We start from the raw sequence: 144179 nt of genomic DNA, 5'->3' as shown, positions 1-144179 counted from the left end.
TCTAGAGACTGTTTGCCACTCTGTTTTTTGAGGCGTCCTCATCCCATAGGGACAGTCTGTTTGTGGATTGGCATTGCATCACGTGCGGAACGACCTATGGAAATTCCCTAACCTGTCGCCTCAGGACTCCATACATGGTAAGCCTTGATCCTGTTCCTATTAATCTATAGGTTCCAGTCCCCGTTTCTTGTACTAATTCTTAACTGTGTATTGCAGGAACGCCAGGTGTATTGACAAAGAGGCCATCAGAAGAAAGACTACTAAACACTATCCAGTACAGGTTAGCTATTTACTGTATGGTTGACTTCCATTGAGTCTTGTTTTCTGCTCCATTACTCATAGTCACCTTTTTACTTTGCAGCCTATGGCGTTCGTGCTGTGTCCATTCTTCCAAGTAATAGATCCCTCTGTATGTCATATAACATTCAGAGGGGTACATTGGTAGGAAGAACTCGTCGCCTACACTACGAATAAGGTGAGTTCTGACAGCAGGGTCCAGGTTGGGTTTTTTAAACCAGGAGGTAACTGAAATTTTGCAAAAGATAAGGCACTTCATTATGCAAAAAATAAGCCTTTACGAAACGTGTTAAAAACGGGGCAAATGTTGCAAAACAATTTCTGAAGGTAAAGTGTCCATCTGACACGTAGTGGGAGCATTTCTTTAAGAGCTTTAATAGGAAAGTCCATTGTAATGATTTCAAATGAGAAGGAAGAATTGACATAGGCTGCTAGGCTGCATTTGGACGTGTGAGGGTTAATGGACCAGATGTGTGAAGAAAGAGGCTGTTTGATGTGGATCCGGCCAGTTTGGCTCTAACCAGGTGATGGCAACGGCCTGCCTCGCCGGCATTGCTCGCCTATTGTGCACGGTGACTCCGCCCAGCCGACAAGGGCGTGAGGGAACAGATCGGTTTTCAGGTGTTTTCTGAAGAGCAGCCTCGTTGGCACAGTTCCCGTGGATTCATTGAGGATGCGGCGAAAACTCTAACGTGATGAATGATCTTTGGATTTTCTAAGCGTCCTAGAGCCTCGCGAAAGATTGCTCCCAGAAACAGTTACACCCATAGTAGGCATGCCATTCACATACAAGTAAAATGCACCCAGCACACAGGATGAAGTAGGAGTGACATTGGCTCACGAGTCTTGAGACCTTTCATTGGACCACCTGGACATATAAAGCAGAGGATGGCGCAAGGCATCAGCTTCCAGAGTCCCACAGACTTCTTCGTCAGATGCGGGCCACACAGGACATGAGTAACAGAGAAACACGCACTGGACTGTTGGTATCTTTGGTACTCGTTTCCTTTGCGACTACCATCTTATGACGAGTCCCATGAGACTTTGAAAGCTAATGCAATGCTCAATATTTGCACAATAGTTCCAGTTACTCCTGTAAAAACGATCCCTCTTGCATATTGTATGATTTTAAAATTGGACTGGCACAGTGCCACAAATGTGCATCTCACATTGCACAGAAAGTTTTTCAAGTGACTATAACGTAATTACTGTTAGGTTTCATGTGATCAGAGGTCCACAGAATAGTTTTGCATAACTATAAGCCATTAAGCTAAGCTGTTGAGCATGATGAAATCACAGCCTTTCTCTGGCGGTTCTAAAGAATTCCTGAAATGTAACCTTGCTTACAAAAAAGTGAAATCGAAGTCACGCGAAATTGATCAAAATCAAACATCAGATTGAAGGAGATAATCCTTCAAATAGGTACGAAATAGAGAACAAGAATTAACAGAACGAAGAGAAAGTGGAAGAACCTTCCAGTAGAGGGGAGCTAACAAAGTAAAAGAACAAAATTGTGACCGAGCACATGGTGAACGAGGAACTGATAAAAGACATTCAGATTGGGAATGACGAGAAGGAGAAGGACAGTAGAATAAAAACAAAAGAGGCAAGACCATAAAGGGATTTCAAAACAAGACAATGCAATTACATTTCAATCAAGAATGACATGAAGGCCTCCCAAGAGAGGATAAAGAAGAAGAAATGGAATCTCGAGAAGATACAAAAGACGAATCGAAGCATTGAAGTGGAAGTGCAAGACAAGAAGCTGGAAGAGCAAAAAGAGACATAGAACAATAAAAAAGATGCCAGAAAATAAGTGACAATCGCAAAGGATTAGCAGCTTCATAAGTTAGACAAGGATGGGCTTTCCGCATATTATAGAGGTGATAGCGACAGGCACGTGAAGAGACAGAAATATGAGAAAAAGACAAATCAGAATAAAGATAATGTCCCAAATTTCAGTCCCAAGATCAAATAGATAACTGAGAAGGAGGAAGTAAAATAAAGGAAGGAGAAGTGGGATGAGGCATCGTGTTAGCAGGAAAGAAAAGAACATCAGTTTTAGTTGCATTTAAGATAAGAAAGTGATCAGACATCCAGGAATTAATAGCTAAAACACAGGTAGAAGGAGTATCGTGAATAGACGATGTAAAAGTGGAAAAGGACAGGAAATGTTGATTGGCATCTGTATGAAAATGATGGCATAGCGCAAAAGATGAGATAACTTCGGCTAGCGGAGAAGTGTAGCGAGAATAAACTGGATGCACTTTATGGGCTCATTCAGTGGACTGATGAGCATATTTACATTTGGTCAATTGCAATTCCCCAAGTTGACACTGATGACTACGACAATGTTTCGAAAAGTAAATAGTGCACAATACCACTCCACTCTGTCAATAAATGATTACGTTCAGCCTATTGTTTTTTCATGCATCCCTTGCGATGGTAGCTAAGGAAAACATTGACGCAAATCAAGAAAACACATGATCTTTCATGACTAGCCATGGAGAAAATATGGAAAAACTTGAATTGTCATTGATGGTAAAACCAGAGGTGTGCCATGGCTTTGGTCAGGCGTCCAGGCATGTAGCTCCCTTTTCAGGGGCTGTGCAATCTCCACACAACCTCAGGGAGCATGCAATCTCACAAGCAGGGAATGCTGTGGGAACGCTCTGGCCTTCTGCTACTGCCACCTTATGAAACTGACCATGGATATTCCATTCTCCTTCCTCCAGGAACGAGTGCAGTGGGTCCTTTGGAGCTACATGATTTGTGATTGGACGTGTTGTGAGATGTTTAAAGAGGACTTATCATCTCACAAGTTCAGGATAAGAGCACATCACCTCACATGTTCAGGATAAGAGCACATCACCTCACATGTTCAGGGTAAGAGCGCATCACCTCACATGTTCAGGTTAAAAGCGCATCACCTCATATGTTCAGGATAAGAGCACATCACCTCACATGTTTAGGGTAAGAGCGCATCACCTCATATGTTCAGGATAAGAGCGCATCACCTCACATGTTCAGGTTAAGAGCGCATCACCTCATATGTTCAGGATAAGAGTTTATCACCTCACATGTTCAGGATAAGAGCACATCACCTCACATGTTCAGGGTAAGAGCGCATCACCTCACATGTTCAGAATAAGAAGGCATCACCTCATATGTTCAGGATAAGAGCACATCGCCTCACATGTTCAGGGTAAGAGCGCATCACCTCATATGTTCAGGATAAGTGTTTATCACCTCACATGTTCAGGTTAAGAGCGCATCACCTCACATGTTTAGGATAAGAGCGCATCACCTCACATGTTCAGGATAAGAGCGCATCCCCTCACATGTTCAGGATAAGAGCTTATCACCTCACATGTTCAGGATAAGAGCGCCTCACCTCACATGTTCAGGTTAAGAGTGCATCACCTCATATGTTCAGGATAAGAGCACATCACCTCACATGTTTAGGATAAGAGTTTATCACCTCACATGTTCAAGATAAGAGCGCATCACCTCACATGTTCAGGATAAGAATTTATCACCTCACATATTCCGGATAAGTGTTTATCACCTCACATGTTCAGGATAAGAGTGCCTCACCTCACATGTTCAGGTTAATACCGCATCACCTCACATGTTTAGGATAAGAGTTTATCACCTCACATGTTCAGGATAAGAGCGCATCACCTCACATGTTCAGGATAAGAGTTTATCACCTCACATGTTCAGGATAAGAGCACATCACCTCACATGTTCAGGGTAGGAGCGCATCACCTCACATGTTCAGGTTAAGAGTGCATCACCTCATATGTTCAGGATAAGAGCGCATCACCTCACATGTTCAGGATAGGAGCGCATCACCTCACATGTTCAGGATAAGAGCGCATCACCTCACATGTTCAGGATAAGAACGCATCACCTCACATGTTAAGGATAAGAGTTTATCACCTCACATGGTCAGGATAAAAGCGCATCACCTCACATGTTTAGGATAAGAGCGCATCACCTCACATGTTCAGGATAAGAGCGCATCACCTCACATGTTCAGGATAAGAGCGCATCACCTCACATGTTCAGGATAAGTGCTTATCACCTCACATGTTCAGGATAAGAGATCATCACCTCACATGTTCAGGATAAGAGCGCCTCACCTCACATGTTCAGGTTAAGAGCGCATCACCTCATATGTTCAGGATAAGAGCGCATCACCTCACATGTTTAGGATAAGAGTTTATCACCTCACATGTTCAGGTTAAGAGCACATCACCTCACATGTTCAGGATAAGAGCGCCTCACCTCACATGTTCAGGTTAAGAGCGCATCACCTCATATGCTCAGGATAAGAGCGCATCACCTCACATGTTTAGGATAAGAGTTTATCACCTCACATGTTCAGGATAAGAGCGAATCACCTCACATGTTCAGGATAAGAATTTATCACCTCACATATTAAGGATAAGTGTTTATCACCTCACATGTTCAAGATAAGAGCACCTCACCTCACATATTCAGGTTAAGACCGCATCACCTCACATGTTTAGGATAAGAGTTTATCACCTCACATGTTTAGGATAAGAGTTTATCAACTCACATGTTCAGGATAAGAGCGCATCACCTCACATGTTCAGGATAAGAGTTTATCACCTCACATGTTCAGGATAAGTGTTTATCACCTCACATGTTCAGGATAAGAGCGCCTCACCTCACATGTTCAGGATAAGAGCGCCTCACCTCACATGTTCAGGATAAGAGTTTATCACCTCACATGTTCAGGATAAGTGTTTATCGCCTACATGTTCAGGATAAGAGTGCCTCACCTCGCATGTTCAGGATAAGAATTTATCACCTCACATGTTCAGGATAAGAGCACCTCACCTCACATGTTCAGGTTAAGACCGCATCACCTCACATGTTTAGGAGAAGAGTTTATCACCTCACATGTTCAGGATAAGAGCGCATCACCTCACATGTTCAGGATAAGAGTTTATCACCTCACATGTTCAGGGTAAGAGCGCCTCACCTCACATGTTCAGGTTAAGAGCGCATCACCTCATATGTTCAGGATAAGAGCTCATCACCTCAAATGTTTAGGATAAGAGTTTATCACCTCACATGTTCAGGATAAGAGCAAATCACCTCACATGTTCAGGATAAGAATTTATCACCTCACATATTCAGGATAAGTGTTTATCACCTCACATGTTCAAGATAAGAGCGCCTCACCTCACATATTCAGGTTAAGACAGCATCACCTCACATGTTTAGGATAAGAGTTTATCACCTCACATGTTTAGGATTAGAGTTTATCAACTCACATGTTCAGGATAAGAGCGCATCACCTCACATGTTCAGGATAAGAGATTATCACCTCACATGTTCAGGATAAGAGTTTATCACCTCACATGTTCAGGATAAGAGCGCCTCACCTCACATGTTCAGGTTAAGAGCGCATCACCTCATATGTTCAGGATAAGAGCTCATTACCTCAAATGTTTAGGATAAGAGTTTATCACCTCACATGTTCAGGATAAGAGCAAATCACCTCACATGTTCAGGATAAGAATTTATCACCTCACATATTCAGGATAAGTGTTTATCACCTCACATGTTCAAGATAAGAGCGCCTCACCTCACATATTCAGGTTAAGACAGCATCACCTCACATGTTTAGGATAAGAGTTTATCACCTCACATGTTTAGGATTAGAGTTTATCAACTCACATGTTCAGGATAAGAGCGCATCACCTCACATGTTCAGGATAAGAGATTATCACCTCACATGTTCAGGATAAGTGTTTATCACCTCACATGTTCAGGATAAGAGCGCCTCACCTCACATGTTCAGGATAATAGTTTATCACCTCACATGTTCAGGATAAGTGTTTATCACCTACATGTTCAGGATAAGAGCGCCTCACCTCACATGTTCAGGATAAGAGTTTATCACCTCACATGTTCAGGATAAGTGTTTATCACCTCACATCTTCAGGATAAGAGCGCCTCACCTCACATGTTCAGGTTAAGACCGCATCACCTCACATGTTCAGGATAAGAGTTTATCACCTCACATGTTCAGGATAAGAGCGCCTCACCTCACATGTTCAGGTTAAGAGCGCATCACCTCATATGTTCAGGATAAGAGCACATCACCTCACATGTTCAGGATAAGTGTTTATCACCTCACATGTTCAGGATAAGAGCGCCTCACCTCACATGTTCAGGATAAGAGCGCCTCACCTAACATGTTCAGGATAAGAGTTTATCACCTCACATGTTCAGGAGAAGTGTTTATCACCTACATGTTCAGGATAAGCGCGCCTCACCTCACATGTTCAGGATAAGAGTGTATCACCTCACATGTTCAGGATAAGTGTTTATCACCTCACATGTTCTGGATAAGAGCGCCTCACCTCACATGTTCAGGTTAAGACTTCATCACCTCACATGTTTAGGATAAGAGTTTATCACCTCACATGTTCTGGATAAGAGCGCCTCACCTCACATGTTCAGGATAAGTTTATCACCTCACATGTTCAGGATAAGTGTTTATCACCTCACATGTTCAGGATAAGAGCGCCTCACCTCACATGTTCAGGATAAGAGCGCCTCACCTCACATGTTCAGGTGAAGACCGCATCACCTCACATGTTTAGGATAAGAGTTTATCACCTCACATGTTCAGGATAAGAGCGCCTCACCTCACATGTTCAGGATAAGAGCGCCTCACCTCACATGTTTAGGATCAGAGCGCCTCACCTCACATGTTCAGGATAAGAGCGCCTCACCTCATGTTCAGGATAAGAGCGCCTCACCTCACATGTTCAGGATAAGGGCGCCTCACCTCACATGTTCAGGATAAGAGCGCCTCACCTCACATGTTCAGGATAAGAGTTTATCACCTCACATGTTCAGGATAAGTGTTTATCACCTCACATGTTCAGGATAAGAGCGCCTCACCTCACATGTTCAGGATAAGAGTTTATCACCTCACATGTTCAGGATAACTGTTTATCACCTACATGTTCAGGATAAGAGCGCCTCACCTCACATGTTCAGGATAAGAGTTTATCACCTCACATGTTCAGGATAAGTGTTTATCACCTCACATGTTCAGGATAAGAGCGCCTCACCTCACATGTTCAGGATAAGAGTTTATCACCTCACATGTTCAGGATAAGTGTTTATCACCTCACATGTTAAGGATAAGAGCGCCTCACCTCACATGTTCAGGTTAAGACCGCATCACCTCACATGTTTAGGATAAGAGTTTATCACCTCACATGTTCAGGATAAGAGCGCATCACCTCACATGTTCAGGATAAGAGTGCCTCACCTCACATGTTCAGGTTAAGAGCGCATCACCTCATATGTTCAGGATAAGAGTGCATCACCTCACATGTTTAGGATAAGAGTTTATCACCTCACATGTTCAGGATAAGAGCGAATCACCTCACATGTTCAGGATAAGTGTTTATCACCTCACATGTTCAGGATAAGAGCGCCTCACCTCACATGTTCAGGATAAGAGCGCCTCACCTCACATGTTCAGGATAAGAGTTTATCACCTCACATGTTCAGGATAAGTGTTTATCACCTACATGTTCAGGATAAGAGCGCCTCACCTCACATGTTCAGGATAAGAGTTTATCACCTCACATGTTCAGGATAAGTGTTTATCACCTCACATGTTCAGGATAAGAGCGCCTCATCTCACATGTTCAGGTTAAGACCGCATCACCTCACATGTTTAGGATAAGAGTTTATCACCTCACATGTTCAGGATAAGAGCGCATCACCTCACATGTTCAGGATAAGAGTTTATCACCTCACATGTTCAGGATAAGTGTTTATCACCTCACATGTTCAGGATAAGAGCGTCTCACCTCACATGTTCAGGTGAAGAACGCATCACCTCACATGTTTAGGATAAGAGTTTATCACCTCACATGTTCAGGATAAGAGCGCCTCACCTCACATGTTCAGGATAAGAGCACCTCACCTCACATGTTTAGGATCAGAGCGCCTCACCTCACATGTTCAGGATAAGAGCGCCTCACCTCATGTTCAGGATAAGAGCGCCTCACCTCATATGTTCAGGATAAGAGCGCCTCACCTCACATGTTCAGGTTAAGACCGCATCACCTCACATGTTTAGGATAAGAGTGTATCACCTCACATGTTCAGGATAAGAGTTTATCACCTCACATGTTCAGGATAAGTGTTTATCACCTCACATGTTCAGGATAAGAGCGCCTCACCTCACATGTTCAGGTTTAGACCGCATCACCTCACATGTTCAGGTTAAGACCGCATCACCTCACATGTTTAGGATAAGAGTTTATCACCTCACATGTTCAGGATAAGAGCGCATCACCTCACATGTTCAGGATAAGAGTTTATCACCTCACATGTTTAGGATAAGTGATTATCACCTCACATGTTCAGGATAAGAGCGCCTCACCTCACATGTTCAGGATAAGAGCGCCTCACCTCACATGTTTAGGTGAAGACCGCATCACCTCACATGTTTAGGATAAGAGTTTATCACCTCACATGTTCAGGATAAGAGCGCCTCACCTCACATGTTTAGGATAAGAGCGCCTCACCTCACATGTTCAGGATAAGAGCGCCTCGCCTCATGTTCAGGATAAGAGCGCCTCACCTCACATGTTCAGGATAAGAGCGCCTCACCTCACATGTTCAGGTTAAGACCGCATCACCTCACATGTTTAGGATAAGAGTTTATCACCTCACATGTTCAGGATAAGAGCGCATCACCTCACATGTTTAGGATAAGAGCGCATCACCTCACATGTTCAGGATAAGAGCGCATCACCTCACATGTTCAGGATAAGTGCTTATCACCTCACATGTTCAGGATAAGAGCACCTCACCTCACATGTTCAGGTTAAGAGCGCATCACCTCACATGTTCAGGATGAGAGCGCATCACCTCCCATGTTTAGGATAAGAGTTTATCACCTCACATGTTCAGGATAAGAGCGAATCACCTCACATGTTCAGGATAAGAATTTATCACCTCACATATTCAGGATAAGTGTTTATCACCTCACATGTTCAAGATAAGAGCGCCTCACCTCACATATTCAGGTTAAGACCGCATCACCTCACATGTTTAGGATAAGAGTTTATCACCTCACATGTTTAGGATAAGAGTTTATCACCTCACATTTTCAGGATAAGAGCGCATCACCTCACATGTTCACATGTTCAGGAGAAGTGTTTATCACCTCACATGTTCAGGATAAGAGCGCCTCACCTCACATGTTCAGGATAAGAGTTTATCACCTAACATGTTCAGGATAAGTGTTTATCACCTCACATGTTCAGGATAAGAGCGCCTCACCTCACATGTTCAGGTTAAGACCGCATCACCTCACATGTTTAGGATAAGAGTTTATCACCTCAAATGTTCAGGATAAGAGCGCATCACCTCACATGTTCAGGATAAGAGTTTATCACCTCACATGTTCAGGATAAGTGTTTATCACCTCACATGTTCAGGATAAGAGCGCCTCACCTCACATGTTCAGGTGAAGACCGCATCACCTCACATGTTTAGGATAAGAGTTTATCACCTCACATGTTCAGGATAAGAGTGCCTCACCTCACATGTTCAGGATAAGAGAGCCTCACCTCACATGTTTAGGATAAGAGCGCCTCACCTCACATGTTCAGGATAAGAGCACCTCACCTCATGTTCAGGATAAGAGCGCCTCACCTCACATGTTCAGGATAAGAGCGCCTCACCTCACATGTTCAGGATAAGAGCGCATCACCTCACATGTTCAGGATAAGAGCGCATCACCTCACATGTTCAGGATAAGTGTTTATCACCTCACATGTTCAGGATAAGAGCGCCTCACCTCACATGTTCAGGATAAGAGCACCTCACCTCACATGTTCAGGTTAAGACCGCATCACCTCACATGTTTAGGATAAGAGTTTATCACCTCACATGTTCAGGATAAGAGTTTATCACCTCACATGTTCAGGATAAGTGCTTATCACCTCACATGTTCAGGATAAGAGCGCCTCACCTCACATGTTCAGGTTAAGACCGCATCACCTCACATGTTTAAGATAAGAGTTTATCACCTCACATGTTCAGGATAAGAGCGCATCACCTCACATGTTTAGGATAAGAGCGCATCACCTCACATGTTCAGGATAAGAGTTTATCACCTCACATGTTCAGGATAAGAGCACCTCACCTCACATGTTCAGGTGAAGACCGCATCACCTCACATGTTTAGGATAAGAGTTTATCACCTCACATGTTCAGGATAAGAGCCCCTTACCTTACATGTTCAGGATAAGAGCGCCTCACCTCACATGTTTAGGATAAGAGTGCCTCACCTCACATGTTCAGGATAAGAGCGCCTCACCTCATGTTCAGGATAAGAGCGCCTCACCTCACATGTTCAGGATAAGAGCGCCTCACCTCACATGTTCAGGATAAGAGCGCCTCACCTCACATGTTCAGGATAAGAGCGCATCACCTCACATGTTCAGGATAAGTGTTTATCACCTCACATGTTCAGGATAAGAGCGCATCACCTCACATGTTCAGGGTAAGAGCGCATCACCTCACATGTTCAGGGTAAGAGCGCATCACCTCACATGTTCAGGGTAAGAGCTCTGCACCTCACATGTTCAGGGTAAGAGCGCCTCACCTCACATGTTCAGGGTAAGAGAGCCTCACCTCACATGTTCAGGATAGGAGCGCTGCACCTCACATGTTCAGGATAAGAGCGCCTCACCTCACATGTTCAGGTGAAGACCTCATCACCTCACATGTTTAGGATAAGAGTTTATCACCTCACATGTTCAGGATAAGAGTGCCTCACCTCACATGTTCAGGATAAGAGCGCCTCACCTCACGTGTTTAGGATAAGAGTTTATCACCTCACATGTTCAGGATAAGAGCGCCTCACCTCATGTTCAGGATAAGAGCGCCTCACCTCACATGTTCAGGATAAGAGCGCCTCACCTCACATGTTCAGGATAAGAGTGCCTCACCTCACATGTTCAGGATAAGAACGCATCACCTCACATGTTCAGGATAAGTGTTTATCACCTCACCTCACATGTTCAGGATAAGAGCGCATCACCTCACATGTTCAGGGTAAGAGCGCATCACCACACATGTTCAGGGTAAGAGCGCATCACCTCACATGTTCAGGATAAGAGCGCCTCACCTCACATGTTCAGGATAAGAGTTTATCACCTCACATGTCCAGGATAAGAGTGTATCACCTCACATGTTCAGGATAAGTGTTTATCACCTCACATGTTCAGGATAAAAGCGCCTCACCTCACATGTTCAGGTTAAGACCGCATCACCTCACATGTTTAGGATAAGAGCGCCTCACCTCACATGTTCAGGATAAGCGCGCCTCACCTCACATGTTCAGGATAAGAGTTTATCACCTCACATGTTCAGGATAAGTGTTTATCACCTCACATGTTCAGGATAAGAGCGCCTCACCTCACATGTTCAGGATAATAGTTTATCACCTCACATGTTCAGGATAAGTGTTTATCACCTACATGTTCAGGATAAGAGCGCCTCACCTCACATGTTCAGGATAAGAGTTTATCACCTCACATGTTCAGGATAAGTGTTTATCACCTCACATCTTCAGGATAAGAGCGCCTCACCTCACATGTTCAGGTTAAGACCGCATCACCTCACATGTTTAGGATAAGAGTTTATCACCTCACATGTTCAGGATAAGAGCGCATCACCTCACATGTTCAGGATAAGAGCGCATCACCTCACATGTTCAGGATAAGAGCGCCTCACCTCACATGTTCAGGTTAAGAGCGCATCACCTCATATGTTCAGGATAAGAGCACATCACCTCACATGTTCAGGATAAGAGCACATCACCTCATATGTTCAGGATAAGAGCACATCACCTCACATGTTCAGGATAAGTGTTTATCACCTCACATGTTCAGGATAAGAGCGCCTCACCTCACATGTTCAGGATAAGAGCGCCTCACCTAACATGTTCAGGATAAGAGTTTATCACCTCACATGTTCAGGATAAGTGTTTATCACCTACATGTTCAGGATAAGCGCGCCTCACCTCACATGTTCAGGATAAGAGTGTATCACCTCACATGTTCAGGATAAGTGTTTATCACCTCACATGTTCTGGATAAGAGCGCCTCACCTCACATGTTCAGGTTAAGACTTCATCACCTCACATGTTTAGGATAAGAGTTTATCACCTCACATGTTCAGGATAAGAGCGCATCACCTCACATGTTCAGGATAAGTTTATCACCTCACATGTTCAGGATAAGTGTTTATCACCTCACATGTTCAGGATAAGAGCGCCTCACCTCACATGTTCAGGATAAGAGCGCCTCACCTCACATGTTCAGGTGAAGACCGCATCACCTCACATGTTTAGGATAAGAGTTTATCACCTCACATGTTCAGGATAAGAGCGCCTCACCTCACATGTTCAGGATAAGAGCGCCTCACCTCACATGTTCAGGATAAGAGCGCCTCACCTCATGTTCAGGATAAGAGCGCCTCACCTCACATGTTCAGGATAAGGGCGCCTCACCTCACATGTTCAGGATAAGAGCGCCTCACCTCACATGTTCAGGATAAGAGTTTATCACCTCACATGTTCAGGATAAGTGTTTATCACCTCACATGTTCAGGATAAGAGCGCCTCACCTCACATGTTCAGGATAAGAGTTTATCACCTCACATGTTCAGGATAACTGTTTATCACCTACATGTTCAGGATAAGAGCGCCTCACCTCACATGTTCAGGATAAGAGTTTATCACCTCACATGTTCAGGATAAGTGTTTATCACCTCACATGTTCAGGATAAGAGCGCCTCACCTCACATGTTCAGGATAAGAGTTTATCACCTCACATGTTCAGGATAAGTGTTTATCACCTCACATGTTAAGGATAAGAGCGCCTCACCTCACATGTTCAGGTTAAGACCGCATCACCTCACATGTTTAGGATAAGAGTTTATCACCTCACATGTTCAGGATAAGAGCGCATCACCTCACATGTTCAGGATAAGAGTGCCTCACCTCACATGTTCAGGTTAAGAGCGCATCACCTCATATGTTCAGGATAAGAGTGCATCACCTCACATGTTTAGGATAAGAGTTTATCACCTCACATGTTCAGGATAAGAGCGAATCACCTCACATGTTCAGGATAAGTGTTTATCACCTCACATGTTCAGGATAAGAGCGCCTCACCTCACATGTTCAGGATAAGAGCGCCTCACCTCACATGTTCAGGATAAGAGTTTATCACCTCACATGTTCAGGATAAGTGTTTATCACCTACATGTTCAGGATAAGAGCGCCTCACCTCACATGTTCAGGATAAGAGTTTATCACCTCACATGTTCAGGATAAGTGTTTATCACCTCACATGTTCAGGATAAGAGCGCCTCATCTCACATGTTCAGGTTAAGACCGCATCACCTCACATGTTTAGGATAAGAGTTTATCACCTCACATGTTCAGGATAAGAGCGCATCACCTCACATGTTCAGGATAAGAGTTTATCACCTCACATGTTCAGGATAAGTGTTTATCACCTCACATGTTCAGGATAAGAGCGCCTCACCTCACATGTTCAGGTGAAGAACGCATCACCTCACATGTTTAGGATAAGAGTTTATCACCTCACATGTTCAGGATAAGAGCGCCTCACCTCACATGTTCAGGATAAGAGCACCTCACCTCACATGTTTAGGATCAGAGCGCCTCACCTCACATGTTCAGGATAAGAGCGCCTCACCTCATGTTCAGGATAAGAGCGCCTCACCTCACATGTTCAGGATAAGAGCGCCTCACCTCACATGTTCAGGATAAGAGCGCATCATCTCACATGTTCAGGATAAGAGTTTATCACCTCATATGTTCAGGATAAGTGTTTATCACCTCACATGTTCAGGATAAGAGCGCCTCACCTCATATGTTCAGGATAAGAGCGCCTCACCTCACATGTTCAGGTTAAGACCGCATCACCTCACATGTTTAGGATAAGAGTGTATCACCTCACATGTTCAGGATAAGAGTTTATCACCTCACATGTTCAGGATAAGTGTTTATCACCTCACATGTTCAGGATAAGAGCGCCTCACCTCACATGTTCAGGTTAAGACCGCATCACCTCACATGTTCAGGTTAAGACCGCATCACCTCACATGTTTAGGATAAGAGTTTATCACCTCACATGTTCAGGATAAGAGCGCATCACCTCACATGTTCAGGATAAGAGTTTATCACCTCACATGTTTAGGATAAGTGATTATCACCTCACATGTTCAGGATAAGAGCGCCTCACCTCACATGTTCAGGATAAGAGCGCCTCACCTCACATGTTTAGGTGAAGACCGCATCACCTCACATGTTTAGGATAAGAGTTTATCACCTCACATGTTCAGGATAAGAGCGCCTCACCTCACATGTTTAGGATAAGAGCGCCTCACCTCACATGTTCAGGATAAGAGCGCCTCACCTCACATGTTCAGGATAAGAGCGCCTCACCTCACATGTTCAGGTTAAGACCGCATCACCTCACATGTTTAGGATAAGAGTTTATCACCTCACATGTTCAGGATAAGAGCGCATCACCTCACATGTTTAGGATAAGAGCGCATCACCTCACATGTTCAGGATAAGAGCGCATCACCTCACATGTTCAGGATGAGTGCTTATCACCTCACATGTTCAGGATAAGAGCACCTCACCTCACATGTTCAGGTTAAGAGCGCATCACCTCACATGTTCAGGATGAGAGCGCATCACCTCACATGTTTAGGATAAGAGTTTATCACCTCACATGTTCAGGGTAAGAGCGAATCACCTCACATGTTCAGGATAAGAATTTATCACCTCACATATTCAGAATAAGTGTTTATCACCTCACATGTTCAAGATAAGAGCGCCTCACCTCACATATTCAGGTTAAGACCGCATCACCTCACATGTTTAGGATAAGAGTTTATCACCTCACATGTTTAGGATAAGAGTTTATCACCTCACATGTTCAGGATAAGAGCGCATCACCTCACATGTTCACATGTTCAGGAGAAGTGTTTATCACCTCACATGTTCAGGATAAGAGCGCCTCACCTCACATGTTCAGGATAAGTGTTTATCACCTCACATGTTCAGGATAAGTGTTTATCACCTCACATGTTAAGGATAAGAGCGCCTCACCTCACATGTTCAGGTTAAGACCGCATCACCTCACATGTTTAGGATAAGAGTTTATCACCTCACATGTTCAGGATAAGAGCGCATCACCTCACATGTTCAGGATAAGAGTGCCTCACCTCACATGTTCAGGTTAAGAGCGCATCACCTCATATGTTCAGGATAAGAGTGCATCACCTCACATGTTTAGGATAAGAGTTTATCACCTCACATGTTCAGGATAAGAGCGAATCACCTCACATGTTCAGGATAAGTGTTTATCACCTCACATGTTCAGGATAAGAGCGCCTCACCTCACATGTTCAGGATAAGAGCGCCTCACCTCACATGTTCAGGATAAGAGTTTATCACCTCACATGTTCAGGATAAGTGTTTATCACCTACATGTTCAGGATAAGAGCGCCTCACCTCACATGTTCAGGATAAGAGTTTATCACCTCACATGTTCAGGATAAGTGTTTATCACCTCACATGTTCAGGATAAGAGCGCCTCATCTCACATGTTCAGGTTAAGACCGCATCACCTCACATGTTTAGGATAAGAGTTTATCACCTCACATGTTCAGGATAAGAGCGCATCACCTCACATGTTCAGGATAAGAGTTTATCACCTCACATGTTCAGGATAAGTGTTTATCACCTCACATGTTCAGGATAAGAGCGCCTCACCTCACATTTTCAGGTGAAGAACGCATCACCTCACATGTTTAGGATAAGAGTTTATCACCTCACATGTTCAGGATAAGAGCGCCTCACCTCACATGTTCAGGATAAGAGCACCTCACCTCACATGTTTAGGATCAGAGCGCCTCACCTCACATGTTCAGGATAAGAGCGCCTCACCTCATGTTCAGGATAAGAGCGCCTCACCTCACATGTTCAGGATAAGAGCGCCTCACCTCACATGTTCAGGATAAGAGCGCATCATCTCACATGTTCAGGATAAGAGTTTATCACCTCATATGTTCAGGATAAGTGTTTATCACCTCACATGTTCAGGATAAGGCGCCTCACCTCATATGTTCAGGATAAGAGCGCCTCACCTCACATGTTCAGGTTAAGACCGCATTACCTCACATGTTTAGGATAAGAGTGTATCACCTCACATGTTCAGGATAAGAGTTTATCACCTCACATGTTCAGGATAAGTGTTTATCACCTCACATGTTCAGTATAAGAGCGCCTCACCTCACATGTTCAGGTTAAGACCGCATCACCTCACATGTTCAGGTTAAGACCGCATCACCTCACATGTTTAGGATAAGAGTTTATCACCTCACATGTTCAGGATAAGAGCGCATCATCTCACATGTTCAGGATAAGAGTTTATCACCTCACATGTTTAGGATAAGTGATTATCACCTCACATGTTCAGGATAAGAGCGCCTCACCTCACATGTTCAGGATAAGAGCGCCTCACCTCACATGTTTAGGTGAAGACCGCATCACCTCACATGTTTAGGATAAGAGTTTATCACCTCACATGTTCAGGATAAGAGCGCCTCACCTCACATGTTTAGGATAAGAGCGCCTCACCTCACATGTTCAGGATAAGAGCGCCTCACCTCACATGTTCAGGATAAGAGCGCCTCACCTCACATGTTCAGGTTAAGACCGCATCACCTCACATGTTTAGGATAAGAGTTTATCACCTCACATGTTCAGGATAAGAGCGCATCACCTCACATGTTTAGGATAAGAGCGCATCACCTCACATGTTCAGGATAAGAGCGCATCACCTCACATGTTCAGGATGAGTGCTTATCACCTCACATGTTCAGGATAAGAGCACCTCACCTCACATGTTCAGGTTAAGAGCGCATCACCTCACATGTTCAGGATGAGAGCGCATCACCTCACATGTTTAGGATAAGAGTTTATCACCTCACATGTTCAGGGTAAGAGCGAATCACCTCACATGTTCAGGATAAGAATTTATCACCTCACATATTCAGAATAAGTGTTTATCACCTCACATGTTCAAGATAAGAGTGCCTCACCTCACATATTCAGGTTAAGACCGCATCACCTCACATGTTTAGGATAAGAGTTTATCACCTCACATGTTTAGGATAAGAGTTTATCACCTCACATGTTCAGGATAAGAGCGCATCACCTCACATGTTCACATGTTCAGGAGAAGTGTTTATCACCTCACATGTTCAGGATAAGAGCGCCTCACCTCACATGTTCAGGATAAGAGTTTATCACCTCACATGTTCAGGATAAGTGTTTATCACCTCACATGTTCAGGATAAGAGCGCCTCACCTCACATGTTCAGGTTAAGACCGCATCACCTCACATGTTTAGGATAAGAGTTTATCACCTCAAATGTTCAGGATAAGAGCGCATCACCTCACATGTTCAGGATAAGAGTTTATCACCTCACATGTTCAGGATAAGTATTTATCACCTCACATGTTCAGGATAAGAGCGCCTCACCTCACATGTTCAGGTGAAGACCGCATCACCTCACATGTTTAGGATAAGAGTTTATCACCTCACATGTTCAGGATAAGAGTGCCTCACCTCACATGTTCAGTATAAGAGAGCCTCACCTCACATGTTTAGGATAAGAGCGCCTCACCTCACATGTTCAGGATAAGAGCACCTCACCTCATGTTCAGGATAAGAGCGCCTCACCTCACATGTTCAGGATAAGAGCACCTCACCTCACATGTTCAGGATAAGAGCGCATCACCTCACATGTTCAGGATAAGAGCGCATCACCTCACATGTTCAGGATAAGTGTTTATCACCTCACATGTTCAGGATAAGAGTGCCTCACCTCACATGTTCAGGATAAGAGCACCTCACCTCACATGTTCAGGTTAAGAGCACCTCACCTCACATGTTTAGGATAAGAGTTTATCACCTCACATGTTCAGGATAAGAGTTTATCACCTCACATGTTCAGGATAAGTGTTTATCACCTCACATGTTCAGGATAAGAGCGCCTCACATGTGAGGTGAGGCACTCTTATCCTGAACATGTGAGGTGATGCGCTCTTATCCTGAACATGTGAGGTGATAAACTCTTATCCTAAACATGTGAGGTGATGCGGTCTTAACCTGAACATGTGAGGTGAGGTGCTCTTATCCTGAACATGTGAGGTGATAAACACTTATCCTGAACATGTGAGGTGATAAACTCTTATCCTGAACATGCGAGGTGAGGCACTCTTATCCTGAACATGTAGGCGATAAACACTTATCCTGAACATGTGAGGTGATAAACTCTTATCCTGAACATGTGAGGTGAGGCGCTCTTATCCTGAACATGTGAGGTGAGGCGCTCTTATCCTGAACATGTGAGGTGATAAACACTTATCCTGAACATGTGAGGTGATAAACTCTTATCCTGAACATGTGAGGTGATGCGCTCTTATCCTGAACATGTGAGTTGATAAACTCTTATCCTAAACATGTGAGGTGATAAACTCTTATCCTAAACATGTGAGGTGATGCGGTCTTAACCTGAATATGTGAGGTGAGGTGCTCTTATCTTGAACATGTGAGGTGATAAACACTTATCCTTAATATGTGAGGTGATAAATTCTTATCCTGAACATGTGAGGTGATTCGCTCTTATCCTGAACATGTGAGGTGATAAACTCTTATCCTAAACATGTGAGGTGATGCGCTCTTATCCTGAGCATATGAGGTGATGCGCTCTTAACCTGAACATGTGAGGTGAGGCGCTCTTATCCTGAACATGTGAGGTGATGTGCTCTTAACCTGAACATGTGAGGTGATAAACTCTTATCCTAAACATGTGAGGTGATGCGCTCTTATCCTGAACATATGAGGTGATGCGCTCTTAACCTGAACATGTGAGGTGAGGCGCTCTTATCCTGAACATGTGAGGTGATGCGCTCTTATCCTGAACATGTGAGGTGAGGGGAAGTTCCGATCGGGGGGAAGGGAGTCAGAGCAGTGATCCAGTCTGCTGAGGACAAGAGTAGAAATCAGGGTTTCTTTTCAATCTACTTTTGCAGCTGCTTAACAGGATTGGCGCGGCTGGCGCGGCGGGGGAGATAATAAAAGGTTCAATTCGAGGTCATCATCAAAGAAAAGCCTATGTTTGTGTACCTTAGGTGGAGGTGGCCCAGGGGAAAGTATTATGGGTAGAGGGAGGGTCCTTAGAAACACAGTGGACGTTGAGGACTGAGCCTTAGGGAAAGCCTTCTGGGAGGGTATTGACAGAGGACCTGCCGGTGTTCCCTGAAGCGGTGATGGAACGTTCGGACAGGCCCATCAAGGACAGGGACCTGGAAATCAAGGCAAGAAAATGGACAGAGTAGACAATATTTGTGATCAGTGCAGATGGCAGCACATAGATGGAGAAGGCGAAGAATGGAAATGACTTCAGAGTGATGAGGAGTAGTTAAGAAGATGGAGACCTAGACAAGCGCTGCGTGGGCAGAGTGGTCCCGAGAGAATGTTGGTGGGGGTCACAGAGCCTATTATTTTCCTGATAGGTTGGAATAAGGATTCATCCGAACAATAGTAGATAACAGTGAACCAACGGGTGTGAGACTGAGGGCAAGGCACAGGATGCTGCTCCAATGGAAAATAGAACAACTGCTGGCAGCGGAACCAATAGGACCACAACCATCTACAGCTCGAAAAAAGGCAGCACAGCCCCCACGCTTGTAGCACTAGAGTGTGTGCATGTGTAATTGTGTATGATAACAGGCATGGCACTCTGTAGAGAACACCTCTCAGTGGTAAACAGCAGAGGCTGGAGCAGGGCCATGCATGAGTGCTGTACATTAGATATACCATAATGGATTGAGGGCTTGTCAATGGTGGGCTATACACTGGAAATGAAATGGGAGCAATGCAACTTAAATTAAATATCCGGAGGGCAAGAGACGCGCCCCGGGTGCTCTGGCAAGAATAAGAGCAGCAATGAGGGTTTTAGAAGGGTCGTCGGGTGGTCGGGGCGGTTGTGCTGGTGCAAGAGGAAATGGGAGGCTCCATTAGTAACGACTGCACTTTCCAAACCTGCAGGTATGGGAATTTGGCCTTGAAGGTGTTTTTGCCAAAAGACCATAAGAGCGCACTCTCTTATTGTTGGCCACCAGGAGGGGTGGGGGTCTTAAAGGATAGAAGGGACAGGTGCAGGGAGTTGCCAAAGTCCCATTTCTGCTTTCACTACCCGGAAGACAATCAGGGCAGAGCTGCAGCAGGAGCCGGGAGTTGACGGGCAGGAGGGCGGTTAGTTGTGGAACGGACGAAGGTTATTGGAAATTAATGGAAGAGCACATAAAGGAGTGATAGAGGTGAGGCAGGAATGAGGTGCAGTCGGGTGTCCCTCAAAAAGCAAAGGATAGGAATGTCAAGTAGGTGATAAAAGCTTTTGGCTTCCAGATAGAGGGGCATTAGTACGAAAGGGAAGAGGGAGGGTTGGAAAGAAATAGGGATGGACACCCGCGGAGCTGATGAGAAATAGGGAACACGGGTTATGGCAGCAGTTACAAAATGCTGGACAAGCAGGAAATGGCGCTTTATTTACTTAGGAGAAGGAAAGGAGGCAAACAGGGCATCATGAATAGACCAGGAGGCAGGTAAGCACTTCCATTCGTTCAGGATAAGAATTTATCACCTCACATATTCCGGATAAGTGTTTATCACCTCACATGTTCAGGATAAGAGTGCCTCACCTCACATGTTCAGGTTAATACCGCATCACCTCACATGTTTAGGATAAGAGTTTATCACCTCACATGTTCAGGATAAGAGCGCATCACCTCACATGTTCAGGATAAGAGTTTATCACCTCACATGTTCAGGATAAGAGCACATCACCTCACATGTTCAGGGTAGGAGCGCATCACCTCACATGTTCAGGTTAAGAGTGCATCACCTCATATGTTCAGGATAAGAGCGCATCACCTCACATGTTCAGGATAAGAGCGCCTCACCTCACATGTTCAGGATAAGAGCGCATCATCTCACATGTTCAGGATAAGAGTTTATCACCTCATATGTTCAGGATAAGTGTTTATCACCTCACATGTTCAGGATAAGAGCGCCTCACCTCATATGTTCAGGATAAGAGCGCCTCACCTCACATGTTCAGGTTAAGACCGCATCACCTCACATGTTTAGGATAAGAGTGTATCACCTCACATGTTTAGGATAAGAGTTTATCACCTCACATGTTCAGGATAAGTGTTTATCACTTCACATGTTCAGGATAAGAGCGCCTCACCTCACATGTTCAGGTTTAGACCGCATCACCTCACATGTTCAGGTTAAGACCGCATCACCTCACATGTTTAGGATAAGAGTTTATCACCTCACATGTTCAGGATAAGAGCGCATCACCTCACATGTTCAGGATAAGAGTTTATCACCTCACATGTTTAGGATAAGTGATTATCACCTCACATGTTCAGGATAAGAGCGCCTCACCTCACATGTTCAGGATAAGAGCGCCTCACCTCACATGTTTAGGTGAAGACCGCATCACCTCACATGTTTAGGATAAGAGTTTATCACCTCACATGTTCAGGATAAGAGCGCCTCACCTCACATGTTTAGGATAAGAGCGCCTCACCTCACATGTTCAGGATAAGAGCGCCTCGCCTCATGTTCAGGATAAGAGCGCCTCACCTCACATGTTCAGGATAAGAGCGCCTCACCTCACATGTTCAGGTTAAGACCGCATCACCTCACATGTTTAGGATAAGAGTTTATCACCTCACATGTTCAGGATAAGAGCGCATCACCTCACATGTTTAGGATAAGAGCGCATCACCTCACATGTTCAGGATAAGAGCGCATCACCTCACATGTTCAGGATAAGTGCTTATCACCTCACATGTTCAGGATAAGAGCACCTCACCTCACATGTTCAGGTTAAGAGCGCATCACCTCACATGTTCAGGATGAGAGCGCATCACCTCACATGTTTAGGATAAGAGTTTATCACCTCACATGTTCAGGATAAGAGCGAATCACCTCACATGTTCAGGATAAGAATTTATCACCTCACATATTCAGGATAAGTGTTTATCACCTCACATGTTCAAGATAAGAGCGCCTCACCTCACATATTCAGGTTAAGATCGCATCACCTCACATGTTTAGGATAAGAGTTTATCACCTCACATGTTTAGGATAAGAGTTTATCACCTCACATGTTCAGGATAAGAGCGCATCACCTCACATGTTCACATGTTCAGGAGAAGTGTTTATCACCTCACATGTTCAGGATAAGAGCGCCTCACCTCACATGTTCAGGATAAGAGTTTATCACCTCACATGTTCAGGATAAGTGTTTATCACCTCACATGTTCAGGATAAGAGCGCCTCACCTCACATGTTCAGGTTAAGACCGCATCACCTCACATGTTTAGGATAAGAGTTTATCACCTCAAATGTTCAGGATAAGAGCGCATCACCTCACATGTTCAGGATAAGAGTTTATCACCTCACATGTTCAGGATAAGTGTTTATCACCTCACATGTTCAGGATAAGAGCGCCTCACCTCACATGTTCAGGTGAAGACCGCATCACCTCACATGTTTAGGATAAGAGTTTATCACCTCACATGTTCAGGATAAGAGTGCCTCACCTCACATGTTCAGGATAAGAGAGCCTCACCTCACATGTTTAGGATAAGAGCGCCTCACCTCACATGTTCAGGATAAGAGCACCTCACCTCATGTTCAGGATAAGAGCGCCTCACCTCACATGTTCAGGATAAGAGCGCCTCACCTCACATGTTCAGGATAAGAGCGCATCACCTCACATGTTCAGGATAAGAGCGCATCACCTCACATGTTCAGGATAAGTGTTTATCACCTCACATGTTCAGGATAAGAGCGCCTCACCTCACATGTTCAGGATAAGAGCACCTCACCTCACATGTTCAGGTTAAGACCGCATCACCTCACATGTTCAGGATAAGAGTTTATCACCTCACATGTTCAGGATAAGTGTTTATCACCTCACATGTTCAGGATAAGAGCGCCTCACCTCACATGTTCAGGTTTCAGACCGCATCACCTCACATGTTTAAGATAAGAGTTTATCACCTCACATGTTCAGGATAAGAGCGCATCACCTCACATGTTTAGGATAAGAGCGCATCACCTCACATGTTCAGGATAAGAGTTTATCACCTCACATGTTCAGGATAAGAGCACCTCACCTAACATGTTCAGGTGAAGACCGCATCACCTCACATGTTTAGGATAAGAGTTTATCACCTCACATGTTCAGGATAAGAGCCCCTTACCTTACATGTTCAGGATAAGAGCGCCTCACCTCACATGTTTAGGATAAGAGTGCCTCACCTCACATGTTCAGGATAAGAGCGCCTCACCTCATGTTCAGGATAAGAGCGCCTCACCTCACATGTTCAGGATAAGAGCGCCTCACCTCACATGTTCAGGATAAGAGCGCCTCACCTCACATGTTCAGGATAAGAGCGCATCACCTCACATGTTCAGGATAAGTGTTTATCACCTCACATGTTCAGGATAAGAGCGCATCACCTCACATGTTCAGGGTAAGAGCGCATCACCTCACATGTTCAGGGTAAGAGCGCATCACCTCACATGTTCAGGGTAAGAGCTCTGCACCTCACATGTTCAGGGTAAGAGCGCCTCACCTCACATGTTCAGGGTAAGAGAGCCTCACCTCACATGTTCAGGATAGGAGCGCTGCACCTCACATGTTCAGGATAAGAGCGCCTCACCTCACATGTTCAGGTGAAGACCACATCACCTCACATGTTTAGGATAAGAGTTTATCACCTCACATGTTCAGGATAAGAGTGCCTCACCTCACATGTTCAGGATAAGAGCGCCTCACCTCACATGTTTAGGATAAGAGTTTATCACCTCACATGTTCAGGATAAGAGCGCCTCACCTCACATGTTCAGGATAAGAGCGCCTCACCTCACATGTTCAGGATAAGAACGCATCACCTCACATGTTCAGGATAAGTGTTTATCACCTCACCTCACATGTTTAGGATAAGAGCGCATCACCTCACATGTTCAGGATAAGAGTTTATCACCTCACATGTTCAGGATAAGAGCACCTCACCTCACATGTTCAGGTGAAGACCGCATCACCTCACATGTTTAGGATAAGAGTTTATCACCTCACATGTTCAGGATAAGAGCCCCTTACCTTACATGTTCAGGATAAGAGCGCCTCACCTCACATGTTTAGGATAAGAGTGCCTCACCTCACATGTTCAGGATAAGAGCGCCTCACCTCATGTTCAGGATAAGAGCGCCTCACCTCACATGTTCAGGATAAGAGCGCCTCACCTCACATGTTCAGGATAAGAGCGCATCACCTCACATGTTCAGGATAAGTGTTTATCACCTCACATGTTCAGGATAAGAGCGCATCACCTCACATGTTCAGGGTAAGAGCGCATCACCTCACATGTTCAGGGTAAGAGCGCATCACCTCACATGTTCAGGGTAAGAGCTCTGCACCTCACATGTTCAGGGTAAGAGCGCCTCACCTCACATGTTCAGGGTAAGAGAGCCTCACCTCACATGTTCAGGATAGGAGCGCTGCACCTCACATGTTCAGGATAAGAGCGCCTCACCTCACATGTTCAGGTGAAGACCACATCACCTCACATGTTTAGGATAAGAGTTTATCACCTCACATGTTCAGGATAAGAGTGCCTCACCTCACATGTTCAGGATAAGAGCGCCTCACCTCACATGTTTAGGATAAGAGTTTATCACCTCACATGTTCAGGATAAGAGCGCCTCACCTCACATGTTCAGGATAAGAGCGCCTCACCTCACATGTTCAGGATAAGAACGCATCACCTCACATGTTCAGGATAAGTGTTTATCACCTCACCTCACATGTTCAGGATTAGAGCGCATCACCTCACATGTTCAGGGTAAGAGCGCATCACCACACATGTTCAGGGTAAGAGCGCATCACCTCACATGTTCAGGATAAGAGCGCCTCACCTCACATGTTCAGGATAAGAGTTTATCACCTCACATGTTCAGGATAAGAGCGCCTCACCTCACATGTTCAGGATAAGAGTTTATCACCTCACATGTCCAGGATAAGAGCGCCTCACCTCACATGTTTAGGATAAGAGTTTATCACCTCACATGTTCAGGATAAGAGCGCCTCACCTCACATGTTCAGGATAAAAGCGCCTCACCTCACATGTTCAGGTTAAGACCGCATCACCTCACATGTTTAGGATAAGAGCGCCTCACCTCACATGTTCAGGATAAGCGCGCCTCACCTCACATGTTCAGGATAAGAGTTTATCACCTCACATGTTCAGGATAAGTGTTTATCACCTCACATGTTCAGGATAAGAGCGCCTCACCTCACATGTTCAGGATAATAGTTTATCACCTCACATGTTCAGGATAAGTGTTTTTCACCTACATGTTCAGGATAAGAGCGCCTCACCTCACATGTTCAGGATAAGAGTTTATCACCTCACATGTTCAGGATAAGTGTTTATCACCTCACATCTTCAGGATAAGAGCGCCTCACCTCACATGTTCAGGTTAAGACTGCATCACCTCACATGTTTAGGATAAGAGTGTATCACCTCACATGTTCAGGATAAGAGCGCATCACCTCACATGTTCAGGATAAGAGTTTATCACCTCACATGTTCAGGATAAGAGCGCCTCACCTCACATGTTCAGGTTAAGAGCGCATCACCTCATATGTTCAGGATAAGAGCACATCACCTCACATGTTCAGGATAAGAGCACATCACCTCATATGTTCAGGATAAGAGCACATCACCTCACATGTTCAGGATAAGTGTTTATCACCTCACATGTTCAGGATAAGAGCGCCTCACCTCACATGTTCAGGATAAGAGCGCCTCACCTAACATGTTCAGGATAAGAGTTTATCACCTCACATGTTCAGGATAAGTGTTTATCACCTACATGTTCAGGATAAGCGCGCCTCACCTCACATGTTCAGGATAAGAGTGTATCACCTCACATGTTCAGGATAAGTGTTTATCACCTCACATGTTCTGGATAAGAGCGCCTCACCTCACATGTTCAGGTTAAGACTTCATCACCTCACATGTTTAGGATAAGAGTTTATCACCTCACATGTTCAGGATAAGAGCGCATCACCTCACATGTTCAGGATAAGTTTATCACCTCACATGTTCAGGATAAGTGTTTATCACCTCACATGTTCAGGATAAGAGCGCCTCACCTCACATGTTCAGGATAAGAGCGCCTCACCTCACATGTTCAGGTGAAGACCGCATCACCTCACATGTTTAGGATAAGAGTTTATCACCTCACATGTTCAGGATAAGAGCGCCTCACCTCACATGTTCAGGATAAGAGCGCCTCACCTCACATGTTCAGGATAAGAGCGCCTCACCTCATGTTCAGGATAAGAGCGCCTCACCTCACATGTTCAGGATAAGGGCGCCTCACCTCACATGTTCAGGATAAGAGCGCCTCACCTCACATGTTCAGGATAAGAGTTTATCACCTCACATGTTCAGGATAAGTGTTTATCACCTCACATGTTCAGGATAAGAGCGCCTCACCTCACATGTTCAGGATAAGAGTTTATCACCTCACATGTTCAGGATAACTGTTTATCACCTACATGTTCAGGATAAGAGCGCCTCACCTCACATGTTCAGGATAAGAGTTTATCACCTCACATGTTCAGGATAAGTGTTTTTCACCTCACATGTTCAGGATAAGAGCGCCTCACCTCACATGTTCAGGATAAGAGTTTATCACCTCACATGTTCAGGATAAGTGTTTATCACCTCACATGTTAAGGATAAGAGCGCCTCACCTCACATGTTCAGGTTAAGACCGCATCACCTCACAAGTTTAGGATAAGAGTTTATCACCTCACATGTTCAGGATAAGAGCGCATCACCTCACATGTTCAGGATAAGAGTGCCTCACCTCACATGTTCAGGTTAAGAGCGCATCACCTCATATGTTCAGGATAAGAGTGCATCACCTCACATGTTTAGGATAAGAGTTTATCACCTCACATGTTCAGGATAAGAGCGAATCACCTCACATGTTCAGGATAAGTGTTTATCACCTCACATGTTCAGGATAAGAGCGCCTCACCTCACATGTTCAGGATAAGAGCGCCTCACCTCACATGTTCAGGATAAGAGTTTATCACCTCACATGTTCAGGATAAGTGTTTATCACCTCACATGTTAAGGATAAGAGCGCCTCACCTCACATGTTCAGGTTAAGACCGCATCACCTCACATGTTTAGGATAAGAGTTTATCACCTCACATGTTCAGGATAAGAGCGCATCACCTCACATGTTCAGGATAAGAGTGCCTCACCTCACATGTTCAGGTTAAGAGCGCATCACCTCATATGTTCAGGATAAGAGTGCATCACCTCACATGTTTAGGATAAGAGTTTATCACCTCACATGTTCAGGATAAGAGCGAATCACCTCACATGTTCAGGATAAGTGTTTATCACCTCACATGTTCAGGATAAGAGCGCCTCACCTCACATGTTCAGGATAAGAGCGCCTCACCTCACATGTTCAGGATAAGAGTTTATCACCTCACATGTTCAGGATAAGTGTTTATCACCTACATGTTCAGGATAAGAGCGCCTCACCTCACATGTTCAGGATAAGAGTTTATCACCTCACATGTTCAGGATAAGTGTTTATCACCTCACATGTTCAGGATAAGAGCGCCTCATCTCACATGTTCAGGTTAAGACCGCATCACCTCACATGTTTAGGATAAGAGTTTATCACCTCACATGTTCAGGATAAGAGCGCATCACCTCACATGTTCAGGATAAGAGTTTATCACCTCACATGTTCAGGATAAGTGTTTATCACCTCACATGTTCAGGATAAGAGCGCCTCACCTCACATGTTCAGGTGAAGAACGCATCACCTCACATGTTTAGGATAAGAGTTTATCACCTCACATGTTCAGGATAAGAGCGCCTCACCTCACATGTTCAGGATAAGAGCACCTCACCTCACATGTTTAGGATCAGAGCGCCTCACCTCACATGTTCAGGATAAGAGCGCCTCACCTCATGTTCAGGATAAGAGCGCCTCACCTCACATGTTCAGGATAAGAGCGCCTCACCTCACATGTTCAGGATAAGAGCGCATCATCTCACATGTTCAGGATAAGAGTTTATCACCTCATATGTTCAGGATAAGTGTTTATCACCTCACATGTTCAGGATAAGAGCGCCTCACCTCATATGTTCAGGATAAGAGCGCCTCACCTCACATGTTCAGGTTAAGACCGCATCACCTCACATGTTTAGGATAAGAGTGTATCACCTCACATGTTCAGGATAAGAGTTTATCACCTCACATGTTCAGGATAAGTGTTTATCACCTCACATGTTCAGGATAAGAGCGCCTCACCTCACATGTTCAGGTTAAGACCGCATCACCTCACATGTTCAGGTTAAGACCGCATCACCTCACATGTTTAGGATAAGAGTTTATCACCTCACATGTTCAGGATAAGAGCGCATCACCTCACATGTTCAGGATAAGAGTTTATCACCTCACATGTTTAGGATAAGTGATTATCACCTCACATGTTCAGGATAAGAGCGCCTCACCTCACATGTTCAGGATAAGAGCGCCTCACCTCACATGTTTAGGTGAAGACCGCATCACCTCACATGTTTAGGATAAGAGTTTATCACCTCACATGTTCAGGATAAGAGCGCCTCACCTCACATGTTTAGGATAAGAGCGCCTCACCTCACATGTTCAGGATAAGAGCGCCTCACCTCACATGTTCAGGATAAGAGCGCCTCACCTCACATGTTCAGGTTAAGACCGCATCACCTCACATGTTTAGGATAAGAGTTTATCACCTCACATGTTCAGGATAAGAGCGCATCACCTCACATGTTTAGGATAAGAGCGCATCACCTCACATGTTCAGGATAAGAGCGCATCACCTCACATGTTCAGGATAAGTGCTTATCACCTCACATGTTCAGGATAAGAGCACCTCACCTCACATGTTCAGGTTAAGAGCGCATCACCTCACATGTTCAGGATGAGAGCGCATCACCTCACATGTTTAGGATAAGAGTTTATCACCTCACATGTTCAGGGTAAGAGCGAATCACCTCACATGTTCAGGATAAGAATTTATCACCTCACATATTCAGGATAAGTGTTTATCACCTCACATGTTCAAGATAAGAGCGCCTCACCTCACATATTCAGGTTAAGACCGCATCACCTCACATGTTTAGGATAAGAGTTTATAACCTCACATGTTTAGGATAAGAGTTTATCACCTCACATGTTCAGGATAAGAGCGCATCACCTCACATGTTCACATGTTCAGGAGAAGTGTTTATCACCTCACATGTTCAGGATAAGAGCGCCTCACCTCACATGTTCAGGATAAGAGTTTATCACCTCACATGTTCAGGATAAGTGTTTATCACCTCACATGTTCAGGATAAGAGCGCCTCACCTCACATGTTCAGGTTAAGACCGCATCACCTCACATGTTTAGGATAAGAGTTTATCACCTCAAATGTTCAGGATAAGAGCGCATCACCTCACATGTTCAGGATAAGAGTTTATCACCTCACATGTTCAGGATAAGTGTTTATCACCTCACATGTTCAGGATAAGAGCGCCTCACCTCACATGTTCAGGTGAAGACCGCATCACCTCACATGTTTAGGATAAGAGTTTATCACCTCACATGTTCAGGATAAGAGTGCCTCACCTCACATGTTCAGGATAAGAGAGCCTCACCTCACATGTTTAGGATAAGAGCGCCTCACCTCACATGTTCAGGATAAGAGCACCTCACCTCATGTTCAGGATAAGAGCGCCTCACCTCACATGTTCAGGATAAGAGCGCCTCACCTCACATGTTCAGGATAAGAGCGCATCACCTCACATGTTCAGGATAAGAGCGCATCACCTCACATGTTCAGGATAAGTGTTTATCACCTCACATGTTCAGGATAAGAGCGCCTCACCTCACATGTTCAGGATAAGAGCACCTCACCTCACATGTTCAGGTTAAGACCGCATCACCTCACATGTTTAGGATAAGAGTTTATCACCTCACATGTTCAGGATAAGAGTTTATCACCTCACATGTTCAGGATAAGTGTTTATCACCTCACATGTTCAGGATAAGAGCGCCTCACCTCACATGTTCAGGTTAAGACCGCATCACCTCACATGTTTAAGATAAGAGTTTATCACCTCACATGTTCAGGATAAGAGCGCATCACCTCACATGTTTAGGATAAGAGCGCATCACCTCACATGTTCAGGATAAGAGTTTATCACCTCACATGTTCAGGATAAGAGCACCTCACCTCACATGTTCAGGTGAAGACCGCATCACCACACATGTTTAGGATAAGAGTTTATCACCTCACATGTTCAGGATAAGAGCCCCTTACCTTACATGTTCAGGATAAGAGCGCCTCACCTCACATGTTTAGGATAAGAGTGCCTCACCTCACATGTTCAGGATAAGAGCGCCTCACCTCATGTTCAGGATAAGAGCGCCTCACCTCACATGTTCAGGATAAGAGCGCCTCACCTCACATGTTCAGGATAAGAGCGCCTCACCTCACATGTTCAGGATAAGAGCGCATCACCTCACATGTTCAGGATAAGTGTTTATCACCTCACATGTTCAGGATAAGAGTGCATCACCTCACATGTTCAGGGTAAGAGCGCATCACCTCACATGTTCAGGGTAAGAGCGCATCACCTCACATGTTCAGGGTAAGAGCTCTGCACCTCACATGTTCAGGGTAAGAGCACCTCACCTCACATGTTCAGGGTAAGAGAGCCTCACCTCACATGTTCAGGATAGGAGCGCTGCACCTCACATGTTCAGGATATGAGCGCCTCACCTCACATGTTCAGGTGAAGACCGCATCACCTCACATGTTTAGGATAAGAGTTTATCACCTCACATGTTCAGGATAAGAGTGCCTCACCTCACATGTTCAGGATAAGAGCGCCTCACCTCACATGTTTAGGATAAGAGTTTATCACCTCACATGTTCAGGATAAGAGCGCCTCACCTCATGTTCAGGATAAGAGCGCCTCACCTCACATGTTCAGGATAAGAGCGCCTCACCTCACATGTTCAGGATAAGAGCGCCTCACCTCACATGTTCAGGATAAGAACGCATCACCTCACATGTTCAGGATAAGTGTTTATCACCTCACCTCACATGTTCAGGATAAGAGCGCATCACCTCACATGTTCAGGGTAAGAGCGCATCACCACACATGTTCAGGGTAAGAGCGCATCACCTCACATGTTCAGGATAAGAGCGCCTCACCTCACATGTTCAGGATAAGAGTTTATCACCTCACATGTCCAGGATAAGAGTGTATCACCTCACATGTTCAGGATAAGTGTTTATCACCTCACATGTTCAGGATAAAAGCGCCTCACCTCACATGTTCAGGTTAAGACCGCATCACCTCACATGTTTAGGATAAGAGTTTATCACCTCACATGTTCAGGATAAGAGCGCATCACCTCACATGTTCAGGATAAGAGTTTATCACCTCACATATTCAGGATAAGTGTTTATCACCTCACATGTTCAGGTGAAGACCGCATCACCTCACATGTTCAGGTGAAGACCGCATCACCTCACATGTTTAGGATAAGAGTTTATCACCTCACATGTTCAGGATAAGAGTTTATCACCTCACATGTTCAGGATAAGAGCGCCTCACCTCACATGTTCAGGATAAGAGCGCCTCACCTCACATGTTTAGGATAAGAGCGCCTCACCTCACATGTTCAGGATAAGAGCGCCTCACCTCACATGTTCAGGATAAGAGCGCCTCACCTCACATGTTCAGGATAAGAGCGCATCACCGCACATGTTCAGGATAAGTGTTTATCACCTCACCTCACATGTTCAGGATAAGAGCGCATCACCTCACATGTTCAGGGTAAGAGCGCATCACCTCACATGTTCAGGGTAAGGGCTGTTCAGGGTAAGAGCTCCGCACCTCACATGTTCAGGGTAAGAGCGCCTCACCTCACATGTTCAGGGTAAGAGAGCCTCACCTCACATGTTCAGGATAGGAGCGCTGCACCTCACATGTTCAGGATAAGAGCGCCTCACCTCACGTGTTCAGGATAAGAGCGCCTCACCTCACATGTTGAGGATAAGAGCGCCTCACCTCACATGTTCAGGATAAGAGCGCACCACCTCACATGTTCAGGATAAGAGCGCCTCACCTCACATGTTCAGGATAAGAGCGCCTCACCTCACATGTTCAGGGTAAGAGAGTGTGCATCCCAATAATATTCCAGACCCAGGTATGTGATTTGGGAGGAAGGAAATGATGGCCCAGTCTCACCTGACCGGGACCCACTCAGGGATGTACCTCCATCTGGACCAGGGACCCTGGGCAGAAAGAGGAAAGAGGGTCTTGCGTTGACTCATTGAATTCACCCATCTCAATCTGCCTCTAAATCCAGGGAAAAGGAAAGTGGTGTGCAGCGGGAAACCATAAGCACAAGAGCTCCAGTTTCCTGAAGGGACTCTTCAACAGGTTCACATTCTTACTCATAATCTCCTATACACACATTTATATATTTATTTACTTATCCGTGACACTGTAAACAAAACAGGATGGCTCTGCCCAAAGAGCCACAGGGCAAACACGAACAATTCAAACATCACAGGGCTCACATGGGCAGGGTCAGTGCTGAATGTCCACCATACAACCTGCTGCTCCTACCTACAATAAGACCCTGGTGTACCAGTAAAACCTCCATTTCACCAATCCCTCCATGAGCCAGGATATGAAATAAGGCGGGTGCAGGTCCAAAGTGAGAGAGTTTGGAAGAAGGCCGAGAGCAAGAGGTGTGTGATGCAAGCATGAAGGGAGGAGAGGGAAAGTGCAAGGGGTGGAGGGTGCAGGAGGGAAGGTTCGCGAAGGAGGAGGAAGTAATTTATTCAAGGGAGGGGACCGATTTGGATGGGGGACAGAGGAGGAAATAGGAGATGGAGAGGTGGAACAGGAGGAAATGAGTGGAAAGAGGAAGGGGAGAACATCAGAGGCAGTAGAGGTCGGTGACAGATAGGTTGCAAGCAGAAACCAAGTCCTGGCCAAGCCATAGGCCAAAGAGAGTGTTCCGAGGAAGATGGCCCGGTCAAATGGGCCTGAGCTCGGGTGCATTCATGGTAAAAGCAGTGTAGAAATGGAGAGCCTTGTTGACATGAGCAAGAGAGAGAGTGGGAGAGCGAAATAGAAAGGGTGAGAGACAGAGCGAGAAGAGAGAGGTAGATTAGGAGCGAGAGAGAGAGAGAGAGAGAGAGAGAGAGAGAACGGTACAGGTAAAAATAGAGAAAGAGAGAGAGAGAGTGATGAAGAGAGGAGAGAGAAGATGATATAGAGAGACCGAACATGAACTGTTGAAGACAGGAGGAACCTAGACTCAGGGCCACCACCCTTTCGTACACTAGGGTGTGGGCACCCCTGTTAGCTGCCTTTGTTTCCCTTGAACCTCCTGCACTGTTATTTGGAGAAATATTCCTGAATGTAGAACCCCTCCTTGCTGGCCTTTACCTACCCCACATTGTGTGCAACAGACCCAAGGTGTTACTCCTCGAATGCTCTCAAAGCTTCTGTTGATCCTGTACTCTGTCACTGTACACTTCTTGGAATTCCACGGTGAGCTGTAGGTGCATGTAGATGCCTTCATGTGTGGTTTAAATGTATTTGATTTATTTATGTATTTATTGGCTATTTATAATGCGCCTATACAGCAAAAGGTATTTCAAGGCAAAACAACACAAGGGGGAATGGGGGCAGGGATGAAAACCCCACAAACGGTCCTACTAAGCCTTGAGTCATTCAGATCGTGCAAGTGCAGTAACAAGAAATGCGTGGGAGGTAGGAGGGGGAAGTTCCGATCGGTGGGAAGGGAGTCAGAGCAGTGATCCAGTCTGCTGAGGACAAGAGTAGAAATCAGGGTTTCTTTTCAATCTACTTTTGCAGCTGCTTAACAGGATTGGCGCGGCTGGCGCGGCGGGGGAGATAATAAAAGGTTCAATTCGAGGTCATCATCAAAGAAAAGCCTATGTTTGTGTACCTTAGGTGGAGGTGGCCCAGGGGAAAGTATTAAGGGTAGAGGGAGGGTCCTTAGAAACACAGTGGACGTTGAGGACTGACCCTTAGGGAAAGCCTTCTGGGAGGGTATTGACAGAGGACCTGCCGGTGTTCCCTGAAGCGGTGATGGAACGTTCGGACAGGCCCATCAAGGACAGGGACCTGGAAATCAAGGCAAGAAAATGGACAGAGTAGACAATATTTGTGATCAGTGCAGAGGGCAGCACATAGATGGAGAAGGCGAAGAATGGAAATGACTTCAGAGTGATGAGGAGTAGTTAAGAAGATGGAGACCTAGACAAGCGCTGCGTGGGCAGAGTGGTCCCGAGAGAATGTTGGTGGGGGTCACAGAGCCTATTATTTTCCTGATAGGTTGGAATAAGGATTCATCCGAACAATAGTAGATAACAGTGAACCAACGGGTGTGAGACTGAGGGCAAGGCACAGGATGCTGCTCCAATGGAAAATAGAACAACTGCTGGCGGCGGAACCAATAGGACCACAACCATCTACAGCTCGAAAAAAGGCAGCACAGCCCCCACGCTTGTAGCACTAGAGTGTGTGCATGTGTAATCGTGTATGATAACAGGCATGGCACTCTGTAGAGAACACCTCTCAGTGGTAAACAGCAGAGGCTGGAGCAGGGCCATGCATGAGTGCTGTACATTAGATATACCATAATGGATTGAGGGCTTGTCAATGGTGGGCTATACACTGGAAATGAAATGGGAGCAATGCAACTTAAATTAAATATCCGGAGGGCAAGAGACGCGCCCCGGGTGCTCTGGCAAGAATAAGAGCAGCAATGAGGGTTTTAGAAGGGTCGTCGGGTGGTCGGGGCGGTTGTGCTGGTGCAAGAGGAAATGGGAGGCTCCATTAGTAACGACTGCACTTTCCAAACCTGCAGGTATGGGAATTTGGCCTTGAAGGTGTTTTTGCCAAAAGACCATAAGAGCGCACTCTCTTATTGTTGGCCACCAGGAGGGGTGGGGGTCTTAAAGGATAGAAGGGACAGGTGCAGGGAGTTGCCAAAGTCCCATTTCTGCTTTCACTACCCGGAAGACAATCAGGGCAGAGCTGCAGCAGGAGCCGGGAGTTGACGGGCAGGAGGGCGGTTAGTTGTGGAACGGACGAAGGTTATTGGAAATTAATGGAAGAGCACATAAAGGAGTGATAGAGGTGAGGCAGGAATGAGGTGCAGTGGGGTGTCCCTCAAAAAGCAAAGGATAGGAATGTCAAGTAGGTGATAAAAGCTTTTGGCTTCCAGATAGAGGGGCATTAGTACGAAAGGGAAGAGGGAGGGTTGGAAAGAAATAGGGATGGACTCCCGCGGAGCTGATGAGAAATAGGGAACACGGGTTATGGCAGCAGTTACAAAATGCTGGACAAGCAGGAAATGGCGCTTTATTTACTTAGGAGAAGGAAAGGAGGCAAACAGGGCATCATGAATAGACCAGGAGGCAGGTAAGCACTTCCATTCGGGAAAGTGTGTCGGCACAGAAACCAATACAAGCAGATGGGGGAATGCATGGCACGGAAACCAATGCAAGCAGATGGGGGAATGCATGGCACGGAAACCAATACAAGCAGATGGGGGAATGCATGGCACGGAAACCAATACAAGCAGACGGGTGAATGCATGGCACGGAAACCAGTACAAGCAGACGGGGGAATGCATGGCACGGAAACCAGTACAAGCAGATGGGGGAATGCATGGCACATAAACCAATACAAGCAGACGGGGGAATGCATGGCACAGAAACCAATACAAGCATACGGGGAAATGCATGGCACAGAAACCAATGCAAGCAGATGGGGGAATGCATGGCACAGAAACCAATACAAGCAGACGGGGGAATGCATAGCACGGAAACCAGTACAAGCAGATAGGGGGAATGCATGGCACAGAAACCACTACAAGCAGATGGGGGAATGCATGGCACGGAAACCAGTACAAGCAGATGGGGGAATGCATGGCACGGAAACCAGTACAAGCAGACGGGGGAATGCATGGCACGGAAACCAATACAAGCAGACGGGGAAATGCATGGCACAGAAACCAATGCAAGCAGATGGGGGAATGCATGGCACAGAAACCGATACAAGCATATGGGGGAATGCATGGCACAGAAACCAATACAAACAGACGGGGGAATTCATGGCACAGAAACCAATACAAGGAGATGGGGGAATGCATGGCACTGAAACCAATACAAGCAAATGGGGGAATGCATAGCACGGAAACCAATACAAGCAGATGGGGGAATGCATAGCATGGAAACCAATACAAGCAGATGGAGGAATGCATGGCACAGAAACCAATACAAGCAGACGGGGGAATGCACGGCACAGAAACCAATACAAGGAGATGGGGGAATGCATGGCACTGAAACCAATACAAGCAGACGGGGGAATGCATAGCACGGAAACCAGTACAAGCAGATAGGGGGAATGCATGGCACAGAAACCAATACAAGCAGATGGGGGAATGCATGGCACGGAAACCAGTACAAGCAGATGGGGGAATGCATGGCACGGAAACCAGTACAAGCAGACGGGGGAATGCATGGCACGGAAACCAATACAAGCAGACGGGGAAATGCATGGCACAGAAACCAATGCAAGCAGATGGGGGAATGCATGGCACAGAAACCGATACAAGCATATGGGGGAATGCATGGCACAGAAACCGATACAAACAGACGGGGGAACGCATGGCATAGAAACCAATACAAGGAGATGGGGGAATGCATGGCACTGAAACCGATACAAGCAAATGGGGGAATGCATAGCACGGAAACCAATACAAGCAGATGGGGGAATGCATAGCATGGAAACCAATACAAGCAGATGGAGGAATGCATGGCGGGGCAAGTCTCGGCATGCCCCCCCTTACCTCCGAGTACATCATGTTCAGTAGGCTCAGGCTTACAGCAGGGGACGGGGCAGTAGATAAACAGGTGGAGGGGGTGTTTGCTGTCAAAGAAGATCCTCGCAAGTTGCGAGGTTTTGAAGCAGTTGTGAGTAATTCAGAGGGAAAACATATGGCGAGGGGAGACTGGGTGCTGCGTTGGAGACAGGGAGGCTGATAACGGGGATCGGCTAACTGATGATGCCTAGCATAGTGGAGTCAAGCATAGAGCCTTGAGGGTCTCCCTTTGGGGGAAGGTTGAGTTTGAAGATTTGTGATTCCCTTAGAATAGGGAAGGGGCCATCAGGAAAGTAAGAAGCGATCGAGGTATGTGGAGAGTTCTGAATACCAAGGTTATAGGTTTCCAAAATAGCGGGGTGATCAACAGTGTCAAAGGCTACCGAGAGATTCATAAGGATGAGAACTAAGGGGAGTTTACAATGATGAGAGACAGTTGGACCCGTGCATCAGGGCTCTTTTAGGGGGGTGTCATCATAGCGTTTGACTTGATTTTGGTGGGATTTATACGGTGGTAATGGCCTAACCAGGCACCTTGGTGCTGACTGTCCAGCAAGAATGAGTGTGCTTGGAGCACCTGGAAGACGTTTCTACTTTCTGTTCGCAAAGAGCATCGCAGGATCCTGACACGCAGGACCTCTGTAAGTGGGCTCTGTAGCCCAGAGGACAGGGGTCTTCCCAAAGAGCATCGCAGGATCCTGACACGCAGGACCTCTGTAAGTGGGCTCTGTAGCCCAGAGGCTAGGGGTCTTCCCAAAGAGCATTGCAGGATCCTGACACGGGAGGACCTTTGGAAGTGTGCTCCGTAGCCGAGAGGCTAGGGGTCTTCCCAAAGAGCATTGCAGGATCCTGACACGCAGGACCTCTGGAAGTGGGCTCAGTAGCCCAGAGGCTACGGGTCCTCCCTAGAGCATCACAGGAACCTGACACGCAGGACCTCTGGAAGTGGGCTCTGTAGCCCAGAGGCTAGGGGTCTTCCCAAAGAGCATTGCGGGATCCTGACACGCAGGATCTCTGGAAGTGGGCTCTGTAGCCCAGAGGCTATGGGTCTTCCCGAAGAGCATCTGAGGATCCTGACACGCAGGACCTCTGGAAGTGGGCTCTGGAGCCCAGAGGCCAAGGGTCTTCCCAAAGAGCATTGCAGGATCCTGACACGGAGGACCTCTGGAAGTGGGCTCCGTAGCCCAGAGGCTAGAGGTCTTCCCAAAGAGCATCGCAGGATCCTGACACGCAGAACCTCTGGAAGTGGGCTCTATAGCCCAGAGGCCAGGGGTCTTCCCAAAGAGCATCGCAGGATCCTGACACGCAGTACCTCTGGAAGTGGGCTCCATAGCCCAGAGGCTAGGGGTCTTCCCATAGAACATTGCAGGATCCTGACACACAGGACCTCTGGAAGTGGGCTCCGTAGCCAAAAGGCTATGGGTCTTCCCAAAGAGCATCACAGGATCCTGACACGGGAGGATCTTTGGAAGTGGGCTCTGTAGCCTAGAGGCTAGGGGTCTTCCCAAAGAGCATCGCAGGATCCTGACACGCAGGACCTCTGGAAGTGGGCTCTGTAGCCCAGAGGCTAGGGGTCTTACCAAAGAGCATTGCAGGATCCTGACACGGGAGGACCTTTGGAAGTGTGCTCCATAGCCGAGAGGCTAGGGGTCTACCCAAAGAGCATTGCAGGATCCTGACACGCAGGACCTCTGGAAGTGGGCTCAGTAGCCCAGAGGCTACGGGTCTTCCCAAAGAGCATCACAGGAACCTGACACGCAGGACCTCTGGAAGTGGGCTCTGTAGCCCAGAGGCTAGGGGTCTTCCCAAAGAGCATTGCGGGATCCTGACACGCAGGATCTCTGGAAGTGGGCTCTGTAGCCCAGAGGCTATGGGTCTTCCCGAAGAGCATCTGAGGATCCTGACACGCAGGACCTCTGGAAGTGGGCTCTGGAGCCCAGAGGCCAGGGGTCTTCCCAAAGAGCATTGCAGGATCCTGACACGGAGGACCTCTGGAAGTGGGCTCCGTAGCCCAGAGGCTAGGGGTCTTCCCAAAGAGCATCGCAGGATCCTGACACGCAGAACCTCTGGAAGTGGGCTCTATAGCCCAGAGGCCAGGGGTCTTCCCAAAGAGCATCGCAGGATCCTGACACGCAGTACCTCTGGAAGTGGGCTCCGTAGCCCAGAGGCTAGGGATCTTCCCAAAGAGCATCGCAGGATCCTGACATGCAGAACCTCTGGAAGTGGGCTCCGTAGCCCACAGGCATCAGGGTTTCCCAAAGAGCATTGCAGGATCCTGACACGGTAGGACCTTTGGAAGTGGGCTCCGTAGCCCAGAGGCTAGGGGTCTTCCCAAAGAGCATTGCAGGATCCTGACATGCAGGACCTCTCGAAGTGGGCTCCGTAGCCCAGAGGCATCGGGTTTTCCCAAAGAGCATCGCAGGATCCTGACACGTTAGGACCTTTGGAAGTGGGCTCCGTAGCCCAGAGGATAGGGGTCTTCCCAAAGAACATTGCAGGATCCTGACACGTAGGACCTCTGGAAGTGGGCTCCGTAGCCCAGAGGCATCGGATTTTCCCAAAGAGCATTGCAGGATACTGACACGTTAGGACCTCTGGAAGTGGGCTCTGTAGCCCAGAGGCTATGGGTCTTCCCAGAGCTTAGCCTTCTTAAAACGGGGGGCGAAGGGCAGGCATCGGTTTTTAGATCTTAGATCTCTGGTAGGGTTTTTACCCATGGATCTTATTTGACAAATACATGGGTGGGGACGGTCAATGCGGTGCTTTGTGCGTCAATGTCAGTTCATTCACTAAACGTGAAGGGGTAGCAGGTGCACAGAAAAGGACAATGGGCCGGTGAGTCCAACACCAGCTCCATTGCAGATCTGATACTCCTGACAGCAGCAGGCACCTTCACAAAAAGAGGGAGGACCAGCCACACCGCCCCGGCAGCTGCCACCGCGGTTGCCTCCACGTACGCCTTGGCACTGAACCTCTCCATTATGCAAGCCAGAGACCCGCCTCATCCCCTTAATCCCATCAAGCAAAAGATGCAAAATGCCATGGGATCCTGCCAACAGATGCGCCAACCCTGGTCCCTCCAGACTTCTGTTAGGAAAGGGATAATGCATTTTGGGAAGGTATTGCATTCCCTGCTGACTCATTTGCACTTTTAAAATGATTGTTTACTTACCATTTAAAGAAGATTACATATTATAAGATTCGCATTCCCTAAGCAATTCGAATTACATGTGATGAATGTACCGTATTTATCACCAGTGTGATAACTTTCTAGAGGAAACTGCCCCAATCACCTCTCAAGAAGAAATGCAGACCTTCAGGCACTGAGAATGATCTATCACAGAGGTCTGCAACCTTTGACTAGCCAACTCCCAAAAGCCCTACGCCAGCCTAGTCAATGGCGAGGGATCATGGGAGTTGTAGTTCAAAACCACTGGAGAGCCACAGTCTGCAATATGTCAGAGCAGTGGCAGCTGGTGAGATTTTGTGCCAGGCTGCAAATGTTTGGATCAAGTTGGTGTGAGCAAGAAAAGCAAGCCCAAACTCCCCAAAACAAATCTTAAAATAGTCTGCTCAAATGGTGCATTTTATGGCACCCACTTGTGAAACATTTTTTGAAAGCCACAGAAACTGCAGGAAGTTCTGAAGTAAAACACGTGCAATATTTCGAAGGTTTAGATCGCATCTGATAATTAAGAAGAAGGTTTAGATGCCGAGTCAGCAACAGTACACAGGGACATTTTGTCACAGCAAATGCTTTTTGAGACCATTCTAAATTGTGCACCTTTTCTTAGCACTGGATGTACTGTTAATGCAACAAATTATTATGATTATTATTGTATTTATTGGGCACAGACTTGGCTTTGAGAAGCAACGGAGCAGTTTACAGAGGTCTACAACACTACAGATGCACAACGGAGCACTTTTCAAAAGTAATAACAGAACAGATATACAGCGGGGGTGGGATACAGAGGGGCACAGATGAGGGGTACAGCTGTACAGGGTGGCGTGGGGAAAGGGGCATGTGGCATCTAGCAAATCCGGAGGCGAGAGGGGCAACGTGATGGCCTAGGTGTTGAGGAGGAGAGACTCCTTGAAGAGGTGGGTCTTGAGTTCTTTTCTGAATTGTAGTAGCGTGGGGTGAAGTCTGATGCTTACGGGGAGGAGGTTCCAGAGTCTTGGGGCGTAGGCAAAAAGGCTTGTTTTCTGGTCCTTTCCTTTTTGCAGTGGCGGATTTCAAGTCAGCACGTGTCCTGGCTTCTGGTGGTGTGCTGTCCACCAGAGATGCTGAGTTTCTCCATGAGATGGCTGGGTGACTTGAGGGCGACTGCCTTATAAATGTAGCAAGACTTTAAAGTGATTTGTGCGTGCAGTGGGAGCCAGTGAAGGTTGGTGAGGGCAAAGGTGTTGTGGTCATATCTGCATAGACCCTTGATGAGACGTGCGGACGCGTGTATAACACTTCTCAGGGGCACAAGGGGAGGCCTTCGAGGAGTGTCTTGCCCCCATCCAGGTCGGATAGGACCAGTGCTTGAACTCCCCTCAAGCCCTTCCTCGTTAAAGCTGTCTGGAGGGAGGAAGGGCTTGACTTTTTGAAGGAGGGAGAGCTGATACCAAGCTGTCTCAGTTTCCATAGCTGTGTGTGTCTTGAAAGAGAGGTGTTTGTCAATGTGTAACCCTAGGGACTTGGCACAGGAGGTGAGCTTAGGTGTGAAGCCCTCAAAGTGAAATCTAAAACACAGAACAATGCTTTCCCTTTAGAAAAGAAAGAACATTCACTTTAACACGTGAAGCAAGCTAAAATTGTCCCAGTTGAATCCCGTTTATCACTATAGTGCTCACCTTATAAAAACAGCCAGGTTATTCAAATATTATAAAATGTAACCACATTTAATTTACAAACAGGCTTTGTGTCATTATTAAACTTGCATGCTGTACTTCACGACTACGACTCCAAAAACGTTATTAGTACTAGCACTATGTGCTAATTGCCTTATAGAGCACCGGAGGGTCATTTTTGCATGCAATAATGACCCTTTCCCAACTTATGGCCTCTCACACCCGACCCTTGGGTTCTCCAAACGGAGGTGGGGTACCATATAGATGTGGGTTCCACTCCTTGTCAGTTGGCTCTACTTACCCCTCTCAAGGTCAACAAATTCAAACAAAACCTGATAGATTTTGAGATCTAGGACCTCATTGCGAAGGGGGCGGTGGTGCCGGGGCCCTATAATGCTTCTCAATATCTCAGCTCAATCTTTCCTTTCTGGTCTCATCGTGGGATGGAGGCTATCGTGCAATGATAAACCTTGAAGCACTAACTTCCTTTGTGGTGTATCAACATGTCAAGAAGGAGGGCACCCATCTGCTAAAACACACCCTGTTATCAGTGGACTGGATGGTCAGGCTGGTAGTCCTGCTTTTTCACCTTCAACAGGAGTATCAGCAATTTATGTGGGAGGTGGCAGTTCTCCTCTCTCCCAAAATAAATGTGCCTTAACTTCAGAAAAGAGAGGTTTTTGCTCAGTTATTAAGAATAGTAGCAATGCTGTTGAAATCCTTTCAAGCCGTTTTCTAAGATCCCGCCACTACAGGGCATTCCAATGTCTAAAAGCCAGACAGCTTCATAGTCCCAGCCCCTAACCCTCTCCTTATACGCCAAAGAGGAACTTCTTTGGAGCCTTGGAATAGGAAAGATATTTTTTGTCTGTGTCCTGGCATAGGGGCTCATTACAAGGTTGGAGGTAGCCTTGCCGGTAAAACCGGCAAGGCTACCTCCAAACTTGCAAAAAGGTCCTGCACCCGCGAATGGGCAGTTACCAGGGTATTCTGGCCCCACCAGACCCAGTAATTGCCCTTTCGTGGGTGCCGGTGCCGGTATATCCCCATTCCCATTTCAGCCCCATAGGGCTCAATGGGAATGGGGTTGCCTGTAGCACCGGCATGGTTCATTACCGTGCCGGTGCTACAGGCATGCTGTGCTCGCGTGTGCATTTCATTCTGCCAGGTCAGACCTGGCGGAATGAAAGGCACATGCGAGCACAACTCAGAGTTTTCATGTCTGGATACAACGGTACCGACAAGCTTACCGGTACCGATGTATCTGGACCGGCAAGCTCGTAATGAGGCCCATGGTCTCGGAATTGTATGCCATAATCTTGGGCTGGGAAGGATAGAACAGGATAGGAGAGATGTCCACGGGAGGAAACTGATGTCAAGAAGATAATTACCTCCATCTCAGCTGTCTGGAGCTCTTACCAGGTTCCTCTGCAGTGAAGAGTCTGGTAAGGGACCATATGAATAGTTGTGTTCTTGTATGTATGGATGGAGAACATCACAGCAGTTTGGTACATCAACTGTTTGGAGTGGGGGCACGATCCTTTAATAAACTTAGGTTGAAACACCAGAGGCACCCCTCTGATGCCAAGAACATATTCCCTAAGAGCAGTGAGTAGTATCACACCTTCAATACAAGGACACTCAATGGATGGTTAGACACATTGCTAAGGGATAATTCCCCTCTAGGATACAACTATAATATAGTGCATAGATATACTTCAGGATGTAGATAATTGGTTGATAGTCTCCATACTGTGTGTATGGGAGGATAGCTCAGGGGAAAAGTGCTCGCCTTGGAAGCAAGACAACACGGAGCACCATAGGTTCAATCCCCGGGTCCTCGCTTAGAAACCTCTGGGTATTAAGTGTGTTATAAATAACTTATCATATCATATCATGGTTGAACATACACATATATCCACATCCACTATACGGTACCAACCGTGTTACGTGATACCAGCATCGTTAGTACCTCTCTACAACATTGTAACTTACCATCCCTAATATTATTTCCATAATTTGTTTTGATAAGAGAATGCATCCTCAAGACCTCTAGACTTTTTAGTACAACCTAGAGAGAGGTGGTATATCAATATGAGCGCACGCTATTATGCACTACGTCATTTGCTTACAAATGGTGTCATCACGCAAGCACATATTGAAATAGCGCCCATTTTAGAGTGTCACGCGAGACTAGGATCGATGAGATACAAGAGCCGGACCGGCCGGAACGCGTTATCCATATGGTAAGCATTATGGACTATGATTTTTAATACTGAATCAGATCAAGGTCTAGCAGATTACCAGCACAAGCTACATGTTTGCCCCTTTTGATATATATATAGGGTCCTAGGATCCTGGCACCTTGAGACAGGATCATCACAACTTTCCATATAACATGGCGCCAAACCAAAACACCATTGAAACACTTGTGTATAGGCGCGTTATAAATGCCATATCATATCATATCCTTAGAGATACCAGCAAGAGGTAAGCCTCTATATATCTGTTATGCACACCTGGTCTCTGCGGAGGCGTTGGGGCACGGTTGCAGCCCTCCCTGAACGTGAATCACCCCCTTGAGGCCTCTCCCTCAGTAGAAAGGCTGTGAGCGGTGGTATGTGGTGAGACTGCTCCTGCGTGGAGATAAGAGGGTGTTGTACTTCTAGAACCCTTCACCCCAAAGTACGGTTTCTGTGAGAATACGCCAGCCCATAAAGCTCACCTGTGAATTATGGAAGATAAGCTCTCCATCCTGCTACTTCTGACAGGGGCGTGTCAAATGGGATCTAGTTCCTTCACTGATCCCCGATAAGGATTAGTCCAGTCCAGCTGCAACTATGCTTCTCCTTATGATTGGTAAGTCTTTCTTGAGCTCTTGTGATGCTGTTCGTTCTGTTTCATGTCTTTATATGTTGCTCCTATTTATGCCCCCAATTTTGTCTCTCTTCTGTTTTCTTCCCTTATATGGAAATGCAGCCTCAATGCAGCTGTGAGACGCGAGACGCGTCCGGATGGAAGATGGAGGCTACCACAATGTTCGACAGCAGATAAGTGATGGTTTAAAGAAAAGCGTGAAGTATGGTGAAGCGCGACCTTAAACGGACTGTTTTTTCGATGTCTAACCTTGTCTTCTGTTTTTCCTTGCAGGCGCTGCTGTCGTCGATGGAGCGTGTTGTGCTACGGTGCCAAGATGAAGATTTCAACATTCCGGAAAGTGTAAAGATGAATACTTGGTTCGCCGAAGAGATGTACAGGTTACTTTTGTTCATGAGCCTGGTGCCAAAGGCGCCAGGACAGTGTCCACCCAGGTCTCCTGAGCATGAGACCCTGCATGCCGGTGCCCCTGACTTCATGACCATGACAATATCTCTGTTACTACAATACCCCTGATTTCACGCATTAGCACTAGCTAAGCTCAGGCTTCACTTTTGTCATTTTATTCTTACAGGTCCAGTAAACTTCTCTATAAATCCATCCTGGACACACATACCCTCAGAAGTGGAAGTGAAGGTATGTCACAGAGCTATGTGCAATGTATGTTCATGAGCAACATGATCCCTTGGGGAGACTTACAATGACAATGTATGAGACATTATTCTCAACAGGTAGAAGGCAGACAAGGCAGGCACAGATGAGTAGACTTCCCAGCATGCCTTGACAGCAGACAGTCTAAAATTAAGCTAAGAAGGCTTTTATTTCTATCCCCTGATACAGAGCATTCAAAAGTGTATCTAAGGTTTAGATCATTGTAGTAATTACCCATCTACCAAACAGGTTGATGAGCAGCTGCTACCGAGTGCATAAGAATTGAGGGCATCCACTTGGAATAACCTCTCCTGATCTACACCCTGGAATGAACAGGCATGGGTCGTGATAGATGCAATCTGTGATGATATTAGCAAGTAAGGATATAGGAATGCCTTACACTAGAAGAGTTGTATGCTTTATCAGAAATTATAGATTACGTGAAGATTCCCGAATGAAATACAGTGTGAATATTTGATCCTGAAGAAGGGACAGGAGTCCCGAAACGCATAGAGTAGATATCCTAAGAAGTGTATGTGTTGTATAAACAAATCAGTACAAAAAACCTAATAAAAAAAAAAAAAAAAATGAGAAATGACCTAATTTATTGGAATGAAAATAGGGTATTGGGTAATACTGTCCCCATACATAATGGGAAAATCCATTGGCGACATTATATATGGTGACAATATGTATGAGGACGGGTTGTGGGGATGTCCCCTGCCCCCATTTAAAAACAAGAGGGGGGATTTGTTGGGCTGTCCCCATATGTTCATTGGAATAATGTCTCCGCAAAAAACAGCAATTTGTTTGTCGGGCGACATTTTTGCGGGGACATTATTACATGAAACCAGGGGAGGTATTTTGGCATCTGTATGGTAAATAATAGGTGGGAGGTGGGTTGAGGGTATACTTTAGGGTAAGGGCATGAGGCGGGTGCAGTGGGCATTATAAAAAAAAGTTAAAAAAGCTAAAAAAATATTTCATTTTTTGGTCTGAAAAATATGTTCATTACTCAAATATTTGTTTTAAATATCACGGATATCCTTGTATAAACATTGAGGACTAGATTGTGAAGAATATGTAAATGTTTGATGTCACAATTATTAAAAAACATCATGTTGTAAACCAATGTATGATTGAATCCATTCAAATACCATTTGAGATCATGTACCAAAACTACTGTTTGTTACACAATAATACTTGGTGTGCAGGGGGCGCGAGTCGTCCACAGACAGTGGACACCGGCTTCTTTACCATGTCTTGCCATGAGGGGCAAAGGGGCGGGGCACCACCCCTCCCCCCTTATGAACGAGATGATACTGGGCCACAGCTATCATTAAAATATACACCATATTCTTAAAACTCTAGGAGAAAACAAGACACCAGTGACTGGCAGAGCCCCTGAGCGAGCCCAAAGTAGAATTTTGGACTATCCCTTACATGGACCGCCCCCCCCCGTCCCCCTAAGGAGATGATCGCCAAAATAATGCTTCACTAAAAACAACAATCGCGTATACATTCACAGCCAAACATCCCGGATTTATCCTGTGTTGTCTACACTAACTACGTGTGTGGGAGAGCCTTGCATCTGCAGCTCTCTCGCCCACTGCTACCTGTGTGGGAGAGCCTTGCATCTGCATCTGCAGCTCTCTCGCCCACTGCTACCTGTGCGGGAGAGCCTTGCATCTGCAGCTCTCTCGCCCACTGCCACCTGTGCGGGAGAGCCTTCCATCTGCAGCTCTCTCGCCCACTGCTACCTGTGCGGGAGAGCATTGCATCTGCAGCTCTCTCGCCCACTGCCACCTGTGCGGGAGAGCATTGCATCTGCAGCTCTCTCGCCCACTGCCACCTGTGCGGGAGAGCCTTGCTTCTGAAGCTCTCTCGCCCACTGCCACCTGTGCGGGAGAGCCTTGCATCTGCAGCTCTCTCGCCCACTGCATCATGTGCGGGAGAGCCTTGCATCTGCAGCTCTCTCGCCCACTGCTACCTGTGCGGGAGAGCCTTGCACCTGCAGCTCTCTCGCCCACTGCTACCTGTGCGGGAGAGCCTTCCATCTGCAGCTCTCTCGCCCACTGCTACCTGTGCGGGAGAGCCTTGCACCTGCAGCTCTCTCGCCCACTGCTACCTGTGTGGGAGAGCCTTGCATCTGCAGCTCTCTCGCCCACTGCCACCTGTGTGGGAGAGCCTTGCATCTGCAGCTCTCTGCCCACTGCCACCTGTGTGGGAGAGCCTTGCATCTGCAGCTCTCTCGCCCACTGCATCATGTGTGGGAGAGCCTTGCATCTGCAGCTCTCTCGCCCACTGCCACCTGTGTGGGAGAGCCTTGCATCTGCAGCTCTCTCGCCCACTGCATCATGTGTGGGAGAGCCTTGCATCTGCAGCTCTCTCGCCCACTGCCACCTGTGTGGGAGAGCCTTGCATCTGCAGCTCTCTCGCCCACTGCTACCTGTGTGGGAGAGCCTTGCATCTGCAGCTCTCTCGCCCACTGCATCATGTGTGGGAGAGCCTTGCATCTGCAGCTCTCTCGCCCACTGCTACCTGTGTGGGAGAGCCTTGCATCTGCAGCTCTCTCGCCCACTGCATCATGTGTGGGAGAGCCTTGCATCTGCAGCTCTCTCACGCACTGCTACCTGTGTGGGAGAGCCTTGCATCTGCAGCTCTCTCGCCCACTGCTACCTGTGTGGGAGAGCCTTGCATCTGCAGCTCTCTCGCCCACTGCATCCTGTGTGGGAGAGCCTTGCATCTGCAGCTCTCTCGCCCACTGCTACCTGTGTGGGAGAGCCTTGCATCTGCAGCTCTCTCGCCCACTGCTACCTGTGTGGGAGAGCCTTGCATCTGCAGCTCTCTCGCCCACTGCTACCTGTGTGGGAGAGCCTTGCATCTGCAGCTCTCTCGCCCACTGCATCATGTGTGGGAGAGCCTTGCATCTGCTGCTCTCTCGCCCACTGCTACCTGTGTGGGAGAGCCTTGCATCTGCAGCTCTCTCGCCCACTGCTACCTGTGTGGGAGAGCCTTGCATCTGCAGCTCTCTCGCCCACTGCTACCTGTGTGGGAGAGCCTTGCATCTGCAGCTCTCTCGCCCACTGCATCATGTGTGGGAGAGCCTTGCATCTGCAGCTATCTCGCCCACTGCTACCTGTGTGGGAGAGCCTTGCATCTGCAGCTCTCTCGCCCACTGCTACCTGTGTGGCAGAGCCTTGCATCTGCAGCTCTCTCGCCCACTGCATCATGTGTGGGAGAGCCTTGCATCTGCAGCTCTCTCGCCCACTGCTACCTGTGTGGGAGAGCCTTGCATCTGCAGCTCTCTCGCCAACTGCTAACTGTGTGGGAGAGCCTTGCATCTGCAGCTCTCTCGCCCACTGCTACCTGTGTGGGAGAGCCTTGCATCTGCAGCTCTCTCGCCCACTGCTACCTGTGTGGGAGAGCCTTGCATCTGCAGCTCTCTCGCCCACTGCTACCTGTGTGGGAGAGCCTTGCATCTGCAGCTCTCTCGCCCGCTGCATCATGTGTGGGAGAGCCTTGCATCTGCAGCTCTCTCGCCCGCTGCTACCTGTGTGGGAGAGCCTTGCATCTGCAGCTCTCTCGCCCACTGCTACCTGTGTGGAAGAGCCTTGCATCTGCAGCTCTCTCGCCCGCTGCTTCATGTGTGGGAGAGCCTTGCATCTGCAGCTCTCTCGCCCACTGCTACCTGTGTGGGAGAGCCTTGCATCTGCAGCTCTCTCGCCCGCTGCTTCATGTGTGGGAGAGCCTTGCATCTGCAGCTCTCTCGCCCGCTGCTACCTGTGTGGGAGAGCCTTGCATCTGCAGCTCTCTCGCCCGCTGCTACCTGTGTGGGAGAGCCTTGCATCTGCAGCTCTCTCGCCCGCTGCATCATGTGTGGGAGAGCCTTGCATCTGCAGCTCTCTCGCCCACTGCATCATGTGTGGGAGAGCCTTGCATCTGCAGCTCTCTCGCCCACTGCTACCTGTGTGGGAGAGCCTTGCATCTGCAGCTCTCTCGCCCACTGCATCATGTGTGGGAGAGCCTTGCATCTGCAGCTCTCTCGCCCACTGCATCCTGTGTGGGAGAGCCTTGCATCTGCAGCTCTCTCGCCCACTGCTACCTGTGTGGGAGAGCCTTGCATCTGCAGCTCTCCCGCCCACTGCTACCTCTGTGGGAGAGCCTTGCTTCTGCAGCTCTCTCGCCCGCTGCATCATGTGTATGAGAGCCTTGCATCTGCAGCTCTCTCGCCCACTGCTACCTGTGTGGGAGAGCCTTGCATCTGCAGCTCTCTCGCCCGCTGCTACCTGTGTGGGAGAGCCTTGCATCTGCAGCTCTCTCGCCCGCTGCATCCTGTGTGGGAGAGCCTTGCATCTGCAGCTCTCTCGCCCGGTGCTACCTGTGTGGGAGAGCCTTGCATCTGCAGCTCTCTCGCCCGCTGCTACCTGTGTGGGAGAGCCTTGCATCTGCAGCTCTCTCGCCCGCTGCTACCTGTGTGGGAGAGCCTTGCATCTGCAGCTCTCTCGCCCACTGCTACCTGTGTGGGAGAGCCTTGCATCTGCAGCTCTCTCGCCCACTGCTACCTGTGTGGGAGAGCCTTGCATCTGCAGCTCTCTCGCCCACTGCATCATGTGTGGGAGAGCCTTGCATCTGCAGCTCTCTCGCCCACTGCTACCTGTGTGGGAGAGCCTTGCATCTGCAGCTCTCTCGCCCACTGCTACCTGTGTGGGAGAGCCTTGCATCTGCAGCTCTCTCGCCCACTGCTACCTGTGTGGGAGAGCCTTGCATCTGCAGCTCTCTCGCCCACTGCATCCTGTGTGGGAGAGCCTTGCATCTGCAGCTCTCTCGCCCACTGCTACCTGTGTGGGAGAGCCTTGCATCTGCAGCTCTCTCGCCCACTGCTACCTGTGTGGGAGAGCCTTGCATCTGCAGGTCTCTCGCCCACTGCATCATGTGTGGGAGAGCCTTGCATCTGCAGCTCTCTCGCCCACTGCTACCTGTTTGGGAGAGCCTTGCATCTGCAGCTCTCTCGCCCACTGCTACCGGTGTGGGAGAGCCTTGCATCTGCAGCTCTCTCGCCCACTGCTACCTGTGTGGGAGAGCCTTGCATCTCCAGCTCTCTCGCCCACTGCATCATGTGTGGGAGAGCCTTGCATCTGCAGCTATCTCGCCCACTGCTACCTGTGTGGGAGAGCCTTGCATCTGCAGCTCTCTCGCCCACTGCTACCTGTGTGGCAGAGCCTTGCATCTGCAGCTCTCTCGCCCACTGCATCATGTGTGGGAGAGCCTTGCATCTGCAGCTCTCTCGCCCACTGCTACCTGTGTGGGAGAGCCTTGCATCTGCAGCTCTCTCGCCCGCTGCTACCTGTGTGGGAGAGCCTTGCATCTGCAGCTCTCTCGCCCGCTGCTACCTGTGTGGGAGAGCCTTGCATCTGCAGCTCTCTCGCCCGCTGCATCATGTGTGGGAGAGCCTTGCATCTGCAGCTCTCTCGCCCGCTGCTACCTGTGTGGGAGAGCCTTGCATCTGCAGCTCTCTCGCCCGCTGCTACCTGTGTGGGAGAACCTTGCATCTGCAGCTCTCTCGCCCGTGCTACCTGTGTGGGAGAGCCTTGCATCTGCAGCTCTCTCGCCCGCTGCTTCATGTGTGGGAGAGCCTTGCATCTGCAGCTCTCTCGCCCGCTGCTACCTGTGTGGGAGAGCCTTGCATCTGCAGCTCTCTCGCCCGCTGCTACCTGTGTGGGAGAGCCTTGCATCTGCAGCTCTCTCGCCCGCTGCATCATGTGTGGGAGAGCCTTGCATCTGCAGCTCTCTCGCCCACTGCATCATGTGTGGGAGAGCCTTGCATCTGCAGCTCTCTCGCCCACTGCTACCTGTGTGGGAGAGCCTTGCATCTGCAGCTCTCTCGCCCACTGCATCATGTGTGGGAGAGCCTTGCATCTGCAGCTCTCTCGCCCACTGCTACCTGTGTGGGAGAGCCTTGCATCTGCAGCTCTCTCGCCCACTGCTACCTGTGTGGGAGAGCCTTGCATCTGCAGCTCTCTCGCCCACTGCATCCTGTGTGGGAGAGCCTTGCATCTGCAGCTCTCTCGCCCACTGCTACCTGTGTGGGAGAGCCTTGCATCTGCAGCTCTCTCGCCCACTGCTACCTCTGTGGGAGAGCCTTGCTTCTGCAGCTCTCTCGCCCGCTGCATCATGTGTGTGAGAGCCTTGCATCTGCAGCTCTCTCGCCCACTGCTACCTATGTGGGAGAGCCTTATATCTGCAGCTCTCTCGCCCACTGCTACCTGTGTGGGAGAGCCTTGCATCTGCAGCTCTCTCGCCCGCTGCATCATGTGTGTGAGAGCCTTGCATCTGCAGCTCTCTCGCCCACTGCTATCTGTGTGGGAGAGCGTTGCATCTGCAGCTCTCTCGCCCAATGCTACCTGTGTGGGAGAGCCTTGCATCTGCAGCGCTCTCGCCCACTGCATCGTGTGACACAAACTCCTGTGATTGGTGAAAAGACAGTCTGCATGTAAACAAGTAATCTTGCTTCAGACATAACACAGCATGACGCCTGTCAATGCAGGCCATTGGAGAAGGCGACTGTGCTCGCCAAATGGCGAGGAGCCTTGTGCCTCAAACTGGCTCAAAAACAATGAGCGCGACCTATTCTGAGGCGCCCATTGCCACCAGGTGGGAACCGCATGCGCTTGCCGCCAAGCAGCCCTCTTTCATGGGAAGAGACTTCATTCCAAGGCCTTGGAGTGTTATGACTTGGAAGTCACGTGCCGGTGAAATGAGCGAAACCATGATTAATCGCAGCTTGCGTCGCAATCATCCAGCGATAGGTCCATCCGCCCCTGTCCACACACATGGAAGCAATGCGGGGGAATTAACTGCGGCGTCCACTCCATCTGGCAGTGGGGGGGGGGGGGTTGGAGAGGGGGCTGCAGCGTGCACATGCTAAATCCATCCACGGGCCCTGGTGGTCTGCTCATCATGGACCAGCTTCCTGTCTCCAGCCCTGGCGCCTGCATGATGTGTGTGTGTGTGCAGGCCCAGGGAGGGGAGCCGCGGTGCAGTCTGGGTAAGAGAAGGCCTGCTACAGAGAAGCAAGCAAGGCGTTCGCTGGAAACCTTGGCTCCCAAATTAAACTGCGAAAAAGCGTGTCTACGATGCATGCCTGCCACAGCTGCTTTCAATATGCTTTCAAAGGGCGAAGTTTGACAGCGATATAAATTCGCACCTTCAAAGTGAGCTGCATGGGAGTTGACGGGCCTGCTGGCTAACCCCTAAAGAGCCCGTTTTGTTTAATACGTTTTTGTTTTAAGTCAGGGGGGCTTTCAATTTGTTTCAGTGCTGCCCCCGACAAGACGCCCAAACAAAGCGGAGCCGTTTCCTTTCTTGCTGTGAAGTGAGAGATTACGGGCTGTCCTTTTAATCAACCAGAAGTCCACAGGCAGGAACTCAGAGCAAGCTCATCAAATATACATGCATCGAGCCAGGGCGGAGAGAAGGATGTTTGCTTTTACTTCTGAGTTGGACTAAGTGGAGATTCTAGGAAATAAATAGAAAGATAGGATTGGGTTTTGATCTGATAGCTCAGTGTGTTGAGTGCTCACACGCGGGATAAGTGTGCAATCTGTAGTCACAGGTTTGCATTTTAGCAGATTCAGCTCAGCCTTTCATCCTTCTGTCGTCGATAAATTGGGTATCAATGAATTGGGAATAACAACACCTATTATGATGGCCTGTTATTGATGAATATTTATTATAGTCTTACCGTTGCAACACTACGGTTAAGGTAACATGCCACTTATCATAGGAATACGTGAACACCTTTCCCTCCGCGACATGCTACTTATTCAATGTCTGTTCACTGCGTGTGGTATGCACGCGCTCTGGCTACATGTAGACGCTCATGTCAAATATGACCTGACCTATTTCCCAGCCAAACAGGCTATCTCTTCCCCTCCCCTTCTTCTCTTCTCTCCTGACTCTCTTCCTTACTCTGCTTCCACTCGTAACGCAGGTGTCATCATCGACCCATCACACAACGTCTCGCTCCTCATCTCCAAATCTGCCACTGCAGCCAGACTCAAGCTCCTCAATATCAGAAAGATCCGTCATCATCTTCCTTTCAATGCTGCTAAACAGCTAATCTCCTCTTGAGTTCTTTCTGGATCACTACTGTGCCAGTCTCCTTTATGGCCCTCCCAACTATGCTTTTTCACCTCTGGACAAAGTCCTCAACTTCGCGGTCCGCACACTTTTCAACCTTTCTCTCTTTACCTCTACCTCTGCGTGCCATCGCCAGATTGAGGGCTAAGTTTAAACTTCTTATCTTCATGTCTCCCCACCCTATCCATCTGCTCATCCCATTCCATATTCTCCTCCTCGCTCGTTGCGATCATCCTCTGCTCACCTCCTTGCCACCACTCCAGCCCCCTGTGCTCCCTCTCGATTCGGCTCTCTCTCTCTCCCCGCCTCTGGAATACTCTTCCTCTTTCTCTCTGTACTACTGCAACTCATCAACTTTTCAAACTCAAAGTCCTCTTTCTTTCTGAAGAACCGGTTTCCTAGCACTCCACGCTACGGCGTCACTCTGTTTTACAACCTCCCTACCATCACAGACCACCCTAATGCACTTTTCCGTCACCCCTACATCCTCAATTTAGATAGGTAGTCCCACTGGCTACCTATCAAAGCTCGTGTCAACTTTAAAACTCTTAACTATTGCCCACTGTTGTATTTACAAGGAGGCGCAGTGCCGAATGATCCATTAGGCCAAGTAGGCACCGGCCTACGGGCCCCACTCCTTTTAGGGCACCGTAACACGGATCATAATTTGCGAGGGGGGCTCCAAAATTTCGACTGCCTAGGGGCCTCCACAAGGTTTAATCCGGGGCTGAGGAGGCGCCCCTGTATCTCATCAACTGCATTAAGCAAAAACTCCCATTGCGCTCTTTAAGATCCAGTTCCAGCATCTCACTGATCACCCCTCGCTCTTAGAACAAGAGAGCCGGAGGCGTCAGCTTTTGTGTTACTGCTCCTTCCCTCTGGAACTCTCTCCCGGCCACCTTCAGAAATGAGCCAACATACACTGCTTTCAAACAGTATGTAAAGGCCTGGTTATTTGATAAATACGATTAATGCCTGTATCAAGTATGAACACGACTAATGTTTGTATCAAATGCATCTCTTACTTCTGGCTATTGTACCTAACGCTGTGATACCCTTGGGTTTGGGCATTATACAATGTTTTATAAATACAATTAAAATAAATAAATACATGCCACCACATCCCGTTCCTATGTCATTCTGTCCTGTCCTGGTTTTTGTTTCCACCGTCACATGCAACCTCTGGTCCTCAAGTCACCTTCCCTCACCCCATTGTAAAGGACCCATGTCCTCTCCAACCTATTATCAATGGTAAATTGTGTACGCGTTTTTGTGTCAAAAATGTGTTGCTTTCACTATGATTTTATAAGTAAATACACATCTCAAGAAATGTTGTCTTGTGGAAAAGGTATGCTAAAAAATAGCTGCATTTTGCATTGGGTTGTTCGCAGACTCCCAAACACTTTTCTGGATAACTATCTTAAAAATGGTCGAGTTCTGGCTTTGAGGGTTGATCACACGGCCACTTGTCCTGGTCTAGCGCTTGTGCACGCTGCAAACACTTGAGAAATCAGATGAACCGAAGTCAAGATATTAAATAAATTATTAATGTTTTTAAAAGTATCTGCACATTTGCACACGTGAACTAGGAGAGTGGTGTGCACACTAATATGCATGCTTGCATATGCCGCGTGCACATACAAGACCATACCGTGACAAGATGCGCGGAATGCAATTCAGCTCAATGGCCGTACCACACAGGCACTAACCACCAGTGGCGTGTCCAGACTCTTTTGACTGGGGTGGTCCAAGTGGGGCACTGACTTATGTAGGGTGGCATGAGGTACGAGCGTACACATACATTATGATCATAGTTTAGGATATTGGGGTGGCACCTGGGGTGGCCAATCGGATTCCAGGGGTAGCACGTGCCACCCCAGGCCACTGCCTGGACACAGCACTGATAACAAGCCAAAAGGCCTACGGGCATTTGGCGCGTTAGACGAAATAAATAAATAAATAAAATCATTCACATAATGGCACAATACAACTGCCCACTTCAGGGGTATGCTCTGAGGAGCATTTAATGAGCTCTGTAGGTAAGGCGCATTAGGCTCACTTTTATCATTCTGCTTGGAATTCCGTGCCAGGGATGAAAGCAAGACATATAAGCCTCGCGTTTACAATGAGAAATAATGACAGTTGGCAAGATTTCTGCTTCTGGGCCCCCACAATAACAAAGCCGGCTCGGTCAAATTGCAGGCCACCCTCTGGGAGGCATTCAAGGTTTATATTAGGGGAATAGAAATTTCCAAAGAGGCACGGATTCTCAAAACAATAGGGAGAGATATTGCTGAGAGTGAATCTAAACTGGCCTTCTTTGAGACCCAGTACGCTTCCACTCGGTTGGCTGACACTCTTGCCAGCATAGGCACTGAATTAGACACGTTTCACATTCATGCGGAACGGGAACGAAAATTCCTTAAAGACCCCCAGTCCACACGTAGGTACGGGGAGGGCGAGCGCCATAGTCGTGTCCTAGCTAGGTTGATTCGGCTTGAGAATGGTACGTCGCATATCCCGGCCATAGAGAGAGCTGATGGCACTTTGGCACTGTCATCATATGATGTTAACACTGAATTTCGTTCTTTTTACGATAACCTCTACTCCAACGCGGACAAGGCCACTTCTGCTGACATAGAGGCATTTTTAGACGGTCTACTGCTCTCTGTCCTCTCCTCGGAAACTAGAGATGCTCTAGACATCCCTATCACGTCTGAAGAAATCTTGAAGGCTATAGACCTGCTAGCCTCCCGAAAAGCCCCTGGTTCTGACGGACTCCCAGTAGAATTTTATAAATGTTATAAATCCTGCCTTGTCCCACAATTGTCAGCCCTGTGGAACTAGGCCTGTGCTACGGGCACCCTTACTCCCTCACTTCATGAAGCAATAATAACATTATTACTTAAACCAGGCAAACCCCCCCAACACAATGTGTCTCCTACCGCCCCCTCTCGCTCATCAACTGCGATGTCAAAATCTACGCTAAGGTACTAGCTCTGAGATAAGCCCCCTATATGCCATACATTGTTCACCTGGACCAGTCGGGATTTATCTCAGATCGCTCCACCACTTATAATCTGCGCCGACTATTTAACATACTGGCCTGGATCGACCTGAACCAGCAAGCAGTTACAGCTACCCTCGATATGCATAAAGCCTTTGACTCGTGGAGGTACCTATGGCAAGTACTTGAAAAATGCACCTTCGGCCCTAACTTCAGATCATGGGTTAAACTCCTGTACTCTTCCCCTATTGCTAGAGTTCCCACAGGGTTGTCCCTTCTCACCCCTAATCTTTGCTCTAGTCATTGAACCACTGGCCAACCAGATACGCCAACTGCATTCACACAGAGGCATACGATTGTTGGGTCCCCCAGAGGTCATCTCCCTTTATGCCGACGATGCAGTCCTTTTCATCCGCTGCCCTGAACATAACTTGGCCCCAATATTGGAAGACGTTGTGCTCTTTGGAGCACTATCATGTCTCCAAGTGAATTGCTCTAAATCCGTGTTGTTCCCATTAACTGAGGCCACCACCCACCCCCACACACAAACATGCAGGGATATGCATGGACACAATCCGAGATTACTTATCTGGGAGTGGCGGTCTCACGGCAGCACAACACCTTATATGATGCCAACTTCGGGCAATATCTAACCACCCTCAACCGGAAGTGCGTGGGCTGGGCCAGGCTGACGATCTCCCTGGCCGGTAGGGTTGCCATCATCAAGATGGTGGTACTGCCCCAACTCCTATATAAATTCCTAAATGTTCCTCTATGGCCAGGCCGAGAATTATTTGCAACACTGACCCAAACTATTAATACGTTCTTATGGCACTCCGGCGGGGTTCGACTGAAACTAGAGACAATACCCGCCCCAATGGCAAAAGTTGGACTCAACATCCCTAACTTTGAGGGATATTGGAATATTGGATAGCGGCTCATGCCCACTTCACATCGTTTTGGTTCATACTTACTAAATCCCCGCTTCACATCAAACTTGAACGCCTTGCTACAGATAGCTGCGACATTCATTCTCTAAAACTCCCCTCTTGTAGCACAAAATTCAAACCCCTTGACCCGGTTAGGTCTACTGCACTGGCCCTGAACAAGATTTGGAAACGGATTGGTACCTCGCGCCCCTTTCATGGTGACCTTCCACTCTGGAATTTCTTCCCAGAACCCCCCCACGTGGATGTTATAACAACACGTTGTTGGGTAGACGCGGGCCTGTCTACTGTCGTCGATGCATTTGAACAGCGCATATTCATCAAATGGTCAGACCTACAAGATCCCCTCCAAGGCTGACCCTTCCACTGGGTGCAATATGCGGGCCTGCGCCGCACTCTTAAGAATAGATTCCCAGACGTCCCCTCAATCCCTCCAGATGACCCAGTACTGTCAGAAATCCCACACACTATGACCCTCAAAGGAAAAGTCTCCAGGCTATATACCAAACTACAGAGTAAGACAGCCCCTTCATTCACCAAATTTAGTGAATATCTGATCAACGCTGGGATCGTATGTGTGCCCGTACTCATGAAGTTTAATTTAATTCACCGTTTAAACTAATTCTGTTGAAGATACTTCATAGATTCCACTACACCCCGATCAGACTTCACAGCCTATCTCGAGACTATCCACCCACGTGCCCGAGATGCACCTCTGATGATGCAAATTACATACATCTGGTGTTGTCATGCCCCCGCCTGTCCCAGTTCTGGGGGGAGGCGTGCACTTCCCTCTCCGAAATGGTAAGCTGCACTATTACCCTTCCCCACTGACATGTCTCTTCCATGAACTTCCCGAGCTAAGCCGGGACGCCAAGAAACTGATAGGTCTGTGTCTGCTCCTAGCAACCCACTGCATCTTATTGCTTTGGCTTCGGCCGAGGACCCCCACCCACACTCAGTGGTTGCGGACTGTTACCTGGGTCTCTGGCACTGAGGAGTGCTGGATGCTCTTGCAACCAGCAGTATCTAGAACTAGAAACATCTGGGCCCCTTCCTGTTCAAATATCTCCTCCCTGTCCACCGACACTGAAGACGAGACTGGCGGTCTGGTCTCACCGGTACCCAACTCTGCTCAGTTAACGTCCCCTGATCGCCTTTGCGATACTTGTACCTCTGGCCTCTGCTTCCCCAACTGGTGCTTCACTGTTCCGTGCAATCTGCTGTCCAAAATGTACATGGAATGTATACTCGTTGACCATCTGTATAGTACTTGTTTCGTTGTTGTAAAGTCAAGCTTAACAAATAAAAAAAGAAAGAGTTGCATATCGCCCACGTATTGATGCATATCAACTTCATACTTAAATGTCAAATTTCCCAAATGTTCCCTCTATACATTAAAAAGGAGGGGAGAAAGAGTTGACCCGTGAGGAACTCCATAAGGTATTGAATATGGAACTGACATGTCCATTTCGTTTGTTGTCTTGCATTCAAAAAAGAGCGGAACCACTGGAGAACCAGTCCCTTGGCAGCTCAATCAGAATCCCAGGATCAGTCAGTCATAATTCCTTTATTCAACTTCATGTCTTCCGGTACATAACAAAGATAAGAACATCCATAGAAAAGATACTTTCAAGGAAAACATTCCATCTTTAAAGCTGCTAAAAAACATTGAAAAGCTTATAAAACAGGAAGAGACTCAGCTGCATCAATTCCTCCTACATTCGTAAAACCTCCAGTAAATTGGCTAAAAGCAATTACAGCATAAATATGTATAGTTATTTCAAGACCCTTTTCCTCTGGAGCCAGGCTCTATGCATGTATCGGGCCATGCCAAAAACTACCAATGGAATGAGAGGCTGCATCAGAAAATGCATGGCAGATTTGAGTGTATTAATGCCAGCCTCCTGTGCAATAGGCCTCAGGTACATACGCCTCAGCCGGATAGTCGAAGGGAAATTTAATAAAAAGTGAGGGACGGTTTCTTTGGCAGAACCTCACAATGGGCATAACTGCAAGTGGATGTAAAGGCTGGAAGAATTCCCAGCCTGAGGCCAGCAAACAATGTTTTTTTCATAGGCAGGGAACATGGTGTCTAAATACTCACCTTTAGCCTGAAGGCATCTAGCAGAAGCCGATCGATGTCCAGGACCTTAGAGCTGATTTTAAGCAACACGGTCAGACAAAGTAATAGATTGTGGGTCTGGGGCATTTAATTCAAAGAGCATTTTCTGAACATGGGCCAGCCATTTCAGCTCCCCCCCTACACAGGGATGAAAGATGTAAGATTGCATCGCTGCACTGGCTCAGATCTAGTTGGGTCCGCATTCTAACCCGAAACAAAACCGGCTTACACATGACTTCTGCAGCGACTGGAGAAGTGCCAAGCTAATAGTGGATCAGTGCTGTTGGTGCACTTTGGGGAAGTAACAGTAATTTCTTCAGAAATGTATTCTCACCCAACATTGGGATATCCCCAGAGTTCCGCACCATACAGAATTGCGGGCAGAAGTTGCCATTATATAAGTTCAATGCCAGCGATATGGTGCCATTCCCATGTGGCTTGTAACAGGAACGGGTGGCTGTACCTTTCTAATGTTAGAGCTGCCTTATCAACCATCCAGAAGACTCATGGAACCTCACACCCAGGTAGTCAAAATAGCCGACCTGTTCAATTGAACCCTCTCCTCATCCATTCTAATTGGCACATGTTTCGTGAACTGTGGTCTAAATACCATTGAAGGAGTCTTACACGTGTTCAGTTCCAATTGTAAGTCCTTGCACTTGCCCATAAAATTGGCTACGGATTTCTGCAGACTGTGTGGTGTAGCGGCAATCAGTACTGCATCGTCTGCATAGAATAGGGCGGGACTCTGGCTAGGGCCATTTTCGGACAATTCTGGTCCCCACTTACCAAAGCGTCTGTAATTTCCTGGATATAAATGCTGAATAAAAGTGGGGCCAGGGGACAGCCTGCCTGACACACCTTGCAACATCAAAGATGCCGGTTAACTCCGGGCCAAGGCTATACCGTACATAACCCTTGGTATCAGAATACAATTTGGAAATTGTAGAAATCAAATACAGAGGAGCCTTACGTGCCATTAAAATCTGCCAGAATCTATCCGTAGAAACAGAATCAAATGCTTTCTTTAGGTCCAAACACAAAACATTCACCTCAATTCTCCATAGCACGGTATATTTTTGTATTATCAAAGATAAAATAAAACATTGGTCATTGTGCCTCCTCTGCGCGTCCTGAAGCCAGACTGTAAGTCACTGATGATATTGTTGCTGTCCACTGAAGCTTGAAGACGGTTCAAAATAACCTTTCCAAAGAGCTTCCCTGAGCCATCTAGAAGGGATATTGGCCTGTTATTTGACTGGATATCCCAGCCGCCATTCTTTTACAGGGGGACAATCACTGCGTTGAGTCATGTTGCAGGAATCGCACCCTGAACCTGACTGAATATTTTGCACAGCACAGGTGCCAAGACACGAATCTCGTTCTTGAATATGTCCGAAGGAATTAATTCAGGGCCTGTAGCCAACCCGCTTTTCGAAGAGCCGATAGTATCCACTACCACTTTTTCTATAATGATGGGGAATTCCGAGGTTGGCTGAATTTATAGTGCCTGCGGATATGGAGGAGGAGAAAGTGAGCAGTAGAGATCCGAAAAATGTGACCTCCAGACATCTGCACTAATGCAGCAGTCCAGGGAACACTCGCCATTCAGTCCTCTATCTGTTACCTTTTTCCAGAAGAGTACTGTGTACCTGGCACGCAGAGCATTACAAAGATCAATGGAGTCGAAAGCCGCTGACAAATCAAGCATCACAAACAACCATGAGCCACCCCCATCTAAAACTTTGGATGCATCAACAAGGATGTGCACAGTGGTTGTTTTCGTGCTGGAGCCTGTATGAAAACTAGATTGGCATAAGCTGGCAGATTTTGATTTGTTGGATCTTACACAGAACTTGGAGGAAGTTGTAAGGAAAACGTGATCCACCAACAAGCTGCAACCTTGACTTTGGCCTTCACGTTCTCACTCTCACTGAGATGTGGTTCACTGCCAAATCGGTCACTGCTTTTGACACTCTCCTCCCTGTGAGCTACACTATCCTCTCTAAATCCAGGCCTAACCATTTGGGAGGCGGAGTTGACTTGATCTTCCCTGACTGGATCCCTGCTACTATCATTCCCACTCAGACCTACTCGTCCTTCGAATGCCTCGTCTGCAGGCTTGGTGTCTCTCCACCCCTCTCGTTCACCCTTGCCACCATCTACAGGACCCCTGGTCCAGTCTCACTCTTCCTCTCAGAGTGGTCTGACCTCACCTCTTCTATTCTTGCTTGCAACTACAAGCTTCTCCTCTGAGACTTCAAAATCGATCTTGACTCTCCTGAGTCAGCCATGGGCTCTTCCACAGCCTCTGTGACACTCTTTCCCTCACCATTCACCCTTCTGACCGATGCACTCTGCCGGTCATACCTTGGATGCCCTCATCTCTACAGACATCCCCATCCAACCTTCTCATTACACTTCTCTTCTGGTCTGACCATGCTCTCCTGTCTTCTCATCTGGATCTCTTAGGTCCCTTGGCTAAGCCTCTGCCTGCACTGCCAGTCTCCTTCTCTGTCATTTGACCGATGAACCAAGTGTCAGCTTCTGCCTTTGCCGGCACTTTCATTCCTCCGCCCACTCCTGTCCCTGACGTCCACACTGATTCTTGCCCCTGTCATGAGGATTCATATGAATCCTGCACCCAAGCGCAACACCTGATATGACTCCAAACTAGCCTCTCTGAAATGCAAGTGCGGAGTGGCTGAACAAAGTGATGGGCTTCAGGCACATCCTCTGACAGACTGGCCTACCGCCTGCTCCAAAGGCAATAAAGACTCTACATCCGCTTGAAGAAGAGGGTCCATATCCAAACCCGCATCTCTAGGGCTACCACCAGCACTGGCAAGCTGTTTAAAATCTGCACAGAACTCGCCAATCCTGCTGCAGTCTCCACTTCCCCCCTGCTTTCTGTGTCCCTCAGTCCTTCACTGGCCTCCCACTTCTTAACCAAAACACATGACATTCTGTCCTCTACTGCCCGTCCTCCTCCACCACCAGCTCTCAGGCCTCCCTTGGCTCCCCTTTGCCCCTCCGTTCTACTCTCCTCTTTCTCGCCTATAGCACTGGATGAGGTCTGTAGACAAGTCCTTTCTATGAAAGTCTCCTCCACATAGGTGCTTCCCTGCTCCTCCAGAATTATCAAGTACATTACCTCTCTTGCGCCATCGCTGGTGGATTTCTGTAATCACTCCTTCATTACGGGCTCCTTCCCTCTACCCCTCAGGCACTCCCTTGTGCATCCTCACCTCAAAAAGCCTTCTGCCAACCCCTCTTGCCCGGCCAACTACCACCCTATCTCCATTACCCCGTTCCTGGGCAAACTCCTGTAGATGCTAGCCATCTCCCAACTGATCCAAAACACTGAATTTGTCGGTTGTCTCCACAACCACCAGTCTGGCTTCAGAGCTACCAGAGGAACAGAAACTGCTCTGCTGAACACCTGGGAAGACGTGCTCTCAGATCTTTATTCCAACTCTCCTTCCATGCTTATCCTTCTGGATCTTTCTCTGCCTTTGACACAGTCAATCGTGCCACCCATACAAATCGGCTCTGTGACACTCTTGGCATCACAGGCCTAGCACTGGACTGGTTGGCCTCCTTCCTCTCCAACCGTCCTTCCCTGATTTAACTGTGCCCTGTTCTCTCTCCTATCACTCTCTCCTCCTGTGGTTCTCCCAAGGCTCTGTCCTCTCACCCTGACCTTTTAACATCTACCTTGCCCCTTTGGCGCTCCTGATCTCCTTCTCTCCTCTCTTCCAGTGTTATGCAGACAACATGCAGCTCTCCTTCAAGCTTCCCTCTGAGGACTGTTACTCACCTTTGGGTTGCCCGGACTGCTGCCCCCTGCTAACACTCATGAACCTTGCTGCGTTGCTTCCTCATTGAACTCTCGAGACTTCGTCCTTCCGCAGCGGTGCGTTTGGCCACTACTGGACGGCGACTCTGGACCTGAACACCTCGGCTGCTGCCCTGTAAGAGGACCCTTGTTCCCCTTGGGCCACCCTAACCTGCACTGCTCCTATCTGTCCCATGGGATACCTCTCATGCGGCTCAAACCCTGGATTCTGTCTTCATGGCTAAATCAGGGAAACCCCAAAAATCAGCGGACATTGTGCACCCTACTCCAGATCCAAGATAGTGGCAGGAAAGAGGTCACTGCGGTCACCCGGATTCACAGCAAAGGCACTTCGGGATCAGTCTCGCAGCTGACCACAAAGGATGCCCTTTTGCTGTGGCTTACCGAGATTTGCAAAGACATACAGGGCATCCTTAACTAGATGGCAGGGAAGATTGCCACAATCGACAAACGCCTGGACGAAGCTGAACGCAGAATTGAGGAAGTGGAGACCAACTTTTGTGAGCAATATTGTGAGATGAGCGAGTGGGCCCAGTGCTTAAAGTCCCTGGAGGACAAAGTGGCCTTCCTTGGAGACATAAATACGGACACGGAGAACCGCTCTCGTCGAAATAACATTCGAATCCGGGGGTCCCAGCTGACATCTTAGACAGCAACCTCGAAACTTATGTCTCAGATCTTTTCCTCCAGATTTTGGCTCCTTCCACAGCTGAACCTATTGAGCTTAATCGTACGAATCCAGTCCGCCTGATGTGCCCAGAGTGAAAGAACTACAATCCAGATTTGCTAACACAGGTTCACTTTTATAAACTGAAGGAAAGAATCCTGGCTAAATCCCAACAACTTAAGGAGATCTGTTTTCGGGGATCGACCATGTCCCTATATCGGGACCTAGCAGGTGTGACCCTATACAAATGCAAATCGCTTCACCCAATTAAAGAATGGCTTTGTGAAAGGGGCATTTGATATACATGGGGGTTCCCGACGGCTCTCCACTTTTCCTATCAAAACAGGTCCTGGTCAATTTTCACTATGAAGGACGCAGAACAACTCCTATCCCCGGACCTCGCTGAAGCACCGGCTGCTGTGAAACCTCCTCTGGATTGACCGGTCCGCCCGGGTACCAGGGTGTGCTCTTGGACTAAAGTTGGGAGGGGTCGGAGGAAAAAGAAAGACTCAAACCCACTGGGCTGATTTTTACAGTGCCCCTAACTGGCCATTTGCTTTTTTCCTTGACCCCTTGTATTGAGCTCAACAGCGCGTCCTTGCTTCAATGTGTCCTGGTCCCTGAGTCCCAGAGTGCTTAGCTTTTCAGTTCCTGTTGTTTACATTCTATTGTGTTAGTATTCGAGGCATATGACGGGCTCCCGCCTTGGCAGGTTGCCTCGTAGTTGTTTAGGTCACCTATCGACCTGGCATTTGTTGGTTGCGTATGGTTCGTTGGACGTTTTCTCCAACACTGAGTGGGAGGGGGTGGGCGGGTGTGGGTTAGAAAACTGGGATGCATACTTGGGACGGCATACATGGCACTACACATCAGGACAATTATGATAGTTCATGGCTTGATAACACTGCACCCTAATGCTAATGATTAGTGATCCCCACCCTACACAGAATACGGCACTACCTATGCTCACATGGAATGTTCAGGGGTTGAACACACCGATCAAGCACAAATCTGTTCTTGCTAGTCTCGTCGGATTCTCTCCTTCCGTAACCTTTTTGCAAAAAACTCACCTCTTGTGGGCTGATGAAAAGAAACTCCAACCACTGTACATTTCACTGCAATTCTTCACTACTAGTGACACCAAGAAGAGGGGCGTAGCAAACCTATTTGCTAAGTCAAGCCCGTTTACTAAGGTGGGAATCCCTTGTGACCCCAATGGCAGATACTTGGGGGTCAAGGAGTCATATCCAGGGCACGTTTTTACCTTTGTGTCGGCCTATGCTACTAATGACAAGCAAGGCCAGTTCCTACACGACCTCAGGACCAAACTACTCTCCTTTGCCGAGAGATCTCTAATTATTGGGGGAGACTTCAATGTCGCTGCTGACCCGAACTTAGATAAAACACTTTGGGCCACACAAACCGACTTTAGGAATTCCCTTGCCCTCATGCAACTCTTACATGAGCTTCGTCTCTCAGGCATTTGGCGCATGCGTAATCCAACCCAGAAGGATTATACGCATTATTCGTATGTACACCTGGGGCACTCGTGAATTGATGTGCTCTTAGCTTCTTCTTCTGTGGCACCCTGCATCCCAGAGAGAAAAATTAATATCATCGCCATGTCTGACCATGTGCCAGTCTCCCTCTCTCTCTCGATCGTAGGTCATTCCACTCCCACTCGGGCACCTCAGAAGTTCTACAACCCCCTGCTTAAAGATGCTGTGATACTATGAGAAATTGGGGAATGTATTATCACTTATTTTAAGGACAATCTCGCTGGCGAATTTCCCCTTAGCAAAGTTTGGGACGCTATGAAAGCTGTAGTCAGGGGAGAGATCATACGTCTTATTGCATCTTATTCTAAGAATAGAACCTGCTTACAGAGTGACTTGGAAGCTGAAGTTCGACTTGCAGAGAATGCGACTCCTTTAGATTATGCAGACAATTGATGATTGCAAGGGCCAAACTCAACACCCACTTGGGTGAACACATCTCACAAGCACTGCTTAAGACCAAACAATAGTATTACAAGCGGGGAAACAATGCTAACAAGATCTTGGTTCGCAAACTGGCCCAACACAAAACCTGTAACAACATCCGGGCACTGCTCAATGACACAAACATGCTCCTCCTCACTGAAGAGGACAACTGGCCTGAGTTCACATATACCATACAGTATCGGCTTTGGCTTCTGTCGAGAAACCAAGGGGTGTCTCACCCGCTAGCCGCCGGGGATCTCTCTATCAGGTGACCAGGGCACGACCATCACCTTTGGAAACAAACCCTGGGGATGGACCAGTGCGGGAGGATCACCTGGTTGAGGGGTCTTCGGGGAGTGGGGGTGAGGTAGCTCATCGTGAGACACAGTATTCCCCCTTATTTTGTTTATCCAACCCATCCTATTTTTTAGGATTCAACGAGGTCCCAACCCTGCCTTTTTTACAGACACACTGGGCTGAGAAAGAGGGTGACTGAGAATAACAACATCCACTTACATCATACTGGACATGTCCCGCTAATCGGGTCATGCAGAGTCAGGCACTTTATGCTAAGTGCATTCACATGATACCAATTAGCTCTCCTCAAACAAATAAAAGGCAGCACCAAAAGACACACTCTGAGCAAGGTGGATCACGAGTACGAGCAGAAGTTCTGGAACAAAGGCAAACCTACTGGAGCAGAGCGACGGACCAACGGGCGAGAGCAGTGGGTCAAAAACCCCAAGAGTTCCCTACAGGAGGTCATTGCCTCCAATGGGCCACACAAAACACATGGAGAAGGCCAGATCCCACAAGTGAAGACTGCATTGTGTTTCAAGGAAGCCAGCGACCCTCTCGGGTGCGCGGCAGAGTTGGGGAAGCGAGGCCAAGCCTGTGGTACTAACCTTGACTCTTGAATTGGATATCACAAAACCAAGATAGAGAGGCCAAGCCTGTGGTACTAACCTTGACTCTTGAATTGGATATCACAAAACCAAGATAGAGACAAACACAGCCGGTGAGTTAGCAAGGGACCTAAGAGACCTGTGTGTGTTAAAATTTGAAGTAGCAACATTATATCGCAATTGAAGGCTGCACAATGTGTGGATGAAACGCGAGGAAAGGCACACTTATGAATGAACTTTGAAGTTAATGATAGCTGTGTAATCAGTGATACTTAGTAACAAAGTGGTCTGGCGAAAGGAAGTAGCCCACTCGAAAGTCTCAGTGAAAGGTACATTGTTTGAGGCGATAAAGGAAATGAACAGCAAAACTGAAATAAAGACGTTTAACTCCTAGAGAAGGGCAGAGTGAAAGTTAAACTGTAAGCTTAGAGTCTAAGTGGTCCTGCAGTGGTCTGTAAAAACAACTATGCACATTCAAAAGTCTTCTACATCTGAAAATGGTCCATGCCCGACAGAGGGAGACCAAAGTATAATGAGCTTGGGGAAGGGAGACCCCTTGCAAGTTTGTGTTGAACTTTGTTGTGAGAGGTCTGAGCCTGACAGAGGGGTACCTACGCGAACTGTATGCTGGAAGGTCTGAGCCCGATAGATCGGGACCTTTGTGAACTTTTTTGTTGAAACATTGTTTCGGAAGTCAGGAAAAGAGACTTTAACATGGAAGACCAGACGGGCCTCGATCCACACTTTTGTATGGTTTATGATGTTGAAAACCAAGCCAGAGTGTCATCATGCCTACCGGGACCATTTTACTCCATGAGGTCTAACATGAGGAGGAGAGCTGGTTCAGCCACATTATCATTTGAGCACTGATTTTTCCTTTTGCATACATTTCTCCTTTTTACACTTTTTGTACAAGAGATAACTTTTTGTTAGCATAGGCCATTTTGATTTGACAGACTCTAGGACTGCGTTATTTATTATTTGATGGCCGAGACTACTTCCATCTTAGTTATAGGGCAAAGTAGAAGTTGCTCCAACCCCAACAATTTCAATAAAGGTTTTACAACTTGTACCCAATGTGTCAGTGTCATACCTGTGATACCATGCCTCCCCTACTCTTCGCCCCACAAGCGTAGCCCCAGTGACTTTTCCAGCTTTGCCTCTAGCCAATATCACTCCGCTGGAACAGGCGATATCAGTTGAGGAAGTTACTATAGCAATCAAATCCCTTAAAAATACCACTTTGGGCCCTGATGGCTTCACTTCCAAATTCTACAAAACATATTGCGATCTTCTTGCTCCCCACCTGACCAGACTGTACAACTCATTCTTAGAAACCGGTGCATCCACCCCCACTATGCTTGAGACTATGATGATCTTGATTTTAAAACCACATAAAAATCCCACATCACTGGACTACTACCTTGTACCGACCAATCACGCTCATGAGCAACAATGCCAAAATATATTCGAAAATTCTTTCCTCTCGGCTTGTGACGGTCCTTCCCACTCTGATTCACCTGGACCAGACTGGTTTCATCCATCAACGCTTCACTCACGACAACATCAGGAAAGTCCTTAATTTGGTAGATATTCTAACTCTTGACACACACAAAGCGACCGATTAGACTGGAACTGCCTCATAGAGGTGCCCCAATGGGCGTGTTTCGGCCCTAAGTTTAGATGGCAATCCTTGCTATTTACTCGGACCCACAGATTTGTGTTCTATTCAACGGTAGGAACTCCCCCTTAATTAAAATTTGCAAAGGTACGAGACAGGGCTGCCCTCTGTCCCCTCTTCTTTTTGCACTCTTGAGCTGTTAGCCTGTTAGCCATCCGCTTTCGATCCTGTGCTGCAATCCGGGGCATTCTGTTCCAACCCTACCCACCGCGAATGCGCGGCTAGGGTTGTCATGGTGATCCCACTCAATCAGACTCAAAATTAAAACCTGTGAATTATTTGCTTATTGAAGGTGGAGATCACTATTAGGCAGGCACATCTAAATGTTACTTGCTTGAATTATGTATATTAGTTTACAGTAGCTTTCCGAACATAATGAATGCTCACGAACAAATTAACCCTTTGTGGAGGGAATGCTTCCCACTGGGTTCCATCCATTATATATGAGGCAATTTTGGCACAAAACATCAGGCCACCTAGGGGACCAACTTTCTTCTCTCAATACTAAAGAGAGTCAGAGTCGCATCCTCCTGTGGAGGTGTGAAAACATATGAGTAGCCAGTGTTACTGCACACCTGGGAACTGGTCGAGTGTCTTTTTATGACTTCAAACAGAAATGTGGTGAATACTTACACAGTAGCTAGACTTTATTAGTCTAGTAACAGCCTAAATGTGTTACAGGTCACACTTGAACACAGAGATCTGTGGAAACCAAGAGGTCCATCATACTATCTTTGTAGTTAAAGGAATAGTGTGATACACAATTGTATACTACTTATTGTCGGCAGATGGACGTGAATTGAAGCTAACTCTACAACAGAGAAGTAGAGTTTAAAGCCATGAAGACGGATACTGTGATGTACCCGAAACGCGTTGGCATTTAAGGAAAGTCATTTGAGTTAAATTGTACCATTAAGCTGTAGCAATTGTTTAAGTTGTAATTCGAAAGCCCCCCAGGAGGTTTCTATGATTATGGAATACATGCTTTCGTTTATGTTTTTGAACAATTGTGTACACTGTATTAAACAATTGCTATTGCTAAGTGACTAAGGTATTATGTGATAATAATTTGTGAACAAATAATTAAAAAAGAAATCTGAATTTGTAATATTGACTTTGTTAATAAGGTTTAGAGATTGTATTGAAGGACTACGTCTAGCAAGAGTATGAACGGGTTACCTGTTGGTAATGGATCTGCGTGAAATTACTGAGTTATTTGTGAACCACCTGAGAACATTAGATCGTGCATCTCTTCCCATAACTGCTGGTTGGCCATCTCTTACCAACCTTGGACATTTGGCTCGTTAGCAGCAGGTACGCAACAAAACCAGGCACAAAAGAACAACATCAGGCAACTGCCTTTCTTAGCTAATTAGCCAACAATCTCTCCTCAATTAGGCCCGAAGCCAAGATTTCTTCTTTGTAGTTGACTATTCTCTTCCTCAGCACTTTAGAGAGAGTGAAGGTACATCACTATCTTCATTTGAAGCCTTTTCAATAGACCTTGTTTTCCAATCCTGAATCACGTGCGAGGAGACCAGGATTTTGTCCATTTTGTCCTTCTATTAAATGTAATTTGATTGAATTATATTGGCCGCTATTACTCCTCTTGGCCTCTGGAGACTTGGTTGCTCCATTCTGCATGGGCATTCTGCATTTTTAATTGAACAATACTTGGCACTTGCAATTGTTCACCCCTTCACTTAATCTAAGAGAAATATGTCTGTGAATATAGCTGATCCTCTTTGACTGCTTTCAAGCTTTGCAGTTGCCCTTGCTGCAGCATCCTTGATTCTGACCCAAGCAAATATGTATTCATGTATTTAAATGTATTAAGCGGGAGATTCCACGATGGCTGTTGTGCACTAGAGACGTGTGCAGGTGGACCTTGTCCCGGAATGATTTGCATTGACACATGAGAGGATCATAAATCAGCTGTTCCCCTATTACTGCGACACTGTGGAAGTTCTGTTTGTATCTGAGAAGAGTCCTAATAAGGCTGGATTTATCGGTGATAAATATAACAGCCACGCCCGCGATCCTGTACATCGTACCCAAGGACCAGCAAGCACGGGTGAGTCGGGAATGCAGCTCACCCATACTCAGAGATAGACGGCAGCAACGCTGGAACACTGGGACTTGCTCAGGAATCATCGTGAAACTCTGCACTCCCCGAGATTTTGACATTTAAGATACAGCAATTGGAAGGAAAGTACTGTGCTGTGCAATGTGGCTCTAAAACATTTGTACTGGCCTCGGGGTAATAGAAAGAACAAGGAAGAAGGTCCCCATCTCTCCTATCATCTTGCAAAGTCAGGACAAGCACCCGCCTGGACCAGTGAGCGCACTGCAACCCGACGCTTGAAAGGCAGTGGGACTTGCTGGTAACCTTAAAGGTAAGTGAACCAGGTACTTATTTATAGATATCCTACTGGGGGTAATTACACAAAGCTACGGGAACACTAAATCTTTTACTCTTAATACTACTGTGGTGTCTATTTAACAACAGTGTGCGGCCGCATGGATTAAGGGGGGGATCCGGAATCTGGTCGTAGCTTCGTTCTAGTGCGAAAGAGAGCCGATGAAGAACTTGATACATCCTTACCCTGAATCTGTGCGGGAAGACCCAGTGCTCTTGCAGCTCCTGAAGTCACACAGTCACTAGCCTCAGCCCGAAGTACACGTTAATACCTGAATCGGACACAGACTCTCAGAGGTGTCAGAATATTATGCAGTATTTTATCCGGCACCCGCGGTATAATCGTATTTGCAGAATTGTCACATAGCGTATACTCTTCAAACCCTTATGCAGGAGCATCAGGATGACCACAAGTAACAGGAAATTAAATGTTAGAAGAACCTCTGAGCCTTCACCCTCATGACCAATTATTGAACCTGTACACAGACTCAGAGTTCGCAGTACTCGTTACATCAAAGCCACTAGCAGCGCACATCTTGTAATCTATGGAACCAACAGCACAGGCTACTCTTAATATAGAGCCTGTTGACACCAACATCACCAGAGGTCAAATGTACAAGCCCCGACTGAAGTTAACATCTACTGTTACATCAGTAGCTTCAGCTTATTCACCGACTACTGCTGAAACTCCAAGTATTCCGCTACTACACCAACCACATCGCACCTGAACTTTATAACATTTATCCCTGGGCATTGTAACCCCAGACCCTGTGACTGCGCAACTGCACTCGCGAGGGATACACAAACACCTTCAGCACTGAGTCTAGCGTCCACCTTATTGTAACTGCTACATAACGTTGTGCCCCAATATTACTTGCTAGCGCCTTGTGTTAACATTTGCTTATATGACCACATCTATTGTGTCTTCAAATACTGGGAAAGACGGGGGTTAGGGATGCGGGCCCTCCAGGGAAATCTAGAAGTTCACAATGTTAGAGGTAGAGGTGCACTCTTGAGTTTTCAAATGTGATTTCTATACATCATCCTGAATATAATCTAGAAGTTCAGCAATAAGCAAATAAAAGGCAGAATACTTTGGTCAAGTATGATAGCCCACCCAATGGACGCACAAGTAGTGCCTCCACCGAAGAAAACGCTCTATGCCGGGCACAAAAAAGAAGGTTGCTCTAAACCGCAATTACCAAATGAAAGTCTGTTAAAAGATATCTGGGCTAGAACTTCCAAGTCTCAACAACTCAGTACCGCTACTCAAGCTACTGACTCTAAAACAGCGATGGCAGGTGCCGAAGAAGATTTCGAGAAGAGTTTCCAGGGCTTTCAGACTACGTTCACAGCGGCATTTCAAACGCAATTTACTTCATTCACATCAGAGATTAAACGAATGGTCAAAGAAGATGAAGGTGATACACTACGGAATCGTCACCAACAATCTGGTCATCCACTCCTCGCGACAATGTGTGAAAGACCGAGCGGGCATGCAGGAAGCATTAGACACAAAGGATCAAGCTGGAATCGCTGGAACTCTCGCCTTAAATGCCCATGGGGATTTTCTAAAAAGTGACAACACTTGAGTGAAGAGACGGAGAACGTTTGAGTGATGTGCTATGTTAATATATTGGACGCCCGGGACGAGACACTCCACTTGGAATCTGTGAAGAGGAGGTGAAGAGGGTTTTAGGATACCCGATGGTGAACCAAGGAGGAAGTGGTGATCCACGGCGAAAGGTAGATGCCCGAAGGCACTCTAGGTACTATAGGTCACACCTGGGTCGGGGGAGGGAGGGAAAGGGAGGTATGGGTCAAACGTTACAAAAGAGGGGGGTAAGGGTACAAAGTGTGGAGGGGGAGATTCACACAAGAAGGAGGATGCTTGGGATTGATGTTTAGGCTTTGGACAATGTACAATAGCATAATTTAAAAAACCCAGCGCTTTTGTGTGTTTATCACTTAATATTCAGGGGTTAAATACCCCAGTAAAACGTAAGAAATTAGAGGGTTTTTGTTTTTGGCACAACACTGCCCTGGCATTGCAGGAAACCCACATAAGACTGCAAGACAAGCGTAGACTTCATATACGGCATTATCCCATAATCATACAAGCCAATGCGCATAAGAAGGTGGCCAGTGTTTTAATAGCAATTAGAAGGGGGCACGCTTTAAAATAATTAACACCAAGTCAGACAAGAATGTTGCTACATATCTATTTTGGCTGAAATAGAATCAACAAAGATTACTCTGGCTTCAATCTGTGCCTCACACACTGGCCAAGATGGGTTATTGAGGAAGACATTGGCGGCAGTGGAAACATTTGTCGGGGGAACGTCTAATATGCAGAGATTTGAATATGGCATGGGACCCACACTAGGACAGAAGTGGGAGGACCCAATATGGTCATTCCCCTCCCTCACACAGGTTTTGCTTCAAAGTCGAACAATTAGCGATCTCCGATCTATGGGTAACTTTCAAAGTGACAGAGAAAGGGAGTCCCATATCCATAAATCATTTCCACGTATAGATTACATTTGATCATCAACCACGCTGTTAGGCTATATTACAAATATGGAGATTTTTCCCGATTGCATCATGCACCTTTGGAGAGAGAGCAATCCATTCCAAGTACAAGATCAGGTATATGGCCCCGGGTTTGCACCACTGAGCTTTTTTGAGACTCGGTAGTGAGGGAAAAACTAGGGAGAAAGATTGTGGAATTTTTTTAATCAAATGATATGGGTGAAACAGCGATAAACTCATTATGGGATGCCTTTAAGGCTACATTTTGTGGGGAACTGATTTCAGAGGGGCTAGTAGACATAGGCAAAGGTGGGCATTGGAATCCAAACTAGAGGCTGAATTGAAGCATACAATGAAAAAAAAGGAAACGGATGGAAGCCTAACCACTAAAAAGGCATATAAAAACATAAGGGGGAGACTTTAGCTTTAACAATCAATAAAAGCGTAATAAGGCTTACTGTATGCAAACCAAAAATATTACGTAAAAGAGAACAAAGCTGACCAATTGTGGGCCAGGCAGCTAAGGCAAAATAAGGCATCACTAATTATTTTAGGCATAAAGGATTCTCAGGGGGAATTGGTTACAACAACCCCACAGATTCTGACACAATTCGGGGGGTTTTACTTCACCCTATATCAACCAGATACATCAAACACTATAGCCCAAAAGACATATCTACACTCAGTTAAGCTTCCGACTATTACACCTCAGGTTCATGAACAGCTTGAACAAGATATAACGATAGAAGAAAGAAATCTCACAGATAAGCAGTAGCTTACCTCTCAATAAGGCTCAGGGTCCCGATGGAAACTCAGCCCCATTTTTTAAAACTTATCAATCAATATTGGCCCCAAGACTGACAAAACTCTATAATTCATTTACAGATACCGGACATATAACTCCCTCAATGGAGGAAGCCAAAATGCTTATTTTTTCAGAACCCGATAAAGATCCCACTGCATGTGGCTTGTACAGACCTATTGCCCTGATTAACCTTGACACCAAAATGTTTACAAAAATCCTTGCTAACAGACTAGTGGATATTCTGCCATCCCTAATCCAGATGAGACTTTCCATTGTTGCTTTTACCTACCTGTACATGCATACTGGATGGTTCCTAGTGATTCAATCGACAGCCAAACCATCGACAACCATACCATTGACAAATAAAATCTAAAAAAAACACATCGAATGCATTTTTGAAAAAATGTTTTAAATGGGGGGGTTCCCTCCCTCTACCCCCCTTTTTAAAACATTAAAACACATGTTTACTAAACGAAACCCTTTACCATTGAAAAAAATGCATTCAATGTTTTTTTTTAGATGCATTTTTTCGATGGTATGGTCTGTCGATGCTTTGGATTCGATTCAATGACCGGATACCATACTGGATGTAGCCCCATCCACCTTTGGGTGGGGCTTTTCCAAAATTGTGCACCCTCTCTATTGTGGTTCTTCATTTCCAGCCCTGTGCTGGGTTCGAACCTGTCCACTTGCCCCTAATCTACCCTTCTCCTCCCACCCATCTTATCATTGCTCCTTCCTCCCCGTCCTGCACCTTCTCACCCCCCCTCCATTCTTGTAACAGCACTTGCATGATTCGAATGTCTCAAGAACTAGTATGAACGGTATTTCTTTTTCTACCCTGTACCTCCCGCATCTTGATGCACCATGAAACACCATTTTGCTGTATCGGTGCATTATACATACTACAGTAAATAAATAAAGCTTGCAGAAAACTATTGTGTGTATTGTGGATCCTCTGTCACAACCAGCACTGTTGACAATAGTTGCTTGGTCTTGACGAATGGTCCTGAAAAGCAGATGTTGGCTATTTATTAGTTATAGGCAGGGACATGATGTTTCTTCATGGTGGGGGGTTGTTAGGTGATGGAAAGAAAGACACCAATTGACCCCCTGCAGTGTGAAGCTGTCCTGGACATTGGTTGAGGGTGATGCAGTCGAATTATTTATATAATCATTTTAAAAAACACTTGTTACTATGCTGGTTTGTTTTGGTTTAATTTGAGTTATAATGTGACTCACAACTCAAGGCAATTTAAGGAACAGTTTTTCAACAAATCCCAGTCGTGAAAATGACGAGAATAAAACCTAAGGGATCTTTTGAAGTCCATGCTTTTTTCTCGTGTATCTAACAACACATACATTAAATAAGTACACACTCTTTGTGTTGGCTCATGGACATTCCTTTGACATTGTGTCTCAATCCTAAGTTATTTTAGTTCTATACTTTGATTTTATGCAGAAATCTCCAAGAATTAAGAACACGGAGAGGAGTCCTTTTAACTCATTGGTGCAATACATTACATTGGCTATGCGGGCTACAGAACGATGATCTGGGGGAGCCGGGGGGTGCCCAAAGCAATGCCAGAGGTTTAAGATTAATTCTAAACCTTCCAGACATCACCTCTTTTATTTTGCGTTATGGGCAAAACCAACAGGAGTATGTTCATGTGTGGCGATACTGGCATATATTGGTGGAGCCAGCATGGATATATTTCTATAGTATCATTACTACCATTATGGGCAGCGGATCCTTAACTATGTTCTTAAGTGGATATACTGGCTTATATTACTGAAGCCAGCATGAAAATATACAGGCATGGACATTTTTTTGACACTGTCAGAATTCTGACACATGCCGTGGGCAAATGCATCATGAAGGTGTGTTGTAACATGCTTCTGTGCACTGCTGGTGACTTGGCATCCATTTGATCACTTCATGTGTTACACCACAAAACCGACTGTGCACTGTGTTTTTACCCAATATTTCACATTAAGTGTGGTGCTGTAAAAGACACCATTTTAAAGCATTGTTAAAAAGGTTTTCTTGAGAACACCTCTCCGAACACCACTAGATTGGTTCACGTGCCCTCGCTACACTCAGCCACATATGCATAGACACGGGAAACATGCATGCTCCTACAGTTAAAAATGTCACCAGCCTCCAATGGTAGCGGCCGGTTTGTGGAATGCTCTCCCATCCCTGGTCTATAATTTGGAAGATCACCTGAAACTCTGAGAATCACCTAAATACCTCTTTTAATGCACCATCCTGACTGGTCCTGGCCCACAATCATTATAAAGAGTACTCATTATTTATGTAGTTGAGACTGTAATAGATTTTTGTAACATTGTTTGCTATTAGTAAGTATATAGTGTTTCAAGCAAGTAGACAGTTGAAACAAATTGTTGTCGGTCTAATTATTATAATTTAACCTGTGGTGGAGGTCTTCGGAAGACACCGCACCGAATATAAGGTAAGGGAGCGATGCCATGAAGCAAGTCACAAAACTCTACTCATTTCGAAATACTTTGGAATAAACTTTTAATAAAAAAATCTGACATTATAAAAATACACAACATAAAAAAGTATTATTTACATCTTTAAATTACAAAAGATACCATTTGTATAAAACCAAGCTGTAAAATATTTAGAAATGATATATTTCTATTTGAAGAGTCCAATGCTGTATAAAAAGAAATGGTCTTCTGCATGTCCTTGCAAATGCCTCTGACACATACATTCTTCTCAATTTCATAGCTCTGTTAGAGACATATGGTTTCTTCGTTCTTTTCTGTTAAAGTTCACATTTTGAGGTAGAAAGTCAAAATATTTCTTTGGCTCCATAAATATCTTGTATGTCTGTGCACTGCTATGTGTCAAAAACATAGCTTTGGTAGGTGGGAGTCCTATGGCTTTCGAATGCTTGCGTCGGGGGACACAAACTGCTGTCCCCCGTGGAAAGCGTCCGGGCGTCGTCGTCTTCTTCTTCGCTCGGCAAATCGGCAGAAGCCAGAGAGAGGTCACAGCGGACAATGGACGGGCAAATGGCGGGTTGCTTTGGGGGCGGGTGGGTCTCCACCTGAGGTCGCCACAGCGGCTTTCCAAATGTTCCTGAAGAAAAGAAAAGATAATAATATGAAAACTATGTTGATAATAAATGTACAATTTTATTTTTTATTTTTATTTATTTGATTTAGTTGTCATTACAACTTTTCAAATTAATTATTCAAGATATAAAACAAGATGTGTTATTTAAACAATGACATGACATGACAATGTACATTTCAATGATTGCTCATAGAAGATTTGAGGTGTTTTAAGGAAACAGACATACTCCTGTGCTGAAATAAGAAATGCATCTGTTTACAGTGAGGAAATGTTAATTGTGGACATGAAGGACACATTGAGGAAAACTAGGCAACCAAAATAATTTTTAATTACAGCAATGATGTAACAGTGTGTGTTTACTTGAGTGTGAATATGCTTTGAAGTGGTTGTGGTTGACCTTCATAGCACTTCACAAGCGTGTAAAATACTTTAGCAAATATATTTTCGATAATTAATATTAACTTCTGTTATCAAGGTTGAATTGTGGATGGGAAAAATACTTCAAATTCAAAAGGCGTGCACAAGAATGTGGACTCTGTCTAATTAAATGTGCCGTCGCGTACAGACACACGCGCGCGTGTGGTATTGGCGGGCTGACTAAATTGTGCCTCGATTTTAATTTTACGTTCAATGTCCATATTGCTGTGAAAGGCCCGAGCCTTTGTACATGCTACTGTTTTTGACATAATACTGTTTCTTAAAAAATATGTATTTATTTTATCGGTGTCTAACTACTCTCTGCAGGGCGTTCACACTTAAATCTTTTAACAAAAGCATAATGACCTTTTTCGTGCAACATGATACTATAACCATGGCTTGTGTCTATTTGATAGTTTAGACATGGTAAGATTAAATTGAAAATGATTATACTTTTGAAGAAAGCAGTTTTGTTTGTGGCCAGCAACCCTTTAAAGTCTGAGTTCCTCTCTAAACTCGTTCAAGGCCTGGCTGCCTTGCTTCCTGCAAGACAAGGTGAAGTGCGGAGTCGCAGAAGGAGTGGGATCCCGCCTAAATCCCTTAATTTCCTGCTCTTCTCCTGTTCCACAGATCTTGGGCCCGTCTTTCCGCGCCTTAGTCTGTTGCAGGATCCATTAATGGGGGCTGCTTCAGACAGTGCCCTGGACCACCAGCACCTGCTCCTAGAAATAAACAGCAGATGGAGCCTTCAAAAGGAAGGGCTCCTGTGCAGAGGTGCGGTGTTGGAACCTAATAGTAACATGTCAACTTGTTGCTTTACGATAAATAGATATATTTGAATGTCGTTTTCCTTCAGTATAATCCTAGTGCAGAAAAACAACAAATTCAACTCAACTCCTCCCATACAGCATTCTCACTACGCGGCCTACACGGTTGCATCGATTAACGCTATAAGGAAACACCAGCTGCTATAGCAAGCGATGACGCTGTCATCTAACCCTGCAAACCTACTGCATCATATCCAAGTAGCCTTGAGAAATGTACTCACCCTAAAAGGCTATGTTTAACTCACCGGGTCGAGTGAAGGTTCGACCATTGAGAAAGCATGCGGTCTACACGGTTGCATCGATTAACGCTATAAGGAAACACCAGCTGCTACAGCAAGCAATGACGCTGTCATCTAACCCTGCAAACCTACTGCATCATATCCAAGTAGCCTTGAGAAATGTACTCACCCTAAAAGGCTATGTTTAACTCACCGGGTCGAGTGAAGGTTCGACCACTGAGAAAGCATGATGCATGTCTGATAATTGGAGACAGGCCTTTCTTATGGGTTCCAAGCAGAGGGGTGGAGACGCGCATTTCAACTACCGTGGACCATGACCTAATTTGGGTCGGGGTACGCTGATAAATCTGATGTGGCAGTGTCCTGCTCTCTCCTTGCTTCCAACAGTCCTTGCAAATTCTCGATATGAGAGCACATGCTCTTAAGTGGATGTTGTTGTTGTGCTTGCGACATAATGTAAGTGGGATTGTATAGCACACCTCGGCCATTTTGGTAGCCTCCTTCTACGTAGCTAGACAAGATAGGAGAAGGGGGGCCGTGGGTGTCGGTGGGATAGCCTGATGTGAAATCTGCAGTATTGATAAGTGAAAGCTGAAGTACTCAGTGACAAAATGGTTATATGTGGTTCGTGGCATGGCACGTGGATATGTGTTTTATCCGTGAGGGAGAACTCAAGATCCATGTGCTATAATGAAACAATAAGACACAGAATAACATATGAGCTAAGACCTCTATTTCCCCTAAATACTATACATATACTTAGGTCTATCTGTGTTATTGAGAACTAAGGAGGAAAGGAGACTCTTCGGAAATGTCATTGATTTCTCTGCCATATTGGCACAGGTGAGCGGAGAAAGAAGGCGTTGGGGGCTAGAAGTCACACTGTAAGGTTATTCATAGATCACATGTAGCCACAGGTAAACATATCAATCTCAATGTTACTGCAAGCGCTTTGCAATGCTTGTGAGAATCGCGCGACAACGCAAGGGGATACTCACCCAAGAAGGTGCTACTTGATACCGCTGCGGGCAGCTCCTGATTTCGGTTGAGGTCTAGCAGGTCTGAGCTCAAGCCCAGGATTTTGACCCCTGTGTTTTCATTTTGTAGGTACACCGAGCTTAACATTCTGCTGCTCGGAGACTGTACCGCAGCACCACCCGGATTTTGGTCAAACGGGTCTTCGGGTGTTAACGTATAGGGACAGCATTCCATTTTCTTTAGGCACTCGGAATCGTAGGAATCGAAGCATATCGCCTTCTGGTCTGGGTTGAAACCTTAAATAAAAAATACAAAAACAGGCAATTCTATCAATCCTTCTGAAGATTAATAATATGCAAAATGTAGATAAATATACATCATTTTAAATCAACCCACCAGTATGACATGCTTCAGAGCCGTACGTTGTCCCTCTTGCGTAGACGTTCCCGATGGAATTCAGGTAACGGCATATCAGTGGATCGGTAACAGCATCTAAATCAGTATCGCTGCCGGTGTCCATGTGGCAAATACCTGAAAACCAACACAAAAACCAATCAATTTAACAACATCTTAAATCAGTTGTGCAAACTTTTAACATGTTTAGAATTTTCAACAAGCGGGCCAGTCTAGAGCGGTGCTAAACCACAAGCGAAAGATGGCATGTCACATGTGCCGTTCAACATTGGCCACAATATCCTACCGCAATGGTCTGAAAATGTTGGTTCTCTGGATGTTTTGGACTACAGCTCCCATCGGCTCTAGCAAGCAAAATTCACAGAGGAAGATGATGGGTGTCGTAGTCAAGAACATCTGTGTAGCCGCAGGTTGCAGACTTCTGTCCTACAATATGTGGCATTAGTGCGGCCCAAAGGTGGTATGGGGCATATGTGGTGAGAGGATTTATGCCACATTGCTCTTATAATACTCAATGCCATTCTGACTGTTGGCCACACCATTGTTATCAAGGGGACATTAAAAAAGCATTGCATTGTGTAGTAAAATGCGCTGGTCCCACAAATTGCCTTTGGTAAAAATGTCACGATTAAGCATAAGCCAGAAATACACAAAAAACCCTAATGTGGGTGGTGAAAATGACAGGAATTCCACCTTCCACTTCTGCATTTTTTTTAGCCTAGAATGTTCGCATTTTTCACAGTCAAAACAGGATTCTAGGGCCTAGAGTCTGTCAATTTCCCAACATTGTAAAATATCCATGCAGGCACATGACACGTGCTAGGATCTTTTGTGTCTTGTGATGGCGGTTTTGGCGTGTGGGATCTTTTGTGTTTTTTTATGGCGGTTTCGGCATGTGGGATCTTTTGTATTTTGTGATGGCGGTTTTGGCATGTGGGATCTTTTGTGTTTTTCTATGGCGGTTTTGGCATGTGGGATCTTTTGTGTTTTGTGATGGCGGTTTTGGCGTGTGGAATCCAATTTTGTCAATTTCACTCCGCCTGGTCATTTCACCCATTGCCAGACTGCGTATCGGCAATTATGTTTGATGTTTCATCAGCGTTTGGTCCATGACAGATGTTTCTATCAGTCATATCATTTGCCGGGGCTGACACAAAGGTGGATGCCATCTTGGATGGCCTCATTATGAGTTTGGCAGTGTAGTACATATTTAGCGTTAAAATTACTGCCAGATTCACAGCACCACCAAATTCAAGTGCTGGAGGTAAACCCTCCTCTTAAATGCCAACATATGGAGGAATTAGAAAAGGGCGGATATACCGCCGATGGCAATTCCTCAGAATCCCACCTAGAGTCCAGGGGACTCAGTGAATCGCGACTGGCACCACCCCAGAGACACCCAATAATATGGCCAGACTGAGTGGCGGTAATTGTAAGCAAGTTTAATCAAACTCATAGTGAATGACACTGATCTAATAAGTATTACTTTTTAAGTTTTTGAAAAAAAAAAAGAAATAAAACAAAGTCGGCTTAATTTGGATTAGTGGTGATCGGGGGCAGACAGATCTCCCCAGCTGGCATTACCCGTTTGAAACACCACTTATAATGCTGGGGCCTGTGTTGCAGCATTAGTCTGCTTGTTAGGGAGCAACACCTCCCCATCGCTGTATTGATTTGAGCCGTACAGTGGCTTTCCTGGGCTTTACCACCCATTTCTTTACCACAGATTCTCTTACTGGATTTATTTGCGAAACGTGGGGGAGGATACTCCCCGTAACCATGCATTAACCTCCAACCACACCTCTGGAAAACTAATAATATTCCTTACCCCATAATAGCAATCTTATTTCTTTTTAATTTAAATAATCAGTGATTTTCATTGTTCAATGTTCTGCATTGAGTAATATGTGCGGTGAACATCGAGCAAGAAAACGACTGATACCACCATACTTTGTACTGATCAAAGCATGTTGCTGGGCTTAGCAAGCAACATCGCGCAGACTAGATCATCCTACTAGTGCCAAAAAGTCTACACTGTTTTGGTGTCTGTGGTCGACGATCTGCCTAGAACATAGACCAGGGGGGCATTGGAGCCCTGATCCTTTTAGACCTCTCCGCTGCATTCAACACCATTGGCCACGCCATCGTGATCAATAGACTTTCTGCAGTGGGTTTCTCCGGCCTGGTCCTTCATTGGTTCCTTTCTTTTCTCTCGGACCACTGCCAATCCCTTTCTCTCTCTCCCTTCACCTCTCTTCCTTTGCCCATCACTTGCGGGGTACCTCAGGGTTCTGCACTTTCCCCTCTTCTTTTCTCTTTTCAATATATACACATACACCCCCTTGTTAAACTTATCCACTCATCTGGTTCACCTTGATCTGGCTCTCCCTTCCACCACTGAGCACTGTCGTTCCTGCCTTTCTGCAATCCATGCGTGGATGGGTAGCAACTGGCTCCGTCTTAATAGTGATAAGATGGAGGGTCTTGTGGTTGGTGACCCTCCCAACTGCTCGCCTTGGTCCTCAGCTTTCTAGCCGGCCGAACTTGGCCCTCTGCCATCACCTTCTGCAGTAGTGAAAGATCTTGGCATCAAACTGTAGGTGTCCCTGTCTAACCTTGCTCATGTGAACACAGTGTTCCAAGCTGTCCAGTCCAAACTTTGCATCCTGCACCAGGTCATCCCCTATTTCCCATCTCATCTCCGTCCTAGTGGTCTCTTCTCTCGTTTCGTGGTCTATGGATTGCTGCAACTCCCTCTATCCCGCCCAATCTGCCTACCTCCTCCAACAACTGCAAATATTGCAAAACTCTGCGGCTGGGGCTGCTCGTCTCTCCTCTGCCTCCACCATTCTTAGCGCCCTGCACTGGCTTCTAGTGCCTAAACGGGTGAAGTGTAAGGTACTCTGCTGGTTCATCGAGCCTTCTACAAGATTAGCCCAGAGTATCTGCATTCCAAATTCAAGCGGTACATTCCTTCCCGTCACATCCGATCTGCTTTTGCCTGCTGTATTTCTGTCCCCGGCTTTAAGCGCGGCCGCATGGGGAGCACTCTTTTTCAGTTGTTGCAACTCTACAGTGGAACACGTTACCCTTTTCGCTCCGCAGTATCTGTGATTATCTGCCCTTCCGGCGCGCGGTCAAAACCTTCCTGCTTCTCCGTCTGTGCCCTTTAGCACCGTGATGCCCCAGGTGCTGATAGTCCGCGCTTTACAAATGGCCGTAACATAACGTAACCTAACACAATCCCCCGAGCAGATACTAACGCGGAATGAGCACGAGGGGCTTCCCAGATGAAGCCATTTCCATATTCCCGTAAGAATCCCATACATGGCCTATTCAATCCTTGCCCACCTCCCTTGTCTGGAATCCACCCACCTCTGTGGCCTGTGAGTGGCAAAATCTTTGCAGAAGGGAGTTATGTGAATGGTGGCACCTCAACGGGTTCAGACCAACACATACTGAATTCACTTCCTCACCAGATCCGCTCAGTCTACAGCCAAGTGCCTCTGGAGGAAATTTGAAGAGAGCTTTATGGGGGAAATTCTTGCATAAAAAGGTGCACAATGCAGTGACTTGCCATGAATTGGGGCATGCTTTTCTGTTAAGCTGCCAAATTAATTAAGATTTAGCCATATCATTAGATCTAAATTTTACTTTTTCTGTTGTTTTTGCTTGACACCATTTTACCTCTGCAAACCGGTAAAGTGCCATGAGGCTGCAATGAGCAGCATGCAGTGCTTTACAAAAACACATATGCATCTATATGTCCCTATCTACATATCTATCTACCTATCTATCTACCTATCTATCTATCTACCCATCTACCTATCTATCTATGTGTGAATATGGTCCCTTAATCATCTACATATGTAGTGTGAGTACAGGATTTATAGAGGGCTAAACCTAGCAGGGAAGTAACAGAGCACTGTACTGTCATGTCGTCACCAAAGTTAAGGAGAACTGGGAAACAATGACTCCATCAAGTGACACCCATGCTGGACTGTCTCCACCAGCAACTGCGGACAAGGTTAGTGTTTGGCCTGTGCAAGAATCAGGGGAAAGTGTGACGACTCCCTCTTCAAAGCCAGAAAGCATCTGGCAACGGGGAACCAAGCACTTCAATCCCATACCAGTTCCCTGCGTAAGCTTTGCACCACTTGATGGGAAAATTGCGCTGATGCCAATGAAAGGATATTATCTTAGAGATTTGGGGTGTTCGGTGTACGTCGTCTACATTGGATGTAAGGTAGTCTGGCAATGAATAGGATTATATTTTCTAATGATAACATTCCGTGGCGCAATGCCACAAAAATAACAGGAACGGACACATTATAGTACGGTGGGAGCAGTAACAAAATGTGGTAAATGAATTACTACCATTTTCACCGCTTTGGAAAATGATTGGGTTAGAGGTAAATTGGAGGAAACACCTCCAGCACTAGAAAAATTGAGGAATTATCGGCAGGCGACTTTACCGCCAGGTGGGTATTCCTCCATTCACCAGGCGGTAACGATATTACATTTTGGTGGAATTAGCATGGATAATTCCGCCAAGCTCATAGTGAGGCCCAAAAGTGTTTTTTTGGTGAAAGAAATTCAAAACAATGTAAACATTGAACTTTGGCAAGTATCCCTAGAAAGAACCATGGCCGGGGGTCTTCACCCGTGGATTCAGAAGTTTGGACTCTGAACGGGCTTCAACATTTCTCAGACAAGGTACCGGCGCTGTAAGACTACTACAGTGGAGATTGGCGCAGTATAAAGGCTTGCTATCATACCGTAATTTAACAAACTATATCATGAGGTCAACATGAAGCATCAGGAGGACTTTTTTCTAGGATTTTAAGGTGGCTCAGGATACAGGTGAATGAGAACAGAATACAGGAATTATATTAAAATGGCGGCTAATTAGCTCTCATACCGGACGATGCAATAAAAGGCGAGCGACAGACACAGCTTTATCACAGAAGCCAGGCAAAATGCCGAAATACTTCTTCAACGTAAATGTCTGCTTGTTTGTGAACCTACCATCACTATCTCTCTGCTGCAGGATGTAGCCACCGATCGCTGATGTTATAAAATGATGATGGCTGCCGTTTTCCGACGAGCTGTAGCCATCTTGGCGCTCGGCCAATGTCCCCTGCGAGGATAAGTAGCTGGGAATGTCTGCAGGCAGGTTGGTCTCGTCTAGAATGACAGGTACAAAGAAATAGGATGAGTAGGTGTGCGACACTTGCGGCCGGCTTCGTAGAGGTGCTCTTGTCATTGGAAGCCCTTAATCTTTTCTAAATTTGTTAACAGGTTTTGGCATTTTTTTCATTCTCTCTGAAAGTTCTCATGTTTGGCTTAAAAACAAGACTATTATCCACTATATAGACTTTGCAGTTAGATCTTCATTTGCAAAAAGATATAATCCATTTTTTAGGGTGTGGGAGATTGGCGAGTACTATTGCTAAGTTCATATGCATCTTCTAAAATTCACTTTATAAATTACATCTGTGTACATACTGGCCATCAAACATGTGCTGATATTTTACTGGAGTTGTGCTGTGTCTGTGCCATGTTGAACTAACTTAGCTGCGTCAGCACAAATGGCATAGCGGGTGGTCTTCTGGGCATGGCTAACTCGGAGCACAGAATTGTTTTGGCATACTAACCAAAATGTTCTGGCACAGCTCCAGAACACTACAGAGCAGCCCGAAATGAACACAGGTCATTACAATGTTTTTAGTGGTCACATTTAGTGCCCAGTTTAGGTTTACACACCTGTGTTGGTGACGCTGCAGTCTTCATTCCTCCTTCTTGTGTGGTATATGATGACCACCCACACCAGCGACGTGCCGACCACACAGCAAACCACTGCTATAATCACGATGCCAACGGTGGCCCAGCCGTCATCTTCCAAAGACGGGGAAGCGTTGGAAGGGGAGTCGCACGTGGGAGTCGGGATCACGTTGACGCGTATGTTGCCCCTCTCCGTTCCGAGAGTGTTGGACATTTCGCACGTGTATTTCCCAGCATCCTCAATGTCGGAGTCCACAATAATCAGCAGCTGATTGGATGCAGCGAAGAAATGCCTCTCGGTCACGACTAGCGGGCTGTCGTCCTTGGTCCAGTTCAGTTTTGGCGGGGGACTCCCACCCGCAATGCATTGCAAAACGGCGGTTTCTCCTTTTGTCACGGTACGGTCCACCAATGGCCGTAGAAATGATGGCGTTTCTGGGGAAGGGACAAATCGAGTGAAATACTGTTAATTGCTACTGACTTACAGCACTGTAAACTCTGCATGACTTATTCTAAATCACATTACAATTTGCATTTATAGTAATTTCATTTTGCACTAAACCTCAGGCCTTCTGTTTCATGTTACAGGAAAAGCCACCTTCTAACATCTGGCTTCTGTCCCTTCATTAAATGGATATATACCAGTGGTTCCCGAGGGGCAGGAACAGGAACAATCCTTGAAAATGCACGCTCGGTCAAAACAATTACATCAAGAAACAGTTTTGACAGTTACGTCCTCCATAAAACAAACTAATTTTGTATTCAGATACCCCCCCCCTAAGAAGGGCCAACTTCACAAGTTTCCCAATCCCACGCGTGAGAAAGTCATCCAGTCCTGTTTTTTTTCTGGAATGTTGTGACTTTTAGTTATGTCTTTGCCATTTTATATGCAGGACTAGAAATCCCAGAATTCCAACAAAATAATTGACTGGATGATTTTCTTGTACATGCCTACAAGGCAAAAAAATATCACATTTCATAACTCCTGGATCTACATTATAAAAACGAATCCCAAAAACTCGAATTACAAAATTACGAAGCCCACTTGTACGCATTTTGTAATTTGAGTTTTGGCGATTTTGTTGGCCATGTGATGTATGTGGGTGACACTCCCACAACCCCTGCATCCCATAATACTGAACTAAGGGAGCGGGGGACTCCCCCACAACCTATGTCCCCTTGTTAGGTATTATGTACTTCGATTTTTTTTTTACCCAGTCGAATGCACAATAAACATGCATTCAACCTTTTTTTTCAAAATTTTGGGGTAAACCCAAGTAATACTACATTAATAAGTTGTTTAAAGCAGAAAAAGCTGTAATTGGATTTTGTACAACAGAAAGGTAGCACAGCGCTAACCTGCTAACAAGCATGTACCTTACCTAGTACTGTAAGCGTTGCGTTCGCTGAAATGGTCCCTGCGCTGTTTTGAGCCGTACAGCTGTAGATACCAACGTCCTCAATCTTGACGTCTACGATGAAGAAGACGTCATCTTCTGGCATCACGTGCATGCGTCTCTCGCGGGCGGCAGGGAAATCTGTGCCTCCGTTTTTCTGCCATGCAATCTGCGGCGGCGGGTGTCCGATGGCAGCACATTCTAATCGGGCCATGGACCCTGCACGGATGGTGAGGTCCATAGGCATTTTGGTGAATGATGGAAGCACTGCAGAAAAAAAAGCAGGATGAATTAATACAGCCTTCACTAAAAGCAACAACTACTTGCAAAAATCTGCAGTCATTTCTCCAGGGTGCCAATTCCTACTTTGACCTTCATCAGGGCTCGTTTTCCTACATGCATTTACTAGATTCTGATCTGGAAAAGGGGAACGATTCCCCACAGCAATCTACTTAACACCTTCCTGCTCCATAGGGGACAGGCACAAAGTGTGGTTATATAAACTTCCCCTGAGGTATTCCCACTTTTTCACCATAAATAATTCCAAGAAAAAGGTTCTGAAAACCAGAGGCATAGCCAGGATTGTCTAACAAGTGGGGCCTGAAGCTTATGTAGTTGGACCCACCGCAGTGACATTCACATCTGTAAATGGCCACACAGCACTGCTGAGTGGGCATTTACACATTTTGGGTGGGCCTGGCCTGCTCACCTACCCCGTCTACGTCTCTGTAGAAAACCAGAAATTGAGAGCGGCACGGGTGAAGTGTTCAGCTCTGCCATGGGTGAAGTGTTCGCCTGCCATGAGTGTAGTAGTCTGAACTTCGCAAGTTCTAACCCTGCTGCAGAGATGACGTTGCCCTTCATCCTGCCGAGGCCGATTAAACCAAGTACCATTCGAAAACATTATTATAGCAATGAGAACCTGGGGGTATCTAGCATAAAGCACTATATGTATTATTATTAACCTATAGGAATGGTCACTATAAGGGAGACCTTTGCTGCCAATTAAAATAATAAAAGCCGTGCACCTCCAACTAGTCTGGCTATTAGATATTAAGCAGCTTTGCCTTTAAATGCAATTTATCAGTGTCTTGGCAATGAAGCAATTGATCTTGTAAGTTTGAATTTTATTCAAAAGCAAGACCACCGGTTTATTCGGTTTCTGTTGTTAAATGCCTGTGTCGTGGGACCTTCCTAAACTGAAGTGCCAAGAGAAAAACTGCTGCACCTGGGTGGAATGTTGGTAGACCCTGGTCGTTTCTGCCTGCATTTCCAGCCACCTGATTGGCCGAGTACCCTTATACGGTGCCCAATTTAATGCTATCCAATTTTTCAGCCACAGAGAGAGGATTCAAATCGGCCCTGCTGGGATTTGAACTTGCAAGCTGCAGGAAGACCGGATGACGGCAGGCCTGAGACGAGCAGTCAAGTATATGAACCATCTTCCCAGCTCTCTGACATGCACTTATTTATTTATTTAAATTTTTACTTCGCGCCACTCACCCGTGGGTCTGAGGGCGCACATAAAAAAGACACACAAAAGGTTAGGTCAGAAAAGATCAGATAGAGGAGGTTGTGTTATGCCATGTTAAAAAGGTGCATCTTGATTTTTTTCTTTAAATCTTTAAGGGAAGTTATCTTTACAGGTTAGGTGGGAGTGCATTCCATGCCTGGGGGGCCTGAACATCAAATGATGTGCTACCAAACCCTTTCAGTTTGAATTTAGGTTGCTGGAGGGTAGCTTCCTGATTATATAGCATTGGTGCACAGTACATAAATTCGAACAATGAACAGGTAGGGACGGCGGCAAAATGATGCTAGAAAAAGAGCGAGGGGTATAGGAAGAGCGTTTACTTACTGTTTACAGTCAGCTTGCTTTTGACGGAGTAGGAGGAGCCAAAGTGATTGGAAATGACACACTGGTATTTCCCTTCGCTGCTGAAATCGACCTCGCGCATACGTAGGATGGTGGTGTACTCCATCACTTCGCCGCCTTGTGCCCGGAGGTGCGCGTAGTTCTCCATTTCTGCATCTTGGAGCAGCTCGTTGTCCTTTTTCCAGGCAAAGGTCATAGGAGAGTCGCTGCTACTAGCCGCCGAGCAGATGAAACTCACGTTGGATCCTTTAATGGCCGATTGCGTCTCGGGCTGGACCGTGATCTGAGGTTTGGGGAAGTCATCTACCCGGATGGGGAATAACAGGAGAGGTTAGTGGCTGGGCACATTGCGCCAATCGCTTGTTATGTAGTTCATGGCAGTACCCCAGTAAATTAATATATAACTAAATCAGAACAGATGACAGTTGTTGCAAGAATGCATATGTTCACTGTTCATCATTTAGAAACAATTTGATCACAAATCAAGACAGCAGATTTTTGATGATTTGCTGATGAGAATCGCAGCTCATATAATCAGATCCTACTCAACATCCCATCATCCCTATTTGTTTTATATGAAAGCCAAAATGAGCGGTGTTGCAAAATTGTTAGCCAAATCAAAAATATACTAGTAATTCCCAAAAATAGGCACTAGTTAATTTAATTTAGTCTAAGCAACTTAAACTTTACACATATCAAACATAAAATACAAAGGAAACAAACAATATCTATATATACATAGGTCATGAATATTAAAACAACATTAAAAACCTTTCAATATCAATCCATAAACATCACAAAAGTTTTAATTTGTTAAGAAATAAATGTTGCCTATACAGGTTTGCTTGCAATTATCCGCTCTAAATATTCTGCCATATGCAATCAGGTTATCAGCTATCGAAAGTAGTGTAATTGCTACTTTGTCAAGCTTTCATAACAAAGGACCTAGTCTGGATTCTATCTTTATCCATGTGTAAAAATAGGCACTAATATTAAAGGTTTGTAAGGTAGAAAGTTGTACTTACCACACACAAAATCTTCTGGTTTGACATCAAAAACACTTTTCCCTTTCAGCAGCTGGGGGTGGGCACAGCTAGTGTTTACGAAGGCCTGGAAGTTATTCTCCAGCACCCACTGTGGCAGCCATTTCAACTGGCAGTCACACAAGAGGCTCGACGTGTTCAAGTGCCTGGAGTGAGGAAGGGGCATACAAATGGTTAAACATCTCTTCTGCAGAAGCACAAAAACAAGTCATCAGAGGCAGGCAGTAATGCAAGCGGACAGGTCCTACACATCCCTGCTTCCTGTGTGGAATGGGAACTGTTATGTTATGTTTTTTGGCATTTATATAGCACTCTATATATCATTGGTAGGACCTCAAAGCACTGGTAGGTTGAAGGGCCTAGGGGTCCGTAATACAGGTCAGTTGAGAGAGTAGGGAGCCGAAGGATGCTTGGGTGCACTGTTCCACGTATTCAGTACCAACATGCACTTGCAAGGATGCCCTTCACTTTTACCTTCAGATCTATCTGTGGTAGCCTACCGATCTTGCGTGGCAATCTGCCACCCTATCACTTTGACCATGTGCTGATTCAGAGAAGGTATGGATGATGGTGAGGGCACTGCCCAGGAATACGTTCAGTGGAATTTAAAAATGGGTTCTACACATTACACAGAGGATAAAAGCAGCCTGTGATATCTAACAGGGAATGATAAGGTACAATCGTTTGGCTCGTAGGGCCACTCAAAACCGTGGCCCTCATTACGCGTTTGGTGGTATTTCAGTGGTAAATCTGCCAAATGGAATTACCGTTACTGCCTCTTGGTCTGACGGATTTACCGCCAGATTACAAGTGGTGGTACGGAGGCGGTGTCAGCCCCCATTTTTTGGAACCCGTAGGATGCCATGGGGATTTCGGCTATATTACCGGCAGCGGTAATTCCACCAATTTTTCAGTGGAAAGTTGGAGGATTAACCTCCTGCATGATGCTTGAGGTAAATCCAGGGAAAGTGGCAGTAGTTCCATTACCACCAGCTTTTTAATACTCCGCCATACTCGTAATGCCATATGCCTTTTTATAACCAACCATGCCATTTATAAGAAAAAGACATGACGGGAGAGCCTTCACACCCAGTGTGACGGCAATGCTCCCCCTCCCCAACTACATGGAGGGTGGCGAGCAACAGAAGTGCAGCACTTGCAGAGGTTTCAGACTGAGATGACTGCATGCACACTTCTTTTTAGCGTTACGCTATACGTTTGATCGCCTCCAGGCACTTTCATGCAAGGCACAAATTGTCTAGCTTGTTTATAGAGTTCCCATCCAATGTTTAGTCTGTTTTTAAAGGAACTAAGAAAGAGGGCTGGAAATCGATTTGCCCAAAAACACAACCAGTTTTGATCAGATAAAGACACAGTTATTAAAACCCGTGTCGACATGATCTATAGCCGGCTGCCTACCCACCAAGCCACGCCTGGAACACATTTGACCGGTCATTCAACACAAGAGAGCGAGGAAACACGAGCAATCACTAGGACACAACTTACAACTCTTGGAGTTTCTTCAGCTGGGAAAAAGCGTTGCCTTGCACTGACATGATGGCGTTATCGGTCAGGTCGCTAAGAAAGTAAAAAGAAAGGGTGTTATAAACAGTTTTCTGTCTCGTGATCCCCCTAACCCCCACCCGACTTTGTGGCAGTATACCATCCAAACTGTAATCCAAGTCGTTGCACATTAACCATTTCCTTTCTTCCAAGCACAAAATGTCGCCTTCCATGGGACCCGCACTGAAAAGGATTCCCCCTTTTTATGGGCTGTATTGTAGTCCTGCGTTGCCCTCCCCCTCCCCCCGCCGCCCCTCTAGAGCCAGGCTCAGAAGCCTTTGCAGAGCAGCTTTGTTGGCTTACAACTGTTGGGGTCTTTGTGCGCCTATGCAGGCCCTCAGTGTGAAGCGGGGAAGCGGCTTGAAAAGTCATTTGCTCTTCAGGGCTTAGTGCCCATGGCTGAAAGGGGGCCTGAATGGAGCTTGGCCCATTGTCCCGCGGAGGCTTAATTACCCTTCCTGCAGCTGCGCTCCCCACTGTGCTTTGGTGTTCAGCTTCATGCCCTGTTGTTTATAATGACCATTGCTTGGAGACTAGCACATACCGTCGTGGTCCTGTGCTGCCAAACCCATGTTTTGAATTTTTTTTATTTTAACTCAAGTTTGAGGAGTGCAGAAAGCTGAATAAAAACGCATTTTGCATAATTTCTACTACTTCTGGAAGAGTAAATTTAGCAGACAAATCTGCTCCAGTCTATTTTATTTGAGGAAGTTTTCACCCGGCTAAACAAGGGGCATTGCAGTGCTGCCCAGATTCTGATCTTCTCGTTTTACAGGCTAAATAAACACAACAGGTTTTGGCCACAGATGTATAATGGTCCTTGCTCTATAAAACGTTGTCATCCTAATAGTCACTTGTTCTGATAAGGCAGTTACCGCGACAGATTTGTCAGTATTTTAGAGATGTAAACATCAGGTGTTACTGCTACCCAACTAAATAGTACATGTTTTTTTTAACCACGCGGGTCATATACAGACGGCAGCAGCAAGCGCTTAACTCAATTAGCTATCTGATCAACAAAGTGGTGCAATCCATGTTTGCACTTCTCTTCAGATACCAAAACAATCTGCATAAGAGCTCCTAAATTATGTTTTGGTACAAATAGTTTGCACAGTTTTCAAATTAATCAGAAAGAAAAATAAATGAAACATCAAAGCACTTCTTCCCTTTTCTGAATTGCCAAATACATGTTATTTCACTTACAGGTGTTCCAATGCGTCCAAGCCGGAGAACGCCTTCTTGGTAATGGACCGGATTCGGTTTCCTTGGAGCTTTCTAGGGAAATAAACAGAGACAATAAAAAAAAGAGGAATTTGGAGGACGAATTTCACAAATATCAACTAGCTCAAAGTCTCAATTTCTACCACAAATGAACCACTCATCTCTGTAGTTAAAAGGGGTTCCTTTGTGGGTTTTGGGATGCTGTGACCTGGCTACTGGGCCTAGGGCCCTACCTCCATGAAAGCCTTCCATTAGCAGTAGGCATCTCCACTGGGCGATGAATGTCCCCCATGACCAAAGCCACTGAGGGGTTAAATTAAAAGATCCCGCAGTCACCAGATTGTCTTTGAGACTGGTGAATCCATCTACTTTATCCACAGAGAAAACACCATGGCAATTACTGTTGTCAGATTTGTTCAAGACTTGTCTTTGCTGAAATGCCCTATATTGCAGAAGGTGGACTTTCGCTTGAGTAACTGTAACCCCTAGTGGACTAAATGACAAACAGTCACAGACTGATTAAACAAAGAGACTTCTAGCTGCTGTACGCAAAGTTTGAATGAAGCAGCCATTCACATGATGTGTTCTGGACGCTGGCCAATCGCCTGCAATGGTTGGGTGACTTTGTAATGGATCACATACTTTTGGAGACAAGTACATTTCATTGCCTCCAAGGAATGCACATCTTGCTAACCTCCACGCTGCACCGGTGCCACGATACCAACCACTCAATGTTGTGAACATGGTGTTGTGCTTTTCCATTGCGGGGAGAAATGTGTACTTGGGTAGACGGCTCGGCATTTCAATTTCAATATGTGTTTATAAAGTACAATGAGGACAATATGTTATGTTACATCTCAAAGTATGCGTATTACAAGGCACAAATCAGTGTTAAAAAGTGTTTTAAAAGTATCCCATATTCCAATTAGCTATTAAATTCTGCAAAATGTCATCATATCAGACAAGCAAAAGAGCAACAAACCTACCCGTCCAATGTTTACATTTAGTAGAAATGACCTTTTGCACCTAACACATGCAACAAAACAGGAAAAAGCAATCTTTACACAAAATGACTCTCAAAACACCAGGCAGGGACACAGACATAGACTTACAGTCGCTTAAGTCTTTCGAGTCCGCAAAATGCGCCGTTCATGTCTTCGATAGTCCATGAGATTTCGTTGGCTTGGAGATCCCTGTTCGGAGAAAAAAAAACAAGATTTGTTTTTCACCGTTCAGTCAAAGGGAAATCGACACATCCGACCGACCAATCAAGCAAAAGAAGATGTGAAATAACAAAATCACCTAATTGTTTTTCGATAGATAATGGGTTTTGACTTCGCTAAGTGGAAATGCAGCAAAAAGCTCCCAACCAACTCACTGCAGCTCTATCACCACATTTGGTTACTGGCCTGTTTACTGCATTATTTTTTGCTGAATTTTTTAGGGGGTCCCGGGTTAAGGGTATAGTCTTAAATTGATTTTAAATTCTTGGGTTGAGCGGGTGGGGTAGGGGGGTGTAGAACAAGGGTTTGGGGTATGCCCCCATTAAAAATGCTTGCATGCAATGCAGCGAAAGAGCCACTGCGGTGAGTTGGACCAGATCTGCAGCTAAGGACGATATTCATCAATTCTGGCACTACATAAAAACAAAAGGCGTCCTCGGCAGCACACCACCTATGCCACGAGTTAGTGGTGCATCCAGCCATGCAGTAATCCCTCGCTCAAAGGAAGGAGAAGAAATTAAAGGCTTGTCTCTCAGTCTTTCAGCAGCGGAAGAAAGGAGCAGTGTCCATCTTTAAAGGCCTGAGGCGTCCCGGACTCAATAGGCATCGTTCATGCACCTGCCCTTCGATGACCCTCGATGCGGATCAATGGCCTTCCTTTGATTGTGCACCTGCGGAAGACCCTTCTGCTGCACGCAACAATGTGCCTTGAAGGATATTGCTCTCCAAGCACAGCTCAACTCACCATCTTTAAGGGATTCTTTTTTTGAATAACTCCCAAGAAAAAGATGTTTTTATTATTATAGTTTATGGGAATTTTCGATGGCACCGTCGCACCATGGACACATGGCTTCTAATAAACAGAAAAGTACTGTATGAACTGGGAGTCCAGTCAGTTTACAAACCTGTGCCCATGAAAATATGCAAGCAATCCTAAATCATTTCCATAAAAAAAAAGTTTCCGTTCAGGTGCAATGTTTTTATTAAGACTACACTAGAGAGGTGCTCCCATGTGATGAACTAAAACCCTGTGAAAAAAAAAACATTTCTAGCAATGACACTGGTTTCTGCAGTTTTCGTTTTTTTAAATGTTATTACAACATAACCCCTGACGCTGCACTGCCCTTTCTGATTTCCCTCTACCCCCTCACATCCTTTAGTTTATGCGTTTCCCTCTTCTTCCTCCTCTGGGTTATTTTTCTCTCTGCACATAGCGCGCACCCGATTATTTTCTTGCCCCCAAGAGCAGTGAAAATTAAAAAAACTAATTTGGAAACAAAACTGGTAAACTGTGTTTCTAGTGCCTGATTCTAAGTTCCATGATGGAAAAACACTTTTATTATTTGCTCTATTTTCTGTACCTGCAGGAACATAAGTCACATAAAATGGAGCAAATAAGAAATGTGTTGTTCCATGACAGAACCTCATAGAACTCAGAATCAGGCCCTGTTAGTGCCAATTTTTCTTTTGCTGAGCTACTTTTTCCAGACAGCAACATATATGGCCGGATTCACAAAGCGTTTTTTCAAAGGAAAGCACCCATTCAAAAACACTTTTTGAATCAGGCCCAATGAATTTAAATCACTGTGCTGATATTTTTCTGATAGTCAATGATTTTAAGTTGACTCAATCGCATGTCATCGAAGTGATGAATCGAATATAAGACGTCAATTTCTGGGTGAAAATGTTCACATGTATTTACTTTCTGAGGGTTCATTGCATAGCACAATACAATAGCATCGACCAAAGCTCTACAGTGCTACTTACAGCGTATTCAAGCTGGAAAGTCCCCGGAAGGCGCAATCGGCGATGAAGCTGACCTTGTTATTCCCGATCGAGAGTTCGCCCAGTAAATTCAGGCCCACGAAGCTCGACTCGTCCAACCTCGCTAGCTGGTTGAAAGTTAAATCTCTGCAAATTGCAAGAAAGAGAAAAACAAAACGTGATGTCATTTTGCAATTAAAAACACATGGATTCTCAAAGGAAAACTGTCCAGGTGCACAGCATGAGATACCGATGTGGGTTTCCTGTAAATTTGGGAAACACTGTGTTCCAGAGCCTTAAATTGGATCAATTTCCCAGGAATGGTGGACATCAGATTACAAAAGGGTGCATGCAGTAACTTTGACTTGATGTCACCAACTTGTTTTCAAAGCTTCACAGATCACGGATCTGGAAATCAGGGCCTGGCCTGGATCCTAGTCCCGGACCCGGGACAGGACGAGCGCTACTTACAGCTCACTGAGCTTCTGGCAGAACTCCCAGGCATCGGGGCTGATCTTGGTGATGGCGTTCTGGCTGAGGTGGAGTTGCTGGAGCATCAGTAAGCCGTAGAGCCAGCCCTTGGTGATCTCTGTTAGGTTATTGTGGTCCAGCTGCCTGCAGGTGAAAACAAGAAGAGCACACACGGTCACATGACGCCACCTTGCTCCATGTTTATGGACACATGTTATGCTTCTGGGGGGGGGGTCATCGTAATAAGTGCTGCTGCAAGTCCACACAACTTTTAGGACGAAAGAACAAAGGGAACCAAACAAGAGAGGCTGAGAATTTAAAGGAGTGCTCTTAATATTCGTGATTATTAATTTATTTCTTCAATTGTTTGCTTAGTTTAAACTTACAAGACTTCCATGTTGCTCAGTCCCCAAAAAGCTCCATCCATGAGTTTTGCTATCCCGTTGCGCTGCATCTTGAGTGACTTCAGCGCACACAGCCCTTGAAAAGTGAGTCCGTCGATTTTCCGCAACTTGTTACGATTAAGCTCCCTAAGGACACATTTTACAATTATTCAAATACCGAAATAAAAAGTCACATGTAACATTCTGACTTCATTAACTTTTAAGAGTACTAACTAGGGCTATAGGGGAGGGGCCTGCGGGGTTTGTTAAACATTTAAAAGGGTTGATGTCAGCTGACAATAGATTGAAATACAGGCGCAGGAGGCCGAAATCACAACTGAGAAACAACAGGTGTCTCCCTTCCTCCAAACAAAACAAAAGCACCTATTAATGATCTACCAGAGCACTGGGCCAGCAGCCCACAAGGGGTTATCCATCCTTGCTGCTATCAATCACACGGATGCAGCAGACCAAACTTACAATTAAGTCCTTCCTTAAACCAAGAGGGTTTTCAATTACCAAGTCTGAGAATAAATTGCCTTTAGGGAAAGGTTAGGAAGAAACAGTGTTACAAGCGATTGTGAAAACCTGGTTAAGACCAATTGACTGATGCCTGCAGAAATAACTTCACCAATTGACCACTACTGTAGAGGCCAGCTCTGCACTAATACCAACATACTACGATAGACAGATAAATAGATAGACAGACAGACAAACACACAGAAGTGGGTGCCATTCACAACTCCAACTCTCTTCCATAGGAAAGAACCATAGCCACCAGTCAATAGCATTGGCCTCTGCTGATCATATGTATATGTAGGCCAAGTAAAGCTTATTAAGATGTCCGTTAAGATTTATATTTGAACATGTTCTGTGTTAGTTTGGTGCGGGTGGGGCGAAGTTATGAGTGGACGGTGCAAAGAAAGGATTCTCTCCTATTCTAGTTTCCATGGCGAGAAAGGCATGCCTTATTTGCTGATATTAGCCATATCAAGAAATAGGTGTACATAGGACTACTCTGATTAAATATACATAGCAAGTTCAGGAAATTCCTTAAATAGACCTAGCAAGTGTCGTAAATCCCTTAAATAGACCTAGCAAGTGTTGGAAATCCCTTAAATAGGACTAACAAGTCCAGGAAACCCCTTAAAAAGACCTAGCAAGTGCGGGAAATCCCTCAAATAGACCTAGCAATTGCGGGAAAACCCTTAAATAGGCCTAGCAAGTACAGGAAACCCCTTCAGTAGATCTAGCAAGTGTAAAAAATCCATTAAATAGATCTAGTAAGTGTGGGAAATCCCTTAAATAGACCTAGCAAGTGTGGGAAATCCCTTAAATAGGACTAACAAGTCAAGGAACTCCCTTAAAAAGACCGAGCAGTGCAGAAAATCCTTTAAATAGACCTAGCAATTGCGGGAAAACCCTTAAATATTCCTAGCAAGTCTGGAAAACCCCCTAAGTAGACCTAGCAAGTGTGGGAAATCCCTTAAATAGACCTAGCAAGTGTGGGAAATCCCTTAAATAGACATAGCAAGTGCGGGAAATCCCTTAAATGGTCCTAGCAAGTTCAGGAAAACCCTTAAATAGGGCTAGCAAGTCCGGGAAACCCCTTAAGTAGACCTAGCAAGTGTGGAAAATCCCTTAAATAGACCTAGCAACTGCAGGAAAATCAACAAGTCTGAGGCACCTCTTAAATATACCTAGCAAGTGACGGGAATCCCTTTGATAGATCTAGCAAGTCTGGGAAACCCCTTAAATAGACCTAGCAAGTGAGGGAAATCCCTCAAATAGGCCAAGCAAGTGCGGGAAATCCTTGAAATAGACCCAGCAAGTGCGAGAAAATCCCTTAAATAGACATATCAAGTGCGGCAAATCACAAGCATGCATTGACTATCTACGAAGTGAGAAAAGCTGATGCTGGGTTTACTTACAGGTGCTGCAGGTGGGAGAGTTTAAACATCTTCGGAGGGATGGCGGAGATTCTGTTCCTGTTCAGCTTCAAAACCTGCAGAGTCCCGGACAAGTTGTCAAAGGTGCCCGGCTCCATGGACGTGATGCGATTGCTGTTGATGTACCTGTGTGGTAGATAGAAGTGCTGGGTTAGGAATTGCCATGTCGGGGTTAAGCCCTCAAGCCAGGGGTTATTCTGGAACCTATTTTGAAAATCATATACAATCCTAAACTCCTTCAAAGTCAGCGCCCAATCTTTTCCCAACTCGGAAATAATCTTTTAGGACGCACAGGTAATTGTTTATCACCGTAAAACAGTTCACGGATTCAACAGCTCTTGCAAGCTATGCTTTTCTCAGTCAAATCTGCAGCATTGGTGCATACTAACAGGACTCTGGGTCCACTTCACAAAGAATGTTTTCCCTCACTTGTGAATTGCATGCCAGTGAGGAAAAAAGCACATATCGTGTTTGCGTGTGCTGATTCACGGGTAAATTGAACATATCACATCACTGTATCTTGCAGAGGTTCTCAGACAAATAAAAATGAAAATGATGTTACTTACAGATACTTGAGTTGCAGAGGCGGGAAGGACGCGGTTTTCAGCTCTGTAATGTTATTGCCACTGAGGTCCAAAGTTTCCAGTGCAAGATACGGCTGCAGCTGCTCTGGCAAGACCTCCACAATGTTGTTACTACTCCTGAGGGAAGAAGGCACCAATCAGAATCGCTGCGGCTCGCCACAATATTCACCCAACGCTGTTACTTCCCTGCATCACGTTCTTGAAGCTCCCCAAATGTTTTGAACCGCCACCCCCACGACAACCACCATTGACGATGGCGCGGGTTGCTGGGAGTTGTAGTCCACAACATTCGGGAAGCCGCAGATTGCAGAACACTGCAAAATACAGTCCAAAGAGTTGAACCAACATGGGCAGCTACTCTCAGAATCACCCAAGCTGCTCGTCATAACTCACATTGTTACCCGGGAGGATAACGCAAGCGCCACACGCCCGCCTTCATAACAGGACAATCCCTTGCACCCTCTCTGGGTTGATACATTGAGTACCACGAGTGGATAATAGTAGTAACATTGTAGCACTTAGAAACGGGCATGAAGACCTGTATAAATCACCCAAACATTCATTGTAGGAACAAATGCATATATTCAGGGAGGTTTTCTATTTTTCCCACTGCACTGTCACAACCTTCCATTTGTGTTGCTTTTTAGGCAGACACCGCACAAATAGAGTTGGCCATTAGCAGGTTAGAAACCCATGCATTGGCCACATTTTTTAACACAAACAGTTAAATGTGCAGTAAAGCCGCCAGCCCTCACCTCCAACATCCAAGGACAAGTCTGATCCCTAACCGGCCCGGCACGCCATACCCCTCCACACCTTCTTACAAAATGATTGATCGGATCAATTCTGGCCGGTGATTGAAGGAAGGCTACATTGGCCAGCCACCACTGTCCACCGGCAGTGTACCCACAGAACATGCTAAATCTAGGCTCATGAGAAAATAAACATTGAACAGGACTGCAAATAACCTCTGTACCACAAGAGCCACAATCCAAGGGGTATCGAACAGGTGGGAAAAAAGCAGGCTGCCGGGACAGCATGCGGTGGGCCTGGAATGGCCAACATAATTGCGTTTCAAGTGTCCCGCAAAACCCCCGGGGCCACCTCACTAACAGAAATTCTTGATCCTGCAGTGACATGGGACATTTTGGGAATCTTAACTGTGCCTCCCTGTCATCTTTTCCGGGGGTCGGAGGGTGGCTCACCTTGATTCTTAGGAGTAATAATGCATTGCCCAGAATGGTCTACATGTTACATTGCTCTTTTGACTGGCTATTTGTCAAAGTATTTCCCCTGAAAATCAAGAATCAGGTAGAAAAGTGTACACATTTTGGGTTCAAATATCAAACAGACTTCTGTGCTATTTGTAAAAGGCAGAGTGCAAATATATTGCAAATCAAAGATGGGGGAAAAGTTAATTCATAAAGTGCAGCAGAAAGTCAACTTGAAAATCTACAGACATACTTATCATTATTAATTATATGGTATTTATTGAGTGCGGGCCTGGCTTCGAAAAGCAACAGAGCGCTTTACAGAGGTGTACAACAGCACAGATGCATAACGGAGCGCTTCTCAGAGATAACAACAGAACAGATATACAGCGGGGTAGGATACAGAGGGGCACAGAGGGGGCTACTGCTGTACAGGGTGGCAGGGAGGAGAGAAGCGGATGGCATCTGGTGAGTCAGGTGGCGTCGGTGTCGATGTGTTGGCCTAGGTGTTGAGGAGGAGAGACTCTATGAAGAGGTGGGTCTTGAGTTCTTGTCTGAATTGTAGGATCATGGGGGCGAGCCTGATGCTGAAGGGGAGGAGATTCCATAGTCTTGGGGCGTAGACAGAGAATGCTTGTTTTCTGGCCCTTTCCGTTTTGCAGCAGCAGATTAGTCTGCACGTGTCCTGGCTTCAGGTGGTGCACTGTCCGCCAGAGATGCTGAGTTTCTCTGCAATGTAGCTGGGTGATTAGAGGGTGACTGCCTTATAGACGATGCTCCAAGACTTCAAGGTGATTCATGTCTGCAGTGGGAGCCATTGAAGGTCGATGAGAGCTGGTGTGCTGTGGTCATATCTGTGTACACCCTTGACGGGGACACCAGGGTGGACGACAGGAGGGCTTCAAGGAGGGCATTGCCCAATCCAGGTGGGATAGGATCAGTGTGTGTATGGTGGATCCAAAGCTGCCCAGAAGGAGGAATGGCTTCACTTTCCACAGTAGGGAGAGCTGATACCAAGCTTTCTGAGTTTTTGCTAGCTGTGTGTGCCTTGAAGGAGAGGTGTTTGCCGATGTGGAACCCGAGGGACTTGGCACAGGAGGTGAGCCTGGGTGTGAAGCCGTCAGGGTTCATGGTTGATAGCCAGGTCTGTATGTCTGCGTGTTCGGTGTTATTGGTGCAGAGTAAGACTTCAATCTTGAAGAGGTTGAGCTTCAAGTGTGCACTGACATCCAAGATTGGTCAGCGAAGAGCAGGTTTGGAGTCCGTGGATGTCCTTGAAGGAGTCGATCTTGAGGTATAGCTGTGTGTAGTCTGCGTATTGGTGGATGTCGATGTTATGTGTGGCTAGGTGGGTTCCCAGCGGCTCCATACATAGATTGAAGATCACTGGGGAGAGGATGGAACCTTATGGGACTCTACAGGTGATGCGTAGCATTGGCGATCTAGAGGAGTCGATCTGAACAAACTGCTGGAGGTTGGCGCGGTAGGACTTGCACCAGCATAGGACAAGGTCGCTGATCCCATGTGCCGATGTACAGTGTCCATGAGCACCTGAAGTCGAATAGAGCCAGGAGGCAGGGGTGGCCATCGTCAATGATGTTGAGGGCCTTGTCGACCACCTGTATGATGGCCGTCTTTGTACTGCATCTGGATCTGACCCCAGATTGATAGGTTTGGAGGAGATTGTTGGTGTCGATGTGTTGCTGCAGTTGTGCGGCTACCGCTTTGTCAATGATCTTACCTACGGAGGGAAGATGGGTGATGGGGCGCTCGTTATCTAGATTGTCGGATCCAGAGTGGACTTCTTTAGGATAAGGAGGATTTGTCCTGTTTAGAGGGTCAATGGGAAGGTGTCTTGAGTTAGGGAGCTGTTGAGGATCTCCAGGTAGGGAAGGAGAGCTTATGTGGAGAGGGTCTTGAGGATAGATGCTGGGAGGATGTCATCTGGATGCAATGTAGGTCCTCTGCCGGGCGTAGGTCCCCTGTGGATGCAGATCTGGTGTCTTTGTGCTGGCGTATCCTGAACATACATGTAGCCCTCGATTGGGAGTGCACGTGCTTTGAAATGACATGCGATTTTTGCGCATTATGCTGTTGCGCTTTTATGCAACAAGATCTTTCAATGACATGTGGTTCTCAAGTCTCGCTGTTCCACTGCTGTAGCTCGATTGGCATGGGGACGGGAGGCTGTCCCGGATAACTATTTAAGGCGGCGATATTTCCCTAACTGTCCGAATCCCTGCTTTTAGCCCATCTGGAGAAGGTGTTGGTCAACTACAAGGCCACCTTACACCTTACAATGGCTCTTAAAAATGTCCAAGTGATTGGGTAAGGAAAAAAGTTAAGACTTGAAATACAGGCTGCAGCTTGGAGTAGAAAATAAGGCACGCTCCATTGAATCGAACGTGTGCATAGCGTGCACACCTCCAGACACCACACGTTGATGCTAAATTATGTCGCATCCATTATTGCAATTAAAAACTGGAAAGTTAAGTTATTGGGGTAGATGGCAACCCAGCCTGAATGTACTGGAGCGCGCATTATATTTCTATAAGGTAATTACAAACCAGGCATTCAAAGTGCCAATTACTGGAGTGACGGATAGAATTTCCCTTGCAGTAAAAGTGTGCTGTGCAGAAACCAGCAATTTCCTGTCTTGCACACCTCCTAAATTGCAGTGTGAAAGTGTTCTGTCAAAGGGAGCACGTGCACAGTGCTGGCCTTGTGTGGGTGCACTTCGTAAAAACAGAACTCCCTTGTAACTAGCAAGCTGCCTCGCACACCCAGAGTTTCCCCGTATGAAAATAAACAAGGCCCGCATAAGACCAAACTTTATGCACTGGAACAAGATTTTCAGGTCCAGGCCAATATCTAAAAGGAATGTCAACCAGAAATGTCACATTTTCCAGGACTGCACAGGAACGACACACGGCCACACAGGCGCTACACACACGATGGCACAGAGGCTGCACAAAACTCCACAGGCACTAATCATGACTGCAAGGGGGCAACAAGGCGCTACACAGGGGCTACCCAGGGCGGAATTGGGGCTAAAAAAGAATGGCTGCACGGATGCTATGCAAGACTGCATAGGGGCTACACATGATGTCATCTGAGTCTACACAGAACTGCATAGGGGCTACACATGATGTCATATGAGTCTACACAGAATTGCATAGGGGATACACAAGGCTGCAGAGTGCCTACTTGCGAAAGCAGAGGGGGTAAACAAGAATGCATTGGAGTCATCCGGGTCTGCACAGACACAAAACAAGACTGCATGAGGCCTACACAGGACGCACAGGGGCTACACAGGATGTCATATGAGTCTACACAGAACTGCATAGGGGCTACACAAGGCTGCAGAGTGCCTACACGCGAAAGCAGAGGGGTAAACAAGAATGCATTGGAGTCATCCGGGTCTGCACGGACACAACACAAGGCTGCATGAGGCCTACACAGGACGCACAGGGGCAACACAGGATGTCATATGAGTCTACACAGAACTGCATAGGGGCTACACAAGGCTGCAGTGTGCCTACACGCGAAAGCAGAGGGGTAAACAAGAATACATTGCAGTCATCCGGGTCTGCACGGACACAACACAAGACTGCATGAGGCCTACACAGGACGCACAGGGGCTACACAGGATGTCATATGAGTCTACACAGAACTGCATAGGGGCTACACAAGGCTGCAGAGTGCCTACACGCGAAAGCAGAGGGGTAAACAAGAATGCATTGGAGTCATCCGGGTCTGCACGGACACAAAACAAGACTGCATGAGGCCTACACAGGACGCACAGGGGCTACACAGGATGTCATATGAGTCTACACAGAACTGCATAGGGGCTACACAAGGCTGCAGTGTGCCTACACGCGAAAGCAGAGGGGTAAACAAGAATGCATTGCAGTCATCCGGGTCTGCACGGACACAACACAAGACTGCATGAGGCCTACACAGGACGCACAGGGGCTACACAGGATGGCACTGGGGCTACACATGATGTCAGTGGACCTACACAGAACTGCACAGGAGCCACACAGGGCTGCATAGGGGCTACACAAGGCTGCACAGTGCCTACTCTCGAAAGCAGAGGGGCTACACAAGATTGCACATGGGGCAGCACAAGACCGTAAAGGGGCTAAACAGGGCTGCAGAGGAGTGCACAACATTAACATGTTTACATGCCCAAACCCGCCTGGGGTATTTGCATATAAATATGTTGCGCATAGGCTCCAGCGATGTTAACATCTAGGGTGTGCACACATGTCAATTTAAGGGGAGGTCTCCATCTGTCTGCTTTGTTTCTTCTTTTCGCCCTAATTCACTCACGCGTCCTCCTCCCCCTTTCCACAAAGTATTTTTTTAATGAAGTGAAAAGCGTTAAATGGAGAGATTTTTCTTCTTGTAATTGGCACTATACTCGCCAATGCTTCCTTGCGCTTGTGCACGGAGCAGAAATTGGGATGAGCAGCAAACAGCACCACTTTCAGGAAACTGTTAGCAAGCCGCTTGACCAGTCCACGCTTTGCCTTATTGCAAACATTTTTCTATAGCACCTTGGACTGGCTGCTCTCTAGAAGACTGCAAATGCTGAAGGCCAACTTTCAAGGGGAAGATTAGGGAAAGTGATGTTCTCCAAGGGAGGACAACATAAAGCCGACCCAGTGGGTACAATGCTTTATCTGGCATGTTCCACTCCTTCGGCCTTACGAGCATGAACCTAGGCTAAAGCCCAGGCAGCCCCTCTCTTTGGCAAGGCCCAAGATCCATCCTGCAATGCACCCATAGTCCAAGATGGCAACGAGTCACGGGTGCCAGAGACAATGTTTACGAGAACCTTGCACGAGCCCAGGAAGGACTGTCCACCCACGTCCCTAGAGTTCAACTATATAGGTGGGTTTCAAGTACGTCGAAATGGTCGATGCGTGCTATACAGGTGCCAATAGCTTAACACAGATATTGCCATCCACATGCCAAGAGAATTGTAGGACCGGTTTGACGATAAACAACACATTTTGAACCCGGTCATCATATCTGGAGTCATATTTTGGTATATTTTCACTGTGCTCAAATGGAAGCAATGGCGACTTGTTTGCGCGGAACTGGGTGGCCTTAATCGCTTCGTTGGTAAAGTTGTCCAATGTCTCAGTGATACTTTCTGTATGCTGCAGCCCAATGGGTCTCTATAACACAATTAGACGGTTGAAATGCATGCTAACATGCTGCGCGTGGAAGAACGGAGCGCAACTGCAGAGTGTACCGGAGGAACTGATGCATGCATTCTGGGAGCTCACATCTGAAGTGAACTGGATGGCTTCAGAAAGACTGAAGCCAGAACATTCCATTTGCTCACAAACATCAACCTAACCCATCCGCCTGAGGGTAAGCGGAATTACTCAACACACTACAAGACGCATAATTCCTGCCCATGAGTCAGCCCCCGGGCTCTGCAGCTGCAGAGAACCGCAACAGAGAGGCGTGGAAACCGAGCAGATTTCATCGCCGCCATGGTGTATGGTGACAAATCAAACTTATTTTTTTAATCAAATCAAGGTTTATGAAAACATGCTTGCATGATTTTTTGAAGGTATGCCGACACCCCAGAAAATCCCCCTCAGGGCATGAGTTCCTTCATCTGCTCTTTGACGCCCAAACAGTTTGAAAACACCACAACAGACAGAGAGGTCAAGGGTTACATTATAAACACAGTAAATCATTTTCATTAGTCCTCTGTGTATGCCTCTGGGAAAGAAAGAAGGGGAGGGGCGAAGACCAACTCAGAAGTAATTGAAAACGACTTCCTGAAGCTTCATATGTACGCAACCAGTGCTGGTCATTGGGCCGGCTCTCGGCGGATCCGAGATCCGGCACCAAATATGGAGCCGGATCTCGGGATCCGGCCAGAGTCAGCCGCCCAAGCCCATGAATCGCGACGCCTAAAGGGGGTGTGGTCTAGAGGGGGCGGGGCTCGTAGTGTACATCCAGCAATGCCGGAAATACTTAAAAAAAAAAAAAGCACCCGTGACGGCAGCATTGCCTTTTACCGCGGCTTTGGCATTGCTGTGTAATGCACAATGCTTGCAACATGTACAACTGAAAGGAATCAGTTGCAGATGTAGGAGCATTGTGCATTACACACCAGTGCCACTGCCAGAGCTGCGGTAGAAGACAATGCTGCCGTCGCGGGTGTTTTTTGTTTGTTTTTTAAGTTTTTCCAGCATTGCTGGATGTACACTACGAGCCCCACCCCTCTAGACCACGCCCTTCTGGCCTCGCCTCCCCCCAAACTTCTCCCCCACCCCACACTTGTGTTGTGGGATCCCCCACCGCATTTTTTCCATTTCCACCACTGTACGCAACGTGTTTCAAACATTATAAATAGAGATTTTATATATGCTAAACATGCACAGCTATGCTTCGAAGAGTAGACCAGTGTGTGAAGAAGTGGGCGGGTGGGAGCAGAGCTACACACACTCCAGCCGTTACACATGTCAACAATGCCATTTAATCTATAGATGCTACAGCAAGCTAATATTATTTTTGATTAATTTAGCGACTCCGCACACGTACTTGTCTCTTGGCACTCATGGTGTTATCTTAACTCAATCATCCTCAATTTTCCGACCTCAAAGGGATGAGGGGCTTGGTTGGCCCTAGCATATCACTCAATCCTGTGAGTTGAGGGACTAAGGCACCTACTGCTTCCTGAATCTGTCTTGGGACTCACCCAAACCTATGTCAAAGCTGGAGCCAAATGTGAGTTTCGTAACGTCCCATTGATTGGTCTACTCAAGACGTGCATGTCCTGTGTGCAAAAGGCTTGCTATAATGTGGTCCAATTTACAACAAAGAATAGACCCCAAATCAAGTCAGTTATGGACTGAGTCCAAGATCATCTTGCCTTGAACTCCTCCCACATTACCACAAAGCTACCCAACGCACGGTGTCGCACAGCAGCAAAGGTGGCAAATGTTAGGATTCAGCTCTCTGTCAGACCAAAATCAACCTGCGATCTTCCACACGCACACTCGCTTATCCACGTCTCCGGATTCCACCAGCGGCGGCCTGTCTTTTAGACACCTATATCCAGCAACTTGGCATACTTGCCTCTCAGAACCCTGCAAACATCCCAAATGTCTTCTCGACACAGCATATGATACGTTACTTATAACGCACTTAATACCCAGAGGTTTCTAAGCACGGACCAGGGGATCTAACCCGTCTTTCTTCCAAGGCCAGCACGTTGCCCATGAGCTATCCTCCCAAAATATTATTGACCATAATATTCTCTTCCTTCTACCCACAATGCAGAAATACTTGAAAGGAAGGAGAAGGCTACCAATACAAAATGCTTGCATCGAACAGTGCGGCTTTACAGACAACCTACAGAATGACGCATCAGTTGCAGGGTCATGAGAGAATGACGCACGTTAAAGGGCAGCGCTCGCGCATACAATCTGTGTTTGCAACTTAAAGAGACCGCCTGATCCACGTCCAATCAAACTTTCTAATTATCAATAATTGGTGAAAGGAAGGCTTTGAAAATGTGCTTCTCAGATGCTTTGTAAATAAAGATGGTGACACAATGTACACAGTGGCTGGAGGTCTGCTCGGTCACAGAGCATCGTGTCTTGCTAAACCGCCCCCTTTCTGCAAGATCTAACATGTAAACAAGTGATGATGGATAAAGAATCAGAAACGTGTGAGGTCGCAATGGAAAATGTGGGAGGCCTTGCCGGGAGGCTTTCGGTTTGACTCTTTCCCCCTTGGAATCCACCCATCCACAAGGAAACAAATACTCAATTCACTTTTTACTCGCCATGTCAATATTTACTTAAGTGTAATTGGGTGAAAATGTGTGCTCCGTGGGCCAGAAAGCAGACTGTCGCCGTGTACATGCACAGCAGCGCAGTGAGCATGCGCACTGGATTATGGGTATGCATAGAGAATGTGACACTGTGATTTGGTTGGACCTGTGAGGAGACAGCATTTAAAGGGGCTGGATTTCTCCGCAGCCAATGGTGTTAAGGAGGGAGGATATGATTCAGGCAAAGAAAGGCTTCAGTAAAGCAGAAATGTGTGAAGAGAATACTAGCGCGGGTGCTACAGTAAGGCAATACTAAGCAGATGCCAGAGGTACTGCCGGCACAGGCAATGCTGGAATAAGGCCGGACTGAAAACATGTCTCCCCTGATCACAGATCCGGGAATCTCCAAAAGCCCTTGTACCAGGTCTCAGTGGACGCTGCACCCAAAGTGTTTCTGACGCGTTGCAGCGTCATGTTTCAGAGACCCGTTTGCATCCGACACTGTATGTAGCAATGTATGTGCAGAGGCGTAGCCAGGATTGTCTAACAAGTGGGGCCTGAAGCTAATGTAGTTGGGCCCACCGCAGTGACATAACCTCTGTAAATGCCCACACAGCACTACTGAATGGGCATTTATAGATTTTGGGTGGGCCTTGCCCACTCAGGCCCGACCCTCTCTGCGCCTCTGTGTATGATATGATAGGGTATTTATTACGTGCTTAATACCAAGAGGTTTCTAAGCGCCAACCCGGAGATCGAACCGAAACCTGTGTTCCTCCGTGTCGTCTTGCTTCCGAGCACGTTGCCCCTGAGCTATCCTACCGAGCCTATGATTGAAATGCAGGCGGTGCTGAATGTCTGCGAGCATGTGTGGGGGTGAGAGGTGTGAGTCTCTATGTAGGGAACGTGTGCATGGCTCAGAGGTGCTAATGTCTGCCAGCATGGTTTGAGCCAGCAGGCGAGAGGTGTGGGTGTCGGTGATCATATGTGCGAGAGCCGTGTGGGAATCTTCATGTGAACATATATTTGAAAATGCATGTGTGCACATGTGTCTATGTGTGGAGGTGCACAGGGAAGAAGCTGGCGCAAAGGTGTGAGAGCCGTGTGGGAATCTTCATGTGAACATATATTTGAAAATGCATGTGTGCACATGTGTCTATGTGTGGAGGTGCACAGGGAAGAAGGTGGCGCAAAGGGTGAGGGGGCCCAGTCATGGCGCAAGGATTGGTACCAAACGTATGAACGTCATGAGAACAATACTTAATGTGGCAGTGGCGGGGGGGGGGGGGGCAAAGCAGACTTCCCTCTGAACCATACATGCCAACCCTACCGATTTAGGTGAGAGACTCCCGCTTTTTCTTTAAACAATGTTGCTATTTTTTTTACTTTCAACTCCCTATCAATGTTCTAACTCCAATGAAGTCCTACGGGAGAATTTTCCTGCTTTCTGGGCGAAAATCTCCCTCCCAGGCTGCCCCGAGATGTTGGCATGCATGCTAAACTAGTCGTCGCTGGTGGCATCGCACAGTAAAGCAATTCCAATTCCAGCTCTAGTAAGAGTGACTGGGGCAAAATGCCTCCTGGCCTGGTGGTTGAATTAATAATACCTGCAGAGAAGACCACTCCGTGTACTTTCGCTTAATACATGCAGTTAAACAAGGCACAGAAAAGTTGGATAAAAACGTAAGAATTCCAAAAGTCAACACTTCTGAGGTTTTGAAAGTGCACCCCAGCAGCTTTTGTCTTGGTGGAGAAGTTCTCGTGTTTTCAGGTCGGCCATTTGTTTTTTCTCTCTCTCTCTCTCTCTCTCTCTTTTTCTCCCCTCCCCCTCTTTTGGGCCCTGCAGAGAGCCCGCTCAGGGATCGGGTGTCACCTCGCTGTTATTCAAAGGGCGCCGAGCAGACAGAGCGGCTGCCCGAGCTGACTCCGCTGACCCGGGGCCCAGAGGAAAAACAAGCCCCAGTAAATCACCAGCTGCAAGCAATTCAGCAGTGATCATTGTAATTAATTGAGCAGTTTCCCAAGAATGCGCCATATTGTTTCAGCCCCGGAGGCTGGCACCTCTCCTGAAAGGTAGTGCAATTTGTATTTAAATTGTTCAGTATGGGAGCTTTAATAAAAGGAGCTTTTATTGCTGCTTTTATCAGACAAGGAGTGTGCAGGGGTGGAGTGGGAGGGGCTGGGGGAGGGTGGAGGCACTGGGAGGATTGGATGGGGGAGGGGCGGGGGGAGAAAAACAAGCTAAGCTACTTTTAAAAGTTATACTCCTGAGGAAAGCAGCGCACCAGAAACACGGTTTCCTCCCAGGGAGCCGGAATAGTTGACTTAAAAGTTATGACACTTCTTTTTAACTAACTAAAAATAAAATACACACATGGTGAAACCTCCTTCGAAGGTCTAACACATTTTGAGAGTGGCAGCTGGAATGCAAAAGCTTTTAAAAGGTACATGAGTTTTAAGGGTGGTTGTGTCTTTCAGAAAGGAAGCTGGCCAGGTTAGTTAGTGCCTTGAATACTTCTCCTCGTCCTCGTCACATGTGCTGTGACGAGGAAGAGTAGGATTCAGAGTGATGAGGATTGCTGGTGAATAATCTAGGCATGTGTGTTGTGCTTCATTGTAAGGTCAGTAACTATATATATGACACAATTCACCAGCTTTTGGACAAGCCTTGGTATTGTTAGACCACTACAATGGTGACTGGTGCAATACACATAACAGAACATATCCTCCCCGATTTAACTAAAGCCGTCTTTTATGCATACCCCTTCAACACGATTGTGGCTTTTTTAAATCAACTGTAGCTCTCGAGGTGTTTTGGACTACGACCCCCATGATCCCTCACCACTGACTATCTGCAGAGCCAAAGGTTGCAGACCCTTGGTTTTAGGGGGTTCTTAAGAATGGGAACAAGTTAGCCTGCTAGAAAATCGTCCATGTAACAAAAATACAAAATTAAAGCACCAAGAAGAGAGAATGTGGCACAGCACAGATCCATAAGGTGGCAGCCGTATCGTGCCACCCACTTACGTTAATGCGTGGGCATCCTAAGGGGTTATGCAGAAGGATACGGGCAGAAAGCGTTTGTGTAAGGGAGTATGCACTAGGCCTAATTTTCCAGGTGTTTGAGGCAATCATGTGATCAGCAAATAGTGCATGACAGCATTATGACCAGAGTATAGAAACAGCAGGTCCTGTGTTCTCAGAACATCAGTGGATGGGCATTGCAAGTACTTTAAAGAACCCCCCCACCCCCTCCACACTCCTGTTTAAAGCATTGCCCTCCCTGTCGGTGCACCCAGTGCATGGGCTTGCATGTGGGCAGACGTCTCGGAGGTCTTCTGTGTTCAGACCAGGCCTCACAGGGCTTTCTACCAATAATAAAGTGGCAGGCGTGTAAAGATTTGCAGAAATGTGGCTGTAGTGCATACACTTTGCGGTATGCGGACCTTCCGGAACAGCAGCGGTCCGAAAGATGACTATCTGCCTTGTAACATCCCTTATGCTCAGCCGACGTGTGGTCAGAGCGGGCATAAGAATGTTCGAGGGAGTATGCATGCGTGTGTGTGTGCATCGCCCTGGGAACCGGGCATGTACTCACTACTCACATATGCGCCTCTCCTTGCACCCCCAGCCCAGGTCCTCATTTGCAGACTGTTCACGCCCTTTCAGCTACAGGTAGAACTCGGCAATGTAAGTTACATGTGCATAAGATCCCTTCTAATAAGCAATGTGCATTGTGTGCTTTTTTTGGTACTGCGCATGCACAAGTGAAACATTTGTTCAGATCGCCCACTTCTTGCAGGCGGCATTTCCTTAACTGCAAGCCTGTCATCCCCATTGAGACGCTGCAGAAGCCACTCGCTTCCTGTGCCCCAGTTAATTAAAATCTAATTACATTCTCGTTTTTTGATTAATTGCATGAATCCTGGTTATTGTAAACAAGAATGTCTTTGCGCCCCTTGAGAAGCAGTGACATATTGCAACACTAAAGAGGGGGCACAATTGTCAAGACTGGCCGAGAAACTGACGGGCCGATGCATGGCACAAGAGCCCCACACCTAAACATGTGAACGATTGGTTTCTCTATCAGGGAACTCGTCCCTCCATTTTAGACGTCATATCACCAATATTTTCAAGACTAAAGATTTGGTAAACTTCACAAAGGTACTATTTTTCAATGTACAGTATGGGGAGTCCACAATCTTTTAGCACCCCAATTGGGATATGGCCTAGTTAGGGTTGAAAGATATTGCCCTCTGTGGGAGGGACATGTCCCACCGACAACAGTGGAGGATTGGAAGAAAGACTAAGTGTACAATGACATGAACATTGAAACCATCAGCTTTGAACAGCAAAGTGACTTACAAGACCGCCATTTTGTACAAAGCGTTCCCTTCAGCTGTAAGGCTGTATTGGAATATTGAGGAGTCTTGAAAAGGCGTGGAACCTTCTTCTTGAAGGCAGATTACAACTGGAACTAAGGCAGAAGCAATGGTCAACGCAAGATCTCTCCAGCATGGCTGCAATACCACTGGTTCATCACTTCCCCCTGCCTGTTGCACAGGGCTGACCATAGGCAAGCGGCCTGCAGGTCCTGGTGGCTGCATCCACTACCAACCTCTTAGAAAGAAACCTACAGCATGGAAGTAAAACAGCAGCGCCCTAAAAAGAAACGGAAATAGAGCCCTGGGATTACGCAGCAAGGGACGTTTGTTGTTAAGTTTTCGTGTGAGTTCTTTTTACCGCTAGAATTTCTGGATTGGGATATCGTACTAGAGTGTTATACATTTTCACACACAAAATGATTTCTTTTCTCAATAAAAAGTGGAATTTCCTCCTCTGACAACTAGCACTGCTTGAAAATGAGCTTTTATGAGTTGTCCTCTGACACTAATAACGCAACACAAACATTTTCAGATACACCCTAACAAAGAGGGGGAGAAGGCGTCCACACATTGAACAAAGTCAGTACAATTAATGGAGCATCAAAACTGAATGTCAAATTGTGAGAACAAAGTCTCATTTCATTTCATCATCACGTATGCTGATTTTTCAAGGTGAGCTACAACCTCAAATAACTGGATTACGGGTATGGTGCTGGCCTTGAAAGTAAACCTTAAAATAAACTCCTCACAATGGCATGTAGAAAATGAAGTAACTTGCCATGATGTTTTAGTTTCGGGTTCAAGCTTAACATATACTTCTTTGAAATCCAATCCATAGTAAAAACAATACGGGTGTGAGCTAATACATCAAAAGTTATGAACCATGTCAGGATATATTAACAATAATACAAAATACCTCAATAGACAGCAACTCCTTTACTAGTAGAACATAGCTGGCCTATAGTACGTCGTCAATATGGAATGGAAGAATTTGACAATTTTCTTAAATTGGTGGGTTGTTTTCCCTATTTTCTCAATATTCGGTAACATTGGAAAACTATCCTATAGACCTTTTGTACTGATCCCGAGATGCCAAATGGAAGCCAGAGCATGTTGATCGAGGAATTAAAGATTGCCAATTGATCAATGCACTAAAGATTGCAAACTGATCAATGCATTAAGGATTACAAATTGATCAATGAATTAGGGATCACACATTGATCAATGCATTAAGGATTAAAGGTTGATTAATGATTTAAGGATTAGAAATTGGTCAATGCATAAAGGGTTATAGATTGATCAAGGAAGTAAGGATCACAAGTTGATCAATGCATGAAGGATTACAAGTTGTTCAATGCATTAAGGATTACTTGAATTTCTCAATGTTTTTGGGGTAACGCACATTCTAGAATCCTCTCCAATCTCATCACTCGCCTTCCCAGCTGGTTTCTTTAACAACCAAAGTCTAATGTCCCGTAAAGGGATTAAGATATCTTTGATTCAGTGGTGGACAATGGCACAAGACATTTTATATCAGGCAGAATGCAAACTCAAAGGCAACCACTATCAAAGGAATTGGAATCTCTCTTTTTTTTTAATTAGAAAAGGGCACCTACGTTTTAAATATGAAGATGTTACACAAAGACCACTATTGTAAGAACAAAGTCATGTACTGCAGAAACATCACCACAATAACATGACCCTTCCTGTTGCAAGTGAATACATTTCAAGTAAGTGCGTTTTTTTTATAGAGAACTTTATCAAAAGCTAATATTTCATAAATTAGCATAGCTGAAATAGTGCAAAACGACAGACTTTCCCATAAATCCTTTGCGAAGGAGGTCTGAGCTGGTTATGCTATCTACATCACCTGTGAATTAAAGTTTAATTGGATGTTTACACGCAGAGGCAGCTAATGTAAATCATACATAACTCTGGTTTTTAGACAGGCTCCACAAGTACAAAACATAAAGAATAAATATATAAAACAACATTGAAAATTGGCTTATTAAATCAGTATTTTTAAGAGGCGATGTCACACAATTCAAGTTCCCTGCCCTGTTACTTAGCGGCACAGAGCCCTTGTGTACTATGGTGGGACTAACCTGCCCACATATTGTGCGCACAAGTCTGAGAAGTCTGTGCCAAACCAAAATGTAAAAAAAAACGGTCAGGCATATTTCTCTGCGGTGGAGGGTGCCAACACACATGAATTTCATAATAAAGCAGTTGTTCGAGCGACGGAGCTGCAGAGGCTGTGGGCTTGTAGGGTGAGCCGCTGAGAGGCAAAGTGTCACACTTGTTTAACAATCTTTCCAGCCAGCCCATGCTACCTCACAAGGACATTTTCTGACCTTCCAATGTAGCACTCAGGCGATAATCCCTTGTCAACTTTCTGGAAAAGACTTCTGTGTACTGTCGTGTTTCACAAACTGCAGAAACGTTTAGGTCTCCCACCCACTTGCCTTACTGACATGTGAAAATGTGCAAAGGAGTAAGTACACGGAGCACGTCAGCGAGGAAGCAGACGCTTCGCCCGCTGATACTGGAGGGAGCAGAGAGATACTGCAGTCAGGGATCAAATTTTGGTGGCCAACAGGACACTTCTGCTTTATTCAGAACACCAGAGTTAATTTTCTGTTATTCCCGTTTTCCCATATACCTGAGATCTCAGAAGTTGAAAGAAGGTCTCAGTCAGCTCGCGTGGGCTGGAATGCAGGAACTGGGCAAAGGAATATCAAGGAGGAGAAGGGGGAATTTCCCTTTAAGAGAAGACATCTTGCAAGATATCTTGCCCACAGTGTCAGGTACTTAAAGGGGAGGGGACTTGCCCACCATTGACTTTCATTATGGCATATGCTCAGGGATTTGCACAGACCGATAGCAATTCCATCATCTGAATCTTACGGGGTGAGGGAGAGTGGAAGTATGGTGCTTTTGGGAAGGTGGGGCTTTTATGAAGTTCATTATTTATTTATGTTTTATTTTTGCATTTGTAGAAGCGCGCAAAGCCCATGAGCATCCAGGCGCCGGTGACAGAGCGGGATGGAAAGGCAAGTGCTGACATTTTCTACCCACATGTGTAGAACATCTTGTGGCATTCTTTGCAAGCTGCGCACACATGAAACTTTTCATATGTATTGCATTTTTATGCAGGCGCAGTGTTTCCAATATAACCATGGCTCACAGTGTCATAGTAACTTAACGGGTAGTTTAACCACAGGTTCCCCAGAGCAGGCACATGTGATGACTATCCCCCTGTTCAGTGTGGTAACCAGGCCCCAACAGTAAAACTCTCTGTAATGCAATCCATACCACAGGGAAAGGATCAAAATTGATTACTTCGTTGCAAACACATAACCAATATATTGTGCAACCAATCTCTTTTTGATCAGACTATTCTACCAATATGCTTTTCATATTGCATATTGATTTCTACTTGAAAAGACAAGATAAAAACTCAAACACATTCGAGCGAGCCCCTGACATGTCCACATTACCATTTTGATGAATTGAAGAAAAACAACCTCAACGTTGATTTTTTGCTGGGCTAAATTGAACAGTAATCTTGAAGTGCAATTCAAGTGATATTTTTTAATCCTCCAGCATCCTTGCCTCCCCCACCATTTATTTAGTTTATTTATATAGCGCTGGGCAGAGGCCCATAGGCATAACGGAGCTACACAATGCAGACAGCGGATAAGCTTAAGTCAGTGCTAATGTGCGGGGCGCAGAGAGACAGATCCTTGAAATAGAACACATTTCAGGCCAACCCACCAGCTCCCACAGACTTCACTGCGTTGGCTAATGCCCTACAAGGTGCTGCAGTTTGCACACTGAAATGCTGCCAAAAAGGAGCAGATATAAACACAACATGTTCTAACAATATCTGGAAGCACATAGCCATATGCAAGATCATATATTCGGACATTTTCAATGAATTCTTTCAATGCATGTCTGCACGAAGGGAAGCAAAAGGCAACTTACAGTGAGAGCAGGGTGATGTTTGCAGACAGGTCTCCCAGGTCAGGAATGGACACCATTTCATTGTTGTTCAATTTCCTATGATTGACAGTACATTAAAAGGGTCAGCACACCTGGTCACATTCCTGGATAAAATCAATCTGAGCGATATCATAACATCTCACTGTCAGGTTAACAAATAGACTGATGTTGGAGGGTCAGCTTGCTTAGTGAAATGCAGTGATGCGGTTTATGACAGATGACCAAGCTAGTCCTGTCCCTACAGTTGAGAGCTCCAAAGGGGACCCTCTTCTTTCAGAAGCTGCTATTGTTGAACCAACCCCCAGATGCTAAACGTGTTATTGCTGAGCTCCTAAGTGCTAATCCTCCAATTGCAGACCCCCCTATTGCTGAACCATCCCTTGCTGATCCTCCCATTTCTGAACCAACCCGTGCTGGTGCTCCCATGGCTGACATTTCATCGCTGAACCTCCCATTGCGGGCCATTCTATTGCGTACCCTCTTATTGCCGAGCCTCGTATTTTAGAAATATCCTTTGCTGAATTTCTCATTGCTTGACCTCCTATTGATGAGCCTTTTAATGTTGAACCTCCCATTCCTGGACTCCCAATTGCTGAGGCCCTATTTCAGAACATCCCCCTTGCTGATTATCCCATTGCTGATTATCCCATTGCTGAATCTCCCATTGCTGAATCTCCCATTGCTGAATCTCCCATTGTTGATTATCCCATTGCTGAATCTCCCATTGCTGAATCTCCCATTGCTGAATCTCCCATTGCTGAGCTTCCACTTTCTGATCCTTCCATTGCTTAACATGAAATATTATTGCTGAACTCCACTCTTTTCTGAACCCCTGCCTGCTGAAACTCCCATCCCTGTGCCTCTTATTGTGAACAGCCCATTCCCGCACACCCCACTCCTGAACCCCTATTGCTGCACATACCCTTTCTGATCTTCCAATTGCTAACTCTTCCATTGGTAAGCCTTCCAATTCTGACCCCTCTAATGCTCGGCTTGCCCTGCTATCCTTCAACCTCTTATCGCTGTACAGCCCATTCCTGGACACTCGACTCCTGAACCCCTATTGCTGTACCTCTCCTTACAGACCCTCCCAGCGCTATCTCCTCCATTGCTAAGCCTTCCAATTCTGACCCTTCTAATGATTGGCTTGCCCTACTTTTGCTGAACCTCCTATTACCGAACCCCACTTAATTTACCGCCCCATTTCGGAATCTCTGACCGCTGAACCTCCCAATGCTGAACGTCCCTTTGCGGAGCCTCCAATTGCTGAACCTCTTTTTGCTGAACCATCGATTGCTTAACCTCCGATTGCTTAACCCCACTTTGCTGAACGTCATGTTTCTGAACCTCTGTCGCCTGAACCTCCCATTCCTAGCCTCCTGTTGCTGAACCTCCTATCCTATTGCTGCTTCCCACTATGCAGATACTCCCACAGTCAAACCTCACATTGCTAAACCTCCTATTGCTAAACCTAAAATGCAAATTATACCTTACAGTTCTCCTCACCCTGCGAGCTGTATATCACCGTTCTTTTCCTTACAAACGCTTCCATCTTGCAAATGAATTCTGAGCTGTACATTTACAACAAATACCACATTTCCGATATCCAGTTAAATATTTAATTCTTCAGTTTTCCAACTTTATATAATTTCTATTATTTCAATTGTATTTCCATAGTGTTTAATTTCCTTGATGTTGATGTCATGTTTTCGCACTTCATCCAACATTTATTGTTTGTGTACCCAACTAAATTGACACACATAATTTCCTCATCGGATTATTTTGGTCCACCCATATCTCCCCCACCCCCCACATGGCCTGTGCCTCTTGGGCGTTCAAGACATACAGACAATAAAGAATCAAAATAGAGCTGCACCAAAAACATTCTGATGACACGAATATCGCGAAACGCATGTCAAGTCGCGTAGGCCCACAAAAAGATTATTTTTTAATTATTTGTGAAAACACAATATAAGATTAAATGAATAGTAATTGCTGCCTTTCCAAGATGGCGACCATATTCGTCAGGGCACAAATCGAGGCTTACTTGAAGATTACAATTCTTGTCTATCTGTTCATCCGATGCCTCGCGGTACAGTGGAAGTTATAATACCTGGCTGAGCATTAACTACGATATCAGGTAATAATGTCCCTATATATATGGACGCCGTACATAATGTCGCTTAACTACAGCGCTCTATTAACCATCAACATCATTCTCTGTAATGTTTTAGTTAAAATCTCTGGATACCGCAGGTCATAGTAGTGTTTTGTTTCAGAAAATGCTGGATAACCAAGTGACGGACGCGAGTGATGTCATTTCAGAACTTTCTAGCCGATGATTGGCTACTGCGGGTAATGCACCCATTATCATCCCGCTCCCTTACTTCTCTGCCTACCCTCATAATCTCTATCACACCCCCCACAATTATTGGACAATTATTTTTTAAAGAAAAACTTACACTTCTCGAAGACTGTGAAGGTGACTCATGGTGCTGATTTTCAGTGACGATAACCTGTTATGGCCGAGGTCTCTAGGATGCAAACAAAAAAAAAGCATGAATTAGTTGGTTTTCCTTATATTCTGTTTTGCAGCCGATGGTAGTATGAAACGCGAAGGTCATTAATACCGCAAACATCCAAATGCATGAGTACTCATGTACATGTGTCACCAAGTGTTGTTGGAGAATACAGACTTTTATAGTTTATAACCTCATGCCCACCTCAACACAGACGCGCACATTAAGATTTCAACTTTGGAAACAATATTTGTATGAATATAATTTGGGGGAGGGGTGGCCATGTATGTTTTGTTCCATTATGTTCTCTCTCTCTCTCTCTCTCTCTCTCTCTCTCTCTCTCTCTCTCTTTCTTTCTTTCTCTCTCTCTCTCTCTCTCTTTTTCTCTTTCTTTCTTTCTTTCTTTCTTTCTTTCTTTCTTTCTTTCTTTCTTTCTTTCTTTCTTTCTTTCTTTCTTTCTTTCTTTCTTTCTCTCTCTCTCTATCCCCCGCCCCTGCATTATGGTAGACTGCCCGTTGATGAATTGCAAAACACGCAGGCTCAGGTGGGGTGCGCTCTCCTAGTAACCTGACCATTGAGAGACTCAAGACTAAACTGGCCTGCAAAGAGAGAACCAGGAAACAAGCGCCAGCTGACTGGAACACCATCCTGATTGCAATCAGGAATGCTCCTGTGGTTCAGGAAGGAACTCGAGGCCCTGCTCTTTGGGCAATTTGTAGGGGTCGCCTAGAACCCCTTACGCCCAGATATAGAGCAAACCTGTACGCATGGGATATCCAAGCTGATGTACCCAAGCGCTCCGTTGCTTCCTATCTAGGTTTCCGCTACCTAAACTCAAATGCAAATACATGAACCGTTGTTAATTTTCTCTATGTTGCCCTTTAAGAGACAAAACCTCAAAATAAAGATGTAAACGCAGTGTCATGGTCCACCCACACATCCAGCTCTTCTGCCCTTCTTGAGCCAAATAATGAGATTTATTTTTTAACTGACCCCAAATGATTGTCTGGCTGCATTTACTTTATTGAATCTGTCTTCTACTTCTTTGGGAAAACCTTTTAACAACCATGGCCCTGGTCTCTGTCCTTTCCAGCCAGCATTGTGTCGTCTGTGACTGGTGACCACATTAGAAATCCAGTTTCCTCCATGGCCAAACGGTGTGGCCAAGCTATGGAACCCATGTATTATATGAGTGGAACTATATTCATCGAGTCGACCAATTGTTCCCAGAAGAGGAAAATAAAAAGTTTCTAAAAGGAAAGTTGATTTACTTAAATATCAGAGAGAGAGTCAGGCATCCTGATCCAAGGAGCCCGATTTGGTATTTCTATTGTACTGCCCTGTAAAACACAGACTATCTTCTGGAGCTAAGGGTTTGCACTTGGGTAATTTTTATACCCACAATCAGGGTTGAAGTCGAGGGTACACGTGGGTGGCCTGCGTCCCACCGCCCACTTTTTTTCAGTTGGCAAACGCTGTACCCACATGTGTTTTAGAGGCATGCGTACAGCGAGAAAGATTGACTGTCTTTTTCACACTGATGGCTGGACTCGAACCGCAGTCGCCAGCTTGGCCGACCGGGCACTTCACCTCACCACTGCACCATATAACCTGATGAAATAACCTCATGAAATGCAACACCCAACTAAAGGTGAAATGTCACGTATTGGGAAGGTATGTTCCAGGGAATACATTGGTACTGGCTTTTGGAGTGGAAAGGGAAATGCCACGTCTTGTACAATTAGTATGGTTACGCAAAGCCAATTGAATGAAATGTGTATATTTCACCTATTTTCTGGTGACGTCCTATTCCATTTGTATGTTACTGAGTACCCCCAAGTTTTCTTTTATTTAGGACTTGGCACCGGCCCACAATGATCTGTTCGTGTGGCCCTGGGCTGGAGGTGACATTCCAGTACTGGCTACTGGGAGACACTGTGACACGTGTGACTTGCCTCAAATTGCTTATTCTCCCTTTATCACCCAAATAGTACCTCAAAAATATTAGGCTCCCACAGATTACCCCGTGGGCTGCTTTCAAGGCACATTACCCAGGGGTCCTCGCCAGGTCCTTCTCCTGCAAGGTCTTGTTTGCATCAAGGCACATTGCCCAGGGGTCCTCGCCAGGTCCTTCTCCTGCAAGGTCTTGTTTGCATCAGGGCACATTGCCCAGGGGTCCTCGCCAGGTCCTTCTCCTGCAAGGTCTTGTTTGCATCAAGGCACATTGCCCAGGGGTCCTCGCCAGGTCCTTCTCCTGCAAGGTCTTGTTTGCATCAAGGCACATTGCCCAGGGGTCCACGCCAGGTCCTTATCCTGCAAGGTCTTGTTTGCATCAAGGCACATTGCCCAGGGGTCCTCGCCAGGTCCTTCTCCTGCAAGGTCTTGTTTGCATCAAGAAAGCCACTTAGGTGGGTTGTTTAAATAGAAATAGTGAGAAGGTGCCAGATTTTCCAATATTGACCGCAACTGACATTCCATAAATCTAGTGATGCCACTCAGGACTGGCAGAGTGTTTACCACACTACACTATAAACCACGTCAGGGTGCAATAATCGGATAGAGATTGTAACATCCCAGGACGCACGCCACCCTCCGGCACTGCCGCGTGCTTCTCCTTTTGCCCTTAGTTTCCGGCTGCATTATTGCCAGTCATGGGGAAGAAGCGGAACCCACCCGGCCTTATCTGCAATTGCAAGCCAGCGCCTTCCTACAGACGGGATCCAAGCAAGGGCGGGCTAGCAATATGATATGAGGGAGAGGCCCGATTGACATTGACCTGGGAGAGATATGTTTCTTGACAATTACCCCATGACCCAGCCAATACCTACAAGTTAATGCCCTTCCCTTGTGTAGCCAATGGTCTGTTGGATCATTGCACACATTGCTTCCCTGTTCAAATGCTCACTAAGTCCTACTGCACGGCAACACCTCAACAGCATAAGGGAAAACTAATTGCCTGATGTAATTGGGCCTTTTCTAATTATGTGTAATGACCAGAGTTCTTCAATTTCTGAACTGGCTGGACCAGGCATGGCAACTATATTAAATAAAGAACTAAAACAAACAAACACGTTAATATCAACGGCGCCTCCAAAAGCGACACCCCCTTAGAGACGGTTGCACTATGAACTGGAAACGATACCAACGAACACAAGTACTCACAAAGACGCGCCAACCGAGAGCCAAGGAATGCATTATGCAAATAACAATGCTCCAATGGGCTTGGAAGCAGGCTTTGTGATCTGCCAAGTTGGGGGCACGAGCAGAGACAAAGGGCCAAAGTGATGGACCCAATTTCAAGGGTTTGTTCGATGGATTTGGGTTACCGGGAGGAATGCAGGCGGGAGGGTTGCGCGAGCATTCCGAAGCGTCTTATTCGTCCTACCCCGATCCTCAAGAGGCGGGAGCCTGTTATACGACTCTTGCTTGTTAATATGGCTCCTCTCTCTGATCCATTCTGCTGTAGGAAATCTCATCTACACAAGCGCTACGCGCCACTCTGCTGGGAATCAAGGTGCCCTCCTTTTCAGTGCAATTTAAGGGGGTCATCTTTATTACTGCTAATTTTTGGACATGGCTGATCAGGGACTTTTCCTTTGGTAAACATCCGTGAGAAATCTTAAATGTCCGTGTCACGTTTGGACCAACGTTAAGACCTATTAAGCACAAATTAAATATCTCCTCGATCGAGCCTGCAAACTCCACAAAGGTGACCCACATCATTTCGTGGGTTACCGATGCTCAGGCACTGCAACATTTTGGGGATTAGCTCAGGTCAGTTGCAGACCCCTGTACTTATGGTGATGATAACAAATCACCTTTTCAATGAAAGACTAGAGAGTATTCTTCCTCCCAGATCAGGAAGACCACCAAAGCCTCAATAACAGAGCCTCTGGTCATGCAAAAGACAGGGAGTCAGAGAAGGGTTCCACTGAGAACCTTTAAAGCCTGAGTGGAGGACACTGGACAATTTTCAGGGACGAAATAGAGGGTAACGCAGTTTCATGACCAGTGCCTCAATGTCATTAAGACCATCTGCTTACATTATAGTAGTGCTGCTGCTTTGCCCACCCTGGGGAAATCTTCCCTGAGGGAAACCCAGCTCCACAAAAAACAACTTTCTCCCCCATGACAGCGTCAGCACCAAGAAGCCCTGGCAAGGGCAGACGCTGCGCTTTACAGGTATTGCTTAACCTGAAATAAAATACTCTTAGAAATACCAGATTACCATACCCTGATGCTGCGGCCCTTACAATCCTGGGCTTTCTGAAAATTGAATGAAGAGTGATTACATAGGTTGAAAGGCAGCACCAAAAACCGTCAACTCGTTAAGCAGACTTGGACAACCTGTAGCTATCAAGCCAATGACTATTGGCAGCTATCTGTACCTCTTGATGATGCATCCGCTGATGGCTGGTCTGTATGTTCTGGGGCAAGTGAAACCATTGCGATGATAATAAAATAAATCCTAGATGCACATCAGGGGGCGAGCCGCAAAAACACACCAAGTAAATAGAGCGTAAACTGCATACACATTACACATCGGCATTTGTGTAGCATGTACTGTGTGGGAAGAATGGAGTGAGGAGCAGTTTGCAGCAGAAAAGTGCCTGATTGAGGGTGGGCTCATCATTTTGTCCTTGAGCCGATGCTCCAGAAAGAATTGCTTCCAGATTGTGGCTTCTCAGAACACAGAACACCCCTCCACTACTTTTTAATCCACCTAAAACCATCTGTACGGGCCCTCTAGATACAAGGAATTGAAATCCCTCAGTATAACCCGATTAAAACTATCTCTGCGCCGTACTATGCATTGGGAGCAAATAAGTCTATACACTCTGCTGGCGAGCATGTGCCATCCCACATCGCACCAATGGCAAAAAACAAGTGGTGGGCCAACTTGCTTGAATCTGAACCACGCCCACCTTAACATTTGAGGGTAAAGTCGCTTCCCTCAAACCACCTAGGGCTGAAACTCAAAATGATTTCAGAAAATTAAACTCTACGTCAAATATCTTGAATCGCGATGGGTCAGAAACATCTCAAAAGTTAAGCAACTTTTTCTGTTCTTTCTTAATTTCTGTAGGTTTAATTTTGTTTCTTGTGACCTTTATTCTAAAGATAGGTTTTCAGTCAGATTCAAAGCAATTTGAATTCTTTGGTACCAATGTATATGTTACTTTCTAAGTTGGTACAGTTTTATGGGTCTTTGAATTGAGTGGAGGGCTTTAAGGTTCACAGACCCCCTAATACATGTAGGGCCTTGTGTTAGACATTGGATATTACACTGTGTGTCTGCGTGTGTTCCCTTCACGAAACCAGTTTGGTTCTGCATGCGTCAATATTTGGCATGGACATGCGCTTGGGATTAGGCAGATGCTAATGCTGTGTGGTGGTGATCCAGGTCGGAACCATCAAAACGTAATTTTCTTAAGAATTTCTTGTTGATTCTTTAAGTTCTCCAGAGTCATAGCTGAAGATCGCTCGTTCATATGGCCAGCAAGCCATGGATTAGTGCCACCCCTTTGTTAGTGATAATTATCATAAAGTGTACCCAGAACGTCCCAATGGCTAAACATACCTTGTACAACACAATCTCCTAAATTGGGGGCGTCAATATGGACACCAAAGCTTGATTAAATACCATGCTCCCGCCCATCAGATACGGTTTTCATAGGAAGACCCCCTTCCTTGTTGACCGGTGTAGCGGCTGGTAGTGGTCTAGTAGCTGGTATTGGGCAGCTCTTGACCTTCCAGGAATGAGGGGGCACCCGGAAACTATTAGACACATGAAAAAAAGGAGCGTGGTAACAGCCTTTGCTGATCCTCTGGCTCAAAGGGGCTCTTGGAGCTGGCTTCCTACATTGGGCCTACAAGAGAGAAGGCGCTCCTTAGTGGACGTGTAAGTTAAGACGTGGGGCCGGGAACAGGTGGTACAAACCCGCTAAGGGAAAGGACCCGTGGGGAATGTGCAAGTGGAGGCGGCACGGAAGTCTGACAGGGAGGGGCACTTGAGACCTCCCTTGCTTGTGGTTCATGGAAGAGAGGGCCACTCCCTGTTCTCCACTAAAAGCTGTGCATTTTACACTGGCGCAAGGTTTGATGGATTCTCCCAAAAAAGCTGACTGGACAGAACAACGAAGACTAACATCTGAGCCTGCAAATAGGTTTCTCTTAATCGCCCTTTCTCTAAAACATGTTTGAATTGGAAGAGACCATTTTTTAAATGGGAGGTGGTTAGCGGGCGAAGCGATAATTTCTGTGCTTTCAATGTCTTGCTGGTCTGGCGCCCAGTTACCCCAGGGTTCGGTGCGCGTTACAAATAAAGAAACTAAACTAATGTGTCGCAATGCGCTGAATGTATTAGACAAGGACGCGCTTGGAATCCATCAAGGTTCAATCTGCTGCAATCCTAAATTTCTCTTAAACGTGAATGTTTTTATTTGAAACACGCTTGCCTTAAGACCCACCAGACAGCCACAGACATGAGTAGATTTGTTCTGCAGGAGTTGTAAATGCACAAAAAAAAAAAAAGAGAAACTGGCAGAGCCCTTAAACTATAAAAATCCTGCAATTACAACCAGTGCTCTACGAGATCCCCACTGTGGAGCCAGACACTTTCACTCGCCGCTCCAGGACTCCGCCATCTGGAGTCCATCAAGGGCAACTGTGAGCAGAACAACTTACATTGGCCTTCAAACAAATAATGTCCTTTTTAAATGCTGGAGATACCCACGACATCCCCACCACCCACCCCCGCAACATCTGCTCTTATATACAGATTGGCTCCGCATAATTCTGTCTCGGGGGAGGGGGGACGCCGGACTCGGGGTTAACAAAGAACGGAGAGCAGACTCTTTGCTGGTCCTGGGGATACAGAACAGTCAAAGGTTGCAGCTAAAAGTTGATCAAGACAGCCAAACCCTTGGCACAGTGGCAAGAACCTAACAGTCCTCACCATCACATTGCAACTCCTGCTTCTACTAACGGCGCTCTTTATAATCAGTGATTTACTTTGTGTTTAATGCTGGATGCCTCCAGCTTATAAGTGGTGATTGGCGATCAAACCCTTGTTGCACAGCGTCGTCTTGTTTTCAACGGGAGCATGTTGCCCCTTAGCTATCCTCCCGGCTGTCTGCTCTTTTTCTTCTGCCAGTTCTTATTCTCTTTCTCTGATACAATGTTTGCGACACGACAATGACCAGAAAATGACATGAAGGAGGGCTGCCTAGGAACGCCACTAATATCCCCATGTGCGGCTCTGGCGGTTCTGGACGGGGGGCTGGGGGGGATTAGCCTATACTCTTTGATTGGTCAATGATTTTGGCTATGCCCAGCCGTAACCAATAGGATAGCCAATACCTTGCCCCATTGTTCTCGTCAACAACACCTCATTAGTGCAGGCAAAGATCCTGGGTCCCACTCCGAGAACTTGGAAAACTGCAACAAGGAAACTTTAAATGGTTTCATTGGGAGTTCCTGAAAATAACACAATCCCGTACACCGCTGCCTGCAGAGATGCCTCTCTGGACAATGGGTTGGCTTTTAGAGAAAAGAGCCAACCAAAAAAAAATCAACTGCACATTTTTCAAAAAGCAAATTTTGGAAGGAGACGTATGATCATTCTTAAATTGAGGGTCGACGAACAAGCCTTTCATTATGCCACCTTTAGGAAAGAGACACAAAGACCTTTCTCGCGGACTGCGGTCATTTCTGGAAAAACACGCTCACGGACTAGAAAAATAGTTTCCCTGGGAGGAAAAAGGCACGCGATGTTAATACCTCCTACTGATGGTCTGCAAAAAAAGTCGAGTCTGGCGAGGGAAATCGCAAAGAGCAGACTAAACACAATACTTAAACAATAACTATTTCATTCCTGGGTACAGTTACATGGAGTTCAACGGTCTGTGTTGGAGCACTCCGAAACATAGTTTCTCCAAAGTATGTTTTTTATGGATATCCAGCAACAAATTCTTGATCAATCCCACGGGCCTCTATGCTGCAAATTCAGCAGAAAATAGGAGGCGCGGGAGCGGAGGAAAACATATTCAGCGGCCCTGCTACGATTGGGTTCCAATACGACTTCATAAATCAGCAAGCTATCCTCAAGGTTTCGTCTGGGAAGTATAGAAAAACAGCTGCGGAAACCCAATGAACCCTTTTTTCCCAGAAAATTCCAGCCCTTAAAGGATTTATCAGATCGTCCAATTCTGCAGGAATGCATTAAGAATACTCTGGACGCCATCTTTTCTGATTCTATCTGCCTGCTTTTGTACTTGAGCACTCACTGGTGTTAAAAGCAAAACCCAGAAGGTTGCACAGTTTAAAAATGGTAGTAATGACAAAGCTACTTAAGAAAGTGATTTTTAACTTTTTTACTGAGAAAACAAAGCACTTTCTCTTACCTGCAAAAGAAACATTTAGTTTAGTGAAAGAGCAGGCAATGTCTGCTCTGCCCCGAGGAAGGCTCCGAACCACATCCCGGGCGAGACTTCAACTTGCTTAATACATCTTCAAATGTCATGAAGAAAATAAGGCTTTCCTTAAATGGGTCAGAAACCGCTACTTGGAAAGATTAGCCCAAACTTTGTTCCTGTTCTGCTAGCTCTCCAAAGTAATGGACCCTTTGCCACCAATATTCTAAGCTAGATCACTGGACGGCGGATGCCATCCCCACAGACCCATTCATCACTGGAGGAAACCCTGTAATGAAGAGGGATAACCTCCAGAAGAGCCTGGCCCAGGTTCACTCCCTGCTACAATCTCGTCTAGACCATCACAATTTCTTGTGCGGCGACTAACTCTTGAAAATACCCAGGCTTCTCCAGCTGACCCGAAGCTGAGCGGGAACACCAGATCGGGACTAATGGAGGTAATCGATATTAATCATCTTCTTCAGTTCTTATACTTTTTCTCCTGGGCACCATGGGTTTGCATTCAAGATGCGGTACGTGACTCGCAGGATTCATTAATACCATAGTCCGAAACACCCGGGCAAGAAGATCCGCCATTGCTGACCTACTAAGCAATTAAGAACCACAGCTAATGGTAAATATTATGCACAAGGACCTCATCCAAAATTGGGAGCGGTCAAAGAAACTGACATCAACGGGACCTGTGTCATTGCGTAAAGTGAGTCGGGCACAACACCTCTTCAAGTACCAGAAGGCGTTCAAAACCATTGGACCTCAGACACCGATCCAAAATATCTTCAGCCCTTCAATGGTCTCTTTGTCCCCATGACCATAATGCTCTTGGATGTGGCTGTATGCCCTCTTCATGAAGGAATGGCCGACGACCCATACTGAGCCGGCAGCATGCCATAACCTGCACAAAGCAATGGCGGGGAGGTCTGGGAACACAGCAGTCCATGGTCATTCCCGGTGACGAAAAACAAAACTTTTGTTACAACTGGCAAAGCTGTCTGGTTATTTTTCTCCCCATGTCCTCTCTACCCCGTTTAGGACTTGCTAGAGAAAGATCTAGCTCTCTGAAAGCTATAAAATGCATACCTTAAAGAGGGGGTAGCCAACCTGTCACCCTCCAGATGTTGAGGTTTACAAACCCCATCCTCCCCAACTATGTCTGGGAACACAGCAGTCCATGGTCATTCCCGGTGACGAAAAACGAAACTTTCGTTACAACTGGCAAAGCTGTCTGGTTATTTTTCTCCCCATGTCCTCTCTGTCCCGTTTAGGACTTGCTAGAGAAAGATCTAGCTCTCTGAAAGCTATAAAATGTATACCTTAAAGAGGGGGTAGCCAACCTGTCACCCTCCAGATGTTGAGGTTTACAAACCCCATCCTCCCCAACTATCCTAGTCCCTGGTGGGGGATCATGGATCTGGAAGCGAACCATCTGGCAGGTGCCAGGTTGGCGGAGCCTGCCTTAGAGTAACCCTAGTGCCCATCAGATGCCCAGTGATGAAGAAACTACTTCTCAATGGCCCACTGCATCTTGATTTTTACTTTTATTCAACCACTTTTTGCCTGCCTTCTATTCTTTTGCAGTCAAACGCCAATATTGGCAATTGGGTAATGGATTACCATGGCACCATTTTATACGATGAGATGGCGCTCCGTCACCAACATCCAATGGGCTTAAGACCGCTCCTTGAGGTGCCCAACTTTCAGAGTGAGGGTGACTCCTCAAAGCTAACTCCCCGCTCTAGAGAGTGAGTTAAACAATAAAATTGGGAGGCTGCTGTGATACACACGAGTGAAGAAGCTCATCTGATCTCATTGAAAGTGAGGTCACACAAGAGGAAAGTGGTGGGAAAGTGGTCTATGGAATAATCAGAAGCAGGCTGAACCGTGTCCTCTCTGTGCAGGCGGCGGCAGCCCACTGGAACATGCATGCCTCGTAGCATGCAAAGCTCATCTCAGAACATATCATTAGAGATAATCTCTCCTTACGCAGAAAGCCAAAGTCCCCGCTAAGCTCTGAACCTGGCGATTCATTCATGTGGTGGCGCCTCAAAGCGCTTTCAGCGCTGCTCTGCTGGGCTCTGTCTTCCTCCGCGCCTGTACCTGCGAGCACCTGTGTGCAAAGGTAGACATCAGAGGTGATGATAAATGGGGGCCGCCTAATAACGGGGGCATGAATGTCCCACACAGGGAAAGTCTTAAGGCAAGTGCTGTGTTTATTTATTTCTTTAATTTCAATATAGCGCCACACGCCCACAGGCCTCAGGGCACCTTGGGTGCTTTTATAGTGGACTATAGAGGCTAGTATTAAAATGCATTTCCGGTTTTTGGATAGGGTGACCAGGGGGCTAGGTTGAGCCCAGCAGTGGCTATTAACTAATTGGGGCTCTGTAAAGGGGTTCTATTGTATTCTGACCAGGTTGGTCCCCATTTTGGTAGAGGCCCAAAGGTGGGTGTCAATGGGTGGTGGGGATTGAGGCGCACTATGAATAAAAAAGAATGCGGAAAGCTCCTATACGATTACATGCCACGATGCAGGGGCCACGGGGAGCAGACACACGAGGAAGAGGGGCCACAATGTTGACACATGATGGAGGCGGCTTAAAACCTGCAAAGCCACGAGTCGTTTTAGCGATTTCGGCCGCGTGCACTCTGTTGAGTCGTACAGGGGAGGAGTTAAGGTTTCAAAAACCACACAACAACAGAGGGGCGTTTGAGTTCTTGTAGAAAGTGATATGGTCACACCAAAAGCAAAATGGAAGCCCTGATGCAACGGTTTAGTTATAAGCGGCAGGCGAACTGGGAACGGTGTTGCTATTCTAGGATTGTCAATGGAGAGACCGGCATGAGGTAAGTGTCCGGTCTTGGCTTGAGTGAAGTATGTAAGTAAGGCATCCGTTACTTGTGGGGAACCATGTGTGCACACAAGGACACATCTGGAGTAACGCATCCACACAGTAACAAATCTACAACTCACCTGGAGCAGTGCGTACAGAACATGTCTGGGTTAATCTACCCTAGTCTGGAATATTGCATCAGGAAGGTGTGTCCAGAACCTTAATCTCCCCTAGTCTGGAATATTGCATCAGGAAGGACTCACCCAGAGCAGTGTGTCCAGAACCTGTGTGGGGTAATCTCCCCTAGTCTGGAATATTGCATCAGGAAGGTGTGTCCAGAACCTGTGTGGGGTAATCTCCCCTAGTCTGGAATATTGCATCAGGAAGGTGTGTCCAGAACCTGTGTGGGGTAATCTCCCCTAGTCTGGAATATTGCATCAGGAAGGTGTGTCCAGAACCTGTGTGGGGTAATCTCCCCTAGTCTGGAATATTGCATCAGGAAGGTGTGTCCAGAACCTGTGTGGGGTAATCTCCCCTAGTCTGGAATATTGCATCAGGAAGGTGTGTCCAGAACCTGTGTGGGGTAGTCTCCCCTAGTCTGGAATATTGCATCAGGAAGGTGTGTCCAGAACCTGTGTGGGGTAATCTCCCCTAGTCTGGAATATTGCATCAGGAAGGTGTGTCCAGAACCTGTGTGGGGTAATCTCCCCTAGTCTGGAATACTGCATCCAGGATTGACCTGGAGCCGTGTGTCCAGAATTTGTCTGGAACAATAATAATTTATTTGACATTTATATAGGGCGAGCGCGGCTTATTATTACCCACGGTGCGTGGTGCTCATTTATCGACCTTGGAAGGATGAAAGGCTGAGCTTGGCCCAGACGGGATTCGAACCTGCCTTAGCAAGATCTGCGCGGAAGTCAAAGCGAGCGCTCTTCTCGCTGTGGCACTTGACAATCTCTCGTGGTGTGGTCCATGTCGAAGACACATCAGCATAAGCGGGTCCAGAACCTGTCTGAGGCAATGTGTGCAGAGCTCACCACGACTTCTTTGTCCAGGACTCCCCTCTCTAGAAAGAGCCTGGTGGAAAGAAAGCGCCCGGTTCATCTTTGAGTCAGAGACCCGACAACAAAATGTGGGACCGTTTAAAACAGTGGTTCTCTGCTAGGCCCTGGTGGTCGCCTCAGCTGCCTCATACTGAGGAAATGGGAGAAGGAGGAAGGCTTATCGAATAGAGTAGATACGTGCGTGCGTGCGTGCATGTGTAAAGTGCAAGTTTACCTGGGGAGCAACACTGGGCTGCTAGACACAGGGCAAGACGGGGAGAGGCCCTGGCGAAACATTACCTAAAGATGTCAATGACTGTCAATCAAGGGGACATCCTCCAAATAGAAGGTAAGTGGGCAGACAGAATGGGATCAGCCACTCTCCTAGGCATGGGTCCTCTTATTGGTTTGGCTATAGGTGCCCCCCCTCTCCCTCATTGACTGCCCATATCCATTCTAATTCCCTAGGGCTAGTCCCACACAGTACTTGCCCCTCCGCGCCCAAAACGCATCCTCGTGGCATCTCGTTGGGCCAGCTCTGTCGCAGAGTAACACCAAACGTGGTACTGTATAGGGCCTGACAGTGTTATTTGTACATGTTATTCTGAGAGTGAATAGCTTAATGACAGTTGCAACTGAACTCCAGGGGTAGTAAACATGTGTTAATGAAGTGTGCTGTCATCCACCTCACTTATAGCCAGTAGGTCTGACCCCACACATGCTCCCTGTACAGCAGGCCTGTTGAAAACAAGCAATGGCAAAGCCAACCCTTTGGGAGTGTGTGTAGTTGGTAGGCAGGCCTTTGCTGGGTACTTACATCGTACGCCCCAGCACTAGCAGTCTTTTCAAGAGGTTGACATCTTGTGGGCAGGTAGTGCCATTATGGCAGAGTGGGAAGGGTACACCATATGCCTACACAAAAGCAACGACTGTTCGCTTGGCCAATGCTTGCGTGCACAGGAAAGCAAGCGCCGCGCACACTGTACCACCCAACGATAAAACCAACTCAGTGTTTCGGGATATGCTTAAGCACATACGTGAGAAAAAGTGAAAAAAAGTGCACAATACAGCGAGTTTAAGTGGAAATATGTGCCACAAGATTTACAAAGTATGCACAACTGGAACAAACGGGAAAACACGTGTGCCGGGCGTGTGCAAATGTGGGAGGGGGTGGTGGGCTTTTTGAGAAACAACACCCCCGTGTTTGCACAGCTCGATTCAGCAGGCCGCGTTTTCACACCTCCACAAATGAAGGCCCGGGACCCCCACCCACCGTGTGGCCGGGTGGCACAGCTACACAATGAGTGGCCCCAGCAGGGTGTTGACAAAGTGCCAAGAGCAGATATTGACTCAGGTGAGGCCTGTGTTCCAGACATGATTGGGGGGAGGGGTTACGCGGGGAGGGGACAGCCAATAACCGCCTGCATCGCCCAGTGCGTGTTTCACGGTGCACTAGATGGGCCCTCTGGCAAATATTCTACAATACACATCAATCTGTTGTACTGGTGAAGAGGTGTTACGCCACTTCCTGCCTGTAGTGAACTTCAGTGCAACGCGCGTCAAGAAATAGAATTATTTAACGAGGGTATGTATTGTGGCCCTGTGATGCCAGCCGAACTCAGTATGCCTTTGTATATTATATGTACAAAACTCAATGTGCCACGTTAATTACATACACAAAAGTCACTGTGTCGCTTTCCACTGCAATGACGTAACGTTGTCCCGGGTCCTACGTGAGCAGCATATCCAGCCATGGTTTTTACTTTTCATTCTGGGGCTTGTAGGACTCAGAGCGAGACGCACTTGAGAGCTCTGCAACCCACAAACACAGCACTTCTGGACAACCCACTTAGGACTGGCCCAAGCCCCACGAGTGCGCTCACAGCTGACTGAGACGCACAGATAATAAAACACTCGTTGCTATATTAATAATTTAAACAGCCCAATATGCGTAGACACCGTCAAAGCGGTTCTTGCGTGGTTTCATAGCGCTGCAAATAACAGATGTTGCTAACGCATGCACAAGTATGGGCTTAGATGCACGAACACTTAAAAAAAGGCATTTACTGCAAGTGTCAATTAGTCCGCAATTCAACATTTCACAAAACACATCCGTCCCTTGAATACAACATACACTGCACAAAATACCCTCGCAAGTAGCAGGTCTAGACAAGCCAAGCAAGGCCGCAGTGTCAGGTGGCACCAAAGGTCAACGATTATTAATGAACTCATCAGAGGAACAGCAATCGCGTATTTGTACTGTTCAATTAATCCCCTTTGCCCAACCAGCTTGCACTTCACGCAGCGACCGGCGCACAAAGAAGCGTGAACGCAATGACAAAGGCCGGCCGGGGCCACACAAGCTAAGCTGGTTAAGGCCGAGAGAGAAGTGTCAATCCCGGCGTGGGGGCGGGTCGGGTGCAGGGCAGGCTGACCCCCTCCCCCTCCCGTCCTCTGGGGACAATTAACCCCTCTAATTGAACTCCCCCAGCGCCCTCAAGCCAGGCCTGGCCCAGGATATGTACACGCAGATTCATAGCGCTGCGAGGCCCTGTTTAATCCACAATTAGTTCTGCGTTATAGTTGACTGTTTAATTGTTCAGCTCAATTGAAGAGGGCAGGGGTTGTGGACAGTTAATAGTGCCCAGGCCATATTGTATACCAAAGGTGGTAATAATACTGCTTATTTATTTATTGTGTTATTTGTATAGCGCCCCAGGCCCGAAGGCATAGAACAATGTTTTACTTCTAAGGCGCTAATTGGACAAGCATCTGTTTCTGTTGAATATTTGGTGACATACATTATTTATTTGTTGGACATGTGTAAGGTGCCTATATAACACATGGGGTTTCAAGGCGCCTTATTTTGCAAGTGATGCTTGAAAAGTCAAACATGAATTCCCATTAGTAAGCAGGTCGACTTGGACCAGGCAAAAGCGTGGTGTTTTGTGTGTGTTATGATACAAAGTTGCCGCCTTATTTTCACTTTCACAACACACAGGCCACCACCTTCACAAACGACCCATTTTGAGCACAGCTGCCACTTGGGTTTTGAACTGGTGCACCGCGGAAACAGCCCCCATCTCCAATACGTAACCGGGGCAGAAACGTGTAATTAAGTTACAACTCGGGCTGGACTCGTTTCAGCAACATCAAAACAACTGAACGCTGGCATCCCAGGCGCTTCCGGTCACCCTGGGTGGCACGGCGTGGGCAGAATGCCATCTATGATACACACAAGGAATCGGCGGGGCTGTGCATGGGAACGCAGGGCACACCCGCGTGTTAATGGCATGTGTCGTAAAATCCGCATGAGATCCACAAACGTGTAATTGTGGATCGATAATGCCCCCCACCCCCCGCGTGAGCTCGGAGCACGCATCCCCCGTGCACGCAGCGTGTGTATTCCGCCAGAGGGCCGCAATCGAAGCGTTATCGGCCCTCTTTGACCCGAATGAGCTGCACACTCAGGCCGGCCCGGGGTGTTGGGAGCAGCACCGCACTTGAAAGCCTCGTCCCCTTTGCTGATTAGCATCTCCCCCGAGACAATGGGGGCCCTTAGAAGGTGAATAGGGGGGAGATTAGCGCCCTGACACCCTGCACCACCCGACACCAGGCCCTTGGGAGCACACATCACACTCCTGGAGGCCGCAGTGCTGCTTACGGGAACTCGCACTCCAAAGGGAGTGCAGGGCAGCCGCTATCAGGGATCACTACACAACAGAGGGGGGAGAGGGGTCACCCCAAAGAGTGGGCGAGAGTGTGCGACTGTGGGTCTCGCAGCACAAGGGGATTCTGACCCTTGAGTGCAGGTGTCGGCGCCCAGAAATACTTGACAGCGCACGGGCGAACGTGCATGGCGTAGCACGCCTATGTGTACGAGGCTCGAGCCCAGCGATATGCAAGTGCTTTTTAGAGGTTCGAGGGGTGCTCGACTATACTGGGTGCCAGCCTCTCTAACATCTGACCTCAGGTGTCTTCATCGCAGCCCCACGGCCTGGTTTCTCGCGTGACTGTTCCCCGCTGTGCCTGGCTTCTTATATAGAATGCCCATGCTCACGGTCTGTGCCCATCCTAGTCACGGTCTGTGCCCATCCTAGCCTCTCATATAGAATGCCCATACTCACGGTCTGTGTCCATCCTAGCCTCTCATATAGAATGCCCATACTCACGGTCTGTGCCCATCCTAGTCACGGTATGTGCCCATCCTAGCCTCTTATATACAATGCCCATGCTCACGGTCTGTGCCCATCCTAGCCTCTCATATAGAATGCCCATACTCACGGTCTGTGCCCATCCTAGTCACGGTCTGTGCCCATCCTAGCCTCTCATATAGAATGCCCATACTCACGGTATGTGCCCATCCTAGTCACGGTCTGTGCCCATCCTAGCCTCTCATATAGAATGCCCATACTCACGGTCTGTGCCCATCCTAGTCACGGTCTGTGCCCATCCTAGCCTCTCATATAGAATGCCCATACTCACGGTCTGTGCCCAACCTAGTCACGGTCTGTGCCCATCCTAGCCCCTTTTATAGAATGCCCATACTCACGGTCTGCGCCTATGCTCACGGTCTGTGCCCATCCTAGCCTCTTTTATAGAATGCCTATGCTGACGGGCTGTGCCCATCCTAGCCTATTTTATAGAATGCCCATACTCACGGTCTGTGCCCATCCTAGTCACGGTCTGTGCCCATCCTAGCCTCTCATATAGAATGCCCATACTCACGGTCTGTGCCCATCCTAGCCTCTTCTATAGAATGCCCATACTCACGGTCTGTGTCCATCCTAGTCACGGTCTGTGCCCATCCTAGCCTCTCATATAGAATGCCCATACTCACGGTCTGTGCCCATCCTAGCCTCTTGTATAGAATGCCCATACTCACGGTCTGTGCCCAGCCTAGCCTATTTTATAGAATGCCCATACTCACGGTCTGTGCCCATCCTAGCCTCTCTTATGGAATGCCCGTGCTCGCGGTATGTGCCCACCCTAGTCCCTCCTAAAATACAAACTCCCGGCCTATTTGAATCCCCAGAAGACGGGCTCTGTCCACCCTGTCCTGGTACAGATCACCTATGAGACGGGCTGCCATGGCGTGCCCTAGGGTGGCTGCCACCGTCTCCCACTCAGGGACACCTTTCATAGCCTCGGTGGACAGGCAGTAACTTTTCTAATGGGCCGGGTCTCCTTTCAACACCTCGCCAGAGTTCCTTGTATTCAGATTGCTGCGAATAGAAGCGCTGCGCGACCCGCTTCTTGGCGCCTGTTGGCTCAAAACAGGGCTGGCACGAAGAGAGCGGCGCAAAGTAAACTGTTGAATCGGCCAACATCTGGAAATATCCCCCTTGCAGCACCCACCCAGAGGGGCTGGTACCTTGTGCCCCCACATGGCACAGCTCCGCTTCATTCCACACAATAAAACCCCCCCTGGACAGACTTCAAGTGACACCCCAAGACACCCCAACAGGTACTCACAGCTGCACGGCCCACACAGGGAGCCCCGCGGGCACTTGGACCAGTCTCCTCCGGCTGCAATCCACCAGGTCCCCGAAGCAGCGGCAGGGGGCCGGGCAGGGGCGCCCGAGAGCCCCGGGGAGGCTGGAGAGCACGTTCGCGGACATCCAGAGCAGCAGCAGCAGCAGCGGTGCCAGCCCCCTCCGCTGGCCCCCGGACCAGGCCCACATCGTGGGATCCCCCGATGCAAAGCACCCGAATCTCTTCCACAGACGGCGGCTCCAGCCGCAGGCCCCCGATCCGAGGGAAACTCGTAGACTCGCCCCCACAAGCCTTGCTCAGAGAATCGGGCGCTCCGATGCCCTCCTCTGGGCACGAGGCAAACACACAGAGGGGCTCCGACTCCGCCAAGACGCCCACAGCCCTGCGATGAAGTCCGGCCCTCAGGTCCAGGCGCTCGGATCCCCTCCAAGCGATGAGAGTCCGGTCCCGAGAGTCCGGTCCCTGCTGCGGACCTCCGGCAACAGGCACACGGATCCACTGCGCGCCAGACTCCGACCTTGTGGGGATCCCTCCCCGGCTCCGGATCTCGGGGTACCGACACCTGGCTCCCCTCCACGCCGGACACCACTCTCCAGATCAATCCAAGAAGTGCACCCAAGTCCGCGGACAAGTCCGGCCCAGTTCCTCAGACAGCAAACTTCGGGCTCTGAACAGTTCGTGCAGCTCCTTCAGCGCTCCTCCAACTTTCCCTCTCCCCGCCTTCTCCCCTCCCCCCTCCATCCCCGCCCCTCCCCTCGTGCACAGCTGCCTGGCTCACCCCCTTCTCTCACACACACACCGTTCATGGCACCCCGCCGCTCAGCTAACAGGATCTCCCCCGCTTCCTGAGCCCGGACCCTGATCACCCCCTTCTTATGCAGACCCCCTGTCCATGGGCTCCCCCGCCCCCCATTCAGGAGGGAATCACTGCCTTTAACAGGCTTTCCAGGCTGTTTGTTTATTGGAAGTTTCAAGTGAAGTCCGCCTGCAGCCGACACAGGAAGCGGGTGCTCTGGGCACCGCTGCCAGTCACCCCAGTGTGAAATGTAACGGGGGCGCCGTGGACCCCAAAATGGAAGCGCACAGGGGCTGTGGTTGGGATGCATATTTCCAGACAATGAACAGACCGTGCACCTGCTGGGGGGGCAGCTGCAAATACACAGGAAGGGGACTTGGCAGCAGAAAGAGGGACACTCGGGTGGTCCTCTTGACTTCTCTTGGGAGGGGGTAATTGTTCTCCTATAACTGAGAAATGTCACCAGAGGCGCGACTCCCTCACTCTCCACCTCCTCCTAACGCAGCTGGTGGCAGGCAGTGGCCCCCGTCCAAGGGCCCTCCACCGCTACGGTCCCCTCAGTCTAGACCAGAGTACTGACAGCCAGGGGCCTCAGTACCCCTGAGAACGTCGGGTATCCCGAGGGCACAGGAAGGCTGCAGGGCAGCTTAATGGCGAAGCAGTACCCCAAAGCCACGTCGATGCAACTTCACCCTCTTCGACTTCATCCGTTTACCTTTTACGGCTGAAGTCACTTCTCAAAAAACCATCTTACCTTCTTCAACACGGCCATTGCCTTGTCTCCAATAAAAGGAGGCTGCCTTTTATTCCCCGAACAGCCTGTGCTTCGCGCAACCTCGTCAACGATGCCCTCCTTTTCCAGGGCCTCCCTTTGCCAGTCACCATGCCCACGCTGGTCTAGACCCAGGCAGCTCTTACATAAAGTACACATCTCGGCCGAAGGGTGCCCGAGGCAGATTAATGTGGGGAGGGAGCCTCCTCCCAGCCCTTGCACCCATTCAGCGCTCGATAATACTGGCATTCAGAAGCCTCTAAAGCAGGGGGCCTTTTAGAAAAGTCTCCAGTGAAAGGGATCGCAACCCCATTGTTATTCCTGGTCTGGGTAGATTACCAGAGGTAAAGCGCCAAGAAGAGGTGCAGCCGACCCCAGGCACTGAGCTATTGCCACAAGCGGGTGGGGCCGTGCCACTGGGCTCTATCAATAGTGAGTGGGGGGGTTACTGCCGTGCTCCTTCCAGGAGCCACTCAGCTGCACCCACCAGCACCGGTCTGGCCTTTAACCTCATCAGGTCGGGCTGCTGCACCTGAGCCCGGTTTTGGTTTCTGATTGGTTATCCATCACCGATCACTTGGTCACTCCGAGTTGATCAATTGGCTGCCCAGAGCTGCTCACTCGCTTACCAAAGGGTTCATCACTCACTTCCCCAGAGTGGAACCCTTGGTCACGCAGGGCTGGACACCGAGGGCTCCCCATGGCTCTGGTAGACCCCACCCTTAGTCTTTCTGGGTGGGGGTCGCCAGAGGGACAGCTACTGTCGTCAACTCACTCTATAGCGGGGGTCTGCAACCTGTGCCTCGCCAGATGTTTGGGACTATGGCGCCCAATGATCCCTTGACACTGACTACTGGCTAGAGCGGATGGGAGCTGTAGTCCCAACATCTGGAGAGAAGCACGCAGGCTCGGACTGGCCTACAGGGCAATATGCCCATGCAGAGCGGATGGGAACTGTAGTCCCAACATCTGGAGAGACGCACGCAGGCTCGGACAGGCCTACATGGCAATAGGCCCATGGCAGAGCGGATGGGAGCTGTAGTCCTAACATCTGGAGAGACGCACGCAGGCTCGGACTGGCCTACAGGGCAATAGGCCCATGGCAGAGCGGATGGGAGCTGTAGTCCCAACATCTGGAGAGACGCACGCAGGCTCGGACTGGCCTACAGGGCAATAGGCCCATGGCAGAGCGGATGGGAGCTGCAGTCCCACCATCTGGAGAGAACCATGCAGGCTCGGACTGGCCTACAGGGCAATAGGCCCATGGCAGAGCGGATGGGAGCTGCAGTCCCAACATCTGGAGAGACGCACGCAGGCTCGGACTGGCCTACAGGGCAATAGGCCCATGGCAGAGCGGATGGGAGCTGTAGTCCCAACATCTGGAGAGACGCACGCAGGCTCCGAATGTCCTACAGGGCAATAGGCCCATGGCAGAGCGGATGGGAGCTGCAGTCCCACCATCTGGAGAGAACCATGCAGGCTCGGACTGGCCTACAGGGCAATAGGCCATTGGCAGAGCGGATGGGAGCTGTAGTCCCAACATCTGGAGAGACGCATGCAGGCTCAGACTTGCCTATAGGGCAATAGGCCAATGGCCGATCAAAAAAACGCAAAATGCTGTCTGTGCCACTTTTTTGGCCAGTCTCGGCCAGTTTGATGAGTTACTTCACTATGCACTAACAGTTTTGACCAGTGTTGCTGAATAAATATTCTTTAAAATGCAGAATTTCATTCATTCATCCATTTTTATTCAGTTGATCTATTCATCTCATAACTACGACATAAGAAGCACAAGGATAAAAGAGAGATGGCATTAGATCCGTTAATTGAATCAATCATTCATCAATACTTAAATTCACGCACCATTCATTTGTCTGCTCATTCATTTCCCTATTCAGCCTTCTTGTATACGTTCATTTCTTCAATGTGCCCAAAACAGGGCTGTTCTTTGGCCCTGCGCAGTATCAGAAGCTCTGCAGTGTATGGATGGCTAGTCAATGGGTGGAAGGGTCCCGATGCGTGGTGGCAGGAGACCGGCAAATGGCGAGCCATGGGCACGTGCACAGGCCGGAGACCGTTTCCCTCGTCACAGGCCCAAACAGGGAGCTGCCCTTTGCTACCTTTCGCCCATAACTGCAGACGTCCACCTAGGCACCCAAAGGAGACTCTATAACAAGGGAGGCAGTGTGTCACATGACCCCCTGGGAGCCAATCGGAGAGCACAATATGGCTTCCAGGCTTCCAGCCGGGATGCAGGCAGGGTCCTGGGTGGTGTAGGCCAATGGAACTTCATGTTTGAGGTAGGACGCTCAGATGGTGCACAGGATTATCTGGGAATGCAGGCTGTGGAAAAAACGACGTTAAGATGAAAATACAGTCACTTGATGTGGTCACATGACCCTCTGAGAGCCAATCGGAGAGCACAATATGGCTTCCAGTCTTCCAGCCTGGATGCAGGCAGGGTCCTGGGCGGTGTAGGGCCTGGGAGCTTCTGTTTTGGGGCAGGACCCTCAGACGGTGCACAGGATCCTCTGGGAAACACATTACATTCCCCCCTCACGTAGTCTACTCTTGGCCGCCAGGCTAAGCAGTACCACAACTAGGATTCTGGAGTGTGTCTTATTGGAGACATGGATTCCTTGATAACACAAAGCTGTCATGCTTCAAGGACCCAGTTAACTTCTTCCAGGGTTAAGCCCTAAGCCACAGACTGCTATTAGCAATATCTGTTTATCTTACTGAAAACGGCCTTCATGTCAACACTGCCCTGCAGACACCGTAGAATGCACTTTCCCTGCAGACACTGTAGAATGCACCTTCCGTACAGACACCGTAGAATGCACCTTCCCTGCAGACACCTTAGAATGCACCTTCCCTGCAGACACTGTAGAACGCACCTTCCGTACAGACACCATAGAATACACCTTCCCTACAGACACCGTAGAATGCACTTTCCTTGTAGACACCGTAGAATGCACCTTCCCTGTAGACACCGTCAAACGCACCTTCCGTACAGACACCATAGAATACACCTTTCCTACAGACACCGTAGAATGCACCTTCCCTACAGTCACCGTAGAACGCACCTTCCGTACAGACACCGTAGAATGCACCTTCCCTACAGACACCGTAGAATGGAACGCACCTTCCGTACAGACACCGTAGAATGGAACGCACCTTACGTACAGACACCATAGAACTCCCTGCAGACACTGAAGAATGCACCTTCCCTGCAGACACTGTAGAATGCACCTTCCGTACAGACGTACAGACACTGTAGAATTCACCTTCCGTACAGACATCGTAGAATGCACCTTCCCTACAGACACCGTAGAACGCACCTTCCGTACAGACACTGTAGAATGCACCTTCCCTACAGACACCATAGAATAGAACGCACCTTCCGTACAGACACCATAGAACTCCCTGCAAACACTGAAGAATGCACCTTCCCTGCAGACACTGTAGAATGCACCTTCCGTACAGACGTACAGACACCGTAGAATGCACCTTCCATACAGACATCATAGAATGCACCTTCCCTACAGACACCGTAGAACGCACCTTCCGTACAGACACTGTAGAATGCACCTTCCCTACAGACACCATAGAATAGAACGCACCTTCTGTACAGACACCATAGAACTCCCTGCAGACACTGAAGGCTGCACCTTTCCTGCAGACACTGTAGAGTCCACCGTCCGTACAGACACCGTAGAATGCACCTTCCGTACAGACATCGTAGAATGCACCTTCCCTACATACACCGTAGAATGGAATGCACCTTCCCTACAGACACTGTAGAATGCCCTTTCCGTACAGACACCATAGAACTCCCTGCAGACACTGTAGAATGCACCTTCCCTGCAGACACTGTAGAATGCACCTTCTGTACAGACTCCGTAGAATGCACCTTCCGTACAGACACCGTAGAAGGCACCTTCCCTACAGACACCGTAGAATGCATCTTCCCTGTAGACACAGTAGAATGCACCTTCCCTGTAGACTCAGCAGAATGCACCTTCCCTGCAGACACCGTAGAATGCACCTTCTGTGCAGACACCGTAGAATGCACCTTAGCTGCAGATACAGTAGAATGCACCTTCCCTACAGACACCGTAGAATGCACCTTCCCTACAGACACTGTAAAATGCACCTTCCGCATTTATGCACTCCTGATCTTTGATCCACTTTTGGCTCGACGGACAAGCTTTCAACCTACCACCTACACAATCCTGCTCCCTTTCTCCTTCCTCGCTTCTCCTGGAATGCCGCGTCTGTATTTGTTCTCCTTCACCGCTGCACCCCTTCCCCTTTGCACCTGCAGACCATGCTCTGGATAGCCCTGGTAGGGGGAGACTATGACACCTGTCCTTTGAGACCACTCTCTGGTGATTCATACCAACGGTGAAAGGCGCTCTACGAATGCCCATTAAGATAACACCACAGTATACAAGATACCCAACTCCCGCTCCCAGCCACGGGCTTGCCTTTCCTCTTCTTTGCAGACCAGGGGGCTTCACCGCCCCACGCAGCACCGAGGGGCTCTCTTTCCTTATCCCTGTTTGAT

At 46.9% G+C, this 144179-nt stretch overlaps 1 protein-coding gene across 1 annotated transcript; it reads right to left on the bottom strand.

Moving 5' to 3' along the window:
- Nucleotides 1–77586: 77586 nt before the first annotated feature.
- On the bottom strand, nt 77587–138714 carry LRIG3 (leucine rich repeats and immunoglobulin like domains 3). The gene is made up of 19 exons (XM_069629861.1): nt 138021–138714; nt 120180–120251; nt 117700–117774; nt 100286–100420; nt 99702–99845; nt 97774–97917; nt 97388–97531; nt 96920–97063; nt 95042–95122; nt 93912–93983; nt 92652–92723; nt 91128–91291; nt 90085–90405; nt 88212–88493; nt 86812–87264; nt 86074–86232; nt 81028–81162; nt 80652–80927; nt 77587–78173 (listed from the first exon to the last, which is right to left on the bottom strand). Exons 1-19 carry the CDS (start codon nt 138227–138229, stop codon nt 77932–77934), a joined length of 3324 nt encoding a protein of 1107 aa, XP_069485962.1. The 5' UTR covers nt 138230–138714; the 3' UTR covers nt 77587–77931.
- Between the last annotated feature and the right edge of the window lie 5465 nt (nt 138715–144179).

Source organism: Ambystoma mexicanum, chromosome 12 (genome assembly GCF_040938575.1).
Source record: "Ambystoma mexicanum isolate Mex_15411 chromosome 12, UKY_AmexF1_1, whole genome shotgun sequence".
NCBI lineage: Eukaryota > Metazoa > Chordata > Amphibia > Caudata > Ambystomatidae > Ambystoma > Ambystoma mexicanum.
The sequence above is the reverse complement of the archived record's forward strand: the minus strand, read 5'-3'. Positions and strand labels throughout refer to the sequence as shown.

Coding starts and splice junctions, on each gene's coding strand:
- LRIG3 (XM_069629861.1), bottom strand. CDS start 138,229: ATGTGGGCCTGGTCCGGGGGCCAGCGGAGGGGGCTGGCACCGCTGCTG. Junction 97,918..99,701: donor CTCTCCCACCTGCAGCACCT/GTAAGTAAACCC, acceptor ATGTGTCCTTAG/GGAGCTTAATCGTAACAAGT. Junction 93,984..95,041: donor CTCGAAAGACTTAAGCGACT/GTAAGTCTATGT, acceptor TTATTTCCCTAG/AAAGCTCCAAGGAAACCGAA.